Raw genomic sequence first — 144,179 nt, 5'->3', positions numbered from 1 at the left:
TCTGCAAACTATAATATAATCATAAAGAGCAAATGCTACAGTGCTCATGGCATGGCTTTAATGCATTTCTACTGTAGAAATTTTGAATAATGCCAACAATTGTTTTCCTGAGCTTTCCTGATGTTTCCATTTCTCATTAACCAAAATTTATGACAATATACCAAATTATACCAAATAATAACTCATTGATTCTTGTATGACTACAAGCTCCTTAACAGTGCTGTCAATTTGCTCCTGAAATTATGAAATGTGTGTTCTATAGTACTCAGGGACCTCTGATTGGTAGCAGGCTGTTTTGGGACATTGAGGGGGCCCTAAGGTTTTCCCCACACCAATCATATTATTTTACCTGTAGGAATAAACAGAATTAATACTTCATTATGTTGAATAAGGACAAAAAAGTTTAATAAACAATAAAATAAACACAACTGAACAAGATACTACATAACAAGATACTAGATATCTTTGCTTTTGTGACCAGGACACTGGTATTTTGAATGTACCTATTTTCACTGAGAAAACGGGTGAATTTGCATCTTTTCATTTACATAAATTCAGAAAAAGCAACGTATGAATCAAAATGAACATATACTTATACTAAGGTTATTCAACCTCTCTCTCTCTCTATATACATATATATAATGTATATATAGGTTGTATAACCTTAGTATATATTACATATACATATTACATATATAACCTATATATATTTATGACCATAAAAGAAATACAAGTTAGTAATTATACAAAAATTCACCATAAAAGATTTAGAAATGAGTAAATATTTTGAGATTTACGATTATACACTCTGTATACACCTGTATACCTGCACATTCATACAGTTATCTAATCAGCCAATCATATGGCAGCAGTACAATGCAAAAAAAAATAAAATAAAATCATTCAGGTCAAATGCCTTGTTGATAAGAGAGTTCAGAGAAGAATGGCCAGACTGGTTTGAGCTGACAGGAAGGGTAAGGTAACTTAAATAACACGCTTTTCAACCATGGTGGGCAGAAAAGCATCTCAGCAAGCACAAAACATCAAACTTTGCAGTAGATGGGCTACAATATCAGAAGACCACATCAGGTTCCATTCCTGTCAGTCAAGAACAGGAATCTGAGGTTATCTTGGGTCCAGGCTCACCCAAACTGGACAGTTGAAGTTAAGAAAAAAAATCAACTGGTCTTTTTCCAGCCTTCAACCGTCCAATTCCGGTGACTCTGTGCCCATGATAGCCTCAGATTCTTGGTATTAGCTGGCAGGAGTGGAACCTGATGTGGTCTTCTGCTGTTGTAGCTCATCCACCTCAAGGTGTGATGTGTCGTGTGTTCTGAGATGCTTTTCTGCTCATCACGGTTGTAAAGGTGCTTATTTGAGTTACTATAGACTTTCTGTGAGCTCAAACCAGCCTGGTCATTCTCCTCTGATCTCTCTCATCAACAAGCTGTTTCAGCCTGCAGACCCTCCATACACAGGATGTTTGGATCTGGCACCAACAACCATGCCACAGTTAAAAACACAGAGATCACACTTTTTATGTTTGATATGGACAGTAACTGAAACTCTTGACCTGTATCTGCATCATTTTATGCATTGTGCTACTGCCACATGATTCGTTGATCAGATAACTGCACGAATGTGCAGGTGTATAGCTGTTCCTAATAAAGTGGTGTATGTATATATAGATGTAAACCACTTTCTTGACGCAGCTCCAAATATAGTCTCCTATAATATTCCCGTTTCATGGTCCTTGGCAGTGGCATTCAAAGTCCAGTATATCCTGGTGGAAGAGCTCGCCTTGCTCCTCTGAGTACACTCCCATGTTCTCCTTGAATTTAGATGAGCATTAAGGATATGGACTTTGAGAGACATCCTGCAGCCCATTGTGCCATAGTTTTCAAACAGTTCCACATTGTTTTCAGCTTTGTGATTGCCCAGGAAGCCCCGAGACACTGCGACAAAGCTGTTCCAAGCCACTTTTTCCCTTCTTAGTGAGCTTCTTGCAGAATTACTTGCACTCCTGGCTCTTCTTTATCTGTGGTCTGACGAAGACACTGGCTTTGAATTTTGTCTCAGAAAGCTTAGGAAAGAAGTCTTGAGGTATTGTAAGGCTGCTGACTCCTTATCTAGACCTGTGACAAATTGTTTCATTAGGCCAAATGTGCAGTGGTGGCATCAGCACCTTCTGGGGGTCTAAATGTTGTTCCTCCCCACAGAAAACTCAGTCCACTGTGGTATGGCAAGTCTTGCCTTTGGTAGTGCTCCTTGGTGTCCCAAAGACAAAGAGAGCAGGGAAACTTGGTAAAACCTCCTTGGAGATCAGGAATGCCATCATTTTGAAGTCTCCAATAACCTCCCAGCCATACTCATCATATTTCAAGACATCCAGCAATGTCTTGATGCTGTTGTAATCCTCTTTGAGGTATACTGAGTGAGCCAGGGGAAGAGACGGGTACTTGTTCCAGCTTTGAATCTACTGGATGAGCTGTCAGTGAAGAGGCGCCACTCATTCGGGCTACAGGCGATTCTGATTGCCTCAAACAGAACCCATCTTGATAGATGAAGAAGGTGGAAAAAGCTTGGTAATGCTTCCTAGGACCTGAATCTTGCATACTTTAATCCAACAAGTTCCACTGCTTGAGCCTAGACGTCAAAAGTTCAGCATTGGACTTGGTGAGACCGAGATCTCAGATCAAGTCATTGAGGTCTTTTTGGTTGGGTTAGTATGGGTTTCTCTCCTCAGCTCCACCTGAAATTGTAATCTGGATCTACAACATCTTCCTCGCTCTCTGACTTGCTGCTCATTTCTAAAGATGGCTGCTCTCTGTCCAGAGTAGTGGGTACGGGAGGCTCAGGGCAGTGTGGCACTAGGACGATGGATGAAGGAAGCTCCGGATAGCATTTGCATTCTTGCCACTCTGGAAGGAAGGGTCCACCATGAAGAAATAGCAGTTGCTTGAGTGGTCAATGGGTTCCAGCCAAATTCTCAGGATAGCGAACTTCATGGCACCCTTTTCCCTACTGTACCATCCTGCAAAAGAATAATTTTTTTTTATTTCATTTTTATTTGTTTTAGAGATTCTTGTAACATTGATTCTTGTAACGTGATGTATTTTTTTCAATAAATTGAAACCAATTGTCCATCTTACCTTCCAGAGTATTTTTTTGCAGTGCTCGCATGTGAAATGAGGTGACCACGGTTTGTCTTGATCCCTTACAGGCATGCTGAAATATGCCTTGTAGGCCTCACACATCTTAGCAGATTCATTCATGGAGTACTTTTTCCCTCTTGTCTTGATAAATTCACCACAGGCAGAGCAAAATGTGTCTGCCGGATGCCTACAACCTCTTGATGCCATATAAGAAAGATGTTGAAATGCTAGTAAAGTGTGCTTTTTTTGCATATCTATTTTAAAAATCATGGGGCCTCCTGGTAGTCTGGGGGCCCTAATCAACTGCTTATAGCAAGAAATGGCCCTGTTAATGGCCATTCATGTTATTCATTTTTTTGAGCTCAGAGCATGGACATGCAAGCTCTCTCCCTCTTTCTCTTGCCCTTGCGCACACACATGCACACACGCACACATTCCTCTCCCTCTCTCTCTGTCTCTCTCTCTCTCAAACACCCACACACTTTGCACTACAGCAGACATTGTAGTGTAAGGAATGTCACTTTGTCCTTGCTAACAAAATAATTAAGCACATAGGTTTACGAACATTTAGTGACTTGTAGAGAAAAAAGGGAATTAGAGCGTATTTGAGTACTTGCTTCCTACACATTTTTTTACTTTGTCACTTTACTATCAAATTCTGCATTTTAATGTAAAAAATGCTGTTTGAAATCATTTTTCATCATAATGTGAAAAACATAATTTTACAGCAAGACCTGTGATGTCTCTTTTTGCTTGACTCTCCTCTATAGTCCTGAAATGCTCTAAACAGGGTTTTCAGCATTTAAGCACCTATGTTAGCATATATTCATTTGAGATGTTATAGCATATATTGATTTGAGCATATATTGTTTGATGAAAACCATGATTGTACACTTTATTTTTTATGTTTTATCACTTGAAAAATCATGCATTTTAGTATACAATGCTGCTTGAAATCATTTTTTATCATAACTTGAATGTCCTTTTACAGCAAGACCTACACCTGCCATTTGCATTAAGTGCTGAAAGCACTATTAAGAGTTTCAAGGTGCTAGGGATTCAGGAAAGTCATTTTTCAAGCAATCACATGTATGCATCATGTTTACATTTTTACACAATTGCAATCATTTTTAAGTCAACATGGTTTGCAGGAAGTGTTTCAGTCTGGTTTTAAATCACTCCATAGCACAGAAACGGCCCTGTTGAAAGTTTTTAATGACCTATTACTTGCCACTGACTCAGGTGATTATGCTGTCCTCATGCTCCTGGATCTTACGGCTGCATTTGACACTGTAGACCAAAATTCAATTCAATTCACTTCAATTCATTTTTATTTGTATAGCGCTTTTTTACAAAGGTCATTGTCTCAAAGCAGCTTTACACAAACAAAAGTAAAGTGAAGTGTGTGTGTGTGACGTCTCTGATAAGCAAGCAGGGCGACGGTGGCAAGGAAAAACTCCCTGAGATGGTGATAGGAAGAAACCTTGAGAGGAACCAGGCTCAACAGAGAACCCATCCTCATATGGGTTTACACTGTAGTGTGCGTGTGTGAGTATAATGTGTGTTGGTGTAGTCCACGGAAAACAGCTGAAGCGTTTTCGTGGCAGTATGAAGCATTGCTGGTGGACAGGTCCAGAGTGAAGGGGGGGAGGTCTGGATTACCAGCAGCTCAGGAGTGATGCTCATCTGGTCCAGAGCGTAGGGGGGTCTGGATCACCGGCAGCTCAGGAGTGTAGCTCGGCAGAAAGAGAAGGAAAGTGGTTAGGTACACTCACAGTCACCGTGTGGAGATAAAACTCAACATCCACGAGTCCCCCAGATCTACTCCTTTGATAAAAACACTAGTCGCTAAATGCTAGGTTAAATAAATAAGTCTTCAACCTCGACTTAAACACTGAGACCGTGTCTGCTTCACGTACATTAACTGGGAGGCTATTCCATAATTTTGGGGCTTGGTAAGAGAAAGCTCTGCCCCCTGCCGTGGTTTTGGCAATGCGTGGTACTGATAGACAGCCTGCATCCTTAGAGCGAAGTAGGCGCGGCGGAACGTAAGGTACTAACATATCGCTTAAATACTGCGGAGCGAGACCGTTTAATGCTTTATAGGTTAGGAGTAATATTTTAAAATCGATGCGGAATCTTACTGGGAGCCAGTGTAATGCAGATAAGACTGGCGTGATATGCTCATACTTCCTAGTCCTAGTAAGGACCCTCGCTGCTGCGTTCTGAACTATCTGAAGCTTATTTATGCAACTAGACGAACATCCAGATAGTAAAGCATTACAGTAATCTAATCTGGATGTGATAAATGCATGGACTAGTTTTTCAGCATCACTTAGCGAAAGTATATTTCTAATCTTAGCGATATTTCTGAGGTGGAAAAATGCTAACCTGCTTACATTATCTACATGCGCCTCAAATGAGAGATTAGAGTCTATAATCACACCGAGATCTTTTACTGTTAGACTACTTGAAACAGAGAGACCATCTAAAGTAACAGTGTGATCTCTAAACTTACTTCTAGCGGCTTGTGGTCCCAGTACCAGAACCTCTGTTTTTTCTGGGTTTAGCAGGAGAAAGTTGCTTAGCATCCAGTCGCTTATGTCTATCGCACATGCCTCAACTTTCTTTAACTGGCTATTCTCATCTGGCCTAGCTGAGACGTATAACTGTGTGTCATCAGCATAACAATGGAAGCTAATATTATGTTTACGGATTATGTTACCTAAAGGGAGCATGTATAACGTGAAAAGCAGTGGGCCTAAGACTGAACCCTGCGGAACGCCATATTCTACTCGATAACGTGCTGAGTGGTCACCGTTTACATCTACAAACTGATAACGATCAGTTAAATAAGATCTAAACCAGTTGAGGGCTGAGCCCTTAATTCTTACGACCTTTTCCAGTCTGTGAAGAAGGATATTATGGTCGATAGTGTCGAACGCTGCGCTAAGGTCGAGTAAAATTAATAGACTAATGCAACCCCGATCAGAGGCTAATAGCAAGTCATTGACTACTTTAACTAATGCTGTCTCTGTGCTGTGGTGGGGCCTGAAACCTGACTGATAAAGTTCATAGATATTATTACTTTGTAGATATGAAATTAGCTGCTGCGCTACTACTTTCTCTAGTATTTTAGATAGAAAGGGAAGGTTTGAAATCGGCCTATAGTTAGTTAAGTCGTTAGGGTCAAGGTCTGGTTTCTTCACTAGTGGTTTAATAACAGCTAATTTAAGTGATTTTGGAACGTACCCATTGCTCAGTGAGGAGTTAACTATTTTAAGCAGGGGTTCAGTTACGGTTCCAACTATTTGCTTAAGAAGACGTGTTGGTACCGGATCTAATAGACAGGTTGATGATTTAGCAGAAGAGATGAGTGAGATTAAATCATTCTCTTCAAGAGGAGTAAAACTTTCTAAGCTCTGATCTATGGTTACTCTATCCTCCCAGTCTATTGTATAATTTGGACTTTGGGCCTGTATCTTCTGCCTAATGTTTTTAATTTTGCTATCAAAGAATTTCATGAAATCGTTACTTTTGTATGCTGTTATTGTGGAAATTTCTGTCGATGTCTTATTCCTAGTTAATTCTGCTATGGTGTTAAATAAGAATTTAGGATTACTTTTGTTATTTTCTATAAGCGTTGATAAGTAAGTGGACCTAGCTTGCCTTAGAGCTTTTTTATAGGCTAAAATACTGTCGTTCCATGCTATTTTAAATGCTAGGAGTTTGGTCTGGTGCCATTTACGCTCTAGCTTTCGGACATTCTGTTTTAGAGAGCGGGTGTGATCACTATACCACGGAGCGAGTTTCTTATCTTTAATTGTTTTTCTTCTAAGTGGGTCTACATTATCTAAGGTACAGCGGAATGTCGACTCTAAAAATTCTGTCGCCTGTTTGAGTTCTAAAGGGTATGATGGTGACCCTATACTAGCGGATAATTCTGGTAGGTGATTAATAAAGCTCTGCGCGGTCGCAGGTGTTATTGTACGGCTAATTCGGTAGCGCGGTTCTGTGTGTACAATGCTACTGTGACACACACAAAACGAAATCAGACTGTGATCTGATATTGCCTCAGACTGCGGGATTATCACTATATCGGTTATATTAACTCCAAAAGATAATATTAAGTCTAACGTATGACCTGCTTTATATGTGGATCCTACAACACACTGATTGACTCCCAATGAGTCAAGTATGGATGTAAACGCTATCTTCAGCGGGTTGCCTATATTCTCAAAATGAATGTTAAAGTCTCCGGCAATTAACGCTCGGTCCACAGAAACAACTAGGTTTGATAGGAAATCTGTAAATTCACTAAGAAATTCAGAGTACGGTCCTGGGGGTCTGTAGATAATAACTAACGGAAGGGACTGTGATGACTTATCATTAGCGACTGCTTTATGTTACTATAAAGTGCTTCAAATGAATTAAAGTTTTGTCCTAGTTTCTGTACGATGGTCAGATTATCCTTATGAATAACTGTGACGCCTCCTCCTCTACCGGTTAAACGAGGCTGATGTATGTAGCTATAAGCGGGCGGACTAGCTTCATTTAATGCAACATAATTGTTCTGCCTAATCCATGTTTCTGTTAAACATAACGCGTCATACTCCTGGTCCATGATCAGTTCATTAACTAAGAGCGTTTTAGACTCAAGAGATCTGATATTTAGCAAACCTAGCTTTAGAGTAGAGGTGCAGGCTGCGCTCTCAGTATTATTATCTAATGTAGGTATGTTTATTAAATTGCTAAAACAGACTTTAGTCTTTCTTAATTTTAATACAGCACGGGGAACAGACACAGTCTCAATGCTATGTACCCTAGGTGACGACTCTAGGCAGCTAGCAGACGGTTGGGTTAAGCCAATTGTATCAGTCTGGTGAGTTGAACAGTAGCCATTATAATTGCAATCTAAGGTATGGCTTACCAGTTAGATGGTGCGTAGTGTCCTAGAGATGTTGTCCGAGAGGACCGCTGCTCCAGCTCTGCTTGGGTGCAGGCCGTCAGTATGGTAGAGCCTAGGACGCTCCCAGAAAATATTCCAGTTATCAATAAAGGGTAATTTCTGGTCTTGACACCATGACTGTAACCATTCATTAAAAGCAAATAGCCTACTGAACCTCTCAATTCCTCGCTGGAACATCCTGATTTCTCGGTTGGAGCATTGCGTTGGAGTTAGGGGGACTGCGTTTTAGATCTTATTTGTCTGTGAGAAGTTTTTCAGTCCGCCTTAGGGATTTTGTGTCATTTTCTGCATCTTTCTCGTGTGGTGTCCCTCAGGGTTCCATTCTTGGACCTTTTTTATTTTCATTATATCTACTTCGGTTAGGGTTAATTTTTAGGAAATACGACATCTTGTTTCATTGCTATGCAGATGATACACAACTCTATCTCCCTTTGAAACAACTTGATGCAAACTCTTTAACACCATTGTTGGACTGTCTTGAGGAGGTTAGGGCCTGGATGACCTCAAATTTTTTAAAGTTCAATGAAGAAAAAGTCATGATATTTAGACCTGGTAACTCCGGTGACCCCCCAGATCTAGATTTGAGTGTTATAAAACCATATGTAAAGCCAAATGTTAAAATCCTGGGTGTTATAATGGATAGTGATTCTAAATTGGATAAACAAATTAATTCAGTAATTAAATCTATTTTTTCCAGTTGAGGCAGTTATCCAAAGTCAAGTCTTTTTTGTCTTTTAATGATTTTGAAAGGGTCATACATGCTTTTATCTCGACCCGTCTTGACTATTGTAATGGCCTGTATGTAGGTATCAATCAGGCCTCCCTCAAACGTTTACAGAGGGTACAAAATGCCGCTGCTTTATTTTTATTTTTTTGAAGAACTCTTTTGTTTTTTTGTCTAAATACAGTGAGCGGAGGCTATCCACACCGGATCCATGTAATATAATAGCAAGTAATCTTCAACTAAGGTACATTAAACAACATGTCAAACATTCAGCTTGTTCAGTATGTCGAGTGCAGGATGTTTAGTCATTCTGCCTCCATCGCTAGTACTAGCTTTATTTGTGCTAAGTGTATATTAGTTAGCTCTCTGACAGAGAAGATAGTTTCTTTAGGAGAAAGTCTGGCTGCCTTAGGTGGAGTTAGCGATCCCCCAACTCCGGCATTAGAGCCCTCACAGCGGAGCGAATGGGTGACGACTTGGCGGCATAATCACAAAACCAAAGCTAACACTAAGGCTCGCCACTCCTCTCTGCTTCACGTGTCAAAAAGGTTTGCTGTCCTCAGTGAAGCACCTGCTGAGAAACCTGAAAGAGCTCAGGTTATAGAAGACTCTATCTTAAACAAGTTAGTTAGGTGTATACCGGGAGCCAGGGCGCTGGACATAGCAGGTAATCTTAGGGTCTTAGGCAAGCACAGGTTTTTAAAGATAGTTTTTCATGTAGAAGCTAATGATATACGCCTTCGTCAGTAATAGGTTATTAAGCGTAACATTGTTAAGGTGTGTAAATTAGTGAAGGCGATGTCCGATTCAGTAAAATGCTCTGGCCCCATCCCAATGTGACGTAGCAATGTCTTTTACAGGTTAATGGTCGCTGGACTGCTGGATGTCCAGGTGGTGCTCTGAAAACATTGTGGGCTTTATAGATATTTGGAGTAGTTTTATGGGCAAGGCTGGCCTGTTAGGGTGGTGACGGTGACGGTGTCCATCCCACTCAGGAAGGTGCTGCTCTCATTTCTTGCAACATAGCTCATAGTCTCACAAAAGGCCGAGTTAATCAGTGACAATCCAGAGCCAAGGCCAGGGAACAGACAAGCAGGCTAAACTGACCGTCTGCTAGCTGCACTGAGTCATCACTTAGGTTCCAAAATATTAAGACTGTGTCTGTTCCCTGAGCTAAACAAAAATGTAGAAATACTCAGAAAGTTTGTTTTAGTAACTTACTTAACATAAAATTAGATCATACTCAATGCACAGCCCGCACCTTTGATCTGAAGCTAAGACTGTTAAAGATTAGATCTCTTATGTCTAAAGCGCTTATTGTTTATGAAACTATTACTGATCAGGAATTTAATATACTGTGTTTAACATGGATTAAACTAAATGAGTATGTGGCAGTAAATGAAGCTAGTCCTCCTGGATACAGTTATATACTTCGGCCCCATCTAACTGACAGAGGAGGAGGAGGTGTTGCAGTTATTTATAATAAGTGTTGTTGTGGCCCTTCGTGTAGCTCAAAGATCACTCTGGAGGGCCTGGGTGTTGATGCCATTAGACTTTATTCTTTCAAAAAATAAAGCCAAGCAGCTGGAGACAAAAGCTGCCCAACTCTTCAGAAGGGCATTCTTATATACCTTTACCTGAAACCTCTTCCACATCCTGTTTTTTTAACAAGACACATACTCTCATGCATGTGTATCCTGTATTTTAACAAGACACCAGGTTACCCCATATGCTTATCTGATTGTTTAAGGAAGCCTTACTCACTTAAATTTGCAGCATGTTCCTGTTTCCCACTTTACCCAGTTTTAGGATTAGCATATGTAAGGTCATATAGGTCGTTTTTAGCAGGGAGTAGAGCCTTCGCTTACAAAGCTCCACAGTTATGGTACAACCTTCCAATTAGTGTTCAGGACTCAGACACAGTCTCAATGTTTAAGTCTCGGCTGAAAATATATTTGTTTAGTCAAGCCTTTTGTGAATAGTTTTTTTCTTAGGTAAAGGAGCAGATCTGGAGGGTTCACAGGCATAGAGTGTTGTGGTGAACTGGGATGTTTTCACGCATTCACTCAGGGTTGTTAAGGCATTCACTTAGGTTTGTTAAGGGTGGAGTGGCTGGCCGCTTTATGTCCCAGGGATTAGATTTATTTCTAATTGTAATTCCAATTATAATTATAACTATAACTATCCATTGTCACCCAGATGAGGATGGATTCCCTTTTGAGTCTGGTTCCTCTCAAGGTTTCTTCCCCATATCATCTCAGGGAGTTTTTCCTTGCTACCATCTCCTCTGGCTTGCTCATTAGGGATAAATTCATACTTTTACAATTTATACCCTGAATGTATTTATTTCTGTAAAGCTGCTTTGTGAGAATGTCCATTGTATACAAATAAAATTGAATTGAATTGAATTGAATTGAATAGTTAAAAAAAAATGCAAAACAGGAACATACAATGTCTGCCAAATTTCAAATGGAAAAGCAATTGCATTGCATGCATGCAGGCAATTGCAACCATTCCCTGTTTGCTATTTTACTTCTCGGTGTCACATATGGAGCCTGCCTAAATTCAAATGAATTTGCAATTCCCTTTGCATTTGCATTTCCAATGCCTTGCACAGAAACCTGGCAATCAGTGTTGTGGGTGGAAATATGGGGCATGTTTGAATTTGGAAGTGATGTCAGTCAAAATCGACAGCCAAGAAGGAAAATATGTAGACGGTTGTGCCGATTTTGATGTTTGATTTGGAATAATAATGATATCAAATACAAAAATAAAACACTTTTTCAAATATTGGCTTAGAAATTATATTTTATTGGTGACAGAGTTGTTTCACTATAACTGTTATCTTTGGTGGCCCTAAAGTGCAAAACACTTTACCAAACCAAACATGCAACAGCAAATAAAAAAAAAAAAACACAACAGCAACACCAAACCCACTATTAATTCTGCTGTGGAACTTTAAAGTAATTGCTTTTCAAAATCACAAGATCTTTCAAGTTTATAATGGATTAAAATAGCCTACTGGTACAATTATTTTGATAGAACACAATAATAAAGGTTCTTAAATGATATTTTTTATTTATTTTTATTTGGCTTAATGCTTTATAGTGTCTCTTTAAACTTGATCGATTTTGCCCATTTTTAAATGTAAAAGTGTAAATATAAAAACCTTTAGCCTGTATACTCATAAATACTGTGAATTGTTGTGTGTTTGTTTTGTTACAGATTTATTTAAAATGCTTGTTTTTTAGAAAGTTAAGTTGTTTTGGTTGTGTAGGAGCTTGAGGATGCATGCTTTTCTTGGCGCTATTACCACTAAGTGTCTAAAAGCCGTGTCCTTCAAATTTTACATGCGGCTGCATTAACCATGGTTTCCAGAAGAGCAGCTGGCTTAATCACAGTGAAGCTTGGAACGGTGTCAAAGCTTTTGCCACAGTAAGGGCAAAACATTTCAATTTGTGAAACAGAAGAAAATAACTTAAATCATTCAACCATTTTCATTAGGCTAAGATAAGAGCAGACTGAAAAGCATAGTTCTTTTTCACTTTGATAGTCATACCCCGTGTCCAATCAGAAACAAACATGTGATGTTTGATAAGGACCTACCTTTTCCGTTTTGCGTTAATGTTGTTGTGTTTTTGGTTTTGCTGTTGTATTTTTGATTTTGCTCTTGTGTTTTTGGTTTTGCTGTTGTATTTATGATTTTGCTTTTGTGCTTTTGGGTTTGGTTTTGTTATTTTATTTGCTGTTGCGTTTTTGATGTGTTAAAATATTTTGCACTTTAGGGCCACTTTAGTTATCTACTTTCATATACAAAGTTTTTAGATAGATACAAACTCCTAACATCTGCTAAGGAATATGCAATTATCTTTGATGCTCTACCTTCTGGAGTCCTTCAGTTGTTCTGTGTCGCTGATATTGTTGATTTAAATATACATCTTGACTTCAATTTAAAGTTACATGGTACAAATATTATTGATTAAAAAAAAGCGACAGTAGTTTCCCTAGACAAATATGTCAGTCATTTAGGGTACCCCCAGCTAAAAGGTTTTGGATTTCACATTTTCAAGCGGGAGGAAGCTTTCATGGTTTCTATGAGATATTGTATCACCAATAAGATTCGAGAGGTTTCAATGTTAAAAACATTTAAGAAAGATATTGATTTGATGTGTGTTTTGTAATTTGAATGATGAGAGTATTCCTCATTTCTTCTTTGTATTTGTATTAAATTGTTCTGGTATGACTTTAAGGTTTTCTTTATGGAGAGTACTGGAGCTGACATTATTTTGGAAAATAATTTTTTTTTATGACAAACCTTTAGAAAAGAAAATTTGTATTGTTCTTAGTTTATTATTAAGATTATTAAGATTTTAGGTAAATACCATATTAACCTATGATCTATTAACCTATTAACCCTTTTTTGTCAATGGTCAAAAAAGATACCAAACTTTGTACGCTTTAAGTTTGAGCTTTATCGGTCGGTATCTTGACGCTTTGGAGGGTGTAAGGAACAACGAGGCAAAAAAGATTATGGACTGCTGTAAAGCATTGAAATTTTATCCAAGTATTGGCACAATTGTCTGCACATTCTCCTTCCTGGCCATCACTTCCAAATACAAACATGCCCCATATTATACTCCCACCCCCAAAACTGATTACCAGGTTTCTGCGCAAGCCATCAGAAATGCAAATGCAAAGGGAAATGTGATTCCATTTAAATTTTGGCAGGCTCTGTATACGACTCCAAGGAAGTGAAATAGCAAAGGGGGTAATTGCTATTTTGATATGACAGGGTCATAACTCATAAGACATGGAGAATGTGACATAATTGTGAAATAATTCAAATGAAAATGCAAATCATGCATACCTTTTGCATTTTTGTTTACACAAATGTACAATATCTGCCAAATTTCATGGATTTTGCTTTTCCATTTGAAATTTGGCAAACATTGTACATTTCGGTAAACAAAAATGCAAAAGGCATGCGTGATCTGCATATCTGAATTGTGACGTGAATTATGTCACAGTTTATGTGCCTACAAATAGAAAATGCAAATACAGTTTGCAATTACTTTTGAAATTTTTCCAGAAAATATTTCCATAATTTAGAGAGTTTCAAGGCACTAGGGCATTTATCAAGCAAATGCATGCATGCAGGGGTGTGTATTACTGTTAAAATTAATAAATTTATAAATTTAAAATTTATATGCAGAATTTACATATTTCTGTAAAGCTGCTTTGTGACAATGTCCATTGTTAAGTGCTATACAAATAAAATTGAATTGAATTTTTCACATGACAAAAAATGATATTAAACATGATTGTATGTATTTAAATGCATTATTTGGTTTTTTATATTTGTGTTAAAAAGTCAAAAACATGAAAAAAGATGTGTACAAAGGTAAAATTTATCAAATATGTTCTAACATACTGTTTTCTCAAGAAATCCCTGTTTGTATTAGGTGCTGAAAACATTATTCAGAGAGTTTCAAGGCACTAGGGCTTCAGGAAAGTTGTTTTTCAAGGAAACGTATACATGACGTTACATATACATATACGTTAAATGATGGACAAATTTGTTGTTGCTGTTGTTCTTTCAGCTGCTCCCGTTAGGGGTCAGCACAGTGGACCACTGGTCCACATGTTTGATTTGGCACAGGTTTTACGCCAGATGCCCATCATGATGCAACCCTCGTATTTTTTCCGGACTTGGGACCAGCACTGAGAGTACACTCCCAGTGTGTTGGTTCCCTGCCCGGGAATCTAACCCAGCCTTTACTGTTAAATGTCTTACTGTTAAATGATGTTTTTAACATGATTATGAAGAAAAAAATCACGATGTTTATACTAAAATATATATTTTGATAATGAGTTAAAAAGTAAAAATAAAAAAGCTGTGAATTATCAAATATGCTCTAACACACTATTTCCTTAACAAATCCCTATGCCAAAGAACTATGGGCATTGGGCAGTTAAAGTGCCTATTTAGAGAGTTCAAGGCTCCAGGGCATCAGGAAAGTCATTTTTCAAGCAAAGGCATATCCAAGTCTTAGATATCATATGTACCAACATAATGCTTTCTCAATAAATCGCTCCATGTTCACCCAACTTCATGCATTAGGCTTTAAAAACACCTTTACAACTTCAAGAAAGTGGTTTTTCAAAGAAATGCACACATGCAGCAGTGTGTATTACTGTTAAGTGATGTCCAAACAGCTGAGTCACTGGCAGTCTTCAAACGACGTCTAAAGACTTACCTCTTCATAAAGTACTTAAGTTAGCACTTTCACAAAAACAAAAAACAAAACAAAACAAAAAACTCTCCCCAACAGAGTTTTGGACTGATGGTATTCCTAGTTTGTGACCTATTGAGCCAATATCAGAATGTATTTTTGATAGACTTCAAAGCACTATTGTAAGTCGCTCTGGATAAAGGCGTCTGCCAAATGCCATAAATGTAAATGTTTTTCACATAACTATGATAAAAATGTTTGTATTAAAATGCATGATTTGATAATAGAGTTAAAAAGTTAAAAACCTGAAAATAATGTTTAGAAAGCTAGTATTCATCAGATATGTTCCAACATACTAATTTCTCATGAAATCCCTATTTGTTCACACAGTTACATGCAGTAGGTGCTAAAATTGCTGTAGAGAGTGTGTTTTCATGGCGCTATGGCTTCAGGATAGTGTTTTTTCAAGTAAACACACTTGCAGTAGGGTGTGTTAAGTCAGTTTTTCACAGGGTTATGATGAAACATGATATCAAATATGACTAAATGCACTGTTTATAGGCATTGTAGGCACTTAATGCACTACGGATCCAGGAAAGTGGTTTTTCAAGCAAACACCTACATGCAGGAGTGTGTTGTGTCATTTTTCACATCATTATAATGAAAAATAACATATAAAATGCATAATTCCAAAATAAAAAGTCAAAAACAAGAAAAAATAAATTAATAATTATTAATAAATTATTATTTTATTATTTTATTAACTATTTTCTAAATAAATGTTTAGAAATCTAGTATTCATCAAATATGCTCCAGCATACTGCTTTTTCATTAAATCCATGTATGCTCAACCAACTGCATGCATTAGGCATTAAAAATGCTAAACAACTTGAGGAGTATCAAGGCATTATGGCTTCAGGAAAGTTGTTTTTCAAGAAAGAACACACACATGCACTTGTGATAATCACTGTTAACTGTTTTTTCACATCATTATGATGAAAAAATGATATCAGATGTGATTGTTAAAAATAAAGTGTTCAAAAGTGTAATCCATGAAAATAAATGTTTAGAAATCTAGTATTCATGAAGTATGCTCCAACATGCTTCTTTCTCATCAAATCCCCATGTGCACACAAAGCTGAATGCAATAGGCACTACAAACGCTATGCGGAGAGTTTTCCATGGCGCTATGGCTTCAGGAAAGTGTTTTTTAAAGCAAACATACATACAGTACTGTGTATCACTATGAAGTGATGTTTTTCACATCATTATGATGAAAAATGATATCAAATATTATTAAAATGCATAATTTGATTATAAAGTGTCAAAAAGTCAAAGGCAAAGAAACCCTGAATGTTCAGAAAGCTATTATATATCATATATGTGCTCATATACTGTTTTCCCAATACATCCTCACACAGCTGCATGCATTAGGCACTCAAAACTCTATACAGAGAGTTTCCAACCACTATGGCTTCAGGAAAGTGATTTTTCAAGCAATCGCATACATGCAATAATGTGTAACACTCACAGTGAACCACAAGGCTCTCTTGTCCACCCTCATGAGCCTAGGAATTCGTGGTGCAGCATGGCAATGGTTTGCTTCCTACCTGGAAGGTCGGTCATATCAGGTAACATGGAGGAGATCCACATCTGCTCCTCGCGGACTCTCCACTGGTGTTCCACAAGGCTCAGTACTTGTTCCTCTCCTGTTCTCCCTCTATACTCAATCTCTTGGTGCGGTCATATCCTCACATGGATTTTCATACCACTGCTATGCAGATGACACTCAACTCATCCTCTCCTTTCCTCCCTCAGACACTCATGTTTCTGCTCGGATATCAGCATGTCTGGCAGACATCTCATCATGGATGACAGCTCATCAGCTGAAACTTAATCCCACTAAAACTGAACTGCTTAGGAAAGTGGTTTGTCTAAGAAACGCAAATATACACTTTTAAATATGACTGTTTAAATTAAACTGCATAGTTTGATAAAGTGTTAAAAACACAAAATCGTGAAAAATAATTTTTAGAAAGTTATTATTTATTAAATATGCAATGACACACTCTTTCCTCTATAAACCACTATGAGCTAACACGTGTGTGCGCGTCATGTGCTGAAAACGCTTTTTAGACATTTTCAACGCGATAGGAACTTATGAAAGTGTTTTTTCTTCAACATACGCATTAATGCACCTGCATAAAGTATTTTTCAGTGACATTTTTGTGAAGAAAACTGATATAAAATATAACTGTTTTCATTAAAATGCATGATTTGATAATAAAGACAAATTGTGAAAAAATAATGGCAAAATTCATGAAGACAAAATCGTGAAATAATCGTGAATAAATACAAAACCGTGAATGTTTAATTTATTTCTAATGTTCAGAAAGACATTCTTCATCAAATATGCACTAACACCCTGTTTTCTTAACAAATTTCTATGCGCTAATAAAATTGTCTGTTTCATGCGCTGAATATTTAGACAGTTTCAAGGACATACCAACTTGGGAAAGTAGTTTTTCTAAGAAACGCATATATGCACCTGCAGGAAGTGCTTCTCAATGACACTTTTGACATGTTCTTGATGAAAATCGATACGAAATATGATTGTTTACATTAAAATGCATATTTGGATAATGAAGTGTTAAAACCACAAAATCGTGAAAAATAATTTTTTGAAAGCAATTATTCATGAAATGTGGACTAACACTGAAAAAATGTGTGGTCGATTAGATTTAAGAAAAAAAATATTACGTATGGTTTACTTAAACATATTACATTTCTTATTAAAACGTGATTGCATTGCTTCTAACCTTATGCTTCAAACGTGTGTTAGAATAGAGCTTCGGTGACGTGGTTTATAGTACGCCAGTAACCTGGGTTTGCTTCTCAGTTGAGATGAGGGTGAGTGGTTTGCTTTTATCCAGGGCAGAAATGTATGATCAAATCACATTGGATGTACAAAAACGGATTAATGTAGCTCCATTCAAATCACGCGGAACCGCTGTACGAATTTGAATTAAGTACATTCAAGCTTTTTTGGACTTCTGTGTTCACTTTAAACCATTTTTTTCAATAGTGAAACTTTAAATCTAAGAAAAGAACAAAAGCCATGGCATGAAATGAGAAAATGGAATTCATTCAAGGCTACTTTGAGGAAGGACATTTACATTTACGCACACTCGAATCGACTCTCTACATTAAAATAGAAAAATTACAGAGCCCACACTTTCACCGGAGCTGAGGGCGGAACCCGGGTTCCTGCCTTTCTACAGCAACCACCTTACCGATGGGCTATTTGACCATACCCAGAGCAGATCTGTTAATTTAAATACACTATATTACCAAAAGTATTCGGTCACCCATCCAAATGATCAGAATCAGGTGTCCTAATCACTTGGCCTGGCCACAGGTGTATAAAATCAAGCACTTAGGCATGCAGACTGTTTTTACAAACATTTGTGAAAGAATGGGCCACTCTCAGGAGCTCAGTGAATTCCAGCGTGGAACTGTCATAGGATGCCACCTGTGCAACAAATCCAGTCGTGAAATTTCCTCGCTCCTAAATATTCCACAGTCAACTGTCAGCTTTATCATAACAAAATGGAAGAGTTTGGGAAAAACAGCAACTCAGCCACGAAGTGGTAGGCCACGTAAACTGACGGAGAGGGGTCAGCGGATGCTGATGCGCATAGTGCAAAGAGGTCGTCGACTTTCTTCACAGTCAATTGCTACAGAGCTCCAAACTTCATGTGACCTTCAGATTAGCCCAAGTACAGTACGCAGAGAGCTTCATGGAATGGGTTTCCATGGCCGAGCAGCTGCATCCAAGCCACACATCACCAAGTGCAATGCAAAGCGTCGGATGCAGTGGTGTAAAGCACGCCGCCACTGGACTCTAGAGCAGTGGAGACGCGTTCTCTGGAGTGATGAATCACGCTTTTCCAAACTGGCAATCTGATGGACGAGTCTGGGTTTGGAGGTTGCCAGGAGAACGGTACATTTCGGACTGCATTGTGCCGAGTGTGAAATTTGGTGGAGGAGGAATTATGGTGTGGGGTTGTTTTTCAGGAGTTGGGCTTGGCCCCTTAGTTCCAGTGAAAGGAAATTTGAATGCTTCTGGATACCAAAACATTTTGGACAATTCCATGCTCCCAACCTTGTGGGAACAGTTTGGAGCGGGCCCCTTCCTCTTCCAACATGACTGTGCACCAGTGCACAAAGCAAGGTCCATAAAGACATGGATGACAGAGTCTGGTGTGGATGAACTTGACTGGCCTGCACAGAGTCCTGACCTGAACCCGATAGAACACCTTTGGGATGAATTAGAGCGGAGACTGAGAGCCAGGCCTTCTCGACCAACATCAGTGTGTGACCTCACCAATGCGCTTTTGGAAGAATGGTCAAAAATTCCTATAAACACACTCCTCAACCTTGTGGACAGCCTTCCCAGAAGAGTTGAAGCTGTAATAGCTGCAAAAGGTGGACCGACATCATATTGAACCCTATGGGTTAGGAATGGGATGGCACTTAAGTTCATATGTGAGTCAAGGCAGGTGACTGAATACTTTTGCTAATATAGTGTACCAAAGTTATAGGACCTGTACTACGTGACGTGCTCATGCTCACGTTATATAATTCAATCTTGCAATTCGAAACTTGTTTAAATTAGGTTTAGCATAAGCAATGCAATCACGTTTAAATAAGAAAGGTAATATATTTAGGTAAATCATAACTAATATTTTTTCTTAAATCTAACCGACGACACATTCCATTGTTTTCAGTGTACACTTGTGTTGGCACATAGAGGTTTATAGAGAAATGAGTGTTAGTGCACATTTGATGAAGAATGACTTTCTAAACATTATTTGTCGCGGTTTTGTCTTTATTGCAAACTATGCATTGTGTTTTAACACTTGATTATCAGATTATTCATTTTAAGGTAAAAAATCATATTTCGTATTGTTTTGTTAAAATAAAGAACATGTTAAAATTGTCATTGTGTGAAAAATTTCATTTAAATGTAGGCCTTTCTTGGAAAACCGCCATGAAACTGCACTGCAAAAAATGATTCCTGCCTTCAGCAAATATTGCTCATTAAAATAAACATATTTTACTTAAAAAGTTGTGTATTTAAATTTACTTAATTTGAAGCTATATTTGCGACAAAAGATATTGAGTTTTTACTGTTCTCATAATAATAAAGAAAGTCAACAAATAATTTTGAGTGAATTTGACGTTAATTTGGAATTTAGTAAACTCTACCTAATTTTTTAAGAGCCTCTGGGACACCACGTGATATAATACGTAATTGAATTTGAAGCAAGTAAATTAGGGTCTGCCATTTTGGATGAGTGAAACTCGTGGACAAAGTCAAGATTTTTGTAAAAAGCTATTTCAATGGTAAGTAACATTTAACATTTGTGTTAAATCAGTAGAGGTATTCGCTTTTAAACATTTTGTATATTCAAGTTTTTGTTCACTTAAAGAAGCTACACTTGCAATATACTATAGCTAGTAAACTACAGTATATTGGACCCGTGCCTCCGTGAGGCTATCGTGAGGCTAATTAGCTCAGGAGCCTGAGCGGGCTGAAGGAGCTGTAGCACCAGATCTATTAGATGCATAAGAATAAACAAAGTAAAGTACCTTTGCCTTTATTGTTTATTGATCATTAATAAACTAGCTATAATACAACAATCCTTATCAGTAGTCATAACATTTCTCGTAAAATCGGCGGGAACAAGTGGTGGATCGAGGCATAGGCGATGCAGAGCAGCAGTGTTGTCTGGGGCCGCGCACTTGACCGACCGGTAGTTTTTCCCGAGCAGCTCCCTGTGCTTCACTTCAGCACTACCTCCCCCTTCTGCTGCGAGCTGTCTGTCTGCACAGGCACAGCAAGAACTGTTGGTTTGTGCGTGAGAAGGCTTTTTTTTTTATTTAGTTATTTTTTTTTTTTTTTAACATTGCTTTCAGGTAAACGTAGCATAACTGTTTTAGCTCATTTAAAGGCAATGATTTTATGCTAATGTTAATGATTTTATGCAAATGATATTTTAAAAATAAATTACAGTAAATTAAGATTATTTATACAATATGCTTCATGGGATACTCACTCACGGTGGGCATCGTGTTGCAGACCACTGGGTACAGATAATCGACTTTTTAAGACTTTTAATCTCTCTATTTCTATCTGTTCAAGGTTTGTTAAGGAAGAATTAACAAGAATACATTTTGTTTGTGACATCTGACTTGGATAGAGGTAAGAACATTTGCAGTGATTTTTTTTTTAAGATGATGTAGCAAAACTTGTGTGTGTCCATGTATTGCATAAATTCAGTGATCATTATGCCAGTTCTTAGCAACCAAATCCAAAACCACTGTCAAGTCTTTTGAAGAGGACATTGTGCCAAAATATAAATATAATCTTAATTAAATGGTTCACCAGATCACAAGTTATTAAGCTTGTAGTAGTTTTTTTTTGTTCTCTTTTTTTCCTAGTGTCAAATGAAGTGGCTATGCAAATTTTGTGGCATAGTAGTTCCAAAGAAAGGAGCCCTCCTGAAACATTACAGATTAAATCACGACTGTTTAGGACGGAACCAGTCACAGCCGTGTCTGCATTCTGATTGCCCCTGTTCATTTAAGACTTTGAGTGTGCCTTCAGTCACATTTGGCAAGGCACCATTGCACTGACACCCTGAGAAGCTGTGAGCTCTTGTCCTTCTCGTGTCAAAATTGTGGTTCCAACAAATTTACATTAGAGAAGGTATTTTTCGCACACCTTAGACGTCATCTGAGCTGTCAAGAAACTGTTGAGTGTGTTTTCAGTGGTTGCGATTTTCGGACAAATGTGTATGGAACATTTGCTTCTCATAAAAGTAGAAAGCATTCAACTCATTCAGTAACTGATTTTAAACCTGCAGTGCTGCAGAGAACATCAGATCCTGGTAATGCTGTTGATGGTGTAACTAACACAGAGGAAAGTGAGGATGACAGTTTTTATTTGGCATTGGATGAGCAGGGTGAATCTTTACAAAATGCTGGTGTAAAAAAAGTTGGTTCTTTGCTGCTTAAATTGGAATGCCTCTTCCATGTGCCAAGCAACTGCATTGATCAATTAGTAGAAGAGCTCCATTTTATTTCAGGAGAGGCATCAGCTCAAGCATTTAGAACTATTGTTGAACAAACTGTAAAGAAGCACAGTTGTGTTGTTGATCCATCACTAATCACAGACTTGGTAAAAGAACTTTGCGAATCAGGCCCATTAAGCACAGCACTTGGGGTAGATGGTCCCTTCTGCACTAGGTATAAAAGGAAAAGGTATTTTAAAGAAAACTTCAGTGTTGTTGAGCCTGTGGAGTACATCATTGATGCAAAGGGAAAAAGGAGTTTTCAGTATGTTCCACTTCTTAAGTCTTTGTCTGAACTCCTAAACAATGAGAATATCTTGAAAAAAGCTATTGAAAGCTTTGAAAACTCAAAAAATGAGGTGTCCAGATCAGACATGCAGTACAAATCTTTCTATGATGGCACATACCTTAAAGACAACACATTTCTGGCTGGAGACGAATTTAGGGTTTCCCTGATTTTATATGTAGATGACTTTGAGGTCTGTAATCCACTTGGAACATCGAGAAAAAAACACAAGATAACTGCTGTTTATTGGGTGTTAGGAAACATACCGTCACATCTACGGTCTGATTTGACTTCCATTTATTTGGCAGTGCTTAGCAAGGCAGATGATGTCAAACGCATGGTTATTCATTGGTTCTAGAACCACTTTTGAAAGATCTTGTAACCTTGGAGAGGGAAGGAATTTTCGTTTCAAGTCTTGCCAGATATATCAAAGGTACAGTGCAGTGTGTGGTCGCAGACAATTTAGGTGCCCATTCAATTGGTGGATTTGTGGAAAGCTTTTCAGGACAGTACCCATGCAGATTTTGTCTCGGACAGCGATCAGATTATCAGTCTAAGGAGGTACGCACTGGTGCATTTGAAGTAAGGACAGAACAGGAGCACTTGGTGCATGTTCAAACAGTGCAAGGTCAAAGTTGTACCCATTCCTTTGGTGTCAAAAGACAATGTGCCCTGACAGAAAAATTGAGTCATTTTCATGTCTTAAAGGGCTATCCACCAGACATCTTGCATGACATTTTTGAAGGAATTGTTCCTATCGAAATAGCCTTATGCTTGAATGTCCTCATACAGAAGAAATTTTTGACTTTGTCAGAAATCAATGACGCAATCCAACATTATCCATTTAAATGGTCAGACAGAACTAACTGTCCCAAAGCTGTACCTCTGACTTTTTCTACTCGGAAAACTATTGGGGGAAATGCTCATGAGAACTGGGCTCTATTAAGATTTCTTCCATTTCTCATTGGGCTGAAAGTTCCAACTGATGAACCAGCATGGTTGATTCTAATGGACCTGAAAGAAATTGTTGAGCTAATAGTTGCTCCAGTCCATACACAAGAAACAATATGCTACTTAGGCATCAAAATTTCTGAGCACAAACATAGATTTTTGGATGTTTTTCCAATGGAGAAATTGACACCAAAGCATCATTTTCTTGAGCATTATCCAGATTTGATAAAGGCCTTTGGTCCCCTTGTAGGTATGTGGACGATGTGTTTCGAGGGAAAACACAGTTTTTTTAAACGTGTGGTACGGCATACAAATTCATTTAGAAACATTTTGCTGTCTCTTGCAGTGAAACATCAGCTGTTAATGGCTTATCAGTCACAGAACTGTAGTTCTATGAAACCAGCCCTCTCTGTGTCACATGTTTCTGTTGTACCTTTGGATTTGTTAAAGGTTGATATACAGGAAGCAATACACAGCAGATTCCCCAACCAGACATCAGTGCACTTGGCTAAAACAGTATTCTGTCATGGAACAAAATATTGCACCGGTATGATTCTGGCCCATGGCTCTACTGCAGGGCTCACTGATTTTGTGCAAATACACCAAATTGTTATTGTTGAGAACACTGTTGGTTTTGTAGTGAAGACCCATAGGGCATGGTATGATGAGCATATGAGATCGTTTCAGCTGGAAGCACTGGGACATTCTGAATTCCTTGTTCAGAATGACCTAAATGATGTTGTGCCATTAGCTGCATACACTGTGGGGGGGGAGTGTATGGTTACCCTGAAGCGCCACATCAATGTTCTATTTTAGGTAAGCAATGTTCAGATGTGGGTTAGCCTAATACTTAGCCACACTTATACCTTATTGTTTAATCAGATAACATTAAGTAATTGCCATGTCTGTAATTCATCTTAACATTTTCTTCTAGGCTGAGTTAATTTTTATGAATTGTGCGTCCTTACAAAAAATCAGTGGCATATTTGACATTTCCTAATGGTTATGTAAGAACATGTTATGTATGCTAAATCATGTTTTGCACTTTTTTTTTTACCTTTTTTTTAGAGACTCCGACAATGTCTGGACCTGCAAAGTTACGTGTGATTATCGATGAGCATGATATTCGCAAACTCAACCTTCCTTCTGGAATTCCGCATACAATTAAAGAACTGGAGATGGTGATCAGAGAGACATTTCAGTTAACTGGAAATTTTGCTCTGCATTATAAAGATGCAGAGTTTGGGGATTTTTTCTCTTTGACTACACCAACAGATCTTAATGACAAAGACACCATTAAAGTGGTTTATGTCGAACCTGCATTTGTGACTCTAACTACAGTTGAGAGCATTTCACCACCATCAGATGCCTCATCAGCTGTCTCGTCAGTTTCGTTTAGATCATCAGATGACACTGTGTTGCTTTCCCCTCCAAAAAGTCCTGGTCTGCGATCACAACACTGGCCATTCTGTTTTGAAATTCCTCAATTTCCTTATGATACAGAGCTGACTCTGAAGTCTGGGAATGAAAATCTCCACAAAAATGGAGTTCTTCTCAATGATCACAATGTGAAATCTCAGGTTGCTGACACACTAGTTAAGAAAATGTTCCAGCATTGTGCATATCCCACCAGCAAACAGATATGCTCTGTTGCACAGGCATTAATTGAAAAGCATCCTTGCCTCAAGGAGCCAGGATCTGTTTCAGGGTACGATGGATGGCTGTCAAGACTTAAAAACAAAATGGCCAGCTACTGGAAAAAATTTAAATATCTTGGATGCCCAGAGTTGGCTGTCAACTCATCACAACACAAGAGGCCCGCTGCTGTCAAAAAATCACGCAGAGCTGAACTAAACTACCTCCCCCCACACCCGCCTGGAGAAACGACGCAGAATCTTGAGAAAATCCGTGTAGAACTTCTTAGGGAGGTCAACATTAGGAATAATTGGAAGATCGTTAATGAGATGATGGCTAGTACTTTTTCAAGTCGGAGAAAGGAAATAGTTGAGGACAGCCCAGCCATAGAGCAGCTGGTGAAATGATGGCCTGCATTATTTCATAGCACTCAGGTATGTTGTTGAAGGTTTTATATTGTGGGGATTTTGTATTTCATTCATGCAATTGAATGTCCTTTTGCTGTTGGCGGATTTAGTTAGTAATGGAAATTGACTATGGTATGTGGTATTGGTGTATTTGTCAACATCATTGTAAAATTCATAATGCATCAGAAATTGGAGTTGACATTGTTAATTCTCTCTTTCTTTGAAGATCGAAGAAGAATTCAAAAGACTGACTGCTGTTGATCTGGAGTCAACATTTATAGGAAACTTGGACAATTACACAGAGAAGCTCCTCTGCTTGTTTTGCACAAAGGGAGGAAGTGCTGGGTGCAAAATCCGTAATTTTATGAAATTGCTGGACCAGGTATCATTTGCTGGAAATCCAACATACCTCTTTTCAGCTATTAAGCTGTGGGTGTTCAGTGTGATGTGTAGTGCATACTGTCATTTTGTCACTGACAAGCTTTTGTTTGTCTGCTGGCCCTCAGGATGATGGCGTGGACAAGCGTAGAGAGGTAGTGATATGCTGCTTGATTGTGTACCTCTCTGAAAATGCTGAGCATCTCATTGCACATTACACGGTTAGTGAACATGGTTACTTTTCTGTTTTTGCAGTGCTACAGTCCTGTGAAAATATTTAACCAAAACTTATGCATGCATAAAAGTGACGCTTCATGTTATATAACACCCAGTGTGTAAAAAAAATTATTGCCCCCTTACTGTCAATAACTGGTTACACCCAAATGCAACCTAATGCTTCCTGTATGTATTTATGTGATTCACACCAATATGGAGGAATTTTTGCATACTCCTCCTTGTCCCCAAGCAACAAATACGATAAAGGAATACATTTTCTCTTAATTTTATCTGTGAAGTTACAAGACGTTGCTCAATGATCAGTGGCATTTTAACTTTAGCCTAACAGTCTGTCAGCATAGCTCCATTGATCAGTAAGTTCAGTTGTGTATGTATTTAGTATTAGTACATACAGGTGTACAAATAGGACTGCATACATTTATTATTCAATTGTTTTGTTTCAGGACATCCAAGATGACCTCGCACAGCACACACTGAAGATTGTCACAAAAGGGGGCTCGGCGGATGGCAGTCCTTTAGAGGCAGGAATAGTCTTGGAAGGTGTTCAGGTCCTGTCAGGATTGTCAGGTGTTGCGAAGGCCTGTGTTGCCCTATTTGGCCTGATGTATGCTGTGAACCTGAGTTACCCTAAAACACTTAGGTATACATTCGAATTTTTCCAGAAAATTCTGCTTGAGCTAGACAGTGAAAAACTTTCACCAAAGATTCTGTCTTTGAAGAACAAGTTGTTCAGTTAAAATAATTCTCATTGAATAGTCAAGTTGATGCTTGTGGTAGCTGGTTATTGTTATTTGTTATTGCTTTGATGCATATTTCCTGATATTGATATTGCAAAAGCATACTAAATGCCATAGCACTGACCAATACAAGGCCCACAAAACACACATATGCTAGCATACACGTGTACTGCAGCACATAGATTGCATAAAAAACATACTCAACACTATACCCACAGGTATCAAACATAGTGATGCACACACACAGAAACGTACAAGCCCCAGTCACACACACACACACACACGCACACACACACATTTCACCCATGATGAGTTAATTGAACATCAATGGTTAATTGAACATCTCTCTCTCACATACATTTGCCTGTTCAGACGTTGGCTGGGCTGCTGTGATGTTTATTTCCTGCCACAGTTTTTGTCAAATGCCTGTTAAACATTAGAATATAGTGCACAACGTTGTACAGTCCACAACCACCTAACACATATAAAGACAACATGCACACAAACACACATGTTCCAGCATACAAACACATACCAAAATACACACACAACCCATACAGCATACATATAACAAACTCAGTGCACTTTATCCATGGATACCAAACTGTTATTAAACTTATGCTGTGATGTATTTCTCATCACCAATAACATTGTTTGTGTAACAGCTTATGATGAAAGGATAACAATAAAAACTTTTGATTTCACCAGTTTTCTTAATTTTCAAGTCATTTTAATTTAAAGTTAATTAGAAGTAAAGGAACATTACCTAGATTTTGAAGATGATTGTACTTAAAATAATTTATCTAAATGAGCTTAAAATGCATAACGAGGTAAACCTAAATTCTTAGGTTTAAAAAGCTTAAATTTATTTGTTGACATGATACAGTATTTTAAGTAAAATCTTTGGTGGGGAAACTCATAAATTTGGGCATTGCCAGCTAAGGTTTTTTAGATAATATTGCTTAAACTTCCATGTGGAATATGCTTAAAAAGTGGCTTGCAAAAATAATGCACTATATTTTTAAGTAAATTCAGCGCATTATTTTTTGTATAAGTAGCTTTTTCAGCGCTACCACACAGAGATTTAAGAAAGCAGTCGGTTAGTCCACAATGTAATGGCTTAGTCCACAATTAATATCTAAAGATTATTTTTCACGATGTCTTTTTAGCACTTTATTATTAATTATTTCGCGATTGTCTGTTTCTAACACTTTATTAACAAATTTTGCATTTTAATGTATCGGTTTTCATATATGCACTTGGTAGAAAAATTACTTTCCTAATCTTTCAGCATTTTGACACTGTCTAAATAGCATTTTCAGTATCCAAGGCGCACACTGTCTAAATATTCAGCACGTCAAGAGCACAATCTTATTAGCTTGTGCAGGTTTGTTAAGAAAAGTGTCCACAAAACATTTTCTGAATTTCTAAAACTATCACATTGTATATTTTAATCTAAACAGTCATATTTCGTATAGAGAAGTAATTCATGCAGGTTCATTTATGCATTAGGTAGAAAAAAGACTAATCTTTTAGCTTGTCGACACTGTCTAAATAGCGTTTTAAAAACGTCTTTTTCATGATGTTGTATTTGAAACACTTTATTATCAGATTATGCATTTTAATGTAATGGGTCATGTTTATGCAGGGTTATGCAGCGTTTTCCGGGCATGACGCGCACCAGTGTTAGCTCGTCAGTGGTTTATAAATAAAAGAGTGCGGCATTGCATATTTGAAAAATAAAGACTTTCTAATAAGGTATTTTTCTTTTTTGGGTTTATAACACTTTATCAATCTATGCAGTTTATTGATAACAGTCATGTTTCATATCCACTTTTATCAAGAGCATGTGAAAAATATCCCCGAGAAGTATTTCATCCCGGGTCATTTTGGAAATTTCTTCCAAAAACCTCTTTCCTAAGCTTTTTGCGTCTTGAAATGACATGTTTCGTATGTTTATTATGAAAACTGGTACGAAATTATGACAAAATTCGTGAAAGCAAAGCCACTTTCATCAAATATTCACAAATACTCTGTTTTCTTAACTAACCTTTATATGCTACTAAAGTTGTTTGCTTCAAGCGCTGAATATTTAGGCAGTTTCAAGGCAATATCAACTTGGGAAAGCAGTTTTTCTAAGAAAACTATATGCACCTGCATGAAGTACCTCTCAATGAGATGTTTATGATGAAAAATGATACTGAATATGATTGTTTACATGGTTTCATTTTTCAAGATTTTGTCTCTTTAAAGTTTTATCACACAAACAAAATCGTAAAAAAATAATCTTTGTGACGTCATTATTCATTAAATGTGAACTAAAGCACTGTTTCTTAGCAAACCTCTATGTGCTAACCCGACTTGCGCATCAGGTACTGAAAAAGCTGTTTATAAAGTTTCAAAAATCTAAAACATAAGGAAAGTGATCTTTCTACCAAAGGCATATGCACCTGCATGAAGTACCTCTCAGTGACATTTTTCCCATTGTTATCATGAAAAATGATACCGAATACATTCAAAAAAATTATTCTTGCCAGTAATTGAAATGAAGCAAACAATTTAAATAAAGTATATTTTAAAAAGTATAAAATAACTATTATTATTCCGAATTACGGTTTCTCAACATGAACGTAATAGATCCGACACCAACCTGATCAGTTTACATAAACAATACCTAATTTGTTGCAGTAAAGCGCGAATGCAGATGTTGCGCATGCGCATATTAGATTAAAAAAAAAACACTGAAGGCGGCAAGTTGACGAGGGCGCGACGGCGACTCAGCGGTAGCAAGGAAGATTAATGAACAGTTGAGGAGATTATACAAGGTAAGATATTTTCTTCATTTATAATTGATGTAGACTAAACACAAACTATTTTATGATTTGATCGATCTTGATTTAATAAATATCTTAGTTTTGCCGTAACTGCTCTTTTTGGCGAATGAACTAACTTAGATATTTTCGGCCTTCCCTTCTTGATCATTTTAAAATTTACTATCGTTTGAGTATGTACATCATTTTTGCATTTAGGCAGATTACGCGTGTATGATTTTTTTTTAATAACAGCTTGTCATCTCGACGTACATTTCACTTTGCAAATATGCTAGAACATGTAACGTTAAACGTCAGGATTTCGCGTAAAAACAAATCTGTTATCAAATATATGCAACTTGGATCATTGTAATTTTTTTTACTTTTTTAGGCAGAATACGCGTGTCTGACTTTTTAAAAATAATAGTTTAGACATCTCGATGTACATTTTGCTTTTCTATAAATATGCTTTGCAACTATGCTGAAGCGTTGTACGAACACGCTCGACAGTATATGAAAGTTGCATGTAAAAGTTTGTAGGATGTCCTGTTAAAACAAATCGTGTCCATGAAGTGGAACATGCATTCTTTTCATGCTGAGCTGTAATTTCATTACAAAAATCAAATTATATGTCGTCTTTAATATTCCAGAGACATAGTTGTGACATCATTCCACACTGAATCTGATTAAGGTCAATCACTCAGTTACGTTATGTATAGTTTTTTTTTTTTTTTTTTTAATAATATAACTAAACTTTACTCGTTTCATTTCTTTGTAAAAGTGTTTCTTTTAGTTATGTGAGTATATGTAAAAGTTTATAGGATTTCCATTTAAAACAAAACTATTTCAGAGACCTCATCATTGTGACATCATTCCACAATTGATGTCTCCAGTTTGGGGCAATCACTCAATTACATTTATTTATTATTTTTTTTAAATATAACTAAACTTGTTTAATTTCTTTGTAAAAGTGTTAATGTTCTCACACTCATTTTTGACTTTTAGATATGTGAGTCTTGGGAATGTGGCAATGTAAAGTGTGTGGCACAGAAGTATCCAGTAGGTATGAGTTATTGAAACATTCTAAGCTCAAACATGGACATTTTGGGGCAAGGTTCAGGCATCCTTGTGTATACAGTAATTGTCCTTGCACTTTTAAATCATGGAATAACCTCCTAAGTCATATATACCGTGCCCACTGTGATCAGTCATCTTCAAAACAAGATCAGTTAGCCACATTTTTATGTCAGCTGTGTGCATGCATTGAGTCAAATGAAAAAGATTACTTCGGTCATCTAAATGAACATTTGCGCAAACATGAAACTGTGACTTGTGTATTTAAAGAGTGTACATTTAAAAGTAACATTTATAATACATTTCATACGCATAAAAATAGGAAGCACAATCCACATTGTCTAACTGACTTTAAATTAGATGTTGTCACAGTGACTGCAGACTGTCAGGAGTCGGCCAGTTCTCCCGTTGATTTTCCCGCATGTTCAACAGAATCAGTGTTAGAGTCATGCAGCTAATAATGATGAAGATATTTCTAAGGCAAGTGTTCTTAATCTTGCCCTTGTTTTATTAAAGTTGGAAAACATTTTGCATGTCCACCGCGGTTGAGGAATTACTTCAGGAACTACATTATTCATTCACCTTCAGCATCAAATCAAGTGACTTGTAGCATCATTTCTGACATTATTAGAAATCACAACTTAGAAATTGATGAGTCTGTCATTCAAGAGCTTTCTGAAGCATTGGGAAGGTCAAATCCCTTGGTTAAAAAACGTGGGCACCGGGCCCTGAGACAAGCACCAAGGTTCCCTCCACATATGTAAGGCACGTAGGCATCGCCGCGTAACCTTGATCATGCGAAGCGGGTTTCCCCTCGGGGAGAACCCCTTGGTCTTGAGCCACCACTGTAGGGGTCTCATGTACAGCAGGCCAAAAAGTATCACGTTGGACGCAGCTGCCATCAAACCCAGCAGTTTCTGGAACTGCTTTACAGTGAGTGACCGGCCTTCTCTGCTGTGAGGATCGACCAATGCGAGCAGGAGACAGACGTGCCTGGATCGTTGTTGAATCCCACACCACGCCCAGATAAGTGGTTCTCTGTACTGGAGAAAGCACACTTTTCTTGGCGTTTAGTCTTAACCCCAGCTTTTCATGTGGGCAAGAATGACAGCTCGACGCCGAACCGCCGCCTGATCCGATTGAGCTAATATCAACCAATCGTTGATATAATTCAGTATGCGAATGTCCTGGAGTCGCAGAGGAGCCAGAGCAGCATCCACACCTTTTGTGAAAGTGCGGGGTGAGAGTGCCAGGCCGAAAGGAATAACCCGATATTGGTAAGCTTCGCCCCCAAAAGCAAACCTCAGAAACTTCCTGTGTTGGGGAAGGACAGAGTTTGGAAGTATGCGTCTTTTGATCAATCGTGACAAACCAGTCCTCGGAGCTGATCTGAGACCTGGACTCTCTTTTGTGAGGAGGGACCACCTCGATGGCCTCCTTCCTCAAGAGAGTGTGTACTACTTGTTCCATTACCAGAGCCTGCTTGGGGCCCACAGAGTGGGAAGAACCCCGGAAAAACGAGGCACTGGAGAACCCAATTGGATTCGGTAGCCTCTCTCTACAGTATGCAGGACCCATTGAGACACATTTGGCAGAAGTTTCACGCTGCCAAATAGTCTACTAAGGGAATCAGTCTCTCAAGACAGACCTCTGGTGTAATGAGAGCGGCCAGCTTGGTGCCCTGAAGCGGCGAACCGGCAGGGGATGGCCAAACTAGCTGCTCTGGAGACCTCCAAAGAGGTAGCGAGCCTCCAAGTACCGCTATGTTCCCGGGCGGAAACTGAGAGAAGCACTTGCCGGAGACCGCTGTGCCCTGAAGCACCATGGATGGCAGGGTTGGCAGAACGATCTCCTGAGTCTAGAAAAGCCTCCCCCACGACCTCGACACCTCGGTGTGGAGGTCGGGGAAGAAAAGTAGGCTCCGGTGTGGAGGTGGCGGCTCCTCAAAGAAAGCCTTCTGGGAACGAAGCACACACAGCGGCAAACGCATGCAATGCGGGCTCTGCTCCTAAGCAGACAACGCACAGACTGTGTGTATCCCCACCCGTAATATAGCGTGAGCAGGGAGAAACACACCCCCAAAATGCTGCCTGTTCTCGCCTCATGTTTCGTCTTTTCGCAAGCTTTAGGCATGCCGCAGCGAAAGCGAAACCACATAAAAGGACCAGTGGATCTGGCGGATGAGGAAGAAGAAAGGGACTCGCCCGTCTCCATTCCCTCCACCAAATCCATTTGCGAACCCCACGAGTGCAACTGCCGCTCTGCCTCGGCAGAAGCGGGGCCAGCACCGCGAGAAACGCTGGTGAAGGCTCCCTCCTCAAAGAGAGCCTTCCGGGAGCAAAGCGCACGCAGCGGCAAACGCTCGCAATGCGGGCAGCCGGCTCCCTCGAGAGGCAACGCACAGCCTAAAACGCTGCCCGCTCTCACCCTTATGTTTTGTCTTTTTGGCATAATGCTTTGAGAGACAAACAATACAAAATCAGACTGACACACACAGAGCAATAACAATAAGTAGATATAAGACAATATCTGCTGAAGTTTTGAAGTATTGGAGGATTCAACTGATAAATTGAGTTGGCCAAGCAAATCTCTACCCAATACATTTCCTGGACATGAGAAATAAAAAAAACTATGCAGAATAGTTTTATTGACCAATTTAATTGGTCCTGGTGAGGAAAAATATTAGGTAATTGGAAGGCCAGTAACTGTAATGACTGAATCTGAAGTTGATGCCAATCCCAAACCACGGTGGGTATTAATTAATGAGTGTATGGCAACCATGTCAACTAAATTGTCAATTTTCTTCCACATACATGCACAGCAGGTCCAAAGCATGCACTTCTCCTGCCTGCATTCATACCACCTCTGTAACGCCTTCCTCTCGCACCGTGTCCTCTCCTCTGTTTTCCCCAGCCACCTCGTCACTGACATCTTTCATAATATGTGGAGTGAGTGCACTGAAATGCGGAGTCCTTTTTTCCTTCCACTGCTGTAAAATGCATTCAACATACTTGCCGTGGGCCACCAACTCTGTGTTATGGTCTGTATTCCTAGTTAGTGCAAGATGTAATTGCCATTTTTGTGATCTCATTCCAAGTTCTTTAGCAATATATCATCTAAACAAATTGTCCCAGCCTTCACCAGGTTGCATACCACTGTGATTCTTCATCGCAACACAAAAACATTCAAAAAAATCCTCAACTGTTTCCCCTGTTACACTGTGTGGCTCATTGCTGATCTGCTCTGTCCAGATTTTGATTCCAGTCCACTCTGATTGTCAACCAATTGAAATTAGAATTTGCATAAGATGGTATTCCACTCTGGACGGGTTGGGCGATACATATTATCCAGCTGTGCAATATCCTGCACGCACAACACAGTGTTTATCCTTGGGCCTGTAATCTCCTTTGCCATGCTATTCAATTTGGACAGTTCAACAGGATGGTACACTTCAACATTTCCATTCAGCACAGGAAATGTGGGCATTAGCATAGGCTCGGATCCATCCACATTTCTATTTGCCATCCTGGATCTAGTCATAATCACATTTGATGAAGACTGTCCAAAATGTTCATAAGAATCCTGTAATTTCAGACATTTGAGTTCATTTAGCACTTCTTCAAAATTTTAGCTATTTGTTGTTGAAATTCATCCATGCTTGCAGCTGTAGATATCTCTGATCCTCCAATCGCACACATGTCTGTAGGATCAGGATATAGTGGTGGTGGAGCTTGCATTGCAGCTGGTGGGCCTTGGTGTAGCGGGCCTGGAACAGGAAGATGAATCTGAGGTTGGGCCTGGAGAAGAGCAGGGATTGGAGCAGCTGTAATATCAGGAGCCACTGCTTCCGCCCTAGGAGCCGCTGGAGAAGGATGGTTCCACCATGGTTCAGTGCAGCAGCAGCCTTGGCATCCTGTAACCTCAAATTCCCCCACTTTTTTTTCCTGTACCACTGGTTTGCACTTTTTAGTTAATTGTTTAAGTTCCCATTAGTTTTTCCTCAGAACGTCTATTACTTCAAAGAATCCTGATGTCATGAATTGTGAGCGGAGATGGATGCCAATGCAGTTAAAGCGTTTTATTGGAGGGGCAGGCAGACAAATCTTAAATGCGAATCAAACTTGTAAACAGAAAACAGGCAGAGGTCAGGAGATCTACAAACAACAAAGAGCATAAACAAGGAAACAAAACTATATTGAGAACCAGGGAATCAGAACACAGAACAAAAAGGCTCAGTAAAGGCAGATGTACAATCGCTGAACAATATTTTGCACCAACCAAAGACACACAGGGGTTTATACACTCAAACTAATTAAGAGCAAACTGAAACAGGTGTGGGCAATAAAGGAGACAGGACATGAATCAAAACAAAAACACATGACAATGTACATGAAAATGCGGAAGTGCTCACCTACGCACTGCTGGCTGCTATGCATGCTGAGCGCCTCTGCATGTTGAGTTTGGTGTGGGAGGGAAAACCCTGACACCTGATCATCCCTATACCCTAGCACTTTATTTACAACTGAGAGCGTCCACTCAACGGTAAAAACTTTTAAAGGACATTTTTTTTCGAATGCACAAGACTCAGGTTTCTTTTTAGTACCCTTTGCTTTCTGTTCATGAAGTTTGGGGAGGTTTTTAAATCACATGCTTTTACTTTTGGAGCTGGCTAGAACCGAAAAGAAAGATTTAAATGGCAGCTGCTTAATTTTATATATCGTCCATGTGGGTCTGACACTATATGTGAGGCAACGAATGGAATAGATTTTCTAATTATTATGGCTACGCCTCTACTTTTAGCAGAGAAGTTAGAGTGATACATTTGTCCTATCCATTTTGCACGCAATCTTCTATGGTCTTGATCTTTAAGGTGAGTTTCCTGCAAGAACCCTATGTCTGCTCCCAGTTTTCTAAGGTGAGCTAAAATATTTCCTCGTTTTACAGCCCCATTGAGTCCTTTGCAATTCCATGAAACAAATTTTACAAGATTTTGTGGCCCCGTTAATCCCCCATTCTCATCACTTGACATGATCATATTCAAAAACAAAACAATTGACTGGTTTCAAAGTTTTTGTAAGGCAACTTGTAACAAAAAAATGAATTGGAAAAAAGTGCAGGTGGACAAACAAGCAAACAACAAACCTGAACAATAACTTCTGTTCCCTCTTTAAACTCTCTGAACAGACAGTTCCAACAGAACTTACTTTAAGAGAGCAATCATACAAATAAAAAACTCCTGGATCTTCCAATTCCAAGAGGAATGTGAACATTTGACTTACCACTAAGCTCCATAAAATATTGTGCATATAAAAGAAAACTTACTTCCCAGCTCTTACGCTCAAATATACTTATTGAACATTAACATTTGTAGTTGTATTTAGAACCAGTAGTCATTGTTTACCGCTCCTCCTGTGAAAACAGCGCGTTGGTCCTGATGAATTTCACAGCTGACGGTGGATCATTGAATGCATGTCGGGTGCCATTTACAGTTATCACAAGCCTGGCTGGAAAATGCATAGTGTACGGGACTCCTGCGCTCCGTAGTTTGGCTTTAACTTGATTGAAAGCTGCTCGTTGGCGTCCTACCTCTGGGCTCATGTCCGGAAAGATGTGGACAGGGGATCCTTCGAAGAACAGTTTACCTTTTGCCCGGGACAGAGACATGACTTTTTCTTTGTCAGCGTAGTAATGAAGACGGGCGATTAGAGCACGGGGACGCTCACCCGGGCGAGGCTTAGGCGCCAAGCTCCGGTGGGCTCTATCAACAACAATGTCACCCTCGAAGTTCCCCTCTCCAAGTACCACAGCCAGGAATCTAGCCACAAAGGTAGTAGTGCTGTTATTCTCTGCGCCTTCCGAGACTCTAACTATTCAAATGTTTTGCCTACGGCTTCTGTTTTCCAGGTCAGCGCACTTGTCGCGTAGCTTCTTGTAGTCACTCGCTAGTGTTTGGTATTCCTTTTCAATATTGACTAACCTGTCGGATGTATCACTGAGGGATCTTTCCATTTCTTTTTGTGTATTCGCCATGTCTATTTGACTTGTTGAAAGTTTGTCTACTCGTTCAGTTAGTTCGTTCCGTATAGTTTCAATGTCTGTTTTGGTCTGGTCCCGTAAAGCGGCGATATCATCCCTTATTTCTTTGCAGTGGCTTTCAATCTCACCTCTAATGTCGCCTCTTGTGATTTCTCGGTACATTTCAAACTGTTTTCGCAGTTCTGTGCGCAGCATCCCCAGGGAAATGGGTCCCTCGTCACTCGTAGAGTCGGTGTTAGCTTTAGCATTAGCTCTAGCATTAACGCTAGCTGCCTCATTCTTGTCATTCTTGAGTGCCTATCAACTTCTATGGTCGTCTGTGTGTATTTTTTTCCTTTCCTGGTGTCCATATTTTATTTTCAAACGTGTGTGACCTCAAACATGAATGAAGAAGAGCCTGAGAAATAAGATATATATGAGTTTTGCTCGGAGCTGGTCACTCTCGCTGCCTACTCCATTTGACCCGAAGCGGAAGTCCGGCAGCTGCTTAATTTTATTGTTGGTCAAGCTAAGCTTGCTATTTATGACTCCAGAAGAAACAAAAAGGAGGGTATATCTGGCCAGGAGGTTTTATCATTGTTCTTGGCTCTTGTGGAATATAGATATATAATTCAGGTTCTACAAAGCCAGAAACAACATGGGAATGTTTGAGTTGGAATGGTGTCACAGGGGTATTCTCTGCAGCGTGGTGGAGGGGAAATTAGTCTTCACCAGTCCATGGAGTTAATCTTGTTTATAATGGTTTACACTATGTGTGGGATTATGGTTTGATTTAAAGTTCATTATGCTTTCCTGAGTAACTGAATAAAGATCTTTGTTAAATCTCTCTCTCTCTCTCTCTCTCTCTCTTACACATTAGTCCTGAGATAGCAGTGATCCTGACACCTTCTGCCCTCCGGACCTGCCTCATTCTGAGGTACACCTAGTACACCTGCTTCATTCTGAGAACCACTTCTGGATAGCGGCATGGCATCAGCTGGAGAAAGGTGTTATCACTGGGTGTACCATTTCAGTGACTGTTACGTGAGTGCTAGTGTGTACAAGTCTGTGTTTGTCTGCTTGCTGCCTTCTGAAGGACACTGCAGAACTCTGGGCAACCAACACTAAGCTACAGGCATGGCTGATAGCTATAGACAAATCATGTCTGCCAGGGAAGTTTTAAAGTCTGGATTTATCAGCATGGCATCCTACCACAACTCCTCTGGCCCCTGCTAGACTATGAGGTCCTGCTTACCACTGTCAAGGCCTTTGACAGAAAGATCAGCTATTTCTTCCAAAGGTGGCTGGGCCTACCACAAAGCCTTGGCATTATTGACTTGTATGGGAAAAGGAACAGGCTCCAGCTCACTTTCACCAGTCAGAGGAGTTCATGGTTAGCCAAGCAAGAGAGCTGCTTCTGTACAGAGTGTACCACTGACAGAAAGTGGAAGGTACAGGAGGCCATTGACCGAAGTGAGCCCATCAAAGTTGGCTGCAGAGGCTTCACAGTACAGTCTCTGTACAGGGCCCTAAAGCTCCTTGGCATCACAGGGCTGCACATTAGGAAAGCTATCAAAAACTGAGATGGCTGTGGCTAGAGATAGCTGTGCCTAAAATACGATGGGGTCCAGCTCACTTAACAGGGTTTGTCCAAGTAGCTTATACACTATATTACCAAAAGTATTCGGTCACCTGCCTTGACTCACATATGAACTTAAGTGCCATCCCATTCCTAACCCATAGGGTTCAATATGATGTCGGTCCACCTTTTGCAGCTATTACAGCTTCAACTCTTCTGGGAAGGCTGTCCACAAGGTTGAGGAGTGTGTTTATAGGAATTTTTGACCATTCTTCCAAAAGCGCATTGGTGAGGTCACACACTGATGTTGGTCGAGAAGGCCTGGCTCTCAGTCTCCGCTCTAATTCATCCCAAAGGTGTTCTATCGGGTTCAGGTCAGGACTCTGTGCAGGCCAGTCAAGTTCATCCACACCAGACTCTGTCATCCATGTCTTTATGGACCTTGCTTTGTGCACTGGTGCACAGTCATGTTGGAAGAGGAAGGGGCCCGCTCCAAACTGTTCCCACAAGGTTGGGAGCATGGAATTGTCCAAAATGTTTTGGTATCCTGAAGCATTCAAAGTTCCTTTCACTGGAACTAAGGGGCCAAGCCCAACTCCTGAAAAACAACCCCACACCATAATTCCTCCTCCACCAAATTTCACACTCAGCACAATGCAGTCCGAAATGTACCGTTCTCCTGGCAACCTCCAAACCCAGACTCGTCCATCAGATTGCCAGATGGAAAAGCGTGATTCATCACTCCAGAGAACGCGTCTCCACTGCTCTAGAGTCCAGTGGTGGCGTGCTTTACACCACTGCATCCGACGCTTTGCATTGCACTTGGTGATGTGTGGCTTGGATGCAGCTGCTCGGCCATGGAAACCCATTCCATGAAGCTCTCTGTGTACTGTACTTGGGCTAATCTGAAGGTCACATGAAGTTTGGAGCTCTGTAGCAATTGACTGTGAAGAAAGTCGACGACCTCTTTGCACTATGCGCTTCAGCATCCGCTGACCCCTCTCCGTCAGTTTACGTGGCCTACCACTTCGTGGCTGAGTTGCTGTTGTTCCCAAACTCTTCCATTTTGTTATGATAAAGCTGACAGTTGACTGTGGAATATTTAGGAGCGAGGAAATTTCACGACTGGATTTGTTGCACAGGTGGCATCCTATGACAGTTCCACGCTGGAATTCACTGAGCTCCTGAGAGCGGCCCATTCTTTCACAAATGTTTGTAAAAACAGTCTGCATGCCTAAGTGCTTGATTTTATACACCTGTGGCCAGGCCAAGTGATTAGGACACCTGATTCTGATCATTTGGATGGGTGACCGAATACTTTTGGTAATATAGTGTATATTCCATAAGCTAGGGGTTAGATGTGTGCTGGTGTCATGCCCTAATGCACGTATGGTTCTGGTTATGTTAGGTTGTTTTTGTGTGGCATGAGAAATCCATACAGAACCAGTGGCATTGAGCATGTACTAATGGTGCCAGTGGGGCTTGCTACAACCTGGTAGGAGATGTCCTGACCTGGCTGAATCACTTTACAAAAAAATATTTACGAACACTCTCAACTTGTGGTTCTCTTTGTTTTGTTGATTCTAGGGAATTCATCTAATTTCTTTAGCAGGGCATGTTCAATCATCTATGGACATTTTTTTTTTATTTGTCTAATCTTTGCTAGTATTGACACCAGCTGTGAGTTGTGTACATGATTCTTTGGGCCTGTTGGGAATACTCTGGGCAGAACATTTTATAAGCAGACCCAATTTTTCCCTTGGTGTTTATTTTATTTTGCGTTTATAACACCATTTACAGAATATTTCCATGCCCAGTAATTTCTGGATAACCACAAAACCTAAACAGTCTTGAGCCGACCATTTTTCTGTGTACCAAATACTTTGCTAGAGCTGTTTTTTTGGGGGTCTCAAATTGATAGTCCCGAACTGGATAATTCACAGGGTGTACAACATTAGTTCCGTGGTGACTGTTCACTGTGTTTACAGGAAAGAAAACAGGATGCATATTTTGAGGTAAATGTTAAGCGTGTGGACTAAACACCATTGGATCTTTAAAGATAGATTGACTGCTCTGCACCCAAGGCTGGCTCATACAATTTCATACAATTTTAATTCTGATGGGTCTCCTGTATACAAATATTCAAAATACTCTATATGGCGTATACAGCTACACTTGAATGAACTTCCCCCCAAAATTGGATTTAAAAATATAATCCTTGCTGCTCTATGGTTTGGAACTCAAGAGCCAGCTATGCAAGTCTACCTGAAACCATTTACAGAATGAGTAAGGTCACTCATTTCTAACAGTGTGTTGTGGAGAAAAAATGGTATTCCACTAAATAGCAAAAATGTTGGCATCTGCTGCTTTGTTGACTCCAGATCAAGACCTGCAATGCAGAACACCACTCAGTTTAATGGGTATTATGGGTGTGCCTTCTGTCTTTATCCTGGTGTTTTAGTTGAAAGACAGGTTAAGTACATTGAATGGAGAGCTTGGTTGCTTTTTAATTGTTTACCATGTCTTGACGGTGTGCTCGAGTCTCGGTACTTGAAACATCTCAGTCAACTTTTCTCAGCTGTCTTTCTCCTTTTACAGGAGTCTATAACTTGTGAGGAAGTCAACAAAGCAGATGTCATGCTTCTTGAATTTGTCATAAAATTTCAGTACGGAGAGACAGCCATAACTTTCAATTTACATCTTCTCACTCACCTTGCAAAGTCAGTGAAACTGTGGGGTCCACTGTGGGCACACTCTGCTTTTGTTTTTGAAAGTGCAAACGGCAGCCTGTTGAAGTTGGTTCATGGAACCAAATGCGTTGCTGTTCAGATCGTTAATAAGTTTCTGTTGCATAAAGCCGTGGCATGCTTCGCAACAAAACATTTGATCAGTGATCATGTTTTAAACTTCTGCAGAGAATGCAGTGACTATCCTAGAGTGCAGAAATGTCTGAGTTGGCAGGAAACCACAGTCTTAGATAGTGGGACAACCAAATGATTAACAGACGAGGAGATAAATGCTTTCATCTCAGCAGAGAGACAAGTACCAGAAACAGTATTGATACACAGTAGGATGTTACATAAACGTCTAATTTATACCAGCAGGGGCTACTGCAGTGCTATGAGAAGAAGGGATTGTTGCATTAGATTAACAAATGGATGTCAGGGTGAAATACAGAACATCATATCATTTTCAGCAGAAGAGAGAACAGAGATTGCTCTGTTCTTGAAGAGATTTGTTAACCAGCCCACCTTTCCACTTACTCAAAACTCTGGTTTTGTGCCACATATAAGATATGATAGAGGCAGTCAGCCCAGTCTTCATTTGGTTTCGGTAAACAGCATCCAGCATAAATGTTTCAATATAACTTCTTCAGACAAGATGTTTATTTGTGAATTTCCAAACTCATATGAGCAAGATTAAAGCAGTATAGATTAAAACATTTACCATTTCTGTCATAGGCAACGTGTATGGGTGGGTGTGAGGGGTGTTAGTGAATGTCTGGTGTATGGGTGGGTGTGGGGGGTGATGGTGAGTGGGCGTGGGGGGTGTTAGTGAGTGTCTTGTGTACGGGTGGTTGTTGGGGTATTAATGAGTGTCTAGGGTGTGGGGGGTGTTAGTGAGTGTCTGGGGTATGGGTGCGTGTGGAGGGTGTTAGTGAATGTCTCAGGTAGGAAAGTTGGGTGCTGGGTGAGGAAAAGTGTGGTGGCATCAGTGGGTTTGTGGGGTAGGAGTAGGGTGTATGTGTAGGGTTGTAGGTGTATGGGGGTGTAGGTGATGGTGCGTCACACAATGCAGATCTTGGGGTATAGTGTAACCTGCTCTTCATTTCTTTGTCTGACTGCCAGTTTGTTCTCTATTCTCTCCCACCAGCTAAAACCAGCTGAACACCAGCTTGGCCAGGCTGGGAGACCAGCTTAAACCAGCAAAGACCAACCACCCAGCCTAGGCTGGTTTTAGCTGTTTTTTTCAGCAGGGTATGCTTGCATAGACTTCAGTGAAATGCGTGCTTGTGGTTCGTCTCCGTATTCTGAGCTGGTGTGCAAGTCTCATCAACAATAAGCTCTATCAATAAGCTATCAATAAGCTCAATCAGCCACATCTAGCACATTTATATTAAACGTGATTGATACTGGGTCATTTGACGTGCACATGCTTCTGTGTCACAGTGTCTGTTATCAGATCTGTTGGAGATGCGGTTTCTGTTCATGTGTGCCAAGACATTTTAGAAATCCCAACTGGACGTTTTTTAAGGCCATGTCCAGAATAAAGAGTATGTATGGCCACCCTATATACATACAATAACGGTGATATTACATTACTTAAACTATGATTTTGGCCATATCGCCCACCTCTAAGTCAATCAGTTCCCCATAATCAGTTTGCCCATCCCTTATTTGCCTTAGCACTACTCAATGTCACGTCCCCACCCATCTCTTGCATTTCATTTTGCCAAACCACAAGATGTCACTGTGGCTTCAGAGCTTTGCCCGTGCCTACACCAGCACTCGATTGGTATGTCTGAAGTAAAACACGCCCCCTTCATTACCATACGCACAAAGAAGTGTAGAAATAAATAAATGTGAAAATAAATAAATGTTGACTTAAATACATGTATAAATAAATAAATATATATGGGATAATAAATGTGGAAAAAAATTAAATAATACATACATAAGGAAATAACAGTATAAATATTCATTTATTTTTGATTTATTTATTTGGCAGGTTTGGGATTCCATATGTTTGGGTGACAGGCTGCTATTTTTTAAGGTGAACGTAGTTCTACTCCTCAGTAATATATTTGAGTTATATTATATATTAAAGTACAAGTGCTAAATGAATCTCTAAAATTACAGGATTCTGATTAACATTTGGGATAGTCTTCACCGAATGTGACTATGTTGGTGGCACAGAGTTGGTGGCTAATGCCAATCATGCTGAATGCATCTTACAGCAGAGGAAGGACTCAGCAATTCAAAGCATTCAGCTTGCATATAATGCAAGAGAGCATGTATCTTGGCAGAGGGCCATTCTCTCACTGGCTACTGATAGCACTTATGCTTTCTCTGTTGCTCATGGTATAGGTATTCTTAGGAAACACACTCAATCACTCAGTCCACATTGATTGCCAATTTATTGTTTAAAATAAATTGGCAATTAATGGATCTGAGTGCAGTTACCCTCCTATCTTCTATTGCTGTTTGTAAATGTAAGGCTTACACTAAATCAGATCCTGTTTCTGTAGGTGACACCCATGCTGATTCAGTGTTCACAGGTAGAACAATTAGCACATCCCACACCAGACTTTCCATTTGAACATATTATGTTGGATGTAATTGAAGCTGTTTAATTTAATTGTTAGTTATTGATACTGTCTAACTTTGATTGATATGTTCAGTAAATACTCAGAATTTTTCCCATGTAGGAAAAAGGAAGCACAAGCCATAGCAAAGTGTTTGCTCAGGAAATTGATCCCTCGATTTGGCGTCCTGGCAAAAATTTCATCAGACAGTGCTGGACATTTTGTGAACAAATTAATTCAGCATCTTTCAAGTGCATTAGGCATTAATCTAAAAATGCATTGTGCCTATAATCCTCAATCTGATGGGGCAGTGGAATGTTTAAATCAGACCATTAAGCAAAAGTTGTCAAAGGTAATGGCAGACACAGGGCTAAATTGGGTGCAAGCACTGCCAATTGTACTTATGTACATCAGGGATAGACAAAATCAACAAACAGGATTAAGCCCAATGGACGTTGTGCGGTTTTCCACTTAGGATCCCTAACCTTTCTTTTTATAGGCATGGATGAAGGATCTCTCCAGCAAATTGATGATTATATGATAAAATACATGAGTGGATTGTGAAAAGCTCTGCAGTCTATCAGTTCACAGGTCAAGTCAGCATTGCCAACTGGTGCTGATGGTCCTCTACACTTGCTAAGGTTTGGTGACTGGATTGTGATCAAGAGTTATTGCAGGAAGGCATGGCATAAACCGAGGTGGGACTGATCCTGGCAGGTGATGCTGACAGCCCAGTCTGCTGTACGAGTCACTGAGAGAAATGTGGATTCATGCTTCATACTGCAGGAAGGTTGCCCCATCTATGTAACTGACAGCAACAGGTGAAAGCTCAAGAGTATTCCCACACTGATGGGAACCAATAAAGGAGTAAAGCACAAAAGCAAAAGGACCGATGGTGTAGCCAAAAAAGAGAGAAGAATTTAACTGCCAAACTTTCACTGAATATCCATATCTATTATCTTCCTTGTTCATTTGTTTGACATTCCTAATTGTAAGAGTGAACATTTTAAACCCAGACCAATTTTAATTTCTGTTGATTGGTTAATGATTTTTTTTTTTAGATTCCCTTTCCAAACCACAGAAATCACGGAAAAAAAGAGGCAAAAGCATAGATTGAATGGACAGGATAAGTTGATATCATTGTTTATCATCTTTTGCATACAAGGTGGGCCTAGCCCAGAATACCCACCTACCTAACCTCATATAGGGAGTTCACACTTCCATGCAGTGCCACGGTGAGAGCTGAAGTGCATGTCATAGCAGGAAATTGGTTTACAAGTTACTTCAATTCATTTGAAGTTACAAGTAACTTCAAATGAATTGAATTTCATTTGGAGGGCACATCACATGGACAAATAAGGCAATAAGTCCAGTAGATCATTTTGAGATAATGTCTAACAAATATTTTGATGTTTATCAGTCCCTTCTATTAAATAACTGTTAGTTTGTAAACTTTATGTGAGGCACACTATATGAGAAATATTTCGCTATGTCAATACTTGGTGTTACAATTACTACTGTGCGTTTTGCTTGCATCATCAGATGTACTGTTTTGACTCCAGTCTTAGCGGCACTGACCGACTGTAAAGATAACACTGTCTGTGCTGTCTCAGTATGAGTGGTTATGAATATGACTGAACGAAGACATGATTGCTGGGTTTGTCAAAGAGTGAATCATAATTGGGGTAACCAACCAGTAACTGATGAACTCACACAAGAGTAGAATTAGTATAGTGTGCTATAACCATAGTTATTACTATCGTTTGGATTGGAGACTGTATGAGGCATTATTGCCCCAGTTATGATTCTGCTGAGGAACTTGCTGACCAACCCCAGTATAATTGTAGGCAGCTGATGGATGGTCTGATTAACATTATTCCAAGAAAAGGGGACACTTGTATTTGTTCAAATGATGGCCTAAATTTGGGAAACTTGCTATGTGATTCACACATAGACATCACAGCCACTAAGCATAGTTTCACTCAGACAGGTGAACACTGGCCAAACTGTACTTATCGGGATACTTCTTGGCCCTCTGTCCGATGTTCATTCAGTGACATTTTTGGGCCAGTAATGACTTTATGGGTATGTGGTACAAATGCATTTTATGACTTCCCTCCAAACTTTAAATGGTCTGGTTGTTGTTACCCAGCAGTATTATTATTATTATCTGTACTTACCAACAAACCATGGACGACTCCTGACCTAGATCAACATAGTTTGAAGCTTGAAGCTAATACTGACAAGGAAAGTGTGACTAGTTTTAATGGTTATGTCTTAACATTTCCATGGACCATGACGGCTACCTCAGTGGGTTGGGCATTTCTCCCTCACAGCGGAATAGTGGTGGCTGAGAGAATGAGAGAAAGAACACCGATTATTAGATATGCTCTTGTAATGGTTTAAGAATAGAAACATTGTGTGCAGAGTGCAAGCACAGACTCCAGCAACACTAGCTATGACAGCATTACTAACACAGACATGAGGGCACCCTGACACATAAGGCAGCCAGCCACTCCACCATCAAAAACCTGAGTGAATATGTGAGAGTTTGGGGTGGGGGGACAGCATCCAAAACATCCCAGTTTACCAAAGCACTCTTTGCCTATGAACCCTCCAGATGTAGCGAGGTGTGGGGTGTGTACAGCTCTGACCAGGTAGGGCTCTGCCCCTACCCGCATCTGTGGATTTCCCCTTGGGTCAGACACGTGACGTGTCTGTTCGCCATGCCTGTGACCATGTGAGAGTAATCGAAGGTCAAATAATTCATCCAGAACCTGCACTCACCTACCCCTATTTTTGGTTATTAAAGATATGTTATATTGAGTGATACAGGACACTCAAACTAAGGAAAAAACTATTCAATTGTTGGTCCTCCTGAGGCTCAAGAGGCTCAGGAGGAGCGTCTTCTCTCAGGCCTATATACAAATATGACCACTACAGATCCCTTAAGACTCCTTAAAGACTCTCCCGTCACTTTGCACTCCACTGAAACGTCGCACATTGCACTTTACACTTTGTATTGTTACTACATGTAACATACTTGCATATTTTGTACACATAACATACTTGCATATTTTGTACATCCATTTTTTGCACATTCTTTGCTTTTTATACATCCTTTCTTGCACATTGCTGTACACATATTTCTTAATTCTATTATCTTATTTTTTTATTATTATTTTTAAATTATTTCTTATTTCATATTCATTTCTGATTTTTAATTTAGTATTTAAATGCACAGTCTATAGAGGACTAGGCCAGGCTTTCATTTCACTGTGAGTTATATACTGTAACTGTGTATGTGACAAATAAAATCTTGAATCTTGAATATAACGAAGACCCGTCAGGAAGTGTTATTCCAGGCAACTCTGTACTAGATGCCATGGGATCATGGAGAGTTCTCTTCTCAAACTTTATGAATTAGTAGGGATTAAATCTATTCCCACCAGTGATTACAATCTGCAAACAGATGGGCTTGTCAAACAGTTTAATCAAACGCTTAAAAATATGATTTGTAGGTTCATTCATGAGGATGCTTGGAATTGGGATAAGTGGCTTGGACCTGTGTTGTTTGCAGTATGAGAAGTCCCACAAGCCTCATTTGAGCTATTGATTGGGCACAAGCCTTGTGGTGTCTTAGGTGTCATTAATAGAAATTGGTGGATCATAACCAGGTTGTAAGAACTGCTTCAAAATGTCAAAAGAAGAAAAAGGAGCAAGAGACAAAAAAACAGAGATTGGCAATTTATTGAAAACTGCATTTAAACTCAAACAGGCTGTTCATCAGCTGATCAAAAGTTTAAGACCATAGCCCAAAAATACCCACAACAGAACTAAAAGTGTCAAAAAAGGACTCAGTAGTGAGTAGCCCCACCGTTCTTGGTGATAACTTCAAACAGTCGTTTCGGCATGCTTGATGCAACTGTTTCCAGGAGGCTGGTGGGAACGTTGCTCCATGTGGTGAAGATGGCTTCACGAAGGGCATCCGCAGTCTGGAACTGACGTCCATTTTTGTAAACTTCCCTTGCCATCAATCCCCAAACATTCTCAAGGGGATTTAGATCAGGGGAACACGCAGGATGGTCCAGAAGTGCAACGTTATTGTTCTGGAAGAAGTCCTTTGTCAGGCGGGCGTTGTGAACTGCAGCGTTGTCCTGTTGAAAGACCCAGTCATTACCACACAGACGAGGGCCCTCAGTCAAGAGGGATGCCTGCTGCAACATGTCCACATAGCCAGCCGCCGTTTGACGCCCCTGCACAACCTGAAGCTCCATTTTCCCATTGAAGGAAAAAGCACCTCAGATCATGATGGAGCCTCCTCCACTTCTCCACGCGTAGAAAACAGTGGGATCTCCAGTGGGATCTCCTTGTCATGCCAGTATCGTTGGAAGCCATCAGGACCATCCAGGTTAAATTTTTTCTCGTCCGAGAATAAAACTTTCCTCCATCTTTCAGTGTCCCATGTTTGGTGCTCCCTTGCAAATTCCAAATGGGCAAGTTTGTGGTGTGGGAGGAGACGTGGCTTTCGAAGACATTTTTTGTTCTTTAAGCTCTTCTCTCGCAGATGCCATCTTATGGTTATTGGGCTGCAGTCAGCATCAGTAAGGGCCAAGGATCGGCCTGTGTCTTCACGGACAGCCCGTCGGATCCTCCGGCTCAGTGCAGGTGAAATTTTTTTGGGTCTACCACTTGATTTTTTTGTCCCATAACTCTCAGGATCTTTTAAGAAATTTAAAATGACTGTCTTACTGCGTCCAACCTTGGCAGCAATGGCGCGTTTCGAGAGCCCTTGCTTGTGCAGCTCAACAATCCTGCCACATTCAAAAACAGAAAGCCTTTTTGCTTTTGCCATCAGGAGATCATGACAGTGTGACTGTCTGAAGGACAATGACATTAAAGCCATATTTCTGCACAGATTTTAACTTTTAAAGGCTATGGTCTTAAACTTTTGATCAGCTGATGACCAGCCTGTTTGAGTTTAAATGCAGTTTTCAATAAATTGCCTACTCTCTATTTCTTGTCTCTTGCTCTTGTTTCTTCTTTTGGCATTTTGAAGAAGTACTTACAACCTGGTTACGATCCACCAGTGCAAAGTGTGAATAATATTTTCCCTGGTCTTAAGATTTTGTTCAGGAATGTATATATATATATATATATATATATATATATATATATATATATATATATATATATATATATATATATATATACATATACATATTGGATATAATGTCCTCTTGCAGTTATGGCCTGTATAAAGGTCTCTTCACATACATGCAAATACTTACTTTGAGTATAATGTGAGCTTTACTTTGAGCATATCACTGAGCACTTTATGAGGAACACTATACTAATATTGGGTAGGGCCAAATTCAGCCTCAATTCTTTGTGGCACAGATTTCTCAAGATGTTGGAAACATTACCTTGAGATTCTGGTCCATGCTGACATGACTGCGTCACGCAATTGCTGCAGATTTTTCAGGTGCACCTTCATGCTGCAACTGTGGCTTTCTACCAACATGCAAAAGGTGTTCTAATGGATTCAGATCCGGTGACTGGAAAGGCCACTGAAGAGCCCTGAACTCATTGTCATGTTCATGGAAACAATTTGAGGTGACCTTTGCTTTGTGACATGGTGCATTATCGTACTGGAAGTAGCTATTAGAAGATGAATAAATTGTGGCCATGAAGAGATGCACATGGTCAGCAACAATACTCAAATTTCAAGTGAAATCATTCCCCACACCATTATGCCACCACCAGCCTGAACTATTGACGCAAGGCAGGTTAGATCCATGGATTCATGCTGTTGGCCCCCAATTCTGACCCTACCATCTGTGTGCCTCAGTAGAAATCGAGATTCATCAGATTAGGCTACTTTTTTCCAGTCTTTAACTGTCCACTTTTGGTAAGCATGTGCCCATTGCAGCCTCAGCTTTCTGTTCTTGGCTGACAGGAGTGGAACCCTATGTGGTCTTCTGCTGTTGAAGCCCTTCCACCTCAAAGTTCAATGTGTTGGGTATTCTGACATGCTTTTCTGCACACCACAATTGTACAGAGTGGTCATCTGAGTTACTGTAGCCTGTCAGCTCTAACCAGTCTGGCCATTCTCTGTTGACCTCTCTTATCAATAAGGCATTTATTTTGCATGGCATTTGCATGAGTTTTCTTTATTGCACCATTCTGAGTAAACTCTAGAGATTGTTGTGTGTGAAAATCCCAGGAGATCAGCAGTTATAGAAATACTCAAACTAGCCCATCTGGCACCAACAATCTTGCCACAGTCAAAATCAATGAGATTACATTTTTCCCCATTCTGATGGTTGATGTGAACATTACCCGAGGTTGCTGGTGCATATCTGCATGATTTTATATATTGCACTGCTGCCACATGTTTGGCCGATTAGATAATTGCATGATTGTGTAGGTGTAAAAGTGTTCCTAATAAAATGCTCAGTGAGTGTATATATATATATATATATATATATATATATATATATATATATATATATATATATATATATATGCTATATATCGCTATAGGAAAAATAAATTCTGCCCCCTGATGTAGTTTTCATTATTCTAGGGACTGATGAAGAGCCTTTAGATTGAACATGATTAAAGTTAAGCTAACGGTTTCTTGTATACTAAGTAAATATTTTTATAATGTAAGTTCTGTAACCTTTATTTAATTAAGTACTGTTTATTATTTTGATTTAGATAAAGTTAAATCATATATGAAACAGCTTCATCTTTCTTTTAGCTATTTTTTTTCTGGTAACAATGAAAAACTACAAAATTGAGAAATGAGAAAAGATCATATCTGAGTTCAGTTTTAATTTATTAATAAAAATGATAATTGTGAAAAGATGATGTCTGAGTTAAATTTTAGCTTATTGTCCTGGAGACAGAAGGGATGTTTCAGTATTGCCTTGACACTTAGCCTTTTGTGCTAAACTTGAATATCTAGAATAACAGCATTCACATGCTTTGTGACTGATTGCTACTTTCCAAAGGTGTAGCCATGGTAATCTGGGCATCTACTGATGCAAAGATGCTCTTTGAATGGTTTGGAAAGAGGGTATGTGGGTGGTGTGATGGAGGGGGAATCAAGGTTGAACAAAATAAACCACCCATAGAGAATGAGTGCTTTCAGTGCTTTCATTGATAGAGAGGGGTCACTTTAATTTGCACAGTCCTCTCCCTCTCAAATCCTGGCTAACAGAGGTTTTTATTGCACTGGGCGAAAAAGAATGCATTCATTAAAAATGTGGAGTCCAAATTAAGGACAATATCCCAGCAGGACAGAACATAGCCATCTTTTTTGGCAAATTAGAGTAAACATCGTCCTAATTTATTTACTTGCTTTATTAAACAATGTTGCCTTTGTGATCTAAATATAATGCTTGATGAGCACCAGCATGTGTTTGGTAATAATTGATAAGACTGAAATGTTTAGCATGAGGACACAAGAGAGGATTGTTTAATGGGTGACAGGGATGGAGCTAAATGTAACAAAAGTTTTAGGGTCAGTTGTAATAAAATCCATGGGTGAATCTACCATGCAAAGCAATGGAAACCCCAGGACTATATTGCTGGCAGATGAAAAAATATTGGCATTAACAGGAAAAATTCCAGCCCCCCATAAATTTCTTTAATTTTATTTTTCAAATCATCCTACTGCAAGAACAAATCAAATTAAAGGAGTTATAGAATCAGTATTAAGGATGACTTGGTGATGTTTACAGAAAAAGCTTGGTATTTAACAGTCCTCACTTCTGTCTTGCACAGTAGCACTCCGATCTGATGAGCAGTATTCTGGCCTTCTTAGATGGAGTATGATTAAGGACACTTCAATTTTTTGTATGTATAAGCATGCATATTTTGCACTGGGGATGTATACACATTACAGAGCTAGCTGTATGGACAGGTGAGTGGTTAACCATCTTCTGTGGATTTCTTGAGTCTGTTTTTATATACTTGAATAAATAACCTGTTAACATGATCAGTAGCATCTATTACAAAGGCTTATGCAAATTTTATTTATTTCTTCACACAGCAGTACAAGGAGCAGAAAAGTTACACTGGTACTTTAGTCAGTCAGCAGAAGCAGAGTGGAGAGTGATTGATATGTTCAAAATGTGCATGTTCATGAGTATTTTTAAATATTACCTTATATAACTTGTGTTCTGTTCTATACTATAGTGAGGGTTGTCTAATCATACCTCTTTTTTTACCAGTCTATCTTGCTTTAACAAATACTTTATAAAGTAATTTGCTGTGATTCAAAAATGTATCAGTGTGTGGGATGAATGTGTGGATTGCAAGGAGCCAGTTTGCATGAATTGTAGTGATAGTGATTTATAACAGCACTGTGAAGATGCTTGCTTGACAAGAATATTATTTTTATGCCTTTATCGGTTTGGAGTTGCAAAAAAATACTCCGATTTGCTTTTGATTGTGTAGGCTGTGCGTGCATGAATGAGTGCAATTTGTGGCTGTTTCCCAGTTAGTGACAGCATTTTTAGGGTTGTTTTGACTTTGTAGCTTGTCACAACCCCTGTTAACTGCCCTGTGAGGTCCCAGTGTGTGATATATGCCAGGCCCACAAATACCTCTTCTGTGCCAAAGCACTTGGACTCTCCTGCCCTCCTGCTTGAAGATTGATCACTTATCCCGCCTTTTTCTTTTTCTTGGCTCTGCCTGACCCAGTGGCTTTAAAAGCCACTTGAATAGGGAGTTGAAGAGGGGCTCCAACAGATGGTCAGGACTGGCCTGATTAAATCACACTGCCTTTGCATTAAATTGGCAAAGAGAGAATGGGTAAAACAGTGAAGGGAAAAGACAGAGGGAGAGTGATGGAGTCCTATTCTTTTTGTGAGTAATAGAGAGAGGTAGTCAGGCTGTAAGTAAATGTTAATGTTCATGTTAATATGCATAAGAAAAACTGGTCCAGGCAAGAGACTCAGGGTGAGACAACTGAAAAGTGTAGTGGGAAAAACTGAATTGTTGATTGAGGGACTTCTCCCTTCCCTCCCACTCTGCCTCTACTATTTATCTGCTATGCAACCACGATTCCCTCCTTTCTCCTCTTGGTGTGTCTATATTTGTGGGCTGTGTGAGAGTCCCAGTCATACAGGCAAGGGTCAAGATGAATTGGACTAAACTGAATAGTTGACTATCCATGAAGTCACCATAGTTCAATACATTGGCTGTTATTCTTCCAGAAGAGCAGCTAGCTCCAGGAAATGACTGATATGAGGTAAGTGAATTTGCTGTGGTAAACACCAGATGGTTCGTTATAAGAGCCTTTTTGCAAATAACTTATTATGGAAACTAACATTAGTTTTTATGCTGGATGGAATAAAGAAGCTGTGTAGATCATATCTCATATGATGGTTGTACAACAGATGTAGTCTTGGGCAATTAACTTTTGCATGATGACTTGTCTCAGGCTTTATGAAAGATTTTTTTCAACCCGCTGTTTATAATACTAAGAATGTTTATAATACTAAGACTAACAATTATTCAACAATATTAGTAGCTGTTTGCTCTGTTTCATGCACTTTTCTAAGCTACCTTTCTCTTTCTGCATGGCTAAATTATGGCTATAGCCATAGTCGTGCATTATGTAGCTGCATCAACAAAACTTTCCATGCTGCATTTGCATAAAGACAAATGCACAGTGATGTTTTTATGGATGTTGATTGAATAATCTTTTTCTCCTGATATGTATCCATGGTTATTTTCAGAGAGCTGCAAGGTTTGTGATTTTGGATAGTTGTATAGATTTAAGTAGACAGTACAAAAATGACATTTGTTCATTCTGTTATCATAATCCCAGAGTATAGCAGTCTGTGTCTGCTTAATACCAATCAAGCATGGTCATGCACCACCATGATAATGCATGTAAATACCTCATGCAACAAAGTACATATTGTCTCAAACAAATTCTGTTAATATGGCAATGAGTTCAGTGTACTTCAATTTATATGACAATGAGTTGGCTCATCCCTGGGACTGAATCTAATAAAGCACTTCTGGAATGTAGTAGAACAGGAGATTTTCAGCATGAATGTGATATATAAGTGTGTGTCAACACATTGGCTGTTCTTCTTCCAGACGAGCCTCTGGAGCTGTCACTGTGCTCTTCCAGAAGAGCCTCTGAAGCCTCTTCTTCCACTCACACACTTATAAATAAAAGGATATTTCTTCTGTAAATTTTGGACCAGTACAGAAATATAATAGAAATATGTTTTTTGTTTTGGATCTTAGTAAGTCATTGCTTAGGTCAAGGTACTGAAGCAAATCACTCATAGGAATACACTATTAATATCAAACAACATCAGCATAAATAGGTTACCTCACCCAACCAATAACTAAAAAAAAAAACTAAGTGAATTATTTTAACCTTAACATGTAAGAACAAATTACTAAACCTACTAAATGTGATTGGGCTATTAATATGAAATTTCACATGGGTTATCATAAAATAATTAGAATCAATAAAATGTCTAGTAAAACTAATTAAATGTTAGACACAAGATTTATCAAATTTATTGCCGGTAAAGGAAGAGCGGTTAGCCAATATACTGTAATTGCTGTCCTAGAGGTTCCAAATGAGAACTTGGTTTGATCTACTGATCTCAACCACTAATGAGATCAGTAGATCTCAACCACTAATGAGATCTACTGATCTCATTAGTGGTTGAGACACTAGAGGAATCCTTTCTCAGGCAAACTCATTGACGCAGACAAGTGGAAAGGTGTGGCACTCCTAGCCTGTCTATCTGCACCTATGGGTTTGGCCCCTTGATACAGTGGGCAGACTGATGACTGTTATAGGAGTTCAGGAATGCTAGAATGCAAGCACAAAGGCATTGTATTCTGGGAGTTTTTAAGCAGTGATCCTAAAAAGCAGCTAGGTGCCCTCAATCAGCTCCCTAGCAGTCAGAAGTGAGAGCTCCCCCTTTTCCCTCTCCATCCATAGGCTTACAACCTCAGCGAAGAGCTGGGAGAATGGCATATCTTAGCAATAAGCTTGCCCTTCATGCACTGAAGACCAGATGGTATTGGAGTGACCCTGAGGCGAAACCCAGGACTCCTAAAGTCTAAAGTCATGTATCTCAAATCTGTGAACTTTACAGATTTTAATCAACTTTACTTTACAGTGTGCTACAAGGCTTCAGAACATTCCCTACTATGTCCAGTACACACTTCACAGTGCTACTTGAGTCTCACAGTGGCTACTTGGTCATAGAAACAGCCAGTCATCTGGCACCGTGCCAAGGCAATGCATGTTTCCCTGTCTAAGCAGAACTTTGAGCCACCAGGTGAGGGGTCATCACCACAGCGTATGAACAGGCTAAAAGCCCAGTCCTACCCATGACACACCACTCCACAAGGAGTATGGTCTTCCTCAGGATCACTACTGGAGGTCCCAGCAGGACAGTGCCGGAGCTACAGTTTTGATAGAACCACAGGTAGATATGTAACCTACTGTTAGCTAATGAACACAGTCAAAAAAGTGTGGGAAACCTAATCTAGGTGGTAATTTAGGTCTCCCTGGATTCATATAGCATCAAGTCAATTAAACTCCTGGGAAATTAATCTGGTCAGTTAAGTAGCAGAGGGGGTTGTTAATCAGTTTCAGCTGCTTTGGTATTAATGAAATTAACAACAGGTGCACTAGATGGGCAACAGTGAGACGACCCCCAAAACAGGAATGGTTTTCCAGGTGGAGGTCACTGACATTTTTTTCCCTAGTTTTGCATTTGGCTAGGGTCAGTGTCACTACTGGTACCATGAAGCGATACCTGGACCCTACAGGCACAGGCAGTCCAACCCCTCCAGGATGGCACATCAATACATGCCATTGCCAGAAGGTTTGCTGTGTCTCCCAGCACAGTCTCAATAGCATGGAGGAGATTCCAGGAGACAGGCAGTTACTCTAGGAGAGCTGGACAGGGCCGTAGAAGGTCCTTAACCCATATCTGTTCCTTTGTGCAAGGAGGAACAGGATGAGCACTGCCAGAGCCCTACAAAATGACCTCCAGCAGGCCACTGGTGTGAATGTCTCTGACCAAACAATCAGAAACAGACTTCTTGAGGGTAGCCTGAGGGTCCGACGTCCTCTAGTGGGCCCTGTGCTCACTGCCCGGCACCGTGGAGCTCGATTGGCATTTGCCATTGAACACCAGAATTGGCAGGTCCGCCACTGGCGCCCTGTTCTTTTCACAGGTGAGAACATGTGAAAGACTTGAAAGGGTCTGGAGAAGCTGTGGAGAATATTATGCTGCCTGTAACATCATTCAGCATGACCGGTTTGGTGGTGGGTCAGTGATGGTCTGGGGAGGCATATCCATGGAGGGATGCACAGACCGCTACAGGCTAGACAATGGCACCCTGACTGCCATTAGGAATCGAGATGAAATCCTTGGACCCATTGTCAGACCCTACGCTGGTGCAGTGGGTCCAGGGTTCCTCTTGGTGCACGACAATGCTCGGCCTCATGTGGCGAGAGTATGCAGGCAGTTCCTGGAGGATGAAGGAATTGATACCATTGAATGGCCCCCATGCTCGCCTGATCTAAATCCAACAGAACACCTCTGGGACATTATGTTTCGGTCCATTCAACGCTGCCAGGTTGCACCTCAGACTGTCCAGGAGCTCAGTGATGCCCTGGTCCAGATCTGGGAGGAACCCCAGGACACCATCCGTCGTCTCATTAGGAGCATGCCCCAACATTGTCAGGCATGCATACAAGCATGTGGGGGCCATACAAACTACTGAGTACCATTTTGAGTTGCTGCAATGAAATTTCAGCAAAATGGACTAGCCTGCTGCATCATTTTTTCACTTTTATTTTCAAGGTGTCTTTGAATTCAGCCCTCTGTAGGTTGATAATTTTCATTTCCATCAACGATGTGGCATACTCTTGTTCCTAACACATTACACAGTTTTGGGTTGGTCTGGGTGGTGCCAAAATGGGTTTCATGAGAAACGTGGCTTTTTCCATGACTTTTCCCAGCATTTGGTCAGTTCTTGGGATTGGGGCTGGCATGGAAGTACCATTCTTTGCTGGTTGCGGGTTCTCTCCGTTCTTTATGGAGGAATCTGGCATTGTCGTGACAATCTGTGTCTTCCAGTGCCAGGCTTGGATCTTGAGTAATGAGGTTGGAGACTGTAGATGTTTTGTCACATTTTCTTGAGACCATCTTCTGTTTGTTATAGGCCTTCTGGGTTAGGTCCCATAGCTGTTGGGTCATCATCGTGGGAGGCCAGGCCATGACACCTAGTTGATGGCTTACTCCAGGATGCAGATTTCTAAGAAAGAGAGGGTGGCTAACAGTCCATGTTCAGACTCTGGGTCTGCAAACTCTTTAATCGGGGCCTGACAGAGTACTTGATAGTCTAACTTGATGTGGACAGGCTGTCTGTCAAGGAAATTTTGCACCTCAGGACTGCAAGTTGTTCTGAACGTATAGAGTCTGTCTGTCAGTCGTGTGAGGCCTTGTTTCTAGGTGAAAGTCATTGTCTTGCAGGTGGGCCTGTACATCGTAGCCTCTGGCGGCAATCGGGGTGAACTTGTTAATGTTGCTGGCCAGATGGTCGAAGTCATTTAGGGCCAGGCAGTGTATAGCTTTGAGGTCTGTGTAGATGGGTCCCTTTCTTCTGTTGGCAGAGCCAAGTTCTTCTGTGAGGGCCGGTGAGGTTTTGGGTTGTGCCCCCTCACTTCTTATGTCTTGGGTCAGCCCATAAATGGGGGACCCTGCTCTGCTGGACAGTGGCAATGCTAACAGGTGTCTCACCTTTCTTGGCTCTGGTTGCAGCTTGTAGGCATGCTTGACCTCCTCTTTGACTGTGTCGACGTCTTCTCTGGTGCGGTCAAGCTGCTTGGTAAGGCTTTCAAATTCAACTCTGGATTTCTTCAGGTGGCCTTCTAAGGCCTTGATTTTGGTGTTCTTGTCTTTGACTTCAGACTTGGCCTTCTCCAGTAGCTGCTGGGCATATTGGAGTTTGTCTGCTAGGTCCTTCTGGGCAGCCCTCACTTCCTCCTTTTCAGTCATGCTAGCTAGTGCCTTTTTTAACTAGGTGAGTGCTGGAAACCTACACAGCTATGAAAAAGGACAGGGCTTTACAGCAGTGCTTCAGAGCCTCCACAAATCTCCCAGCAGAGACACCATCCAAGACATACAACCACACGAGGGGGCTGTATGTTCATTGCAAGAGGTCATACCAAAAATGTGAAACTGTGCAATACAGTGAGAAACTTCTCCAGGAGCTTCTACCTCCAGGAGGTGTTACGAATTGTAAGGCAAATTCTGCCATAGCAAACATTCCAGACAAGATTAACAAAGTGGTCATATGCCTACATAACCTTTCCCCATTTAACCAGATGGTGGCAGACCCATCTAAACCATTGCCAGGATTTTCTTGCTTCAAACACCTAGTTAATCAGTAACAACACAGTGTAGCCGACAAACAGGCTAACCCTACTATCTGTAGCTGGCCTGAGTTGCAAGTACTACCATATTGAGACTGCTTCTGTTCCCTGAGTTGCCTGAGTTGCCTGAGTTGCAAGTACTACCATATTGAGACTGCTTCTGTTCCCTGAGCTAAACAAAAATGCAGAAAATCTTTGAAAGGTTTTTAGTAAACAAAATCATAAAATTCTCATACCAAATGCAGAGTCAGCACCTTTGACCTGAATTTAGGACTGCTAAATATTTGATCTCTTACATCCAAGTGCTTCTTGTAACTAAAATTATAACAATTAGTTTTTTAATACATTAATGATTTAATGTACTTTGTTTAACAGAAACTTAGATTAGACCAAATTACTATGTAACTTTGAACAAAAGTAGCCCTCCAGATACAGTTATATATTCAATTCAATTCAATTCACTTTTATTTGTATAGCGCTTTTAACAATGGACATTGTCACAAAGCAGCTTTACAGAAATAAATGGATTCACAAAAATATATTGTAAATATTTGAATTTATCACTGTGAATTTATCCCTAATGTGCAAGCCAGTGGCGACGGTGGCAAGGAAAAACTCCCCGAGATGATATGAGGAAGAAACCTTGAGAGGAACCAGAATCAAAAGGGAACCCATCCTCATCTGGGTGCAACGGATAGTGCGATTATAAATAAATCCCTTCTATTATTGTGTACTATATGGACAAATAGTGCAATTGTGCAACCAATAAATTCATCACAGTTTTTGCAAGAAGTCTGGCTGGTTAAAATCTATCCACTGTCCACTGATGGAGTCCTGAGTACGAAGCTGCTCGTGGCAACTGCAGCCCCAAAGCCACTACAGCAATCGCAGTCCCAAGCCATTACAGTACAGCTCCCCATATGTGATCCCCATGCCATCTCCACAGCCCCCAGGTGGCGCCATCCCCAGCAATCCAAACAGTTCTTCAGGCAGTCCATATGGGGCCACCCCCAGCAGCAGCAAGCGAACTCAACCGATGAGAACTCCAACCAGAAGTAGGGCATCCGAATGGGTCAGGCAGCAAGGAGGAGCAGAAGGGGTCAGGATCACTGGCATCTCTGGCATCTCAGAAGTAGCATGTGTAGATATACACTAACCTTGTCTTATTGGCTGAGGAGGAGACATTGCAGTTATGTATAATGATAATACCTAGGTGTCACACAGAAATCTGTATATGAATTTAACGCAAACAAGTACTTTTTACTAACATGAACATATCCAGAAAAAATAAGCCTATTCAGTCGATTCCACTAATTTACAGGCCACCTGTGATGTATTCTAAATTTCTACAGGAATTTGCAGGCTTTCTCTTGAACCTCGTTGTTTCAGTGGAAAAAGAAGTAATTGTTGGAGGCATCAGGGGGGCACGGTGGCTTAGTGGTTAACGCGTGTGCTTCACACTTCCAGGGTTGGGAGGTGCAATTCCTGCCTCCGCCCTGTGTGCTTTGGGGTTTTCTCCAGGTCCTCAGGTTTTCTCCCCCAGTCCAAAGACTGGAGTTGTAAGCTGATTGGTATCTCTAAAATATCCATAGTGAGTGAATGGGTGTGCAAGTGTGAGTGCACAATTGTGCCCTGTGATGGGTTGGCACCCTGTCCAGGGTGTCCCCTGCCCTGTGCCTCAAGTCCCATGACAACTACAACCCTCTACAACCCTTCGTAGGATAAGCGGTACAGAAAATGGATGCATGGATGTTGGGGACATGAATATTCACTTTGATAATCTATTTGAGGATCAGTAAGGGTCTATCAGAATATAAAAGGACCCACTTATTAGCACACTCTTGATTTAATGCCTGACATTTGGATTAAATGTAGATGCACTATAATCATAGTCACAGTGGACATAGACCAAGATAGGGGGAAAAACAGAAAAATCTTTACTTCGAAAAGTTTCACCAAAAGTCCAAACAGATCCAAAAACATTCCAACCATTAAATAGATGAATCCTAAGTCCAAAAACCTAACAGAAGCATTCTTCTGGGCATAACTCTCCCATTCCACCAAGTACTGGATGTGTCCATGGACTGTGTAGATGATTAATGATTTATTGTGCAGCCAATAGCGACATACTGTGGGCATATCAGTTGAGGTCAAGCTTGGTTGCTGATTTTCAAACTTCCTGTTAGACAAATGGTTACATGTGTTTGTTCAGTTGCTCTGCGGCAATTAATAAAGTTTCTGGTCTCCTGCGTACAAATGTCTCCATACATATCAATCTATATGGTGTAAAACAGACAACAAAGAAAAGGGTCAGTAAAGCATAATGGCTGAAGGATTTTGTCAACCAGATCCTCTGATCTTTGATGGTAATACAGCAGAGAATTGGCAGAAATTTGAACAAGAATATTATATATTCATTCCCACGGCTCACAGTGACAAGCCAGATAAAACTAAAGCCTACATACTCAATCTTGTGGGATCAGAAGCAATTGAAAGAGTGTGTTCATTCATATATGCTCTGGCAATACTGGCTGCTATTGGACAAGATGTGGTCACACCAGCAGAATCGTGAAAGGAACTAGAATGTTTGAAACAAAAATTCAGAGAAGTATGTAACACAGGGACAAATGTGACAATGGAGAGACATTTAATACCAGAAATCAAAAACCTGGGAAAACCATTGAGGCATATGTGAGTACCTTGAGAATCAAAGCAACAGTGCCACTATTGCAAAAAGTTTACCCATTTCCCAGTGCAGATATGCATCAAAAGGTAATTTCAAATCAGTCAATCAGATTACAGACATGAACACAGACAGCAGTGACGAATCATTCCATACTAATGGACTGTGTCTTGGTACTTTGGATATTGACACTGTTAATCAGCACAACATAAGTAACAAACAAGAATTTCAATGCAGAGTGACAGTAAGTGGCAAGCCACTGGAGCTCAAAGTTGACACAGGAGCAAAGTGTAACGTTATCTCGGTTGACACATATGAAGCAATGAGAAACAAAGAGAAAATTCAGGACAAGTAAATAGGGGCGCCGTAACGGGGGTGGGGGGGGTTGGGGGAGATTAGGACGATTCTAATGGCCACAGGGGGCCCAGCAGAACCCCATACTTTGGTGTATCATTTTGGTATTTAAATTGCCTCTTTGCACAATAATCTATTAGGACGCACTCAATAATGAAAGCACCCCTCTGTGCTAAGAGCGTGTGTGTCCCCTTAAGACGTTCGCGGGTTATTCAGAAACGTGGCACTTCACAGACCGGTTCTGAACTTCGTGCATCATTCAGGTAGATGGCAAGACTCAAGAGATGGTGCAGCCAAAATCAGGATACCAAAAGAGGAAAGAAAAGCACGAAAAAGAGGAGAGACCGAGATGGGGAAGACAGCTAGTGACCCAGTTTTTTGTTTTTTTAAAAAAAGGTGATTTATTGTTCCCCGTTTTATGTTATGATTCTGAAGCTAGTCTTTATGAAGCTGTTTTAAGTAACATAAAATAAAAATTCTCTCAGTTACTCACCCTGATGTTTATCTACTGGAAGTTGTAACAATATTTCCATGCAATTGAACAATAGTAAGGGAGCAGCATTCATAAAAAGATGAAAAATCACCAGGCAACAATAAAACTGCTCTAGTGATGTATATTCAAGGTTTCCGCAGCATTGGAACAGTTTTCTGTGAGGAATTGATCGAAATTTACACTGTAGTCATGTAAATCTGCTTTAATTATCACGGGTGAGTTTATGAAATAAGTGTTGTAATAACGTCAGATTTGTGAGTGAATCGTTTGAGTTGGTTTGTTTCAATGAATTGGAGAAACCCATTGATAAAACTAGTCTGAATGATTCATTCACCAATAGAACTGATTTTTCTCGAGTTCAGTGATCCTGTTGCTGTTTGTGTGTGCTGGTGTGTGAAACTTATAATTCACTCGGTGAATAATAGTAATAATAGTAATAATAATAATAATAATAATAATAATAATACATTTCCTTGCTCTTGTGTAAGCTATTCCTTTACCTATTAACTCTCCCTTCTGTGTCAGAAACAAACACTGTAGCCATGCTCTCTACTGAACATGATTTAGCAAGACGGCTTGATTTCAAAGATCTAATCAAAGATTTTGCTGTGAGAAAAGCACGCCATTTGGCACTTGGGGAATAATTATAGACATTAAGAAAGTGTTACAATGGTGTTAATTACTTGTACTGTTTACAGTACATAGTTATTTGTATATAGTTATAAATGTATAATTTCAGTTAATTGTATTTAATGCAATTGAAATTTCCTGAAAACCGTTAAAATTTTTTACAATTTAAGCATGATTTTTTTTTACATCAAGGAACCATATAAGCTTCCAAGGAATCTGTCATGATTCTAAAACAAACACTTCAAAAATCATGGGAAAAACACATTTTCCTTATTATAGCATAACCTAGGAAATGTGACAAAACTTAATATCTATCAAGGCCTCATTCTTGAGGTATGTGTCAAGTTTGTTGGGAAAATGTCAAAGCATTGCTGAGACATAGGGAAACCTCTGGGTTGTGTAATGACAGAAATTCAGAAATGGTGGAAAATTTTTTGCATTGAGGTGACTCTGTATCATGTCAGAAATCAGATGACACCAGACTTATGAATTTATTCCAAATAATTCCAATGTAAAGAGCAAAAACATAGTTTTCAAGTTTTAGCACCCCCTGCAGCTCAAATGACATTTTGGTTCACCCTGGGGGTATAGTCCCAATTCGTATTCTCAGGTTTCGTGCTGATCCATCAGGCCATTGTCAAGATATGGCCTCACTTCCTGTTTAGTGGCCTTTCTTTCAAAAAACTCAAAAAGGAAAAGTGGAAAAGGAATTTCATTCCTATATTAAATGCTTCAAAAGTAATAAGCAGAAATGTACCTTGAACTTTGACCCAATGGTGGAGCTAGAGACGTTGAGGGTCAGGGCCCAAAATGGCTGAAATCACCACTGGCAGTATGCCCAATTTCACATCTTTTTTATATAAAGATGTAGGGGCTGCCAAACACTTTCCCAACGGAGTAATAAGAAGAACACTAACAAACACAGTAGGTGCCCCTAAATAGGTTACATTTCTCGTCTGTGAAGTACAACTGTTAAGACCACCTCAGTTGTGAAATATGCATCAGTTGAGACGTCATTAAGATGCCTTTTGTCTGTTTTCTCGCTTTTGCCTTTGAATTTCTGATATTGGTATCAGCCCATGATCAGCAAGTATATGTTTTTTTTTTTTAATGTGGGAGTTGGCGACTTAAGTTGGTAACTTAAGTCCAAAATTTATATCAGTATTTATGAGGGCAAATTTAAGCATATTCAGAGATGGGATAAGTTCTTAAGTCGATTAAGAACATGCAAATCACCTGTGTCCAATAGCTATTAGACAACCCTGTCCAGGCCTAGAAAATGTGGACAGAAAGACAGAAATAATTTTTTTTTCTTTGCTGTCTAACATAATATGATGTGACATGAAAGCAAGAGACAACTTGAAAATAAAAAGACTAATACAATTATATATGAATGAGAAGACAGCAAACATTGAAATATACATTCAGGTCCATAAATATTGGGACATCGACACAATTCTAACATTTTTGGCTCTATACACCACCACAATGGAAACAGTTTGCATATGTGCCTCCCACTTGTTAAGGGACCAAAAGTAATGGGACAATTGGCTTCTCAGCTGTTCCATGGCCAGGTGTGTGTTATTCCCTCATTATCCCAATTACAATGAGCAGTTCATTTCAAGTGTGCTATTTGCATTTGGAATCTGTTGCTGTCAACTCTCAAGATGAGATCCAAAGAGCTGTCACTATCAGTGAAGCAAGCCACCATTAGGCTGAAAAAACAAAACAAACCCATCAGAGAGATAGCAAAAACATAAGGCGTGGCCAAAACAACTGTTTGGAACATTCTTAAAAAGAAGGAACGCACCGGTGAGCTCAGCAACACCAAAAGACCCGGAAGACCACGGAAAACAACTGTGGTGGATGACCGAAGAATTCTTTCCCTGGTGAAGAAAACACCCTTCACAACAGTTGGCCAGATCAAGAACACTCTCCAGGAGGTAGGTGTATGTGTGTCAAAGTCAACAATCAAGAGAAGACTTCACCAGAGTGAATACAGAGGGTTCACCACAAGATGTAAACCATTGGTGAGCCTCAAAAACAGGAAGGCCAGATTAGAGTTTGCCAAACGACATCTAAAAAAGCCTTCACAGTTCTGGAACAACATCCTATGGACAGATGAGACCAAGATCAACTTGTACCAGAGTGATGGGAAGAGAAGAGTATGGAGAAGGAACGGAACTGCTCATGATCCTAAGCATACCACCTCATCAGTGAAGCATGGTGGTAGTAGTGTCATGGCGTGGGCATGTATGGCTGCCAATGGAACTGGTTCTCTTGTATTTATTGATGATGTGACTGCTGACAAAAGCAGCAGGATGAATTCTGAAGTGTTTCGGGCAATATTATCTGCTCATATTCAGCCAAATGCTTCAGAACTCATTGGACGGCGCTTCACAGTGCAGATGGACAATGACCCAAAGCATACTGCAAAAGCAACCAAAGAGGTTTTGAAGGGAAAGAAGTGGACTGTTATGCAATGGCCAAGTCAATCACCTGACCTGAATCCGATTGAGCATGCATTTCACTTGCTGAAGACAAAACTGAAGGGAAAATGCCCCAAGAACAAGCAGGAACTGAAGACAGTTGCAGTAGAGGCCTGGCAGAGCATCACCAGGGATGAAACCCAGCATCTGGTGATGTCTATGCGTTCCAGACTTCGGGCTGTAATTGACTGCAAAGGATTTGCAACCAAGTATTAAAAAGTGGAAGTTTGATTTATGATTATTATTCTGTCCCATTACTTTTGGTCCCTTAACAAGTGGGAGGCACATATGCAAACTGTTGTAATTTCTACACCGTTCACCTGATTTGGATGTAAATACCCTCAAATTAAAGCTGACAGTCTGCAGTTAAGCACATCTTGTTCGTTTCATTTGAAATCCATTGTGGTGGTGTATAGAGCCAAAAATGTTAGAATTGTGTCGATGTCCCAATATTTATGGACCTGACTGTATAAAGCTAAATAAAGTAAATGGAAGACTAGGCTACCTATTGCTGCATGAATAGTATTAGTTATAATCACATTAATCACTGCAAATTTGGTTTAATTTAACTATTTTGGCTTCCACCCTCATTATTTAGCAGCTTGTACAATACCACTTGATTCAGCACATTTTAGTATTTTGCATTTTATTTATTTATTTATTTTTACATTATACTCCAATAGTTATTTGTACACACAACTTACAGTTGAAGCAAACGATTTACATATACATGGGGGTAGCAGCATCATGTTATGGGGATGTTTTGCTGGAACAGGGACACTTCAGAAAATGGCATTATAAGGAAGGAGGTTTATCTAAAAATACCGAAGCAACATCCCAAGACATCAACCAGAATGTTAAAACTTGGTCACAATTGGGTCTTCCAACAGGACAACGATCCTTAAAGACAACAAAGGTAAGGTGTTGGCCATCACAAAGCCCTGATCTGAATCCCATAGAAACGTTGTGGACTGAACTGAAAAATCACGTCTGACCAAGGAGCCCCACAAAGCTCTCTGAGTTACACCAGTTTTGCCAGGAGGAATGAGCAAAAATTGAGAAAATAATTATTGTGAGAAGCTTGTGGATAGCAACCCCAACTGTTTGATTTAAGCAATTACAAGGCAATACCACCAAATACTAACAAAGATTATATAAATATTTGCCTACTGAAAATGTGATAAAGTAAATAAAAGCTGTAATAAATCTGTCTCTTAGCTATTATTTTGAAATTCTAAAAAAAAGTAGATGTCCTAATTGATTTAACACAGGAAATGTATGGTAACTTGAAAAAACTGAGTTTGAATGTCTTTAGCCTAGGTATATGTAAACTTTTGGCCTTAACTGTAATGAAGCCACAAGAGACTAACTGACGTCATGAAATAATTTGCATTTAACATGTAAATGAAACGATAATGTATGTAGGGATAAGTTAATCATAATGAGATGTAGGCTATTTTATTAAACTTTTGCACCACTATTTTTAGTTGTTTAATTAATAAAAAATAATGCCAGTGTTTTTGTTAATTCAGTGCGCTTTCCTGCAAAGAAAACTTGTCCACAGTTTCAAGGAGCACTACTTTGCTACGCTTACAGCTTACTTTAATTTATTTCATAACTTTATCTATAAAAAACAACTGGGATATCCCAATTGTGATAAACATTATCTCTGACTAAGATGATGTTCTCTTCTGTGTGGAAAAAAAAACAAACTTTTTGTGAACTTTAAAGGGCCGACACCTCTAAAACCAGCCTGATAAATTAGAAAAACAAATAAGAACAGTCAAACGATTAAGACAAAAAAAATGCCACTGTATGAAAGGGTGATGGGCTGGCCTGTGTATCCAGTGACTCACCTGACAGAGAACTTATCACACATCATGCTTATGAGTGATGAGCAGGGCCGTTTCTTGCTATTTTGGTGAGACTCCTACTGGCAACCCCCACCCAAGACAAATACTTTCCCCACTACACAAACCATCCACACCTTCCAATTTGGAACACCATAAAATGTGGAAAACACTTTTCATTTTTAGCACTATTAGTATTAATTGGCACAGAATGAATAATTTCATGCCTAAATGGACGTAAACTTATACTGCATATTAAACTTCAGTAGAAAAACATATAATAACTTAAACGTGACAAATAAAATTACATTAACACACACATATATTCAAGAGATAATAAATCAGCTCAAATAAAAAATACCAACATTTATCAACATTTCCTTACCACTATTCAATCAAATAATTATACACTTCCATGTACAAAAGAAGTAACAGGTAAGTAACTAAAAGGGTTCAAAACAAATTAACATTTGCACATTTGTGCTCTTTTGGATAGCTTTAAAACTGGAAACGCCTTGACTTACTTGCTGTAAAATTGTCAGTAATGTCATCACAGGACAGCTGCCTGGAAATATTCCTGTTTATGCTCATCATGGCCAGGCCATTGAGATGGTGCTGTGTCATTGTAGACCTCAGGTATGTTGTAATTGGCTTCAATTTTGAGAAACTCCTCTCTGCACTACCCACAGTTACAGGAGAATTTGCAGCAATTCAGAGAGCCACCCACATATTGGGGAAAATTTCCTTCAATTTCTTCTCTTCTATGAAGGACAAAAGTTCCAGGGTAGTCATGGTGTTCTTGGGGAAATCTGGAAAATTTTGCATTTCCAGTGCAAGTTCCTTGCCATTCAGATCTGTCTGACTATTACTAGTCAAGGCTTTACTCAGTGTTGCATACTGTTGATATATATATCAGCATTGGGAGGCTGATAAGCACTCCAAACTTGCTTTCAACTTCACTGAGGGTCTCAAATTGCTCATGCAGTGATTCAATGCAAACATCTACACTATTTTTGAAGAAACAAACCTCCATGTGTTTCATTGCATCATTGAAGGGCTCATCAGGAGACTCATAAGAGAAGTGATGTTTTGTTTTTCTGAATCTCTTATGCTTGAGCACAGCCTCCACATTCATCTCCTCACAAATATCTCTGGCATGGCTTGTGCAGAAGCAAATCCAGTGTTTCTGTAACTGTTCGGGGATGCCTGAGTTTTGGTAAGCAACATCCAGCTGCATGGACTGCATTAATTTGCTGATATGGTGAATTTGGATGAGAATGTCATTCCACACAACAGTGCAGATGGCAAAACAATATGACCCTACTTCCTCAGCTAAAGTGTGTGCCTCACTTTTAGCAACTGGGTCAGTGGCTTTCTCCTTCACTTCTAGAAGGGCATCCCTAACTTCTGCAACTGGTACCTCACAGTTTCCACGCTGCTCACTCGACTCTCCCATTTATACCATAAATATATTATTTTTGAGTAAAAATATGCTAATTTTTTTCCCCAATGCTGAATGCACTTCTTGTCTGGGTCATTACAATAAATAACATGTAACTTCAATAACAGACATTCCTATTTCAACCCAGTGGCATGACAACACCGGCCCTCGCGGTCAAAAAACAGACCGGCCCACCGGGAATCCTCCTGCTGCTCCTGATTAGCCAATCCGGGCCTGCTACCACCCGTGACTTACCGTGCTCATCACTGGAGGAAGGAGAACTTCCTTCCTCCCAAGAATTGTTACTGTTGCCGGTGAAAGTAAAACTTTTTGTTGAGCTGTTCACCCAGTTTCTGCCTCTTCTTTGCCCTGAAATCTCCGTCGTACCCTTTTCCAACATTGCGGGCATCTCGAGGCACAGCACCGAACTTTAGCAACGTCTCTCTCTCTCTCCCCCTCACACGACTAGCTAGCTAGCTAACAGGCTAAGCTAACTGGAGACTGAGATGATGGCTAATTCGGGGGATTGGCTATCAAAAACAAGAAGTGTGAATAGCAACTTTAAAAAATGCACAAATTCCCTCAGACAAGAGCACAAACAGTTAAAAATCAATTACCAAGTCTATAAACTGCAACGCTGCCTTTATAAATAGCTAGCTCTATGAAGTTAGCAATACCAAGCCAACTAAGTTCCCCGAACAATATTAAGTCTATCGGATTAGCTAGTAGGCTAACTGTTAGCACTCTGTAAACTTCAGCCACAGCACATTAGTCATAGCGAGCTAAGCAAAATAGCATCGGCTAATGCTAATTTAATTGCTCATTTCGCCCAAAATTCATCTGAAACATTTCAAAAACACATTCGATAAAAGGTTACTTTCCTGTAGAACACATTTTCTTGTGTACGTATGGTGTGCTGTTGGTATAAAATTAGTCATGGATTGATGTTTATACATTGGACCTCTCTGTGACATTGTATACATTTATTAAAATACTTAAATCACAATTACAAGAGTAACCTTTTGTGCAGTGCATACACTTTATTTAAAAATGTTTTAAATGGGCTTTGAATGCATTTATCATATGTTTTATTACTTTCTGAAAGCAGTAATGAAGTGAATTGCAAGCATGAAGAAGTCCACTTAAAAATTACTCGAATATTTAACTTAAAGTATACTACAACTTCACGTTATTTAATAATGTACTTTGAAAATATACTTTCAATGCATTGTTACAATGGTCATTTTCAGCACACAGTTAAAAATAATACTAAAATATATTTACATAAAGTGCAAATAAATACACTTTTAAAAAAATAAACAAAACTTTCAATTCAAGTATGTTTTTGTAAAATATATTTTTAGAAAATATACTAAATTACAATTATTTTAAAGTGTGTTGAAAGTTGTATTGTAAAAATAGGTAAAAGCATGGGGGTAATACACTTTTTATATATTTAAAGTTAGTACAATTTTTTGTTAGTATATTTGCAGTGTACTTGTTACGATCACCACCTGGAGTGCCCATGGACTCCACTAGAGGGCACTCCACCCCGGACTCTTGCCATTGTTCTCAGGACTCCATTTCCCATGTGTTCCTTGCCCCACCTGTGTCATGTGCTACCCTTGTTTGTGTGTCATGTTCTGATTGGTTCCTTTGTTTCGTGTGTCATGTTCTCATTGGTTGGTTTTGTCATGTGTTCTCCCTGTACTGTATAAGTAGTTTCCGTGTTTCTGTGTCTCCTAGTTTACCTATGTTTTTTTGTCCCTTGGACTGTTCTCCTTGTTTTTGATTGTTTGCTGCCTGCCCTGACCATTGCCTGTGTTTCGGATTACTCTTTTTTCTCTGCTTTTGTCTGTACTGTTTGCTGGTGCTCGACCCTGCCTGTTTTGACTATGTTTGCAATAAAAGCCCTGCATTTGGATCCCCAACTCCTTTGTCGACCCCCACGTTACAGTACTATTGAAACAGGAAATATATTACAAATACAATAAAGTATAATTTTTTTCACTAGGGTAGCCTCTGCAGGTAACCAAAATAGGCAGTAGCTTCTGGGGAGCTTTTCCTGCATCAGCTACCACCAGGTTTAAGAAAGTGTTGCACATGGCACAGAAAAGGCCTCTGGGTTGATTTCTAGCAGTCTGGCCTGGACACCTTTTTTCCCTTCTAATATTTGCCCCATTGTCATAATCCTGCCCCGCAATCTTTGAAAGGGATGTTGAGCTCCTGCAGTCTGTTTAGAATGAGGGATGATAGGCTTTCTCCAGTGGATCCTTCAGCTTCAAGGTACCCCATAAAATGTTCTTTAATTTCCACATTGTGTAATGCCACAGTTCAAATATGAGACCTGTTCTGTATGGATGACATCAGGGTTGCAGTACACAATTATTGAAAAATATTTTGCCTCTTTGATCTCAGTAGCCATTCTCTCCATGATTCTCTTAGTGATGCACTCAATCAATTTGTTTTGAATGATATTACCTAGATATGCGGTGTGGCTGGCTCCACAAATTTTGCCATGAGTTCAACTTCTTTGAAAAAGTTTCCATTATTTATGTGATACAGGGCATCTGATGTTCCTCTTAGAGCCATATTTCTCTCTGCCAAAGATTGTATGATTGCTACCAACCTTTCGAGAACTTCACGCCACCAATTTCTCTCAGCCTCCATGCACATAATTTCCATCTGATCTATCGTTTGCCTTTTTTCCTTCCATAAAGTCATTTGCCTGTTATGTTCTGGAGTACTCTCATGATTTTTCAGGATGTCATCACAATTTTTCCAGTCATTTACTACTTTGGTAATGAGTTTAAAATTCTGTCCTAACTTTGTCTGACAAGACTGGCCAGTCAGCAGGGTCTAGAGGTGTTTCCACAGTGGACTCACTTTTTGATGGTTGTAAATGAGTGTCAGCAGCCTGCAGATGTGTAGCAGTAGCAGCAGCCACTTGACATGACGATGAACTTAGTCCCTCGTCTTTAAGCAAAGCAATTAGTCATATTATTAGTCATATATTTTTGTGAGTGAAAGCTATTAGGTCTGTGTGCTATATGTTTACAAAAAATATTTATGAATGAAGAACCGATGCATGAAAAAAAAATAATCATATATTTCAAAGCGAAATGAAATTCTTATTAAATCTAGTTTATATCTTCAGGTTTACTTCCACTCCCAAAAGCAAAAATAATATTTGTGGGATAGAAAACTAAAACTTGATGGAACTGCCATTCTAATTTTACTCTAAATATATATAATCTAATTAAGATGCTATATTGTCATACATGCCAAAATGGATTGTGATACTAATTAAAGCTGTACAAAATGAATGCCAAAGCTGTAAACAAGAAGAGAAGTAAGCATTCACAATCAGGGCTGGGGTTTGCCTCTGTTGCTTCTGTCTGTAACTGCAATTAGTTATACTATTACAGCATAAGAAATGTATTGATATGTTTTCAAATTATATTTGTAAGCTGTTTCTTGATACGCATTCAAATTATTCATGTATAATAACTTTTGTACATGAATGATTTTTTTTTTCTATTCAGATTACAGTCGTTTGGTAGGTCCACACTGGTTGTTGTAGTAATGACACTATACTATCTTCAGTATAAACTAAACATTAATTTCTGATCACCGTCTTTCTGACAACATTTTAAAAAAATCCATGCTAATATTCAGCTGCTTAAATGTGTATAACACGTGGTGAATTCCGCCTGCTCCGCCCTGAAAATGCAGTGTCATTATGTGAATGTGTTTTGCTTGTGATGATGGAGCGCTATCAGCTGGCAAAACAGGTTCATTAATTAGACTACTAGTCGCATACCTCTATATTTGTCTTTTTTTTCTCATCTTCTTTTGTCTTTTTTTGATACTGAGCCCCTGATGGCCTTGACCTTTTCATGATGAAACACTTAATCCAGGTAAGCGCAGACCTTTCTGGTCCTCTACACCTCTACCTCTCCTCCTAACAGCAGCACCCACAATCACCAGGGATACCAGATAATCACACACAATCATAAAGCATTACCTGATTAAAGATAAAACTAAATAACTAACTAACTAATTAATAATAATAATAATAATGAAGTTTCCATGTCTAAACATACAGCTAATATTTGGTGATATAATGCATGAAGAAGATAAGAGATACATGTTGTTATCCTTATTAGCCATTAATTAATTGCAGTGAAGTAATTTGTAGTGGGCAACACTATTTAAGATATCAAGAATTCAATTCAATTTTATTTGTATAGTGCTTTTAACAATGGACATTGTCACAAAGCAGCTTTACAAAAATAAATAGATTCAAATTACGTTAAACCAAAATAAATTGTAAATATGTGAATTTATCCCTAATGAGCAAGCCAGCAGCGACGGTGGCAAGGAAAACCTCCCTAAGTCGATATGAGGAAGAAACCTTGAGAGGAACCAGAATCAAAAGGGAACCCATCCTTGTCTGGGTGCTAACGGATAGTTCAGTTATAAATAAATCCCTTCTATAACTGTGTACTATATGGACAAATAGTGCAATTATGCAACCAGTAAATTCATCACAGTTTTCACAAGAAGTCCGGTTTGTTAAACCTATCCACTGTCCACTGATGGAGTCCTGAGTACAAAGCTGCTGGTGGCAACCGCAGCATCCAAAAATCCCAGTTGGCCACAACACTCTATGCCTGTGAACCCTCCAGACCTGCTCCTTTACCTAAGAAAAAACTAATCACGAAAGGCTTGACTAAACAAATATGTTTTCAGCCTAGATTTAAACACTTAAAGACATTATTCTGACTAAAAAATCCACATTAAATCCAAAATTACCTACTTCATGTTGGGCAGAGCTAATAACCATCATTTTGAAAGTCGTCTGTCTTGATGACTGTAGGTAAAACTGACCCCACCAATTTAGTCAAAAGGGGGTGCTGCAGAGCCACCCCCTCCAACCCCCCCTGTCTTAGATTTTGCCATGCCTAATGGCAGACAGCTCTGACGTGTGTGCTATCTTTCATGAAATTTTAAAAGTTCACCGCATGCACTTTTCAAAAAATCCAAAATGGGCGACTTCCTGTTGGGCGGAGTTAATGATTGCCAGTGCAAAATTTGTTCGGGTCAATGAGAACAATATGTGTACTGAGTTTCGTACATATACGTACAAGTAAGTCTGATATATGCACCAAGTTTATGTACTGTGTAAAAGGGGTGCTGCAGAGCCCCCCCACCGCGCCGATATGCTACCCTTTGCCTGGGCGTAATGGCTGATGACCCCAAAGTGTGCCAAATTTCATGAGTTTTTGAGCATGCTAAGGGCCCCCAAATCCCCTGAAACCTTGAAAGAAAAAAAAATCCTCAGGAAAACAATACGGCCGTGTGCACTTTCAGTGCTTGGGCCCTAATAATAATAAATATATCTGTAAGCAGCACAGCAATTACAGGGCCAAGCACAACAGAGGCAAAATTTGCTGCAGATTTCTAAGGTACCTTCAAGGCACCTTCAAGGCATATGTGCCAATGACAATTTGAAATAGAACAGTAATGATTATTGTAGTAACATGATTGTAGTGACAGTAGTGATGATTTTATGCAAAATAATTTACAAACCATAAGGAGAAATATTTCAGGTGTATTTTAATTTCATATAACTTTTGACCAATAAATGCGCTGTCACCAAATTGATACGGCTTTGTATGGGGATGGTTACAATGGCACATATAAACTTTCATCACAATACATCAAAGAGTTGCACAGATACAGCCTCAGATCCTTGTGTTTATCTGAAAAACTACATTAGATAAAACAATTAACACACATGTAAACATGACTGTGCCACCTGGTGATTTTTTTTTTTTTTAATTTTGCACAGACCTCTCAGCCCAAAAGGCAAGTATGTCCACAGTGTTTTGTTTTGAACAGTCTTTGGTAAACTTGTCTAAAAACTGCTGAAATGTGATTGGCAGATGGACAATGATGCGCCCTCTTCCAAAACATTTGTGAAATACAGCATTTTAGGTCTAAATTCAAAATGGTCGACACCCAAAATGATTGACATAGGAAAATCTCATACCATTTGACTTGCCATGCAGAATCTAATGAGACTAGTTTCATGATTTTAGGATAAACCGTTCAGAAGTTATAAGCAAAAATATGTTTTTTTTAATATCTCAGGAGCACAAGGTGGCACTGTGCAGGTACCCTCAAGTCATTATGGCTATGACATATACTAAGTTTGGTCTATATAAGCTAAAGCGTTATGGAGATATAGCCTCACCTCCATTCTGGCATGCTTATCGTCGAATTTGTTTGCGCGTTATTCGAGAACGGTTTGACTAATCAACTTCAATTCCATACATTTTTGTCAACATGGTCTGAAGACGATCTGATTCTATTTTTGTGAAAATCAAACAAATGGTCTAGGAGGACTTTGAAAAAGTAGGTTTTCAAAGCATTTCAAAATGGTGGACAATAAGTTCAGCCGACCATCGCATAATTGACATCACTGTTCTTGGCATGACCCAAGGAATCTATCAAGACCAGTCTCACGAAAATAGGCAAAAGTAATCAAAAGCTATTTTAGCATTTTTTTAAATTTCATCAGTCCTGAAAATTTTTAAGTATCTTCAAGGCATAGTGCCAATGACACATACCGATTTTCTTAACAACATGCCAAGACGTTTCATGAAATACAACATTTTATGACTAAATTCACAATGGCTATAGCAATCTCACAGGTTCGGGTGGAAATGAGGAAGCAGGAGGCAGGCTTAGAACAACTCAGAGGTGATTTATTCTCAATTTTTTCTTCCTCTTTCAGCGGTATCTTTAAGTTCCACACACACACATACGCTCACACACACACGGCTCTGTGCTGGATCGTGCTCTCTCTCGAGGCGCTCCTGTCTCTCTCCCTTATCCTTGCCCCAGCTCACTGCAACACAGAATACTAGTTAGTCAAATTCCCCGCAGGTGTGCATTCCTTACCACTCACTCGCTTGACCACGCCCCCTCTTCCACAATGACAAAACACCCAACATGGAAAATTTCATATCATTTAACTCAATATACCTCACAGAATCTAAAGAGACCAGTTTCAGGATTTTAAGACAAACCATTCAGAAGTTATAAGCAAAAATATAATTTTTTCATATCTCGTGAGCTTTAGGTGGCCCTGTTCCAAAACTGTGCAGGTACCCTCAAGGTATGATCACTATGACATATAATAAGTTTGGTCTGAATATGGTAAAGCATTAAGGAGATATAACCTCATGTCCTTTCAGTATGCTCATTGTCAAATTTGTTCGCACGTTATGCGAGAACGGTTGATCTGATTCGATTTTCAGGAGTTTGAAAAAGTAGGTTTTTAAGAAAATTCAAAATTTCCAGACAGAAAATGACATCATATGGTGCATTTGACTCGACATGAGCCAAGGCATCAGAGGAAACAAGAATTTTGTTTCTAGCCCTTAAGGTTCAAAAGTTATTAGCATAAAAATGAGTGCAAATTTGAGCTGTTGGTAGTGCTAGAGGGTTTGAGATAGCAACTCTGTTACGTGGTAACATATGGTAACATTTCAGAATGTCCCCTATCGATTTGCCAAATTTCGTAACTTTCCTATGTATGGTTCTATGGGCTCAAGAGCAGAAGTAGAAGAAGAAGAAAGTTGACGAAAACAATAGGTGCCTACTCACCCACAGGGCTTGGACCCTAATAATAAGAAAGCTGATGAAAACAATAGATGCTTATGCACCTGCGATGCCTGGCCCCTAATAATAAGAAAACTGATGAAAAAAACAGGTACTCTCTTTCTTGTAGGTGGGTGAGTGGGCAGGGTAGGGGTGTTGGGGCGCTCATTGGCGCCCCCAAGCTGGTGGCGCCCTAGGCGACTGCCTAGTTTGCCTATACCTAGAAACGGCCCTGTTGATGAGCTTTCAAAGAGGTTGAAAGCAGGCTTTTCAACTTGTTACTTCTGCCACAGCATCTTCATTTAATGTTGTGCAAAATTTTTGAGCTAGCACTAATTAGACCAATCTGTGCATTTTCAAGTTTTGTCAGTGCATGAGAAGCTGTAGAGCGTATAGGCATGAGAGACTTAAAACAATTTTCAAATATCAGTTTCCCTGTGTGCTTGGTGTCCATGGTCACCTGGGTACAGTGTTCTCTTTTTGTCATCTGTTTTCATGTCAAACCATTTGTCTTTTACTTCACAGTTCATTTGTAATTTGTCATTAGATTTTGGTTGCTGTTATGTTGATAAATAATATTTTTAACTCCCACTTATAGCAAGCCATTTTAGCTTTTATTGTTAGAAGTGTAACAAATCATAATTTAATTTTTACTAGTAAAAATTCAATATTTTATTTTAATTAGTCTGAATTATATATTGTACTAGTAAGAATTATATTTACTAGTCAAAACTTATTTACAGATGAATTGAATTAAAGATAAATTGTTTTTAAATAAGTAGGAAATAATGTTATATCTATAAAGCAGTTTGTGGTAGTAAAAACATATTTTTGACTAGTCACATTAATATTGTTACTAGTAAAAATTTAAATTTGTACATATCCGCAATGTAATTTTTATTAGTAAAACTCAGACATGGACAAATTTGTTGGTACCCTGCCATGAAAAAAAAAGACCCCACAATTTTCTCTGAAATAACTTGAAACTGACAAAAGTAATTGGCATCCATCATTATTATTCCATATTTAATAAAAATCAGACTTTGCTTTTGATTTCTGATTCAAAAGAATATTTTAAATGATAAAACAAATGAAAATGGCATGGGCATAAATATTTTATTGCACAGCCTTTAGAGTATCTGTAGCTCTCCGTGAGACTTCTGCACCTGGCAACAGGTAGTCTGTCCCACTCTTCCTGAGCAAACTGCTCCAGCTGTATCAGGTTTGAAGTGTGCCTTCTCCAGACTGCATGTTTCAGCTCCACGGATTCCATAGATGTTTGATATGATTCAGATCAAGGCTCATAGAAGGCCACTTCAGAATAGTTCATTGTTTTAATCTTAGACATTCTTGGATGCTTTTACTGTGGGTTTTGGGTCTTTATCATATTGGAGGACTCATGGCCTGCAACTGTGACAGAGCTTTCTGACACAGTACGTTTCATTCCAGAATGCCTTGATAGTCTTCAGATTTCATTGTGCCCTGCACAGATTCAAGGCACCTCATGCCAGATGCAGCAAAGTAGACGCAAAACATAACCGAGCCTACTCCATGTTTCATAGTAGGTATGGTGTTCTTTTCTTTGAAAACTTTCAAATTTTTTTTGTCTGTGAATGTAGAGCTGTTGTGACTTGCCAAAAAGCTCCAGTTTTGTCTTATCTAAACAAAGGACATTCTCCCAGAAGCATTGTGGCTTGTCAATATAAAATTCCAGTCTGGATTTTTTATGTTTTTCTTTCAACAGTAGAGTCCTCCTGGGTCTTCTTCCAATGCGCCCCCTGCCACTCAAAAAGTGATGCATGGTGTGATCGGACACTGATGTTCTTTGACCTTGGAGTTCAGCTTGTATCTCTTTGGAAGTTTTCCTTGGCTCTTTGTCTACCTTTTCGCACTATTCTTCTGTTCAATCTGGGGATGATTTTCCTCCTGCGACCACATCCAGGGAGACTGGCTACAGTCCCATGGACCTTAAACTTCTTAATAATATTTGTAACTGTATCACAGGAACATCAAGCTGCTTGGAGATGGTCTTATAGCCTATGCCTTTAACATGCTTGTCTATAATTTTCTTTCTGAGCTTTAAATAGGCTGAATGACTGATTACAAGATTGAAGGCATGTGTGATACTAATTAAAGAAAACAGTTAGCTTGAAATATGGCTATAATCTGAATATTTATATTCTTTTCTAGGGGTACCAACAAATCTGTCCAGGACGTTTTAGAATATCTTTGTAAAATAAGCAATAATTTATCTCTTTTCACACTTTCTTTGCTTTACTCTATGACATACTGTAGGCATGCAAGTATACATGAGACAATTGCTTTTAATTTCATCACTTTTCAGGAGGAATGAATGATTGTTTCACTGCATTGTAAGGGTACCAACAATTCTGTCCACATCTGTATCCCTTTCCACGCAAATCTAGGCTCTTCAGCTGCAGCAGAAAATGGAGGTGTTAGCATAAGAAGGAGACGCTTAACACATAAACGTAATTATCTTCAAGGTTGTACAGCACTGAATTTGAACCTGATCTTCCCTTTAATCAGCACTGGTCACAATAATAATAACTTTCACAATGAAATAGACAGTGTAACGGGTGTGAGACACACCTAGCTTTCTGCTCCAAGCCCTCCTTCTCCTCTGAGCAGGGTCACCAGGTCACTGCAAAGTTCCCAGCCGAGCTACAGCTCAAAATACCTGAAATTAGCCCAAAAAGTTTGGGCATTGGAAAAGGGAGAGGTGTTTGGTCTTGTTTTTCTTGTGGGAAACCATTTTGTGGTGGTGCACAAGATTTTTAGATTTGCATTATATAATTTCCCTCTGTCAATTTTTGCAGTTGTCTATATCTTGCAGCAGAAATGGTTCTGTGCATAGTAATTACACTGTCTGCATTTACACGTTTCCTTTCTATCACTGAAAAATGTTCATTAAATTTATCTGATACAAATATGTACATTGGTTTCACACAAATGAAATATGTTACTTCATATTTGTGTGAGGAAGGAATTGCTGGGGATGAAGCAGGTGACATTTTAACAGCAGAACACAGCAATATTCCAAATGAGCAGTCTTCTTTCTTCCTAAATAAAAATGACAGATGAGCCAATCCAGAATGAACGAGAGTTGTACAGGTCTAATAAGCTCTATCCTTGCCTGATTCTTAATAACATGTGTTGTTATCTGGATGATCAATGACTGTTTTTATGTTTTGTGATAGTTGTTCATGAATCCTTTGTTTTTCCTGAGCAGTTAAAGTGCCCACTGTTCTTCAGAAAAATCCTCCAGGTCCTGCACATTCTTTGCTTTTCTGGTGTCTTGTGCATATTTGACCCCTTTCCAACAGCGGCTATATGATTTTGAGATCCATCTTTTCACACTTAGGACAACTGAGGGAATCATACAAGTATTACAAAAGGTGCAAACATTCATTGATTCTCAAGAAGGCAACGTGATACATAAAGAGCCAGGGGGTGTAAAATTTTGAACAGGATGATCGGTGTAAATTGTTATTGTAAAAAAAATAAACAAAATTGTTATTTTGTTTTCTGGGAAACATGTAAATATTTTATGTAGCTTGTGAAGAGCAGTACTAAATGAAAAAATATTTCTTTAAACAAAATAATAACAATTTAAAAATATGAAGATAATGTGGAGTGGACAGGAAGTCGTTTAGGGCGAGAATGAAGGTGAAGAGGCATTGCAGGGAAAGGTGACCTGTTTAAGTTTAGCTATAAAGAGGGAAATTTCAGACTCTCTGCAGGTAGCCTGTAAAAAATAAATGTTCGTTGTGATTTGCTGAGCATACAGGTAACTCAAATTAATAAAAAAAAAAAATGGAAAATAAAGTCCGTAATGCAGGACTGTAGTGGCCAAATGGACTGCTTTTCCTTCTTCCTCTTAATTATATTTTGATATTCATAAAGTCTTTGACAAAAATGCAGAAGATGAGAAAATAAGGTTCATTCTCTGCAAGTACTAGACTTTTTTTTTTCCTAAGTGAAAGACCCTACAAAAACAAACTGAAAAATGTGAAATCAACTGAAACTGTAAAAGAAATGAAGTTCAAAATGACACAAAACAAAATCTATTCTTGGTGGAGTTTGGTACAAGATCAAATCTTTTCCTTACTAATGTTCTTACTGGTGGATTGATTGGGGTTGGAATGTCAAAATGATCGGATTGACTGGGGTTTAGTCAAAACAAAAATGCCAGGAACAAAATCAGCTATTATACATGGCTTTCATAGACCTCACTATAGCTTTTGATTCTGTCAATCGCCAGGCTCTCTGGGCTGGTTCTCTCAAAAACAGGCTGCCCTGACACATACATCCATATATTGAGACTGCATAAGACTACCACGATATTGGTTAGCAGTATGCCAATGACAACGCCTTAGTGTCAACACTTTAGTGTAATGCATCTTGGATGCCTTTGGAAAGCCATACAAGCAACTTGGCCTGTCCTTTAATATTAAAAAGACCCAGATCCTCTACCAACCACCATCCAACAAAAGCACTACTTTTCTACCCCCAGTAATCCATGTTGACAATACCAAACTTGAAAATGTAGAACAGTTTCCATACCTCAGCAGCATTCTCTTCTCCAAAGCCAGCACAGATACTGAAGTAAACAACTGCCTCAGCTGTGCTATCCTCCTTTGCAAGAATGAGAAAAAGGGATTTTGAAAAAAGGGACCTGCAGGCCAAAACTAAAATTTTGGCCTACAAAGCCGTATTGCTCCCTGCCCCAATGTACGGCTCAGAAGCATGGACCGTGTACAGCAGACTCCTAAAGGCACTAGAAGTTTACCACCAAAGATGCCTCAGAAAAATCCTTAACACCAGATGGAAGGATCGACAAACTAACTTCTGTGTCCTTGCTGAAGCCAACATGCCAACCATCACAGCTATGACTGCAGAAACACAGCTCAGATTGGTTGGGCATGTTATCCGTACGCCTGACTCACGCCTTCCAAAACATGTACTGTACTCGCAACTTTTGACCGGATGTTGTGCCCCTGGAGGTCAAAAGAAAAGATATAAAGATAACATCAAAGTCAACATCGAAAAGTGCCATATGGATCGATAGGGGGGCCTGGCAAAGCCTTGTCCAAATGGGTACTACGCTCCTCAATAACAACCTCCACCGTGCTGCAAAAGACAAGCACAGACTCAGAAAGGAGAAAGCTACCAAAAAAGCCTTAATTGCACCATTAACTACCACTTCTCATCCCTGCCCACATTGCCCTAAAATATGTAGATCCAGGATTGGCCTCTTTGCCCACCTGAAGTTCCACAAGGATCCAAAAGTAGGACAGTCATACTTGATTGACTGCCGATGACGATGAGGGGTCTGGTATTAGTTAGGGATATTCATTCAGTTATTTGTTGAAAGAATGATTTTTGATGTTTTAATCCTATATAAAAATTAAAAAAAAAAATTAACAATAAAATATAATGTGGGCTTGTTTAGAAAACCTATGGGCTTAAATGTATTTTTACATTTTAAAAATATTTAAACAGTATTTTTATATTTTACATTTTAAATATTGTGAGAACTAATTAATAAAACTTTATGGACAAAATCAATATATACTAAAGGTATCTGAAAATAGATACTGGTGGGCTTAATGGGTAAACTTACCAAATAAACAAAACAAATAATTATTTATAAAATAGCTGATAGTCTATCTAGTCAAGTATTTCCCCCAAACACCAATCGCAAAAGCGCTCAGCGTGCTTAAGCAACCAGCAGCGCGACAGCATGCGCTTCTGGGTTATGTCTTTGTTTATGTTGCCACGTGTGTTTTTGTTTTGATTCATGTCCTGTCTCCACCCATGTCTTGTCATTGGTTGTCTCCCTAATGTATCTTGATCATTTACACCAGTTTCCATTTAGATTTAGATTACATTTAGATTACATTAGTTTGTAATCAAATATGTCTTTGTTCTTCACGCAGTATTGTTCAGTGTTTATCGCTTGACTTTACCAAGTCATTTTTGTTCAGTGTGTATCGCTCCGAGGTTTTGACTTCTTGCCTGTTTCTTGTTTCGCTGGTTTGTTTTGCCTAGATGTTGCTCTGTTTGTACAATGCCCGACCCATGCCTGTTTTTGAGCCTCTGCCTCTTGGATTTGTCTGCCTGTCCTTTAATAAAAGCTTTAACTGCAATTGCATCCATCTCACCCTGCATTACGTGACATCTTTAAATTAAGCAATATTTTGTTTTGAACCAGAGTATTATATACTACACAGATAAATTATTATTTACATAAATAGAGCATAAGTATAGTAAATTATTATTGTCACAGATATTTGAGGAAGAAATTCTTAATGTATGTTGTTTTGGATCAACTCCTCTGTAGAGAGAGGGGCTATCTCCATCCACCTGTATGGTCTTTTGTGTTGCAGAGGTATAGCTTTTTTTTTTTTTTTTTTTTTTTATTAATGCTTGAACAACATAACAAAATACATAACAAAAGTGCCAAGGGTATACACAGATAATATAAAAAGTACATATTAGCTATACATTGTATATATAAAACCAGCAAATAAATAAAAATAAAATAATGAAATAATGAAAGGCCTTGCTAAATCACAATAACTTAAATGTATCAAATAAATACACAGTTTTTATAGCTTTTTTGTTTGTACTCTCTTTAATGGTGCTTACATAAATATCTAATTCCTTAAGTAAAAAAAGGTTTCTGATTGCTGAATTTACAACGATGAATATGAAACTTAACAAGTATAATCAAGAGATTGATAATGTAAGCCTCATTTTCCAACTTCTTGTCATAGTTCAAAAAGCCAAATATTACATGTTCATATAGTAAAAGAAAGTTGCACAACACTTTGTCATTTATAAATCTAGAAACCTCCCACCATAACCTCTTTGTATATTGACAATGCCAGAAAATATGAGGTACCGTTTCTGGGTGTAATGAACAGAATGAAAATTTTACATCTATATCTTCAATAAATCTGGTTAAGAAATGCTTAGCAGGGTAATATTTGTGCAGTATCTTAAATGAAATTTCTTTAATTTTATTTGTAATGAGATATTTATTAGGTAATACCCAAACTTTCCACCAATTAATATTTCCGATAAACTTAGACCAATAGAAAATAACACTTGGTTTACTAACAATTTCTTTTTGAAATAATAAACGTATAGCCTTATTATTATTTTTTTTGCTAGATGAAAAACAAATTCTGCCACAGAAAGTGTCAGCAGGGTGAAGTAAAGAAGCATGTTTAGAGTATGAAATACCTCTACATAAAGACACAATACTAGAAGAGATAGCTCCAATTACAGAGGCATATTCTTTTGGGGTTACATGGAAATTAAAGTATGAAAGAAATTCATCATAAGTCATTAAATACCCCTGAGAATTCAACAACCGTCCTACCAAAAGAATCCCTTTATCAAACCAGGTTTTCATATATATACTCTTGTGTTTATACAGAATACTACAATTATTCCAGATATAATACTGGTGTGGAGAAAAATTGTGCTTGTAAATTAACTTCCACCCCAAAAGTGCTTGCCTGTGAAAAATTTAACAGGCAGTTTTTCAATTTTGTAATCACACATTAACAAAAATGAGAGACCTCCAAGTTGGTCAAAAACAGTACTAGATACAATATTCCACACAGAAGAAGGGTTTTTCAAAAAATACTTCAACCAGTTAATTTTGAAAGTGTTATTTAAGATAGAAAAATCTAAATAATCAAGACCACCATTTTTATATGAATTAACTATCACAGATTTTCTAATATAATGCACACGGTTCCCCTTCAGGAACTCGAGCTGCGTCGAAACGCTATGGGAACGCCTTCAGCGTGACCGCGCTCTGAATTACATGTCTAATCAGTCTAATTATTGGCGAGACGTCACGGGCGGGGTGACGGAACGACCCGGAAGCATAAAAGCCCGAGCGGCATGTGCCGCGCTAGCTTTCTGTCATTCAGCAAGCGCTCTATGTCATATTGTCTGTCATATTGTTTGTCTATTTTGTGTTGTCGGCGGCATGTCTAAGGCCAAAGACAAAACGAAACACCGGAAGGGCGAGATTAGTGGACAGCGTTTTAGGCTGTGTGTCCCTCCCTGCCCGCGTTATATCACGGGCGGTGGCAGACACAGCCTTTGCGTTGTCTGTTGTCTTGCTCTCGGAAGGCTCTCTTTGAGGAGGGAGCCTTCACTCGCGAGCCTCACGGTGCCGGCCCCGCTTCTGCCGAGGCAGAGCGGCGTCTGCATTCGTGGGGCTCGCAGCTAGATCTGGTGGAGGGAATGGAGACGGGCGAGCCCTTTTCTCCTTCCTCACCCTCCAGATCTACCGTCCGCTCCCTGGGTTCGGAAGCACGCTCTGGGGTTTCTTTTTGCGCAGCAGACCGCCACCTCCACCCCGGAGCCTGCCGTTCTTTCCTGACCTCCACACCGTGGTGTCGAGGTCGTGGAACAGGCCCTTTTCCACCCGTCTATTTACTCCCGCCTCCTCTCATTATGCTAACGTGGGGGGGCTTGACGTGGCTGGTTATAGGACGATGCCCAGGGTTGAACAGACGCTAGCATGCTATCTGTCCCCTGACACGGCATCGTCCCTGAAGGCTCCGGTGCTGCCCACTAAGCCGTTGCGTACCACCTCGGCGCTCGTGGGCAAAGCGTACGCGGCAGCGGGTCAGGCCGGTGCGTGTCTGCACACTATGGGCGTCTTACAGGCGTACCAGGCCGACCTGCTCAAAGAGCTGGATGAGGGGGAGATGCCGTCTGAGCACCTGGAGGAGCTCAGGCGGGCCGCTGACCTTTCCCTCCGCGCAACCAAGGAGACCGTCCGTGCTATCGGCCGGTCTATGGCAGTCCTGGTGGCGGCGGAGAGGCACCTTTGGCTGACCCTGTCCGACATGAAGGAGAAGGACAGGGTCGTTCTTATGGACGCCCCAGTGGCTCCTTCTGGCCTGTTCGGCGACGCGGTAGACTCTGTCGTCGACAGGTACCAGCAGGCTCGCGCTCAGGCTGCGGCCTATCAGCGGTTTCTCCCTCGTCGCTCTCGTGGGGCTGCCGGGCGGGGGCAGCCCCCTCCGTGTACGGGCGCCTCCCATAGGGAGTCGCGGAAACAGAGCGTTGCCTCCCGTGCCCCTCTGAGGCGGGACCGGGAATCTCGACGGCACTCCAGGCCCGGTCCCTCCGACACTAAAACGGATCTGAGGACCGTTCTTCTGTCGAGGAGGGCCGCGGCGAAGAAGCCCTGACGGTTTGGGCCCAGGGCTGCTGAGGGCATCATACGGTGCCCGTCACGCCTTGGTGCCCTCGGGAGGCCGGTCTGCCAACCCTGCCACCTACGGTGCTTCAGGGCACAGTGGTCTCCGGCGAGCGCTTCTCCCACCTCCCGCCCGGCAACGTAGCGGGTCTGGGAGGCTCGCGGCCTCCTTGGAGGCCTGCCGAGCAGCTAGCCTGATAGAGGCTGATCCCCTTAGTGAGCTTTTTGGCAGCGTGGAAACTTCTGCCGAATGTGTCTCAGTGGGTCCTGCGTACCATAGAGAGAGGCTACCGAATCCAGTTCGGCTTTCCTTCGCCTCGTTTCTCCGGGGTTCTTCCCACCTTGGTGGGCCCCGTGCAGGCTCTGGTGATGGAACAGGAAGTGTGCACTCTCCTGAGGAAGGAGGCCATCGAGGTGGTCCCTCCTCATGACAGAGAGTCTGGCTTTTACAGCCGCTACTTCATTGTTCCCAAGAAGGATGGGGGGCTGCGTCCTATCTTGGACTTGTGGCGGTTGAACCTCTCAGTCGCTCGACTGAAGTTCAGGATGCTCACGGTCACTCAGGTCGTGCCTCAGATCAGGTCCGAGGACTGGTTTGTCACAATCGACCTAAAAGATGCATATTTCCATATCTCCATCCTTCCCCAACACAGGAAGTTCCTGAGGTTCGCTTTTGGGGGCAAAGCTTACCAGTATTGGGTTCTTCCTTTCAGCCTAGCACTCTCACCCCGCACCTTCACGAAGTGTGTGGATGCTGCTCTGGCTCCTATGCGACTCCAGGGCATCCGCATACTGAACTATATCGATGATTGGTTGATATTAGCTCGATCAGAGCAGTTGGCGGTTCGGCATCAAGATGTCGTTCTCACCCACATGAAGAAACTGGGGTTAAGGCTAAACGCCGGGAAAAGTGTGCTTTCTCCAGTTCAGAAAACCACTTACCTGGGCGTGGTGTGGGATTCGACCACGATGCAGGCGCGTTTGTCTCCCGCTCGGATAGAGTCGATCCGCATGGCAGTCGCGAGAGTGAGGGAAGGCCGGTCACTCACTGTCAAGCAGTTCCAGAAACTGCTGGGGTTGATGGCAGCAGCTTCCATCGTAATACCCTTTGGCCTGTTATATATGAGGCCCTTACAGTGGTGGCTCAAGACCAGGGGGTTCTCCCTGAGGGGAAATCCGCTCCGGATGATCAGAGTCACGAGGCGGTGCCTGCGGGCTCTAGACATGTGGAGGAAGCCTGGCTTCTTGTCTCAGGGCCCGGTGCTGGGAGCTCCTGGTTGCCGCGTAATGCTAGCGACGGACATGTCCCTCACCGGTTGGGGAGCGGTCATGAGTGGCCGCTCAGCCCGTGGTCTGTGGAGTGGCCGCCGTCTCACTTGGCACATCAACTGCCTGGAGATGCTGGCCGTGCTTCTAGCACTAAAACATTTTCTCCCGGACCTAAGAGGTCGTCACGTGTTGGTGCGCACCAACAACACGGCAGTGGCCTATTACATCAACCACCAGGGAGGTCTGCGTTCACGACCCCTTTACAGGCTGGCGCTCCAGATCCTTGTGTGGTCCCAGGGAAAGCTCCTCTCGCTGAGAGCAGCTTATATCCCTGGCCGTCTCAATATGGGAGCAGACGCCCTGTCGAGGCAGGGGCCGATCCCCGGGGAATGGAGACTCCACCCCGAGGTGGTGGAGCAGATATGGCGGGTGTTCGGTCGAGCTCAGGTCAACCTGTTTGCGATGCAGGAGACGTCGCACTGCCCCCTTTGGTTCTCTCTGACTATAGCACGGGCGTGGCCGAGGCTGCGTCTGTACGCCTTTCTGGAGTTCTGGAGAGAGTGCGCCGGGACGGGGTCCACCTGTTGCTAGTAGCCCCCGTTCTGGCCAGGCCGAGCGTGGTTCTCGGACCTGATTTCCCTTCTCGACGGCTCTCCATGGGAGATTCCCGTCAGGAGGGACCTCCTCTCACAGGCAGGGGGCGACATTCTTCACCCCCGCCCGGAGTTGTGGAAGCTTTGGGTGTGGCCTCTGAGGGGGCACAACTCAGAGCTTCTGGTCTCTCAGCCGAGGTTGTTGAGACCATCCTCCAGTCCAGAGCTCCCTCAACGAGGAAACTGTATGCCTTGAAGTGGAAACTTTTCACTTCCTGGTGCGGAGACCGCCGGCTCAATCCTGTTCACTGCCCGGTTGGTACAGTGCTGGAGTTCTTGCAGGCCCGCCTCTCCGCGGGGCTGACCAACTCCACCTTGAAGGTGTACGTGGCGGCCATTGCGGCCTACCACGCCCCTCTTGGTGGCCAGTCAGTGGGCAGGCACCCCCTGGTTACACGTTTCCTCCGCGGTGCGCTAAGGCTGAGGCCTCCAGTGCGATCTCGGGTCCCTTCATGGGACCTGGCCGTGGTTTTAGAGGCTCTTTGCAAACCCCCCTTCGAGCCTATAGAGAAGATTTCGGACCGTCTCTTGACGTTAAAAACTGCCTTTCTTTTGGCTATTTCCTCTCTGAGGAGAGTGGGGGATCTTCAGGCCCTCTCGGTGGCCCCTTCCTATTTAGACTTTGTGCCCGGTTTGGCCAAAGCGTTCTTGTACCCCCGAGCGGGGTACGTACCGAAAGTCCCCTCCTCGGCGCCACGGCCAGTCGTGCTGCAGGCCTTCTGCCCTCCTCCCTTTCGGGAGCCCGACCAACGGAAGCTCAACTGTACGTGTCCAGTGCGAGCACTGGACGCGTACGTCCACAGAACTGCCCTGTGGAGGAAGGCGGACCAATTGTTTGTATGCTTTGGTCCCCCTAAGAGGGGTCGTCCTGCTACTAAGCAGACCCTCAGCCGGTGGATCGTGGAAGCCATTTCCCTGGCCTACGAGTCCTCTGGTCTCCCCTCGCCCCTGGGGGTCAAGGCTCATTCGACCCGAGGTGTCGCGGCCTCGAAGGCCTTCTTGGCAGGTGTGTCCATGCAGGACATCTGCGACGCGGCGGGTTGGTCCACGCCCCTCACTTTTACCAGGTTCTATGGCCTGGATATGCGAGCCACTCCTGGCTCTTCTGTCCTTTTGCCTTAGCTGTGCCTTTCCCACACTAGGCAGGGATTTGTAAGTCTGGCGGCGTGGGCATACTTGTTCCCATAGCGTTTCGACGCAGCTCAAGTTCCTGAAGGGGAACGTCTCCAGGTTACGTATGTAACCATGGTTCCCCGAAGGGAACGAGACGCTGCGTCTCAGTGCCACACTTCCGGCATCCCTGCCGCGCTTGCCTCATTTCTTGAAAGCTAGCGCGGCGCATGCCGCTCGGGCTTTTATGCTTCCGGGTCGCTACGTCACGCCGCCCGTGACGTCTCGCCATTAATTAGACTGATTAGACATGTAATTCAGAGCGCGGTCACGCTGAAGGCGTTCCCATAGCGTTTCGTTACATACGTAACCTGGAGACGTTTTTTCACAGAAAATTTAACATCGTTTGATCAATTATCTTATTTATTTTACTATCTGAATGAATTGAGGAAGCAACATAGGTAAGCCTAGAAATACCTTCCACTTTAGCCAGCACAGCACGGCCTTTAAGAGATAAATCCCTCTGTAACCAAATATTAAATCTGCTCTTTACTTTTTTGATCACGGGAATAAAATTTAGTGAGATTCTGTCCTGTTCTTTTTTGGAAATAGCCATACCTAAATAGATTGGAAAGTCCTTTATAGGAATATTACAAATGGATTTGTCATGGCAACTCTTCAAGGCAAACAATTCACATTTTTGTAAATTCAGGCAAAGACCCGAAGCACTAGAAAAAATTTCAATAATTTTGATAGCTGAGTGAATTTGACGAGCATTTTTTTTAAAAAAGAGCTGTGTCATCGGCCAACTGACTTATCAAGACACTTCTCCCTTCAACTTGAATTCCTTCTAATTCACTTGAATTAATAAAATGACTAAACGCCTGAGCAACAATAAGAAAAAGATAAACTGAAACTGGACAACCTTGCCTCACACCTCTTTTCAGATAAAATCTTTGTGTGGTGCCTTGCCTTAATTTTACTGAACTATTGCCACCTGCATAAAGGGTTTTCATGGCATTGCTGAAATAGCTCCCAAACCCAAAGCGTTCTAAACAATAAAAAATAAAAGGATGCTCAACGGTATCAAAGGCTTTAAAAAATCTAAAAACAATATAAAACTATCATCTTTAATGAGATCAGAATAATCAATAAGATCAAAAATAAGTCTGATATTATTAAATATATGTCTTTTCCTCATAAACCCAGATTGGTTTTCATCAATTATTGAATCTAATACTAAACCTTTGGGCAAAAACAAGAACAAATACTTTGTAATCATTATTCAACAAACTAATGGGTCTCCAATTGTCAATAAGCAGTAAATCTTTCTTGGGTTTAGGAATTAGACATATTACACCTTGAGTCATAGTTGTAGGAAGTTCAGAGCACTTTAAACTTTCAGAATACACTTCAAAAAGGAACGGGACGAGAATCTCAGAGAACTACTTATAGAATTCAGCAGTAATTCCATCACTACCTGGTGATTTATTACATTTCAGACATTCAATGGCATCCTTAATTTCAGCAATAGTAATTGGGGAATCACATAATATTTGGTCCTCTTGACTAATTATATTTACATTCTCTAAATGCTTACAAAAAGTTGACATATTAAGCTCACTAAATTTAGATGTGTATAAATTAGAGTAATAATTATAACAAAAACTAGAAATTGTATCAAAGTTATCTGTAATAGATCCATTAATATTCATTTTGGAAATAGAATTGAATTTAGCCCTAGACTTTTCAAGTTTGAAAAAATAAGCAGACATCTGCTCTCCGTGCTCTAACCATTTTTGTCTCGATCAAATATGTTCTGTACATATCATCAAGCTTATTTTGTAGTTCCGTTAGGCGCACTCTCTGCTCATCCAATAAATTGTCAGTAGGAATACTGGACAAAGATGAAATCTCTTCAACAATTTTCTCTTCCATGAGACGCTGTGATTTAGCTAATGCACTACTAAATTTTCTCAGATATTTTCCAATTTCAAATTTTAATAATTCCCACTTACATTTAAACAATCCTTCATTTTTCGCTTTTACCCAATAATAATTAATGAGTCTTTCCATTTCCTGTTTAACTTCATTTAATTTGAGAAGAGAACTATTCATTTTCCAGTATGAGTGCAGCCTGTTACAATTTGCGTTTGGAGAAATGTTAATTTTAATCGAAATAGCTTTATGATCAGTTAATGGAGTTGCCATAACATTAACTTGAATATTATTCTTATCAAAGTTATTAGAAACAAGCCAAAAATCTGTCCTGGAACATCTAGAGCCATCCTTATTACTCCAAGTATACACAGTATCATCTAAACTTTTTCTCTCCATACATCAATAAGATCAAACCTGCTCATAAACAGTTTTAAATTAGAGTTTAAATCTGAGGGTCATCCTGGTGGCCATCTATCAATAGATTCATTCAAAACAACATTGAAATCTCCTCCTAAAATTAAATAAGCATCAGGAAATTTGGATAGCCAATAAAGAAGTCTCTCCTCTAACAAAAATAATAACTGGTCATTATCAGGTTCACTATTATAACCATAAATATTAACTACTATAAAAGTTACACTGAAACTTTTTAAAACTAAACTGGCTAATCGGGTGTTCAACTTGATCCACGCGTCGCTCTAGGCACATCACCTTTGCTGCCACGGACTTCAGCTCAGACATCACAGCATCCACTTTTTCGTTCAAGTCGGAGATCTTTTGCTCTATCGTATCCGAGTGGCAGTTGATCAGCTGCGTAATGTTGTCTAGCTGAGACGAGACATCAACATTTGCATTGTCACTGGCCTTTTTCTTAGCAGCTGGTGACTTGCTTGGTGTAACAGGCAGAGCTAGAAACTCCTCTTCGGCCAGGCTAAATGAGTCCTCCTCGCTTATAAAGGCAACATAATCATGCCCACAGCTAACGAGTGAGCATGCGCTAGTGCTAGAATTTTTAGCTTCTTCTGAGTGAGCCGAAAGTCTTCGCTTACGAACCATGGTGAAGCAAAAAGCAGTCGTCAATAATTCAACAAATCGTAATAACCAAATATAGAACCGAAATAACTACATACAGCTTATTAGCAACATCTATAAAGAAAGTTGGTGCAAGCATTCAAAACTGCGTCCGCTCAGGCTGCCATCTTGGTCCGCCCCCCTTAATTTTTGCAGAGGTATAGCTGATCTTCTAATTACCTCTAAAAATTACAGCATACTGTGAGAATGCAGTCAACCAATAAATATCTAATGTTAATAATTTAAATACAGTAAGTACAGAATAATCTGAATTACAGGTTAGTGATTGTTCCTTACATTTTACAGTCTAGCGCACTCTGGGCACCTTATGTTAACATCAAATAGTTTCATCTTATACTTTCGTGTACTTCATCAGCATCACTCAGTTGCTATCTAGGATGGACTGGTGCAAATATAAATCTCAAATAGGTAGGAACATGCTATTTTAAGCAGTTTCTTTTATTATTAAATGCTTGTTTACTTTGTCATTTAATGACTGTCGGCATGTGAGACTATAGAAACTGTACACGATTGTGCCTAGGTGCGCGATTTTTTAAAAAAAACATTTATTTCAAGAGGAGCGTGTTCAAATTAAAGAGCAGGTGCACGTGCCACAGCTGTTCCTGGCAAATCGGTAAAGTAGATTAGCACAATGCTAACTGTCCCTCAGGCTAAGCTAACAATAACTGTACTAAAGTAGTCTTTAATAATTGTTCGGATCTGCCAGCAAGCTAACTGTTACGTTACTTGAGGTGTGATAACGGTCTATGTTTCCTTACATTAGTAACAATTGTGTATATTAATGCTAAATTAAATAATTAAATCATAATATCCCACAGTAACTGACACTTGTCTTCATAGTCACATTTCCTGTTATCCACATTCTACTTCCAGTGTGCTGTTGGTCTTCGGTGTTGTTAAAAAGCCATTTTTAGCTTAATAGTGATGTCGCTGTGAAAGAAAAAAATAGTAGGGGCAGGGCCAGACCTAATCCAGTGATTCATATGCAATGATTTAATTGATGTGAAACTCCCCTCAGTCACATGTATTTTCTCCAACTTGCCTGGAAATGGCAGTGTGGGCATTTTTGCTGGGTACTTTGTTTCATCCTGACCTTTTATCTTAACTTAAACTTAAAACAAGAAGTGCTGTATAAATAAAGAATATTATTTAGATACAGAGCCAACTTTATTACCGTGCAAATAAAATCCTTCATACTCCAAGGTTTGAGCATGTGTGACAAGTCAATTTTCCCAGGTGTACTATTCAGATTATGTAAATTACCTTGTTTGACAGAATTTTCTTTAGTAGAAGTGTGCAATAGCCCACCATGTTGAACACAAGCACTTGTTTAAGCCTGAAAAAAAAAAAAAAATCAGGAATAGAAAATGCATAATAAAGAAAGAAATAGCTTTTTTTCTTTGCTGTCAAATGTAATAAGATATAACAAATATGACAAATATGATGATATATAATTTAGAAAATGGCTAAGCAGTTGGCAAGCAAATTGGCAAGCAAATAAAAGACAAGTAAACAGGAGTCAATTGTCCAAGCCAATATAGTCCAAGTAGTAATTATTATATTAGTCACTGTAAATTTGGTTTAATTTAACAATATGGCTTCCGCCCTCATTATTCTGTATAAAATATATCTCATATATCTTATAAAATAGAACTTAAATCAAGATCAAATAGATCAAATCAAGTGGATTTTTATTGTCATTCCTCTATAAATCCTGTATACATAGGAATGAAATGTTTCTTCAGGACCATTGTGCAACACAAAATGCAGTAGCATAATACACAGGACTGCAAAAATTGTAAATACACAGCAGCGTAAGATGAGAGCAAAATGGAGAATAAATCCACAGAACAATACATACACAGAACATGCAAGCTAGCCAGAACAGTGCAAACAAATGTACAACTATAGGATCTTGGGTAGATAAAAAGGTGGAGAAAAGCATAAAAGCAAGATCAGTAGCAAAAGTGTCTAATAGCAGCATTATAATGTGCAGGTGTGCAGTGATGGTTTTACAATCTGTTTGGAAGTGTTTGGATTAGTCCAAATGGGTGTTGGGAGCAGCAGTAGTCTGACTGCCTCAGGAAAGAAACTGTGGCAGTGTCTGGTGGTGGTGACTCGGAAGCTCTGATGCAGATGGCAGGAGGGTGAAGTGTCAATGAGAGGTGTAGGTGGGTCATCCACACTGCTGGTGGCTTTGCAGACACAGTGTTTGTCATAGGAGGTTTCAATGGTGAGTAGAGACACCCAGATGATCTTCAAGCAGTTCTGGCAATTCACTGTAGGGTCTTGCTGTCTGAGACAGTGTAGTTGCCATACCTGAGAGTGAGAAATTTGGTCAGGACACCTTCTACTGCCCCCCTGTCAAAGGAGTTGGGGATCAGTGGGGGAGGTTTGCTCTCCTCATATTCCGCAGGAAGTGAAGAAGCTACTGGGTTTTCTTGGCTAGGCAGGTGGTGTGGGGGGGGTCCAGGTGAGGTTTCCCATGATGTTGACAACAAGGAAAAAGGAGCTTTTGACTCTCTCAGGTTGAGTGCCAAGACCTATCCAGGACTGTTGTTCCTTTACCAGTCTGCAGGTTGCTTCACCTCTTCCCTGCATGCTGACTCATCATTGTTGCTGATGAGGCCCACTGCTGTAGTGTCATCAGCAAACTTTCAACATAAACAACATAAACATTTCAACATAAAAACCACAACTAATTGAGCAGTTCATCACTGTGTGGCATTAGATAAGTGCCAAAATTTGACACCTTACTGACCTTTCTAAAGTCCACACAGAATCAGATAAACCATTTGCCTTAGGAAACAGGATAATGAGGTTGAACCAGTCGGTGTGGGACCCTGATATTTAGCATAGCCCAGAGCTCATCCCCAACCAATTTTTTGTGATCAGGCAAACAGTAGGGGCGGCTGAGCACAACCACCTCTAGTAGAGTTGGAGCATGCTAGAACTTATAAATTGTATTTTTTACCATTAAAATAGCATGGCCAGTCCATCTCTACAAACTGACTTAATCCCTAATGATTCATACAGCTTGTGAAGCGTGTGACTTAAGTCTTAAGAAAGTGCCCTTTTGAGATTCAGATGTGGAAGATTACTCTGAACAGTGCCTCTGTAACAGTGGAAGTGGGCACAATGGTGCTTTTGAGGGTTCTCCCCCTCTTGCTGGCTGTTTTTGTCTGGCACTTACAGCAACAGCTCTGCCTCCCCAACAAGAGCCACACATATGCGACACCATGGTACACTAATGAAGGACCCATCCACAAGAATTAACAATGCTTGGAATTTTGGACAATTTGTCCCCCAAAATCAGGTGTCTGTGACGAACAGTCCTAGAGAGTAGTTATAGTGTAGTTACAGCCTGGCGCTCCTGAAAATTTAAGCACAGAAGTCAATGATACAGTGGTTAGATTTGAGCAAATGCAAGGTAATCAGCCTATGGAAGCACTTTAAACACTTTATAATTGAAATTTATGTTTATTAAATTAACTTAATAAGTTTATTAAAATTTCCCTTCACTAGAACTAAGAGGCATAGTACTAAGAGGCATGTTCCAGAATGTAGACAAAGCGAGGTCCATGAAGACATGAAGATCACACTGAAGTAAAAGTACTGTTACTTCTCAAATGTAGTGTGAGTATTAAAAGTAGTAGTAGTAGCAAGTAGTGTGAGAGTAAAAGAACTTCTCCTAAATACTACTTAAAGTATGAGTAAAAAGTAGCTCTTTTAGTACTCAAGAGTAGTGAGTATTGCGCTGTGAATGTTGTTCCACCTTATAAGACTGCACCCTGTGATTTAAAAATGTAGCTTACATCAGTGTCATATTCTCTTTTATGGATGTTTCTCAGAAAGAACAAAAACACATAGGGATCATAGATTTTATTTTTGACTGCTAACATTGAAAATAGAGGCATGTAATATTTGAAAAAGCAACCGATATTCAGTTAACATTTATTTATTTGTGCCTGTAGCACAAATTAGAGAAACACACTGAAGAGAATATACCAACATATACATTAACTGACAATGTTCTCAACATGAACATGAACACAGACTCACAGCTATTTTAATGTAGGGGTCAACAACAATTAGCATACATTTTGAATTTGTGGTTCAGTTTCACAATAAGCTGATTCTCAAAATTTGCACTGTGCAGCCTGGCTTGATTAGGTGTAAACAGCACAACTAAAAAGGCGCTCGCATACTGAAAAGGTAGGCAAGGGTGTGATCAGTCAGAGGCTTAGGTTTTTCACAGAAGAGAATGAGCGAAACAGTTCCATCTCTTCTGAGGAACAAGCCAGATGATGCACGATGTAATCCAGACCTATCATATACAAAAAAATACAAATATTAATTGCGGATAATGCTGAGAGACAAACTATTGTATGCTTAATAGGGTGGTATGGACAAACTATGAGTGTGGTCATGGTTATTTTAGAAGTTAATTAAAGCTGTTCACTTGCTGCATAAGTGTTTATGCATTTACTTAACAGCCCCTAAATAACTGTTGTCTTTTCTAACATTGTTTAGCAGTCTGACTGTGGTACAGTAGGCAAGTAATAAACACTGAACAGGTAGCTTAACTCCACACAAACCCACGCACTGTAGTAGTGGAACAGTTACAAGTGTGATTATGAGTGAAATGTCCCATGATTGCTGACCTGACAAAATGTATGATGTGTGTTCTCACTTTTTAACAGAACTTGGCATAATATCTATTTCAACAGAAACTTATGACAGCACAGTATCTGATGAAATAGATATGTATTTCACCGGTTGTATATACAAAACATTAGGAAAATATTACGTGCTTTAATGATGAGGACCTTGCCTGTCTATGACGTTTTGAATTTGGGAAAAAGAATTGCAGCAATCATGAATTCTGGATCGTCCATAAGCTCCCCAAAGTGCTTTTGTAGACCCTACTGCAGAGCATGAATAAGAGGAAGACACACCTTGACCTTTGAATCAAGAAGGTAGATGGTGGGAAGCAGCCACCCCCATCTGAGTGTTTGTTTAAGACTGAAGGATGTTCAAGGCCATGGCTATAGGCTTCATCACATAGCAGTATTCAAAGAGAAAAGCAACTTCAGCAGGATTCAGCCTATAAAAAAAGAATGTTTTCCTTTAATAAGTCAAACAACTAAAACACACAACCACCTTAAGTATTCTAATTAGAACAATGTGGAATAAAATCAGACTTACATACGTTGCACATACATTCTGAAGGGATTCTTCTCCCTGCGCCTTTAGGATCTGCGTCATCCTCTCTGCAGCATTGTACACTGAATTCTATCTTGTGTGGCTGGGCTGAATGAACTGTAGCTTAGATTCTTCTTGCATAATTTCAGTGTTGATGGCAGACTGGCTGGTTTTATTGTATAATACCTGGCATTTTGCAAATGTAGCATGAGAAAGTTTCTTAAATACCTCACTGCTGACCTCTGCTTTGGATGTGTCCACAGTAGCCACCAAATTAAGGAGGTGACACGCACAGAGCAGATGCTTGGGTAGGTGATACTCCAACCCACTGTTGGTGTTTAAAATAGGACAGGTGTCCTGAACCTCAACTTCTGTATCTTCATCACTCTCCAGTCACTTCCTCAGCACCCATTACCCCTTGCTGACTCTATTCACTATACACTTTAAATGTGTTGATAAAATTTGATCCACAATCAGTTGTCATTCTCATTATCTTTTCTGTGATGCCATATTCAGAATGGATGTCATCCAGGGTCCCTGCAAGCAAATCAAAGGCATGTGAACCTTTCAAGCATCTGAAGGCAATAGAGGTAGACCTTCTTTCCAGTGTAGATTTGTCAATCCAGTGTGCTGTTACACCAGTGTAACTCTGTTGTCATGCTGTCAAACAATTAGTAGTGGTACCTGTTTTGTTCAGTCATTTTTATAAAATACCTCTCAGTGCAGTCTCAGGATGTCTTTATTCTTTTTCTATTTTTTCTTCGCCTCCTATCCAACACATAACATTAAACACAGTGTCATCTAGTGGCTTCCTAGAGTAACAGGCACAATCAGTTGATATCATCACATCCCCCTTTCTTCAAATTTCTTTAAATTGGATGAATGTTTTCTCTGTAAAAAGAATACACTTCATAATTGAGTAACTGTCACATTGCTCATCAATGATAAAACTAAGTGTATTTGCTTGCAATGATTAAAAAAATAAACATGATTACAAAGATATAAAACTGATGTTTTGCATAAAAAGTTATTTGCAATAGGCGGACTACCATTTTAAATCTCTGTGTGAGAACAGATTACATTACCATCACTTAATGCAATGATATAGACAGAGACAGCGAGCTAAAGCTTGTGGTTCCATAACATTGTAAACACTGTGGCTACATTTCTCACAGCAGAGAAACACACAAAGTAATTCCTGAGAAAAACTACTCAATTACAATAACGAGAGTATTTGTAATTTGTTACTTTACACCCGTGGTAACTTGGTGTTTTAATATGTACCAGGGACTAGATGGAGAAAGACTAGATGTAAAAAAATTACTCTTACTTTGGAATCCTTACACTGGCTTCCCGTCAGGATTCGAGTTGATTTTAAAATTGTCATGTTTACATATAAAGCTCTGCATGGACTGGCTCCCCAGTATTTGACTGAGCTTTTAACACTATACACCCCAAAACGTAACCTTCGCTCTTCTCAGTCTGCTCTTTTAGTTATCCCTCAGACTCCTTTACGCTCCATGGGTGAGAGGGCTTTCTCTTCATATGCTCTTAAACTATGGAATTCACTTCCGGCTGATATCAGACACACATAGACATAGGTATTTGTAAATCTTAAGTTAAAACATACTTTTTTTAGGTAAGCCCTAAATTGACTGCTGAATTAATTTTGTATCTGATTAATTTTAATTGTGTTGTTGATATGTATGCTTCTTTTTTTGTGATTTGTATTTATACATGATGGTGTTTTTTATGTAAAGAGCCTTGAGAAGCTATTTTAAAGGAGCTATATAAAATAAAGTTTATTATTATATTATTATAAAAATAAAGAAATGAATATAAAGAACACTGTCCAATCATGGGAGCTTTGCCCTGACCAATGCTATCTGATACTTTTAATAGGCTGATAGGCTGCTGCACTGTAAAAAAAACTTCAAATAAACAAAGCAATGTAATTGGACCAACCATTAGCAACTTCTAAATCACCTGACGAAATTAGACATACTTAAAATTAGACATACTGGCAGTACTTAAAACATGAGGTACCAAATGAGGAGTCATAATTTAAGTGAGAGTCAGTTCAAAAGAAAAATAAAGGAGCTGTTTGGAATGCAAGACTGGACATTGTGCTGTCTGCTTTAATTTCAACCATCTCGGTCCTATCTAATATAATATAATGTCAGAATACTCACATAGGCCGTCGAGGAGCACTTGTGGATTTTTCTCATTGTGTACAAGCCAGCAAACCTATGACATTGAAGTGAATGTACAAAACTTTTTAACATGCTCTAGCATCACAAAGCTAGTTGCTACTTAGCCAGACAGGGTAGGACAAACTGCGTGGGAAATAGTGAGATGGATCAGATAAAAGTACCTGCGCCAGAGAAATTTAACTTTACAAAGCTAGAAGAGTGGCCAAAATGGATTAAAAGGTTCGAAAGATACAGGATTGCTTCAGCACCCAAACTGCAAACTGAGGACAACCAAGTGAATACACTCATTTACCATGGGGGATGAGGCAGGAGACATACTCACATCACTACAGCTCACAAAAAGCTGGTGTGATGCCCAGTGTGAATTCTCCAAGAGAAGCAGAAAGTTTCTGGGCCAGATGGGTCAGGTGTTCATGCAGATCCAGACAAGGTGAAAGCGCACACATGAGGCAGTCAACAAACACTAGCGAGGATAGGAGATTCCTCGGAATGACTAACCATCTTGGAAAGTTTTCTCCGCATCTTGCAGAAAAAATACAGCCACAGACAGACCTTCTGAATAAAGGCAATATGTGGTCGTGGCGACAGCCACAACAAAGAGCCTTCGAACAGCATCAAGAGGCAACTCAGTATGCCACCAGATCTTGCCTTATATAATACAAAAGCTAACACAATCATTTCTGCTGATTCATCTACATATGGGCTGGGAGCAGTGTTACATCAAAAACAAGAGAACAAAGAGTTAAAGCCAATAGCTATGCATCTTGAGCACTTACAAGTGCAGAACAGTGATATTCTCAAATTGAATGTGAATATTTCTCTGACTTCCTGGTGAGTCTTACTTTTTATGTGGAGACGGATCACATACCTCTATTGCCTCTCTTGGGATCAGAGAATGTGGACGAGACATGAGATTGATGTTCACTTACACCATCTCCCATGTTCCAGGCAAAAGTAGCACTACAACTGACTTACTCTCTAGAGCTCCAGAAGAGGGGAATGGTGACAGGCTGATACTGTTCTGATAGAGGGTACTTAGAGGAACTGAATGATAACCTAAGGGGCAGAATAAACCCCCACACTCAGTGGAATGCATGGGTAGTCTACTCCATCTTTCCTAGAGAGAGGGGAAAAAGTGTTAAGAGGGTTTTGTGCCATAATTTTGCAAATGTTATTGTCAAAAGGGAAGTTGATTAATTTGAGTGAAATGTTTTGAAACTAGGGTCGCATACAAAAGGGATTTAGAACACAGTATTCATGTATGTTTACTTTGTGGAAGTGAACCCAAGTACTGTATGCTGTTGCCGGAATGATGAATATGAAATGAGCTTACACAGCTCCCAAGGGGGATGCAGTGTAAAGGGCTAATTAGCTACTCGTAGGCTGAGGAGTCAATTCATAATGATTAAGTGAGAGTCGGTTCAAAAGAAAAATAAAAGAGCTATTTGGAACTCAAGACTGGTCATCATGCTGTCTGCTTTAATAACAACCATCTTGGTCATACCTAACACAGCAATGGATAAGACAAATATAACACCACAAATCCATATCAAGGAGAAAAAGACATTATTAGCTTGTCCATTTATCCACAACACAATTGTATTACAATCTCCTCCTAATGTTAAGATTTGGTCCGTTTGTATGTGGTAGTTTGGTGTCGTTTAGAAATGCACATACAGCACAAAGTTAAATTTTGTAAACAGTGGGCCAACAATCAGAAAGAGAAATGACACCTCCTCTGCTCCTTTGCTCTTCTACTTTTTTGAGTACTTCTTTAAGAAAAGACAAGCTGCATTTTCAAAATTCACAAATGAGCACAAATGAGTACATGTGACTTATAACAGTGGTATGCTGTTGGCCATCAGGGAAGTGAGCAAACTGTATTTTTCGAAGAAAGATGACATAAAAAATGATTTCATTAAATGGTTTCATTATGAATACTTTTTTTTTTTTTTTACAAAGTTTCAGAGGTGCTGGATCCACACAAATAATTCTGTAATGCATATTAAATCTGACAGCTACCAGATCCTGCTCCTGCAGTACTGCCTATTGAACATAATGCACATTTCCCAGACCTCCTTCAAAGTAAGGAAAACCATGAATTGCCATTCAAATTCCACAACACCAAGTAATGCAGTATTTCTTGAGGAAAAATTCTCAGTCAAATGTAAAGTTGTAGTATATTAGGTATAATTGAAATGTGAATTATAACCATAGAGTAGATTTATTTGGCCTTCCAAAAGGTGGAATTCATGAGCTAAAGTCTTTAGATCAAATAATTTATCTATTGGGTTATGGCATTATCCATGCATTCAGAGTTTAGAGTAAGCAATTAGTTACATAGTGGCATAAGCAATCAGGACCCTGATACAAGTGTGTAGTAGTTTCACCCCTGGTGTGTGTGAGAATGGTTGGGTTCCATTCTCACTGGAATGGTTACGGTATAAATAATAACTTTTCAGAATAATACAATTTTGCGAACCTCCTACCCATATATGTTTAATATTAAGAGGGTAGATTTTTTCCCGTTAGACAAAGGAGTTATTACACAGAATGGGTGTTGAAATGGTTTGTACAAAAAGTGGTTTTTAATTTGCCTTTTTCTGCTGAGGAGATTTGTCATGCCAAGCTCAGTAGCTTTTACAGGTGGCGGTGAGAGCTGCGGGTGGTGAGAGCTGCCCAAACCATATCTGGAACGGCCTTACCATCACTGGATGGTACCATGCCAGAGCCATCAGGATAGCCACAAACATCATCAAGGACAACAGTCACCCCCAGCACAGCCCTTTCACACTCTTACCATCAGGCAGATGCTACAGGAGGGTTAAAGCCAGAATATCAAGGCTGAATAACATTTTTTACCCACAGGCCATCAGGCTTGTGAATGACACCCATCCGCTGCCTCTCCCCCCTTCACTACAGACAAAGATTACCCTTTGACTATATGAGGTGTCAACTACCCCATCCTTCCTAGACACACACACCCCTCAATGCAAACATCATCAGAGACTACAGACTAACTTTGCATACTTTGTGCACACACATACATCCAATAAGCAATATGGACTCATCTACCTCTACAGGACTTTGTACATGCATGTCTTCTTTGTTACATTGCACACAGTACACTTTATACATTCAATAATTTTTGTCTCTTGCATTTTTGCACTATTAGTAATTTTGTAGTTGTAAATTTGTAATTTATGCCTTGTGTATTATTTTCTTATGTCCTTAATTTATGTCATAGGCTGCTGGAGGATTCACAGAGTAGGAATTCATTGTATGGTGTAACAGACTGTTTCCTGTACATATGACAATAAACTCTTGAATCTTGAAAATTGCTGATGTGACCTGGGCAGAATTTGAGTGTGACACCCCTGCTTTAAAACATAGTCATTTTCTGACAGCTTGAACTAGTTTATAAAATCTTCTTGTTCCCGATCCAATATATGGCACCAGTACATTCACCAATACTTGTATCATTCACCCCTCAGTAGCTTCATTTGGCCTACTGCCAATAATCTCCAGACAGATTGCCATTTGTTCAGCTGTGTTGATCATTGATGTGGGCAAAGACAGCCACTGTTATATCATGCATCAATGGTTAAGGCCAAAAGCAGAAATAGGATCTTTTATTTTGAAGACGTTATAGGCCATTATTTTCTGTGATGTGAGTTGGAGCGAGAGAATGAGAGATACTTGGAGAGACCATAGAGCAGAGAGAATCCCTGCAGCTGCTCATGTTTTTGAGGGCAATAAATGTTGTATGTGGCTAAGGCATAGTGAAACAACTGCAGCACTGTAGGAGTAAATTGTGGAGCTCACACATTGTAAATTGTATAATAGTTTGACAATCGATCTTGAAATCAAATTATTTTCCTTTGTGCAGTGTTTGAAATAGATTTGCTATACATGGTTGTACATGGTTAATGTTAATATTTTATATGTTCTTGACAGATACACTAAGAAGAGATATACATTACAGTACTGAACAATGTGGTACTGGCTGGACATTGCTATGGCAGTGTGGAAATCAGCCACCATCCTTCTCTTCCTTGTGGGGTACTTCTTCCTCACTGATGCCTCCATGCACCTATCTGGTCAGACCCTAAAGTCTCGTTTGCACAGGGAGCGACGCCACATTCGGCCAAACATCATCCTCTTTCTCACTGATGACCAAGACATAGAGCTTGGTGAGCTATGTCTAAGGGGAAGAGGGATTAAAAATAAAGGACACTACCTCAGCCTGCAAAATGGAATTTAACCTGTAGCAATTTTGTCACTACCATGATGAAATAATGGCCTTGTTACTGGCCTTTGACCTGTTCCTATCACTACATTTTTGGTATATGTCTCTCTCTCTCTCTCTCTCTCTCTTCCTTTCATTCTCTCAGGGTCAATGATGGCCATGAACAAAACAATGCATATAATGATGCAGGGAGGTACTCATTTCTCCAATGCATTTTCTACCACTCCCATGTGTTGCCCATCTCGATCCTCTATTCTGAGTGGAAAATATGTGCACAACCACCACACCTACACCAACAATGAGAACTGTTCATCACCTTCATGGCAAGCCCACCATGAACCTCATACCTTTGCTGTTCACCTTAACAGTTCAGGCTACAGGACTGGTTAGTGCTCAGTAATTTGAATTGAAAATATCATATGTACAGTCATGGGAAAAAGAAAGTACAACTTCCTTCAATTAAATATTTTTTATTTACCAGGGCCAAAATAACAATTGTGTGGTCCTTGCCAACTTCTATAAACAAACAAATAACCTCAGGTGACAAAAAAAAAAAAAAACACAACAGATTTGAATATGTAGTCATTTTTTCCCCAAAAAATTAAACCAACATTCAGAAACCAGGTGGACAAAAATAAGTACACCCTTCTTACTCTCTTACACTCTTTACACTCTTTCTTACAATCATTAAAAGAGTAATTAGCAGCCAGGTGTTACTAATAAAATGTAAAGATTAGTTAATTTTCAAGAAATGTGACTACCTCTATTAAAGCAGAACCTTTGGCAGTTCGGTGTACTGGAACACTCATGTGTACGTCTATGTCAGGCCAAGAAGAGAGGACATCAGCCATGACCTCCGAGAAGCAATTGTAGCTGCTTATCAATCTGGGAATGGTTATAAGGCCATCTCCATACAATTTGAAAGTCACAGTTCTACAGTGAGAAGGATTGTTTACAAACTGGGAGCATTCAAGATAGGTGCCTGTCTTCCCAGGAGTGGGCATCCTAGCAAATTCTGTCCAAGGTCAGACCGTTAAATGCTCAGAGATATTAACACACCAGGAAAGTGACATCTGCATGGCTAAAGAACTAAATAAAATCAAGGTGTTGGAATGGCCAAGTCACAGTCCAGACCTCAACCCCAATGAGATGCTATGGTGGGATCTTAAGAGAGCTGTCCATAAACAAATGGTCTCAAACATCAATGAACTGAAGCAATTCAAACTAAAGTAGAGTGAGTCAAAATTTCTCCAAAACGATGTGAGAGACTGATAAACTCCTACAGAAAAGTTTATTTCCAGTTATTGTTGCTAAAGTTGGTTCTACATGTTACTGAATTATAGGGTGTACTTATTTTTTTCCCAGCTGGTTTCTGAATGTTTGCTTTTTGTGAAAAAAAATGGCTACATACAATGGATTAAAAAAGTCTACACACCCCTGTTAAAATGGCAGATAAAAAAAAAAATGAAAGCAAGATAAATCATGTCAGAACTTTTTCCAGCCTCAATGTGAAATTACCACATATACAAATTAATTGAAAAACAAACAGAAACAGTAGAAAAAATAGGAAAAATAAAAACATTACTATACAACTTGTTGCATAAGTGTGCACACCCTTTTATAATTGGGGATGTGGCTGTGTTCAAAATGACAACATTAACATTAAGATAACATTCAATATCATGTTCAAAAGTAATTATCATACAGCTGTCATCAATTAAATTATTAAGTCCCAAAAAAGATCAGCTGTTTCTGTAGGATTTTCTTGACATCTCCTTGGTTTCATCCGACTCCTGAAGCCATGGTCCACAAACAGCTTACAAAGCATGTATGATATCTCACTTGTCAAAAGATATCGATCAGGAAAGGGGTATAAAAGAATTTCCAAAACATTAGATGTACCATGGAACACCGTGAAGGCCACCATCAACAAGTGGAAAAAATGGGGCACCACAGTGACATTAGCAAGAACAGCATATCCTTCCAAAATTTAAAAAAGGACAAGACAAAAACTTACCAGAAAGGCTACCAATAGACCTACGGCAACATTAATGGAGCTGCAGCAATATCTGACAAGTACTAATTTCTCTCTGCATGAGACAACAATCTCTTGTATTCTTCACATGTCTGAGCTATGGGTCAGAGTGGCTAGACAGAAGCCCTTTCTCACAAAAAAAACATCCAAGCTCAACTAAATCACCCCAGACCATGTGGCAAAATGTATTATGGTCTGAAGAGACCAATTCCAAAAGGTATAATAATTTCATAATTCCAAAAGGTATGTTTCATGCAAAAAAAGCACGTCACTGAAAGAACACCACCCCCAGCATGGTGGTGGCAGCATCATGCATTAGGGCTGCTTTTCTGAAGCCAGAACTGTGGGTTTTATCAAGGTGGAGGGAAGCACGAATAGCTACAAATACCAGCCAATTTTAGTACAAAACCTTCAGGTGTCTGCTAGTAAGCTGAAGATGAGAAGGAATTTCACATTTCAGCATGACAGTAACCCAAAGCATACATCCAAATCAACAATGGAATGGCTTAACCAAAAGAAGATCAATGTTTTTGAATGATCTAGCCAGAGCCCAGACCTGAATCCAACAAAAAAATCTGAAGGAGGCTGTGCACAGGAGATGCCTTTACAATTTGATGGATCTAGAATGTTTTTGCAAGAAAGAGTGGGAAAATATTGCCAAGTCAAGATGTGTCACGCTGATAGAAAAGACTGAGTGGTATAATAAAATCAAAAGGTGCTTCAAGAAAGTATCAGTTTAGTGGTGTGCACACTTATGCAACTGGGTTATTGTAAGCTTTTTTATTATTCCTTTTTTCCCTAAAAAAGTTTCTGATTGTTTTTCACACTCACAATTTGTGCAATTTCACATTAAAGGTGGGAAAAGATCTGACATGATTTATCTTAGTTTAATTCTTTTACTTCACCAAAACCTGCCATTTTAAAAGGGGTGTGTGGACTTTTTATATCCACTGTATACAAATCTGTTGTGGTTTTTGTTGTCACCTGAGGTTATTTTTTTTTTATAGAAGTTGGTGAGGACCACACAGTTGTTATTTAAGCCCTGATAAAGAAAAACATAGAATTGAAGGAGGGTATACTTTTTTCCCATGACTGCAATTTTATTTTATTTGATATCACACAGTTTGTGTTTTGCTTCTTGATACTGCTCTATTAACTATTAGATAAATATTGTCTCTTACAGCCTTCTTTGGGAAGTATTTGAATGAGTACAATGGCTCCTATGTGCCACCTGGATGGAAGGAGTGGGTAGCACTAGTGAAGAACTCTCGCTTCTATAACTACACCTTGTGCAGAAATGGAGTCCGGGAGAAGCATAACATGGAGTATCACATGGTTCTGTCCAATGCTTTTGTTTATTTTTCTTTTTCTTTTAAATGCCTACATAAATTAATTGAAGTACTATTCATGGATAAAACCAAGTACTCGATTTCATGTTTATAGTTTTTATGATATCTGCTACAGGTATTTAAAATAGTTACTTAGCCTTTACCCAAGATATACAGAGATATCCCCCCAACAAAGTTCAGGTTTACATAGCTTCAGTGAAATTATAGTTATAATATAGTTATAAACCCTATATTATTTTAAAAGACTCTTATTTTATTGATTAATTGACAAAATTCTTAATTTATAGGACTACTTCACTGACCTTATTACAAATGATAGTATCAGCTTCTTCCGGATGTCTAAGAGACTGTACCCCAACCGGCCTGTGATGATGGTGCTTAGCCATGTTGCTCCTCACAGCCCAGAAGATGCGGCGCCACAGTACAGTACAGCCTTTCTGAATGCCTCTCAACACATGTAAGCATACAATCCACAAGAGTGGTTCCAGTCTTGGAACTATTAGAAACTATGGAAAACCTATAGCAAAATTATCAATTAATTAAACCTATCCCAAATTTCTCCTAGGGGATCAATAAAGTACATCAATCTGTCTATCTACCTACCTACCTACCCATCTCTATCTTTCTCTCTTTTTATTTCTAATACTTGGATGCAAATCCTTTGCAGTCAATGACTGCTTGAAGTCATTGCCTGAAATGCTGAGTTTCCTCCATTGAGATGCTTTGCCAGGCCTTTACTGCAGCTGCCTTCAATTGCTGCTTGTTTGTGGGTCATTCTGCCTTCAGCTTTGTCTTCAGTAAATGGAAAGCATGTTCATTTGGGTTGAGGTCAGGTGACTGACTCAACCATTTAAGAACATTCCATTTCTTGGTCTTAAGAAGCTCTTGGGTTGCTTTCTCAGTATGTTTTGGGTCATTATCCATCTGTACTGTGACATGTCCAATCAGTTTTGCAACATTTGACTGAATCTGAGCAGAAAATATAGCTATATTTTATCTACTTCTATCAGGAGTCACATCATCAATACACACCAGTGACCCAGTTCCATTGGCAGCCATACATGCCCATGCCATAACATTCCTTCTCCACACTCTTCTCTTCGCATAATTCTGGTACAAAGTTCATGATTGTTTCATCTGCCCAAAGAATCTTGTTCCAGAACTGGGCAGGCTTTTTGTTGTCTAGCAAAGTCTAATCTGGCCATTCTGTTCTTGACTGTTATCAGTGGTTTGCATCTTAGGGTAAACCCACTGTATTTACATTCATGAAGGTGCCTCTTGAATGTAGACTTTGAGAGTCTTCTTGACTTGGCTAGATGTTGTGAAGGAATTTTTCTTCACGAAGGAAAGAATTCTGTGATTATCCACTTTTGTCTTCTGTGGTCTTCCTTCTTTTTAAGAATGTACCGAATTGTTGATTTGGCCACTCCTAAAGTTTCTGCTATCTCTCTGTTAGGTCTGTTTTTTTTTTCATTCTAATGATGGTCTCCTTTACTTGCATTGACACCTCTTTGGACTATCTATTGAGAGTTCCCATTAACAGCAACCAAATGCAAATTCAACACTTGGAATCAATTTCAAGACCTTTTATCTCCTTAATTTATCATGAAATAATGGAAACAGGCCACACTTGGCCATGAAACTGCTTATCAGTGATTTGTCCAATTACTTTTGAGCCTGTGAAAATGGAGATACTATGAAAAAATAATTCCTAAACAGTTAATGCAATATTTTTGTTAAATCCCTTGAATTAAAGCTGAAAGTTTACATTTCAATCACTTGATTGCTTCATTTCAAACTCATTGTGCAAATCTCTCTCTCCCTCTGTACATTATATATATATATATATATATATATATATATATATATACACACTATATATACACACACTATATTGCCAAAAGATTTGGGACGTCTGCCTTTACATGCACATAAACTTTAATGACATCCCATTCTTAATCTGTAGTGTTTAATATGGAGTTGGCCCACCCATTGCAGCTATAACAGCTTCAGCTCTTCTGGGAAGGCTTTCCACAAGGTTTAGGAGTGTGTTTATGGGAATTTCTGACCATTCTTCTAGAAGTGCATTTGTGAGCTCAGGCACTGATGTTGGACGAGAAGGCCTGGCTTGCAGTCTCCGCACTAATTCATCCCAAAGGTGTTCTATCGAGTTGAGCTCAGGACTCTGTGCAGGCCAGTCAAGTTCCTCCACAGCAAACTCGCTCATCCATGTCTTTATGGACCTTGCTTTGTGCACTAGTGCGCAGTCATAATGGAACAGGAAGGGGCCATCCCAAAACTGCTCCCACAAAGTTGGGAGCAAGATATTGTCCAAACTGTCTTGGTATGCTGAAGCATTAAGAGTTCCTTTCACTGGAACCAAGGCGCCAAGCCCAATCCCTGAAAAACAACCCCACACCATAATCCCCCCTACACCAAACTTTACACTTGGCACAGTGCAGTCAGGCAAGTACCATTCTCCTGGCAACCAGACAGAGAAGCGTGATTCGTCACTCCAGAGAACACGTCTCCACTGCTCTAGAGTCCAGTGGCGGCGTGCTTTACACCACTGTATCCGGCGCTTTGCATTGCACTTGGCGATGTAAGGCTTGGATGCAGCTGCTCGGCCATGGAAACCCAAATTTAATCTGAAGGCCACACAAAGTTTGGAGGTCTGTAGCTGTTGACTGTAGAAAGTTGGCGACTTCTGCGCACTGTGCGCATCAGCATGCGCTGACCCCGCTCTGTGATTTTACGTGGCCTACCACTTCGTGGCAGAGCTGCTGTTGTTCCCAATTGCTTCCACTTTGGTATAATACCACTAACAGTTGACCGTGGAATATTTAGGAGTGAGGAAATTTCACGAATGGACTTATTGCCCAGGTGGCAACCTAACATGGTACCACGCTTGAATTCACTGAGCTCCTGAGAGCGACCCATTCTTTCACAAATGTTTGTAGACGCAGTCTGCATGCCTAGGTGCTTGATTTTATACACATGTGGCCATGGAAGTGATTGGAACACCTGAATTCAATGATTTGGAGGGGTGTCCCAAAACTTTTGGCAATATAGTGTATATGTATATAGTGAGGTCCAGAAATATTTGGACAACGACAGAGTTTTTGTGATTTTGCATTTATACTCCACCAAAATGGATTTGAAATGAAGCAATCAAGATGTGATTGAAATGTAGGCTTTCAGCTTTATTTTAAGAGGTTCCACAAAAATATGGCATTTACCATTTAGGAATTACAGCCATTTTAAGCAAAGTACTTCCATTTTCAGGGGCTCAAAGGTATTTGGACAATTGACTGACAAGAAGTTAATTGACCAGGTGTGGTCCATTCCCTCGTTACTTCAAGACAAATGAAGCAGAGGTCTGGAGTTGATATCAGGTATTGAGTTGGCATTTGGCAGCTGTTTGACTGGTTCTACCAATATGAAGTCCAAGGAGATCTCAATGCAAGTGAATGAGGCCATCATTAGGCTGAAAAAACAACATAAATCTATAAGAGAGATAGCAAAAACCTTAGGTGTGGCCAAATCAACAGTTGGGTACATTCTTACAAAGAAAGAAAGCATTGGTGAGCTCAACAACATCAAAAGGCCTGGAATACATGGAAGACAACTAAAGTGGATGATTGCCTAATCCTTTCTTTGGTGAAGAAAAACCCCTTGACAACATCAACAGAAGTCAAGAATACTCTGAAGAAGGTAGTCGTATAATTGTCAAAATCTACAATCAAGAGACGCCTTCATGAATGTAAATACAGAGGGTTTACAACAAGGTGCAAACCACTGGTAACATTCAAGAACAGGAAAGCCAGATTAGACTTTGCCAGAAAACATCTAAAAAAAAAAAAAGCCTTGATCTGGAGTAAGATTCGTTGGACTGATGAAACCAAGATTAACTTGTACCAGAATGATGGGAAGAGAAAAGTATGGCAAAAGAAAGGAACAGCTCATGATCCAAAGTATACCACATCATGTGTCAAACATGGTGGAGGAAGTGTTATGGAATGGGCATGCATGGCTGCCAGTGGAACGGGCTCACTGGTGTTTATTGATGATGTGACTGCTGACAGAAGTAGCAAGATGAATTCTGAGGTGTATAGGGCTATACTCTCTGCTCACATTCTGCCAAATGCTAGAAAACTGATAGGACGCCACTTCACAGTGCAGTGGATAATGACCCTAAACATACTGCGAAAGCAACTCAAGACTTTTTAAAGGCAAAGAAACAGAATATTCTTCAATGGCCAAGTCAGTCGCCTGATCTCAACTCAATAGAGCATGCTTTTCACTTACTGAAGACAAGACTGAAGGCAGAAAGACCCATTAACAAGCAGCTACTGAAGGTCGCTGCAGTTAAGGCCTGGCAAAGCATCTCCAGGGAGGAAACTCATTTGCATTTTGAGAACATGGGCTCCAGACTTCAGGCAGTCATTGACTGCAAAGGATTTTCATCCAAGTATTAAAATTTGGTTATATTTACAATTATGTCACTTTGTCCAAATACCTTTGAGCCCCTGAAAATGGAGGTACTTTGTTAAAAATGGCTGTAATTCCTAAATGGTAAATGCCATATTTTTGTGGAACCTCTTAAAATAAAGCTGAAAGTCTACACTTCGATCACATCTTGATTGTTTTATTTCAAATCCATTGTGGTGGTGTATAAAGGCAAAATCACAAAAACTCTGTTATTGGCCAAATACATCTGGACCTCCGGACCTGACTGTGTATATATATATATATATATATATATATATATATATATATATATATATATATATATATATATATATAGAGAGAGAGAGAGAGAGAGAGAGTATAGAGTCACAAAGTATGACAGCATAATGTTTGAGTCTTTTGCCACTTTTGGCTATGGTTGATTTTGAGGGATTATATATCTATTTTTAGCAAATTATTTTCTTGATTTTGGGATATTTTATAAAGCTGTCACCTTCTTTACAAAATGCGTACTGTAAATTCATTAAATGTAATCAAATGTGATAGAGGTGCAAACTAATCCTGTGTTTCTGCCACAAAGAAGCAAAAGTCGTGAATATTCAGGTCTGTTACAACCCAAAGTAGAAATTGGCCACAGTACATAGTACTCTGTTACAATGAATTTTCCCTTTAATGGAATGGCTATTATTTTCACTCATTATGTAATACAAGATTGCATTCTATGCCAAGCTGCTCTAATCACACAAAAACAGCCAAAATATCTGCAGTTCTGAAGCACAATAAAGTTATGCTATGAAAGGTAATTGAAAATGTTATCAGCTTTTTACAAAAGATTTTTTTGTAAACAATTTCTGCTTGTAATTGTCCCCTCAGCACTCCAAGCTACAATTATGCCCCCAACCCGGACAAGCACTGGATATTGCAATACACTGGCCCTATGAAACCTGTTCACATGCAGTTCACCAACATGCTGCACAGAAGACGACTACAGACCCTGCTCTCTGTTGATGACAGTGTAGAAAAGGTGCAAAATCTCATTCACTTCATCTAACTATTAATGAATGTGAATGTGCCCACCCCTGCTGCAGTGTTTGAGGACAAAACATCCAATGCTTTTTGACCCTGAGAAAAAAAATGTGCTTGTCTGTTTCTCTTTTCATTGAAAGGTGTACAATATGCTGGTGGAGATGGGGGAAGTGGAAAACACCTACCTTATCTACATGTCTGACCATGGTTACCACATTGGCCAGTTTGGCCTCGTTAAGGGCAAGTCCATGCCCTATGAGTTTGATATTCGTGTTCCCTTTTATATACGAGGTCCAAATGTGGAGGCAGGCTCCATGTGAGTTGCAAATTAGACAAAATGCTAGTTATGCATGTAACTGTGGTTATATGAAACCCATTTAATATGGAGCTTGGAAGTTGTATTTGAGCTGGAAAATGTTTGAATATGAATTTCATACAGTATATTTGACTTATATACGTCACATTAAATAAAAGTCTTTTTCTCTGGTTTATTTAATTTACATTTTTACATGTTAAAACATTCAAAACATTCAAAATTACATGCTAGGTGTTGAGATTTTAAAAAATCAGAACCCTATGTACAAATCTCAGAAATAGAGACTTTATGTAAACTATGCCAAATTAGACACTTTCAGAGTGGTCAAAGACAGCAAATCAGCATCACAGTCAAGTAGAACATAAATCCTTTTTAATGTGTTCGACCACTCTGAAGTGTCTACATTTCAATGGGAATCGCGCTGTATTTTGAGATTAAAATTTAGGGTTCTCAGGATAAAAAGAAGTGTGTTTAATGTGATGTGTATATAATTAATATATACAAAATACAAAAAACCCACAAAAAAATCCTTGCAAGAATAGTCTCACAATATGCATAGGCTCATGAGAAGGAACTATAAGGGACTTGAGCACAAGGGGAAGGTCAAACACAGGGCTCCTATGGGGACTGTGATGGATGACAGTACTTTTAGGTAATAATTAGCCTATGGGACCTTCAAGAGATGCCATACATGCTTAAAAATGACTGCTTCACTCACACCACTGGGAGGGGCAATATTAACATTGTACTGCAGGACATGTATCAGGCATTCTATATGCTCACTCTCATTGAAGACAGTAAGTTTAATAGTCTGATTAACAAAGTTTGGTGATATGAACCCTGGATTCAGCCACATTTCAAACACATCTGGCCACCAACCCATACAAGGCAAGCTCATTGGGTTTTTAACTCCCCACGTCTCTAAGCTGAACTGATTTCTAGCAGGAGGGTAGTTTTCAAAGAGAATCACTTCGAATAAGCTCCAGGAAAAGGCTCACGAGGTGGATTTTCAAGAGGGACAAGGGTGAAGTCCAACGCAGTGGTGCTAGGGGACTGTGATGAATGGCAACACCTTTTTCCTTTAGAAAGGTATTAATTAGTCTATGGGGCCTTAAAGAGATGCCATCCATGGTGCTGTGGTGTGTTGGCTGCCACGTGCACCTTTAGGGTATGTGGACGCCTCACTATCACACTCATATGTGCCCATTCCAAAATAATGGGCATTAACACAGATATGGTTCCCTCTTTTCTTCCCTTTTCTCGAGAGGCTTTCCACTAGATTTTGGAATATGGCTTTGGGGATTTGTTCTCATTCAGCCACAAGAGCAGATTGGGCACTGATGTCAAGTGAGAAAGTCTGGTGTGCAGTCAGTGTTCCAATTCACCTCAAAGGTGTTCAGTGGGACTGAGGTCAGGGTTAGGGCCACTCGAGTTCTTCTGCATCAAACTTGGCAAACCATGTCAGACTCCTTCCAAAACTGACAGAGTTGAATGTGTTGGCTCAACTGGTATGTCATTATAAGCCTGGAAGCACCTTCCTGACAGACTTGTAGACATAGCATCATTGTGCTCATCTGATAGAGTGTGACAGATGATTAGCCACTGAGCTATAAGATCTCAAGGAGTTGAGATCAGCAATGAATATTGGCAGTCCTTGCCTTACGGAAGATTCAGACACTGCATGAACTTGGGGCTAATGGGTGCTATGGATAGAAAAACAAACTCACTAAAGTTGAATGGAATAAGAAAAAGACCCTCCCCAGATTCAGAGGACAGGAAACCTATATCTCTGAGCACCACAAGCCAATTATAGCTGCATACACTGTTCTTGTAGTCTCACCTATTTACAAATGAAAAGTAGACAGAGAATGATTCATGTATGATGGCAGAATTTGTGACAAATACTGATTCACATATCACAACATTTCCTTGTTGGAGAATCACATCATATGTGCGCAGGTGTTATACACCATCTCTGGTGGTTATCATATCAGAGGCTGATTCAATTTGTGACAACAGCAAAATGCAAAGATTTCAGTAGTCCCACTCTTTCAGAAACTTGGCCAATGTTAAGTTCTCTTATCTTTTTTCAGTAACTCCCATATAGTTCTCAATATTGACTTAGCACCCACCCTTCTTGATATGGCTGGAGTTGACATTCCTGTGGACATAGATGGAAAATCAATTCTCAAGCTACTAGAAACTGACAAACCAATCAACAGGTACAGCTTCCAAAGACATAACATTATGCTTCTACTTCAGCTATCAGCAAAGCACTTGTGCTCTCATTAATTGAATATAAGTTCAAACACTGCATGTACAATATATCTGTAATTTGCTTTTATGGTAGCTTACATAATATCTGTCTCTTTTCAGGTTTCTGTTTAACAAAAAGGGGAAAGTGTGGAGAGACTCTTTCCTGGTAGAGAGAGGGTAAGTATTTACTGGGGATAGGTAGGGAAGTAACTGTTTATTAAAGTACTTAAAATGTATCTTACAAAAAGAATCCAACTTTATCCATCAACATGGATGATAAATCTCATTTCCAGACACATCAGATGAAATATATTAATGAATTAGAATCAACTTTATAAAATAACTGTAGGTTTGAATCTATTATCCCTCTAACTGCACAGTAAGCCTTTCCATAAGTTACCCAATGGAAAAGAGGATACCTGGGAGAATTCACTGCCTAAATACCAGCGTGTTAGAGAGCTCTGCCAGAAAACAGATTATCAGACCGCTTGTGAGCAGCCTGGACAGGTGTGTAAAGTAAAACACACACACACACACACACACAGACAGCTGAGTGACCTCACACTCACTCACACTTTGTTTCCTTCTATCTGCAGAAATGGCAGTGTGTTGTGAACTCCTTGGGTATGCTGACACTTCATAAGTGTAAGAGAACCTTGGATCGCTATGTCCCACATGATCAGGGCATGATGGCTAGTAATGCTCATCTGTACAGGCCTGGATCCCCTCCACAGTACTGTAACTGTGAGCCTGATGTGCCTTTCAAGAGGAGGAAAGCGCTCTTTAAGAGAAGTGTGTCTGAAACATGCTATGTGAATATTTATTTAAATAAATGTTTGTCTCAGAGCCATTTGCAAATGTAGCATCTAGATATTTATATCTATGATTGCAATCTTGTGGTTATAATAGCAGAAAAAGTAAAGGACTTTTTCTGTAGTTTAGTGTAATTTTTTTAGTAGTTTTGTGATAATTGATGCACTACTACAATAGAATGCACTCCCTATATATACACCACATAATATGAGACATTTTAAATAAGAAATTCATATATCATTTTGTTCCTTTACTCCAGAAATGAAGTCAAAGAAGACTTTGTCTCAGAATCGTTGGGCCCGTTCGCTCCCACCTCATCTGGACAGTACAATGTACACTCTGGATCCGGAGCAGGGTTACCAGCACATTGTACCAAATAACATCCGTCCCAGACTGGGCAGGAAAAAGGCAGTTTATGAGGGTTATGAAGAGTACAGTGGAATGGAACCTATAACCAAAAACCTCACACCACACACAGCCCTGAAAGTCACTCACAGGTTAGACTCAGACAGGATTTTGAATAGGAGATGTGAATAAATATACTCATTGTTTATATGTAAAAGTTTATGTAACTTAATGTTACCGTTAGCACTGTAGTGTTTGAGTGTGCTGAAAATCTCAGTATAGTGCTTGTTTTAGGTGTTCAATATTGATAAATGACACAGTGATATGTGATGGTGGAATGTACAAATCACTCCAGGCATGGAAAGACCATAAACTACACATTGAACATGAGGTTGGATTGTATATCATTACTGAAGTCATTTTTTAATACTGTCACAAAGAGAATATAGTCATGTGCACAATATATCTTTCTTCCTTTATCGATAGATTGAGACGCTACACTCCAAAATAAAAAACCTTAGAGAGGTCAAAAGTCATCTGAAAAAAGCTCGACCAAAGGAGTGTGAATGCCACCACAATGTGTGAGTATAAAGTTTTATTTTAGGGGCAAGGGCAAGCCAAGGCAATGGAAATTTAGTAGACACTCTGGGAAACTAAAAAAACTGTATGAAATCACTCCATCACAGATAAGTAACCCCATATTTACCAGACACTGTTAGTTTACTTTTGTTGTGACAATGTACATTCCTTTGTGTTTAAGTTATCAGTACAAGAACAGAGCACTCTTCAGAGTCAGATCAGGTCAGATGCATTCTCTAAGGTGAGTCAGAGTTACAGGTAAGCTTGAATGGCAGCTGTTGACAGAGATAAATGATTGAACATTGCTAGTACTTGCCACATTTCAGTATGTCACCACTCCGATTATATTCACCCATTGACTTATATTCACTTTGCCTTAGACTGGCATCTAAAGGTAAGAGTCAGTGGCTGCTGAAGGAGCAGAAGAGCAGGAAGAAGTTGCGGAAGCTGCTGAAGAGCCTTCATTCCAATAACACATGCAGTATGCCTGGCCTCACCTGTTTCACCCACAATAACCAGCATTGGCAGACTGCCCCCTACTGGACAAGTAAGACACTCTAACATGGATATTACATCCTGTGGGATTAGAGTCTCTGGGTGACATCACCTTTGTGATACAGAGGCAATAGGTATCAGTATATTATTCCCTTTAAGCAGAATGCAGGATCGCACTCTTTGATGCATAAGTCCAACTAAATATGTTGAGAATAGGTCATCAAAAAAAGGTGTTTTTTTTTGCATTTTTTTCAGTGTAAGAGGCAGCATCTACCATTAAAATCACAGATGTGTCTACTTGGATGGAAATAAAACTGTTGGTCAAAAAGCAGTAGTTAATTTGGTTGTTAAATTTTCAGAGGAGGAGGGAGAAGACATTGACATGGCCATTGGCTTAGCCAGGAATTAATTTCAGTGGTGATGAGCATGGGTTAAAGTGAACTGGAATGATGTGGAATGACATTCCAGCACCCTCAGAAATTTGGAGAGTAAAAGATTTTTCTGCTCTGTGATGGACATCACAGAAACAATAAGGTGCAATTATGTTTCTCAGAAAAAAAGAGCCAGTTATATTTTATCTTTAACAGATCACCCAGTTTGTTGTCCATAGTGTAATCTGACAGATGTGCAACTGTTTACTTATACTATTATTACTGTTTAATCATAACATGATTGAGTGGTTTTGTGGTTTTGGTTTGGAACAGTGCTCCTAGTGGTTGATCAAGGAATTGTGATATGTATCACGTATACGTACAGCTCAGCTCCAAATTTATCACATTTCTCTGGATCAAAATGTTCTATGTCCTTAGCCAGGTCATCGAGTTATTTTAAATGTGAGCCATCATTAAGGAACCAGTGCTCATGCTGGATTATAAGTGGACAAATAACTAGGCCCTTTATGACCATGCTCTGATTGAGAAGACGGAACATAGTGATGTGGTATATGGGACCTAATCTAGGAGGCAGTTGAAAGTACTCTTCATGCTGTTCATGGACTGATTCTACTCTCCTTGGGGAAATGTCATGAGCATCACATTCTCGTGATGGTGACAGCACAGCATGTGATCTTCATGGATGTCATGGTAATGTGCTCCAAGATCACTGATGTGAATCTCTGATTCATGGAGAAAAGGATGAATGGAGGTAGAATGACATGTCATGGGGAGGTGAGAAATAAAGGTAAGAGTGGGACGATCTAAGTGGGGCACATTTGATCCCTCACATAGTGAAAAGGTGGTTGAATGCACAGCTCTGTCAGTCCGTGAAGAGTGAGGCTCATCTATGGGATCACTTGTCCTTTGGAGAACAAGTGGTCTACTGACCGAAAGCCAGAACCTACAGCTTCATGGGATGGTGGAAACTTTTGGCTGGTGGACTCAGCTGTCTGGTCAATGCCACTGAGCTTCAAGGAGGCCTGATGTTCTGCTGAACTTGTGGTTTCACCCGTGGCTTAAGCAATGTTCAACCTATACACAGTCTCTGTTAAACCTTAATTCCTGGTCAGAATCTTCCTCTTCATTGCTTCCCTGCCTGTGGTGTTTATGGGTCAGATGCTCAAGCCCTTGCTGCAGATCCTCAAGTTCTATGTTACTCTTTCTGTAGAAACGTAAGAGTATTCTTTCCAGAGCACTTGGAATGTTTAAATTTACCCCATGCTGAATGGCAGACACAATATATCTGATTATATCTTCACAGTCCACCAGAAAGTACTGCTAAATACTCCTTCCCTCGACGTCAGAAAGACCTGACCAAAAAAGTTATTGAGGTATATCTGTTCCAGTCGCAGGGACTGTTCCCCTGCAGTATGACTAGAACTGGAACTCATATCTGGGCCTATCTAGTTTAGCTAATTATAACAGATTAATAAAGCACTGGACACCTTAGCAACACAATGCTTCTGCACTGATGTAACACTACAGAAAAGGATCTCCTAGATCTGAAAATATACTAATAAGCCTTTAATTATCAAGAGAGTATTAATGCCTCTGCACTGACTTCAACAATGCAGGAAGGGATCTCTTAGATGTGGAAACAAATTACTAATGCATTACATCTCAGAATGCTAATACCACTGGTTACAGCTGACAACAATATCATCTAATACAACTAATACAATTGTTAATCGGATTTTTAATCAGAAAAATTTTAGTTGGGGTTGTTACATTCCAGAATGATCAGAAACATTCACTGGACATGCTATTAATATTTATTATAAAAATGGGACACACTGGAATGCTGCTTTGAGTCAAAATGGGGTCATTTATTATAATGCCCATACATGTTTTTTTTTTCTTTTTTGTGTGGTTTTGTGGAGTTGTTGTTTTCTGAAAACTGGAAGCCCCTCAGGCTTCTGCAGTTTGTTCTTTAAAACTCAATAGCAAAGTAAAAACCCTGCATTTGCATAACTTATTTTGTTTCATCCTGTGAGATCAACAACCACTATGAAGTGTTGTATCTGCATTTATATTCATTTAGGATGCATTATTCTGTTCAATCCAAAAAATATATTTGTAATCAAAGCAACACTTTGTATACTAGATACATCATACAAAACAGCATCAGATCAGGTCAAATTCAGATTACAAATAATAAACCACTCTACTAGAAATGAAAACAAACTATATTTTCTATAACTACTTAAGCCCAGATGCATAGTATCATTTAAGGTGTGGGGAGTCCCATTCATCGACTCACTTGGTCCGAGGAGACTGAGGCACTTAAGATGGCGCACTGAACAACCCTTACTCAAAGTGGTAAGGACAGCATTATCAACTAATATGTAAAACATGCCGCTGAATTGTAGTCATACAATTTGCGCAAGTATAGTTAACTAATCCAACAAGTTATTCAAAGCAAAAAGGTATATAAGTAGCTAATGTAACATCTTAAAATATAATGGTAAACAACAATCAACATTTACACTCAGCACAACATACTTTTTGAGGAAAGATTTTCTTCTCTGCATGATCTCCATCTAGCTGTGGCACCTGCAGTATGTTACTGGTGGTGAAGTGTGGTACAGTGCAGTGCAGGAGATGTGAGCAAAAACAACAAAAGGATTATAGGAGTCTATCGGAGGACAGGTTACCTGTAGCTCCAGCCATAGTCATAAGCTGGCAGACCTGGATCATAATTAGGGCTAGATGGGGCTGAAGCCCTAGAACCTGAGCTTGAAGGGGCCCACTTATCTGCTGCACCTGATGCACATCAGACCTGCATCTAAAAAAGATTTAAAAACGCATTGACATTGACAGGGCCCAGGAATTATTTTAAGGGGGGATGAGGAAATATATTAAGTAAAAATCACCATGTGTACAATTCAACTTAGAAGTGTGACAAGCTCAATTTACCATAAAAAAATTAACATGTTAGTAATAGCAGAACATGACTTATTTATTTGATGTTTGGGAGATTAAATATGGACTCGTAATTATGACTTTGTAGGTGTTCTATGAACATCACAGCACAGCTACTGCGCAAAACAATGTTATACATACCGTTGAATAGTCTGTTAGACCTTCTCCTATAAACTGTCATGTCAATGCCGGAGTCTGCATCACACTACGATTCCCAAAATGCATCGCCTACAAAAATAGTCACCGCAAACCACAGCTCCCAAACTGCTTTGCAGCCTACAGAAATGGCCACCACAGACTACACCACCAACATATATAAATTGTCATGTTCACAGTCACCATCATACTGATTACATTCTAGTTTTGATTCTCATGCCTTGCCTGATTTAGTTTGTGTATACATTACCTAACCCTTGCCTGTTTGTTGACTACGACTTTGCTTCTCATTTTGAATTTGTTTGCTAGTTTTATAATGAAGCATTCTAACCTGCAATAGCCACCATCTCTGCAGCCTTACATAAGTGTCCTATTATACTGTAGTTTCAGAGCCCAAGTTATTGGTGTTAATTGATGTAATAATAATAATGTTATAAATGAATTTTTTTTTTTTTTTTTTTTACATAGTTTAGACCCTTCAAGGGCTCACAAAAAGTCAGAATTTGAGTTGACACACCTGTTATTGCACTCTGAATTCATATTTGTCTTTAATAGACCTTTTCACACTTTTTGTTACAATTAAGTAATAAGTAGTAGAGTTTCAAAAATAGATAGTGAAGAATGGCATCAAATACAGCTCGTACTCACTGCAGTGTCCCTAAATGCAGAAATAATTCAAGCAAAAAACAAAATTTGAGCTTTCAGTCATTTCACACTGAAGTCCTTGTGAGAAATACAGTAATTGCATTTGTACTATTCACTGCGATAAGGGTGAGCATTTTAAGATGCAGGAGGTACAGTATGTCTGTAGCCAGCATTTAAAGAATCTGACTACTCAAAACCACTGGCCATAACACCTACAACATGGGGCTATACACTCTGGATTGGTATGTACAGATCAAACATCTGTTGGCCAAACAGAGAAAAGCCAGCTGTGTGTAAGACCTGCTTCTGCTGCAGACCATGACTACACAGCAGTTCCTTCTCCAGGTAAGTGAGCTAGCTATAAACAGTCCCCTCCAAAGGTATTGGAATGGCAAGGCCAATTCCTTTGATTTTGCTATAAAATAAAGACATTTGTTTTTGAGATCAAAATATAAATGGCAAAATAGATCAGAATTTCATCTTTCATTCCCTGATATTTACCTCTAGAAGTGTGAAAAGTATAGAAACAGATAGTCTTAAAGTAAATAGCACTTAATATTTGGTTGCATGCAAGCTGACGACCCACTGACATCACCAATCTGTTGCATTCCTCTTTTATGATGCTTTTGCAGGCTTGTACTGCAGCTTCTTTCAGTTATTGTTTGTTTCTGGGGGGTTTTGCCCTTCAGTCTCCTCTTCAGGATGTGAAATGCATGCTCAATTGGGATAAGGTGTTTGACCTGGCCAGTCTAAAACCTTCCACTTTTTCCCCCTGATGAAGTCTTTTGTTGTTTTGGCAGTGTGTTTTTTGGTCATTATCTTGCTGCATGATGAAGTTCCCTTCAATTAGATTAGATGCATTTCACTGTAAATTGGCAGACAAAATGTTTCTGTAGAAATCTGAATTCATTCTGCTGTTACCATCATGAATTACATTATCAATAAAGATTAACGAGCTCATTCCAGTAGCAGTCATGCAAGCCCAAGCCATGACATTACCTTCACTATGCTTGACCAATGAAAATGTATGTTTTTGACTGTAGGGCCCGGACCACCCACTGGCCCAATGACGATGTCCAACGGAATGGCAAAAGGCTTGCATATGACTGTCTTTCATTTATGCGATATATCAACATTTGAAATAACAATTTGTTGACTTTTATTATGATCCTATTTTTACTTCATCCGACTCCACTTATGAAGGATTCTCAGAGATATTAAAATTCCAATCTTAATCATTAAATTTATCTTGACATTTGATTGTCCTATTTAACCCTTTACTTAGATTGTGCTGGTTCATTTGGATTTCAATGTCGCTTAGAGTCTCGCACTGGCCGGTCTTTTGCCATCTCTCCTTAAATACCCAGATAATCTCACGGTCACAAACTCACCAGTCTTGGTCATTAGATATAGGTGATTGAATAATACTGTTTAGATGGCTGCACATGCTTGCTCTTTTCAAAAAAGTACTTTGTTTAGTCCCCATAGATCTCTACACACTTAATTAGAGCAACATTATCTCTAGTCAGAGGTCATCAGAACTATCAGAACAGCTTACTACTATCAGAACAAGTGGACCAATTTTACTTTTCTATAATAGTAGCTTTGTATAGTCATGCTAAGGTTTCCCATGTACACTTAGCCAGAATAATATTATAATAATCAGAGGTTAAGGCTCACCCTGTTTAGATTGGTCGATCAATACTATGTTATTCTAAAGGGAAATTCCTTTTAGCCTTTATAGTCCAAGTACACTTAACCAAAGCAAAGTTGTTAGCCCGAACTCTAAAATCTCAGTTGGCATGCCCCTGGATTTTAGCCTGGACTAACCTGGTCGCAGATTTGCTGTAACACGGACTTAACGTAATCTACTAGAGCCAATAATTTCAGGGTAGGTCAGAATAAATTCAAACATAATTTATTGACCAGGTAATTCCAATAATTCTTAATCCAAAACAGAAGATAATAAGCAGTGATCAATAATATAAAAACGTCACATAAAACACAAATAAGAGGATTCGAAATGTTTACCTGGCAATGAAACAACACACAATAATTGAGTCTTTTGCCATCTCTTCCTAAATACCCAGATATTCAATGTCTGTTGTAGAATGTACCTTATTTGCATACAGTATATGATTTGTATGAGGGACCCAGGGAGGGTACACCCTCAATGGCATGCAATATTTTTCTACATTTTCTAGATCTTAGTGGTGGTTTGAACTGCTGCTGAGGGAATGAAAATTTTTCCAGATGCACTGAGACCTTTTGAGTGATACGAAACATGTATAGTCAATGTCTTACTCACATTAAACATACTGTCTAATGCACATAGATCTTGGGTGACTAAGATGATCTCAACACAGACAGAGAAGTGGAGGGAGAGTGAAGAGAGCAAGTTGGAGGAACAATAGTGAAGTGTGATCTTCCAGTCTTCACTCAGTGTGATGTGTTATCTCGGATGAAGCTGCTAATTTTGTGGGAGAGAGTTCAAATGTTATTTCTCATAAGAGTCTGTTGTTTTCTCAGACAACAGTTCTCTCCGGGTTCAGACATCTTGGCACCAGAATTACTTGATCATGAGCAAATCCTTTCTCTTCCCACACTTTGGCCTTTCCATAACTTTGATAGAGTTTAGTCTTCTGACTGCTGATGAGTGGTTTGTATCTTGTGGTATGACCTCTATATTTCTGCTCTTGAAGTCATCTTTGAACGTTGGATTGTGATACCTTCACTCCTACCCTGTGGAGGTTGTTGAAGTCACCGACTGTTTTTGTTTTTTCTTCAAAGCTCTCACAATGGCTATGTTTACATGCACATCAAATTCCATTTAAGGTCTATATTCAGGTTGCAGCCATATTCTGAATACAATGTTTATATGCGTACAGCCATCAGGATATTCCTGTATACATGGTTGTTGTAAGTATGACTGAGTTGCCATTCCTAAATACCTAGCCTATGGCTAAGAATCTGTTAGCACCCACAATTCCTTGCAGACTGAGAATGCACATATATCTCCTTTCAGTGGATTTTCTGAATAAGATGTGCATGTAAATGCTAATGTTTCTGTCATCAACTGCTGTTAGTTTCATGGGCTGATCTGTTCATGGTCTGGTTATTAGTACACCAATGGTTTCTTTCAAGACACTCCAAATTTGTTATTGATTTTCCCTCTTTTCTCAGCTTCAGAATGTGTTATGGGGCTAGGCGATAAGCTGTTCAATAAATGTCGCGGAGGCCCTGCTTGCCCGAGAGGACAATATATATGGTTTGAGAGGAGCCAAGTGCGGAGACGGATCAAAAGACTCCGCCTAAAATGCAGCTGCCTAATGCGGGATACGAACCGGAGAGGTTGTGAACCGCAAGCAGTGATGTTACCCACTGAGCTGATTTTATTGAATGGAATTTACGAGTGTTGCAGTGCTTGTGATACTCGATCGGGAAGCTCAAATCTAACGGCTGAACTCAAAGCGCCGCAGCGCGGCGGAAAAACAACTTAAAACTGGCCCTCCTTCTGGCCGAACTTAAAGGCACCAAATGAGACAAAATCTCTAACTTAAGATGGCAGAATCTCTATCTGGGAGTGAGGACTCAGTCTGTCCTCCTCTTTAGTTTTGTGCCACTTCCTCTTTAATCCTGAGCTCCCTTTTCTTTCTTTCCCTCAATAAATTTCTCTCTCTTTCCTTTTCTTTCTAAACATAAATATTTTTAATTTTATTTCTTTTCTTCACTTTTTTTTTTTTTTACATGTCAAACTCACCAATCAGAGTAGCGTAGCGCTGCTCTGTTACCTGGCACAGATCAATGTCCGCACGCAGAGTGAGACAATCAGAGGGCTTATATAGAGGCGCGGCCAGGTGCTGCACGTTTACGCTGATTACCTTGTTGAGATCGCCGCGCTATAAAAGCCCGTGAAGGTGGCCGCGGATCTGCCTGAGAAGGCACCTGCCGCGTTACAGAATGGCTTGTTTTTCCCCCATAGACAACTATCTGGTCTTAATGTTGGCCTTCATTCTTTTTAACAACAAATGCAGTCTTCACAGGCAAAACCCAGGGCTCAAACTGAGAGTAGAGCTATTAATTGTTTAAACAATCAATCTAACAGGGCACAGCTGGGCAACACGAAACACCTGTTAGTCACATGTTCCAATAACAATCACTTGAGGCAAAATGGGTTGCCATGTTCTAAGTTGTTTAACATGGCTAGATGTAAAATCAGGAAATAAAAGCTGAAATACTGATCTATCGTCTCATATTCATCTTTTGTTCCCAAACCCAAACGTTTTAGTGTATAGAAAAACAAAAGAATTGGCCTTGAGGTTCCAATACTTTTGGAGGGTACTGTATACACGTGTGTCCCACACACACTGCTTGTTTTTCTGCAGTATTTCTGCTTTACTTCATTTTACAGGAAGTGTCTGTGCATATGTCCTGTATGCAGCTAGGCAGATAGGTGAGAAGACGTGCCGGTCCCAAGCTCAGATAAATGGGGATGGTTGCATCAGGAAGGGCATCTGGCATAAAACCTGTGCTAAATCAATATGCGGACAATGGAAGGTGATCCGCTGTGGTGACACTTAACGGGAGCAGCCGAAAGAACAACAAAAACAACTATGTAGTCTGATCACCACATGACTTTTTTGTAAGGTCTCACTTAGAACACTACCCCTGGGGTTGGAAGGGGTAAAATAGAATGTCCTACCCTCCACCTTTTTTAAGAATAGAGGGTGTAGACAAACATCCCTGCTACCTCTGAGGGACAGAGAAATAGGAGTATGGCCACGATGGGCCTCTACCAAGGAGCAGGCTATCTGGCTACACTGTAGTGTTATTTCTCTTCTGAGTCTCATTTCCATGAGGGTTTTCCTCAGAACATTGCTCTTAATGGTGGGGGAATTGCAATCCCACTATTCACAGAACGTAAGCTAAGGAAAAGGAAAGTAAGCTAAGCTGTACAGGCACATTCCCTCCTAGATAGATGAAAACACAATATTAAAACTTATAAGGGAGGCTGCCAAGAGACCCACAGCAACATTAAAAGAGGTGCAAGAATATCTTGCAAGCATGAGTCATTCATTGCATGTGACAACAATCTCTCATATTCAAGTCTACTAGAAGCTGTAAATGTAAATGTGAAGCATCATGCTATGGCACTGCTATTCTTCAGCTGGGCCTAGGGCTCTAGAAGAAATCATGGATAGCTCCAAGTACCACTTTATTTCAGCCAAAACCTGCAGGCCTCTGTTAGACAGCTGAAGATGAGGAAAAATCTCACCTTCCAGTGCAATAATGACCGAAAAGCACAAATCCAAGTCAACAAAGGAATGGCATCAGAAGAAGAAGATCATAGTTTTGGAATGGCCCAGTCAGAGCCCAGATTTAAATCCTATCTAAAACCTGTGGAATGACTTGAAGAGGGCTATGCACAGGAGATCATCTCTCAGTTTGATAGATCTGGAGCATTTTTGCAAGGAAGAGTGGAATAAAATAGCCAACTCAAGATGTGCCAAGTTGTTTGACTCTTACTCCAAAAAGACTGAGTGCTGTATTACAAGCAAAATGTGCTCTAACAAAGTGTTAATTAAGGTGTGGTACATTCTACAGAAAGTGAGCATGTTTGAGTATGCTGTAAACAAATCAATAAAACAAATTTTTTTTTTTAAAAAAAAAAGAAGATTGTTCAGTATGATAGAAACTAAAACCCCACTGTAAGGCGAACGTTAATTCTGTCTTCACTGGAGGAGTAACTCTCACCAAGTTTACATTGTGAGAGCCACTTTTATTGTATTTCAGAAGTGATTCCATCATAGAAAAACACATACGCTAGGGATTGTTTGACCTTGATCTCAACAGCTGCAAGTGAGTAATTTGCATTAATAATGCTCAAAACTATTTAAAAATATTCTGTCCAGTAAAGATCGCTTCAAATAATATATGCATCATTCAAGAACAGAAATATGTAATCTGCACGTTTTTTGTGGTGAAATAAATGTTGTAATGAGGAGAAAAAATGGCACAGCCATGAACTGCGAGTGTGTATGTGAATTGAAGTACTGTTGTGTACAATACACACAAGGAATCCTGAAATTTTCTTTGTGATCATGATCAATAGCCCGAATTTTTCTATGTGAGCGTTTTGAAAGGACAGAATTTAAACCCCTTTATTGACCATGATTGGGCCAGGTCTTAAAAAACCTGCAATTTTAGCAGGGGTGTGTAGACTTTTTTAATCCACTGTAAGTTATCCAGGTGTTGAAACATCACCCCTAGTGGTTAGAAAGGGTGAAAGATCTTGTTGCTTACATAACCTACCATTTTTCTCCAAAGCAGCTGATAGCCAATAAAATGAGATTAAAAACAAAGTAAGGGACAAGATCATTTGATGCCTGTAATCTTAATGATTTCTACATTGACCTTCTATAAAACATCATTATGTATGGGGGTCATGGCCTAATGGATAGAGAGTCGGGCTTTCAACCCGAAGGTGAACCCGAAGGTTGTGGGTTCGAGTCTCAGGTCTGGCAGGGATTGTAGGTGGGGGGAGTAAATGACCAGCTCTCTTCCACTCTCAATACCACGACTGAGGTGAAACCCCTGAGCAAGGCACCGAACCCCCAACTGCTCCCAAAAAAGGCTGCCCACTGCTCTGCGTGTGCGCGCACTTGTATGGGTTAAATGCAGAGCACAAATTCCGAGTATAGGTCACCATACTTGGCCACAAGTCACTTCCCTTCACTTATAGTGTAATTACTGCACAAAACATGTTATGTGGCATGTATATACTGTAGGTTATGTTAACCACCCACAAATAAGCATTTGGAATTGCCATAAAATATTTCAGGGGGGTTCAAACCCCAAATCCCCCTAGGCCGCTGTTCAGCTATACCTCTGCACATGGCCCATCGATCCAGAAATGAAATCATGAAGTCGTACCAGAAAATGCCTGAATTACCCCAGATCTCCATGTAATCCTAATCTTGTCAAAATAATGATTTAGACTAAGACAAGGATTTTTCCAAAAAATCCAATCCTCAACTCTAACTGAAGCACCTGATAAGTCATAAGCTAGGCATTAATCCCTTTATAAACTGAACCATCTTGTATAAATTAATAAGATACTTGACTTTAATGGGTATTTTGTCATTGTTATGCTTTTTTGGCATGTTCCAAGTGGGACCATTCTGTGCGTGTACCAGTGCCAACAATAACACTTACTGGTGTTTGAGGACCATCAATGAGACTCACAACTTTCTGTTTTGTGAGTTTGCCACAGGATTCCTTGAATATTTTGACCTCAACACGGATCCTTATCAGGTAAACACAACATGAGAAGTGGCATTTGAACCATATACTCATTAAGACCATAGACAAAGAACAGAATGATCATTTATGCTTCTGTGTTTGTGCTCTCTCTATAAAGCTGATTAATGCAGTTAGTACACTGGATCGCGATTCTCTCAACCACATGCACCTACAGCTAATGAAACTGCATAGCTGCAAAGGTCACAAGCAGTGCAACCCTGAAACAGGTTAGATACACAGACACTAGGGTCCTACACAAGTCCTGCACATGATGAGTTTGAGGAAACTCTTTTTCCATATATCTTAAATGTCTTATTTTCTGTAGGGGCCAAAAAACGAAACTTCCCTATTAATTACAGGTATGTTTTCATCCACAATTCTTCATTACATTATGCAAGTAATAATTGCTTGTGTTTTTATAAGTGTTGTTATCAGTGTATGGTTACTTGCCTGTGTGTGTGTGTGTGTGTGTGTGTGTGCGTGTGCCTGCGTGTCTGCCTGCATGTGTGTTCTGCATGGTATAGGCCCCATTATCGTCAAAAGAGGCCAAAAATGAAGAAACCCTCTTCCAAATCAATGTGAGTTTTTCATACGCCAGTTGTTCCCAATAAGTGAGCCGGCTACCTATTTCTCTTCTGAAGAGTTGCTGTTCTCCATCATATGGCCTCCCTGCATGGTGTTTCTCTCTGTGTGACCACCTGAGATTTGGCATTTAATGACATCCTTTATGTACGCTTATGACATACTTTGTTAATGATGCTTAATGAATCTTTCATTTCTTTCATTAATTCTGTGCAAATGCATAAGGTAGTTCAGAGTGTCCCATTACCAAAATGAATCTCTGTCCTTTTTTTCATTAGATATGCAGTTTAACTGAGTGTCTTACAGTGGCCTTATTTTAGAGTATAGTGTAAAAAAGTAATTTAGATTTTTTTCTGTACATCCAGGGAACAGATCTGGAAAGGATGGTTGGGGTAAATACATCATGCCTACAGACCATGAAGTGAAGTATGATGAATGTGAAACGTGAGAATCCAGTACAGATAGTATTTTATTTATTTTTTGTTTTTGAAACCTCAAAAGTATTTGTCTCAGTCCATATAGTAAGTCAATGTGCCTATGTCCCTAATGGAATTTTAATTAACTAAAATCAACAATGAGGTAAATCAACAAATGTTTGCTGTAAATTGTAACATTTATGGACTTTGATTGAAATATGCCCTGAATTAGGTCACATGTAGTCATGTGCCATATTTAGCATGGCCCAGTTGTTTAATATGATGAATACTATTTTTGTCAAATATGTCATGTCATAGCACTATTACTCTGCATCTCCTCAAGAATGAATACTGTACTTACAATCCATGGAACTCTTAAGCTCACATCACAGTGATGTTATCCCATATTACCTGCCATATGATTTATGATTCTGTTTATTGTTTTGTGAAACACAGTGCTGTTGTATAATAAGTCAGACTGAATGATTGCTTATTAACACATCCTTGGATGAGTTTGTTTAAAATTGTTTAAAAATATATAGAAACATATAGTCTCTAACAAAGGTTTAAGTCCATTTGAATAGCACAAAATTTTAACTAAACTGTTCAATGGTATTAGTATGAAAAAGACTAATGGTATGGTTCTATTCAGTGAGCATAAATTGTTTGCTGCCATTTTATATTAACCTTTTACATTTGAGTATGAGTATTTGGTAGTTTGTGAATAAAATGTGCAAGCTACTCCTTTTTTTTTACTTTGTAAAATGCAGGAAACAAGTGATTAAATTGACCAGCAGATGATGCCATGGGCATGTTACTTTAATTAATGGTTTCTCATGTCACAAGGCTTTTCAGACCTTCAGATTTATTCCTGTTATTACTGTGTTGCTACTTGCATATTACTTTATGTGTGTATTTTATGTACAGCATATGCAGTATAACCAGTGTTGCATAAGTTAATTTAAAAAAGTAATTAATTACAACGTTGATTAAATAATTAGTATTTAAATTACTGACTAATTACTCTGTCTGAAAAGCAACTGCATTACTCATTCCTAATTACTTCTTAAAAACCTTCACCACATGGACAAAAGGAGTCAAACATGGGATAGTTTAGCCTATTAAGCATAGCTTTATTAAGCCATTTTAATACAAAAATGTAAACAAATAACATAAACTGGCTTAATAATAAGAGCTACTATAAACAAAAGCAACTCCTGACTCAGTTAGCCATAATAAAATTGTAGTTACAGTATTTCAACACAACTGCTTGAGAGCATGTGTAATCACTTGACAAAAGTAAGCCTCTTTATTTAAAAAAGAGAATTACTCCCCATCTCTTCCACTATGTACCTTGCAATTTTTTTAAGCTCACCTTCAGACACTGGTGCCTCAGGTGCTTCAGCAAGTTACTTGTGCTTCGGAGAGAGGCCAATGAGAGGACAAAACTTACATTTTACTGTAACGTTCTTGTCTACATGTATCAAAAAATGGCAAAACAGCAACTCGTTTCTGCTGATATCTTTGGGAGCGACTTCACAGCCACCTGGCGCGAACTTGTATGCACATGCGCTAGCGTACAGCTAATGAATGTAAAGAGCCAAGTTAAATTAGAAAACAAATTTTATCTTTAGATGATAAATTTAGATTTTAAATTCAATATTGTTTTATACAGAATTGTTGAAAGTCTATACAGTATGTAATGCAAGTACATCATACGTAACTGTAATTAAATTTCTTTAATCACATTAATCTTTAACAAAAGTTAGTTGATTTGTTTTATTTGGAAAAAACTAGCAAATCAAAGGGAACTTCACCATAAATTACCAAGTCAGGGAGATACTCAGTACAATGATATTTCACTGAGAGCACATTAGCCTTGAAAAAACACACAATTGAGAAAATACATTAACAACTTGAAGCAAGAGTAGCAGCATCTGCCAGTATTTAGCAACTTAAGGCACTTATTACCAAATATTAATGGCTCATTGCAAAGCAGACACCAGTGCTGAATTGCATTTATACCCAAATCATTGCCCTCAAAATCAAGTTTTATAGTCTGAAGGCAGTTTCTCCTTTCTGTGTCATGTCCTGCATATTTCCCTGTTTCTCCCTGTTTTTCCCCCTTCCTTGTGTTTCCAGTGTTTTCTCTCATGCCATCGACCCGAGTACAAGCCCCAGCCTCGCCAACACTCAAGCCCGCTCACACTCTGCCTTGCTTTCCCTCCCCCCATGGTGCATTGATGGAGCAACCAGCCCCCACGCTGCAGGCCAGAGTTTGAACCACGACCTCGACTGCAGACCTACCACACACACCCTCACTTCCTCAAGCCCTTAAATAAAACCCGCTTAACCCTGAACTCCTGTGTCTGTGTTCTGCTTCTAGGTCCCCTCTTTCCTGTGTAGCCATAATTAAATGACTATAATCTTCCAATTCTTTTGCTGTCATAAAACTGGCCTGTATATAAAGCAGCAAATGTTTTAATTCAAATTGTGCCACTCCATCTAAAATGTCAGGAATTACATCAACAAAAAGATTTCTGATATATTGAAGTACTGCAAGGTGTTCAGTATGTATGCACGTTTCATGCCATATACATGAGGTAGTGTTAAGTTTTACTTTGTTTTAAGTATACGCCACTTGTTCTCAATGTTACATTTGGATCATCTTCAGTCTGAAAATCTCCCTTTTCAGTATAGCAAAACCTACAGCAATTCCAAGCACTAAAGGATTTAACAAGTCCAAACCATGTAACTCAAGATTATGACCTTCTATACCCACTAGGCACTTGGTCTCAATTACTTTTAAGTCAGGCACAAGAGGTTCTGTTATTGCATAAAATCTGTATGTTTTAATGTCCTGTGTGTGGAAACGTGCACATAAATGTATGCTTACTAAAGATGAAAGACTTCTTAAAGTAAAATATATTGCACCCATTTTATGAATACCTATCCTTGTTCTCTGTGGTAAAGTGAACTGAAGTGACTTGTGGCCAAGTATGGTGACCCATATTCGGAATTTGTGCTCTGCATTTAACCCACCCGAGTGCACACACACAGTAGTGAACACACACACAGAGCAGTGGGCAGCCTTTTTAGCTGCGGTGCCCGGGGAGCAGTTGGGGGTTCGGTGCCTTGCTCAAGGGTCTCACCTCAGGCGTGGTATTGAGGGTGGGAGAGAGCGCTGGTCATTCACTCCCCCCCCCAATCCCTGCTGGACCCGAGACTCGAACCCACAACCTTCAGGTTCACCTTCGGGTTGCAAGTCCGACTCTCTATCCATTAGGCCATTATCCATTACGACTGCCCCTGGAGATGCTGCCTTGTATATAATCTAATTTCAATATGAGATTAAATACCATGTTTGTAAATTATATCTGACTTTAACCTTTTTAATTTTTTTTTTTTTCAAGCAGTGAATCAAGTGGCATCTGCAGACAGAGAGGAAGTGCAGGAACTGGCAGGTAGCGTGTGATGATTCTCACCTATGCCTTACTACCAGTAGGCACGTAAGCGGCACACACACACACGTGCAGGGAGTGAACTTGAACTTGAATGGGGTGAAAGCCACAAGCTAGTGATGATTCCTTGTCAATTGTTGTTGTTTTGTTTTTTTTGTTTTGTTTTTTTAAAAAGTTTTTAAAAGTGTGCTGAAAAGTGCAGTGAAAAATAAATGTGTGTCCGGAGCTCTGCTGAAATACCGCCTGCCTCCCGAGTCTTCCTCCGCACACATACACACTGGGTTCTACATTATTCTTTCAACAAATACTTGAACCAAAATATGTGAACCCTAAACAAATACTTGAACCCTAAATCCCAGTCAATCAATCAACCCAACAGTCCAAAACAAATCAATCCAGTAGTGAAAACATCAGTAATGAAAAGACTTCATCTTGAAACAAATTCAATCAGGAATAGATTTTGTCTTTAACTTCAATTGGGTAACCAATTTTGTGGTCTTCTGTTGTTTTTGTACAGCTTTTTTCAACCTATTTTTGTACAGCTTTTCCATTTATTGGTGATTGCTAAGATAAAAAAGGTCGAGCACCCTCCAGGTTTGCCTTGCAGAGTATGAACCCTCTTTCCACATTTTCTACATTTACTCTCAAAGGTAGTGTTACATCTTGGGATGTAAGATGATTCACGGTTCGGTGTGTGTGTGTATGTTACCGGTTCGGTTACTTTTATTTCTTTCAAGTGCAATGTGCCCGCGTGGTGTGTGGTTTCCCGTATGCATAGTGACACATGCTAAGGCTCTTAAAGGTGATGATCAGGTGGGTCAGGTGCTTTGGAATGGTTTCAACAAGACATTAAAATTCATGCTGCACACATACTGTCTTGACACTGGTCTGGTCAAGTTGAAGGAAGGTATTCCTTGCCTTTTGTTTGCTATCCATGAAACTGTTCAGGAATCAGTTGGGTTTAGTCCTGCTGAATTGTGCACACGTTAGAGAACCACTCAAGATGTTCCGGGAGCAGTCGAGTTCTGTAGAACCTCCAGTAAAATCTAACGTATTAGATTATGTCTTTTCATCATTATTTACACAATGCATGTAAATAGCTACTGCTTCATTGAAATCCACTCAGACTCAGATGAAATCTCGTTTTGATAAAACAACATGTCAGTGAAACTTTCAACCAGGTGAGAAGGTTTTAGTATTACTCCCTATACTGGGTTCTGTGGTACAATATAGATTTTCTGACCCTTATGAAATTGAATCTCAGCTTGTGTGAAACAGGCTATGTGGTTAAAACCTCTGATCATAAATGAAAAACTCATTTGTGCCATGTTAACAGGTTGAAGCCATATGTTGCTTATCTCTCGCTGTTCCCAGGATCAGTCCATGGAGCTCACTCTGTATTTTGGTGCCAAAGCCCGATAATTCAGTTTGTTTTTGCACTGACTACAGGAGAGTGAACATTATTACAAGGCCTGACTCATTTCAACTCCCAAGGATGGAGGATTGTATTTGATAGGGTTGGTTCTGCTAGATTTCTAACTAAGCTCAAATTGCTGAAGGGATACTGGCAAGTTCCCATAACGATGTGTGCTTCATAAATTTCTGCATTTGTAACACCAGACAACTTTCTACAGTACAAAGTTCTTCCATTTGGCATGCATAACGCTCCAGCCACATTTCAACGATTAATGAATTGTGTGTTAGTTGGGGTTAAAAATTGCGCTTATTTGGATGATGTGGTTGTTTATTCTGCTATGTGGGCAGAACATTTGTAGTCCCTTTCAGAAATTTTTAACTGTTTATAGGCTGCTTCTCTCACCTTGAAGCTAGCCAAGTGTGAATTCGGTAAAGAATTCACTGAATGTATGTATGAATTAGTCTTTTTGGACTTTTTTTGTGTTATGTTTTAAAGTTTGTCAAATAAAACAAACAAACAAACAAACAAAGCTGTGGTCACTTACTTGGCTAAGGAGGTAAGACATAGGCAGGTACATTGTGTTGAGGCTAAAGTCTCTGCCCTTGTTAACTTCCATATACCTGAAACCAGGTGCAAACTGAGGAGGTTTTTGGGCACAGCTGGGTATTATCAAGCTGTGAAGTGGTCTCTGTCTTGGGGAAATGAGGAGGCAGGAGACAGGCTCAGACACACACAATCCCTCAGGGTCTCGTTGAGCGACTGCTCCAAGGGAAAATCCCAGAGGAGAATCTCCGCCAAGAGGGGAGGGGCAGAGCCCACCCTGCTCTCAGTGTCCCCCTGACATGGATCTGCCATCGCCGGGCCAAGCACCACCTCCCCAGGGAATGCTAAGCACATCCCACCCTGTTTCCCCCAACTGCAGGATCCAACCACAAACATTTCTTTCGCTAATGTTTTAAACCCCGGTCAATTGGTTCCCAGGATCAGTGTATGGGTGAGGCGAAGACTAACTGCCGCTTTTTTTCTCCCCCTGAAATTTAAGTATGACAGGCACTAGCGGATATTTGTGAACATCCCTGTGTACATACCTCACTTTCACCAATGGTGCATTTTCCCAATGTGTCCCCTTGAACAAAGCACTGGTGAATTGAGGTCTGTTTACAGCCAGAGTCCACCAGTGCATGGTGTGCACACCCTTGGACACTCACTGGTATGAGGTATGTCTCTGTTTCAGGGATCAGGGATTAGTGCCCCCACCTCCATCACATGGCACCAGGTCTGGAAGTGCCTGGGCTTCCCACATTGCCAGCAGACAGGCCCAGACTTGACTACCTGTGGGAAAGAGGACAACACAGCGGGAGAAGGAGGGGGAACATGGATGCGGGGAGCAGGTATTGGGGCAGTGGGCCCCCAAAACCAGTGCTGGACCTCGCCCCACCTCCATGTAAGCTTTTTGTAAAAATTTCTCTAGTGTTGTGTCCCCTCTTACAGATCACTTTTACAGTTGTAATTTTGTAGTTTGAAGAATGGCAGGCTGCTTTTGATTCTGCCAGAACCCTTCTTTGCAGTGTATCTGTTCTTGAGGCCCCTTACTTTGATCAGCATTTACATTGGAGGTGGACACCAGCATCCCATTTGTTATTTCTCAAAAAATCTAATAAACATCAGTTAAACTGTAGTACAATTGAAAAAGAGACGCTGGCACTCTTGCTAGCTTTACAACAATTTTGAAGTGTACCTCAGCTCACGTTCTTTCCTGATTGGTGTTTATAAGGATCATAATCGTATGTGTAATTCAAACCAACGGTTGATGAGGTGGTCATTGTTGGTGCAGTTGTGATGTAATAACATATACAAGGAGACTACTATATCTAAACAAAAACAACACATTTACAATTTAAAACAATATTTTTATTTTTAAAAAAAAGATACACAGTTTTGTTATAGTTTTATTCTAAATATTTCAGTGAGACAGCCAATTTAAAACTATTAACAGTTGTTGAATTGCTGCTAAATAATAATAATAATAACAATAATAATAATAATAACAGTAGTAGTAGTAGTAGTAGTAGTAGTAAATAAAATAAATTACCAAGATAAACAAAAACTAAAAAAATATTATTGAATAACACATCTCCAAAAACAGTACTTGGACACTTGTCCAAGTGTCCAAGTACTTTTTTAGCACAGTGACTGAACAGTGTGGGCATTTAATCACTCTTTGGCTTTTTGAAGATGTAAATGAGGACTGTGAACCTGTTGTTGTAGAGGGCAGAGGAGCCAGTGCAGGTGTGGCTGTAGAGGACTGTGAAACTAGTGCAGTTGAAGGTTGGGGGGGATACATTTTTGGTAAGCATATCTGAAAGTAAGTTTCCATTATATATCTCCTAAGAACAGTTTTGCTGCAATTAGGACAATGGTAATGGGCCTCAGTTCTGCAGGGCAAATGGCAACGACATAATCTTTTATCTGTAGAAAAAGCACAGTACACAAATCAGGAAAAACAATACTAGTCCATTAATGTAAAAGCCTGATAGTTATTTTAAGTTTGAATAGCAGAATTCAATATACATTAATTCTTAATACCTTTTAATGCTTTTAAAAAGAAAAATGTAAATTAATTTGCTTGTGCTGGTATTAGTCATCAACAATAATAACAGGATAGGGGAATAACAAACTTACCTTTGAAAACAATTGCCATTTTAAAATGGCTATCTCAGTGTTCCTTAATTCTTTTGAGTATGGTTGGCTTCAGAGCAGGGCATAAGGCACAATGGTACATCCCGCAACATGATGTGCACTGTAGAACCTCTGAGTTATCACTAAGTAATATTATTGATTGGTGCATCTGTAAGAATGGAAAAAGGTTACATTCAAATCCCTCTGCAAAATAAAAGGATGTGTACACTATATTGTAGCTTTTCATGTTTGTTGTTTGATTGATTCTTAATGTCTGTCCTGCAAACAAGCAGCACAATGTTAAGTTTATTTCATTGTGATTTAGATTCGACATTAGAGTGAGCATGAAATTTGGTATAGGTCATCTCTGTACTAATCTGTAAGTGGATTTTTTTTTATAATGACCTAATTATTTAACCCTTAAACAGTCACACAATGAAATACTTGTGCAAAAAATATTATGTTAATTCCTACTAAGTGGATCACATTCAACAGAATTTCATTGATTTTTTTCACCCTTTTGATTAGGAGGTATGGACTTCTACCGGCCAGCTGAGTTGCCTGTTTAACAGTAGAAGTGCCTACTGAGCACAATGGACCAGTAGTAGGGTTTTACTTTTACAGCTATAAATTTAATGAATTTTTCATTGTAAACTTTACCAAGTGCTTAGATAAGGAATTAAAATAAAATATTTTTAGGTATTTAGTCTCTAGACAGGACAAGACAATGACTATCACCTTCTATAACACCAGTTACTTCTATAAAAACCAATCACACAAATATAACAAAATAAAATATAATACATATTCTACACACATGGTTAGAAACTTTATTCTACACATTTTAGTAAAAAAAAAAAAAACAATGCTCACAGAAGTTTAACCCATAGCTGCTCAGTTTGTTAACTTTTTTTTGTTTGTTAAATATGGGAAATAAACCCTGACAACTGTGGTTCATGAGTGCGGGTTTCTCATTTTTTGATATAATCATTGTAACAATCATTGTAATCCCTTGAGATAAAGGGAAAAGTTGAAGACAAGTATATGAACACTATATATTGGAATTACATCGATAAATGTGTGTAACCGTGTGGTTCAGCCAGCTGTTAAAGATGAGCATTTTAAGGTTGTACAGAAGAAAGAATGTCATTTGAATGCTGTAAGCTGAACTTAAAGCCTGTGTCTGAACATTTTAGGCTAATTTACCATTTCAGTCTGCTCTGCTAAGAGCAGAAATCTTAGTCCAGGGAGAGCCTGTTAAACAACATCCAGAAGTCTATTATTATTATGAAAAGGCTTTTTTGGGGAATTAATTTAAGCAACATTGGGAACCAATATGCAATCGAACACAAACTGGGAGTGCTCATCAAGAGTGTGATTAGGATGAGTGCCATAGATCATCACATCACAGATAGGAGAAAAGTCCTTTGTGAGAAAATTGGAGAGAGTTAAATAATACTGTAATGACACATATGTTCATTATAGGGTTTTTTCAAGGGTTTACACAGAATACATATGCATTTTCAACTACCTTTATTATGATTGTGTTACTAATTCATTTATGAAGGTTTTTTCCCACCATTTTTCCACTCTCCAAATGACCCCATCCTTGTATATTTTCATGAGTTTACAGTGTTTCCCAAAGTCAGTCCTGCAGACACCATGGTCTGCAATTTTTCCCCTTACTCTAACACACCTGACTCAGAACATGAGTAGCTTGATGAGCTGGATCAGGTGTATTAGGGCAGTGGAACCCCAGACCTGAAGAAACACTTCCATATGACAGTTTATGTTACTAGCTAATTAATATAGATGTAATTTAGTGGTTATGAACCCTATTCTCAGAGTACCTTCTTTCCTGCATATTTAAATGTTTCCTGCCATAAGAGACCCACTAAAACTGAAGAAGGGTGTGTTAATTAGCTGATTAATTGAGCCAGGTGTGTTAGAGCAGGGATAACACAATAACGTGCAGGGCAGGGGTACTCCAAGCCCAGGATGGGACCCACTGGTCTAACTTGGCTGTTTAACTTGCAGTGCAGGAGCTTGAGCACTACTGAGAATTATTAATATTATTTTAAGTAGCCCATAGTCTGTATTTTAACTTATTATACCTATGTTTTAACTAGTGGGGAATAGCACATTGAAATTTATTATTTTATATTCAGTATGTTTTAAACCAAGAATTGTTCATTCTGACATCAGCAGCCACAATATTTTGGCTCTTCAAATGAAAATAAATGGAGCTCTTTCTCAAGAGGCATTTTTATTATTTATTATTATTTACAAGGAGGGAGGCAATGGATGAGGCCAACCGAAGTTTTTGTTTTGGAAGAAGTGCTGACCCAACTTGTCAGCATGCCTTTACTGGTGACTTGTATTCCTAACCTGTTAGGAGTCAGCCAGGTGATAGCCATCTGTCTGACCCTGACCTGGATAATGTTGTGATGTCTATCAAGAGAAGAATACCAACTGCAGGATACAGGATGGTGAAAGGTTGCATAAAACTTACTTCGTTCAGCATCCATTGTCCTTAGTCCATGTGGACACAAATCACAAGCTCATATGCCGTTTGGAAGAACCATTTGGATTGCTGGGGATGGTGCCACCTGGGGGCTGTGGAGATGGCTTGGGGATCTCATATGGGAAGCTGTAGTGTACTGTGATGGCTTGGGACTGTGATTGCTGGGGTGGCATTGGGGCTGCAGCTGCCACTAGCATCTTCGTACTCAGGACCCCATCAGTGGACAGTGGATAGATGAATTTACTAGTTGCACATTTGCACTATTTGTCCATATAGTACACAATAATAGAAGGGATTTATTTATAATTGCACTATCCGTTGCACACAGATGAGGATGGTTTTCCTTTTGAGTCTCAAGGTTTTTTCGTCATATTGTCTCAGGGAGTTTTTCCTTGCCACTGTCGCCTCTGGCTTGTCCATTATGGATAAATTCACATATTTCCAATATATATTTTTAATCCATTTATTTCTGTAAAGCTGCTTTGTGTCAATGTCCATTGTTAAAAGTGCTATACAAATAAAACTGAATTGAATTGAATTTAATAAGGTAATTGTCAGTTTATTATATGATTGCAGTATATTGTATTTCTACAAGCACAAACTGTACATATGATTTGCCTTGTTTTCAAGGTGCAAAATTGTCATATTTGGAGGGATAGATGGATTCTCAACAAAGGTGTGTTAATTTTTTGTTTTGTACAAAAAATTTAAGAGGTGTCTGGCTATTTCATTTATTGCGGTCTTGTGTTGTAAATATTTGAAATGAGTTCTTTCCTCTTTAGAATACATGAAATACAGAGTAAATGCATACTAAGATATCTTGTGTTTATATATACAGTAGATCATGTACACTCAAAAAAAATGAAATATGGCTGCTGTTGGTAAAGAAAGTAAACTAAGTTTAAATTATACAATGCCCTTATGTTTGTCCATTAAAATTAAAACAACCGTGTTGAAAAATTTAGAAAAAGTAATATTTCAAATTTACACAGCTCGCTTAAGTTAAATGAATGAAATAGTTGTGTTGCTTCTGCAGTACCACACATTGGTCAACAGATGGCGCTAAATTTGCACATGCGCAAATGTAAAGCAGGTTCAACGATCACGCTTCTGCCCTCTCGAGACTGCGCCATTCAAAAATCGCTGTGCGAACGGGGACACGCGATAAGTTTTATTATTATCTGGACACGCAGGTGAGGTATTTTCAATCTTTATGCATTAATATTGTGGCTGTCAGTAGATTAGAATAGTTAATCGCGTATAATCTCATGTTTTGGGTTTTTTTTTTTGGTATTTTATGGATGTTGCAGTATTCCTCAGGTGGTTTTCACATTATTGTTAGTTACATTGTTTTTTTTTTTTGCTCTTATGTGATATTTAATATTTGTTGAACTTTTATTAATAATTAATTCCCCCATACAAAGACGATAAATGACTTTAGATTTATTAAATTGCTAGTTAAAAAGAGATTATCCATTTACTAATAAACGGGATTGTTGTGCGCATATAAAGCAGTTTTATTAAGTTTTAGTAACTATCAGTTTTAATAACGGCATTAAATAATGGCGTTGAGCATTTTTTAAATTTAATATCAAATGTTAACTCTCTAACTTTGGCAGCCCCAAGTAACATATGGCAATAAACATATTTGAAACTTGAATAAAATGGCGTCGTGCTCAGTAATTGGTTACCAGTTAGCTTGTTGGTTAGGGCAGTCATAATAATTTTACTGAATTTTAGTAGTTGGCAGTCTGAGTTTTTTTTTTATTATTATTCTTTGGTGTAGCTGAATCGTATCTTCTTTTTTTTTCTAACAGAGTTTTGGAGTCCTGCCATACATGTGGCTGTGCAGAGATTGTGGATCTTCACACACATCTAGGTCAAAGCTTTTAAAACACCTCAGGTTGGTACATGGACACTATCGCCAAAGTCACGCATTTCCATATGCATATTCTTACTGTCCATGCATTTTTAAAACTTGGAATGTGCTGCGGTCCCACTGATGCCAATCACATGTTAGTGAGCGGCAACTTCAACAGCAAAATTCTAGTGAAGGGACAATGATAAATTGTCATGTTTGTGCTGTTACTGACATTCCTTCAGTAAATGATTACTTTCTCCATATTCAATTCAATTCAATTTTGTTTGTATAGCGCTTTTAACAATGGACATTGTCACAAAGCAGCTTTACAGAAATAAATGGATTAAAAAATATATATTGTAAATATGTGAATTTATCCCTAATGAGCAAGCCAGAGGCAACAGTGGCAAGGAAAAACTCCCTGAGACAATATGAGGAAGAAACCTCCAGAGGAGCCAGGCTCAAAAGGGAACCCATCCTCATCTGAGTGCAATGGATAGTGCAATTATAAATAAATCCCTTCTACTACTGTGTACTATATGGACAAATAGTGCAATTGTGCAACCAGTAAATTCATCACAAGAAGTTTTCGCAAGAAGTCCGGTTGGTTAAAATCTATCCATCATCCAATGATGGAGTCCTGAGTATGAAGATGCTCCTACCAACTGCAGCCCCAAAGCCACTACAGCAATCGCAGTCCCAAGCCATTACAGTACAGCTCCCCATATATGATCCCCTAGCCATCTCCACACCCCCCAGGTGGCACCATCCCCAGCAAGCCAAATGGTTCTTCAGGCCGTCTATATGGGCCACCCCCAGCAGCAGCGAGCGAACTCAACCGATGAGAACTCCAACCAGAAGTAGGGCATCAGGATAGGTCAGGCAGGTCCGGGGAGCAGAAGGGGTCAGGATCACTGGCATCTCAGAAGCATGTGTAACTTGACAGAGAGTGAGGGAGAGAGAGAGATGGAGAGAGAGGGAGAGATTGTTAGGTAAGCTTTTGTTCTCTAATGGTTAAGGACAATGTACTTTGTGTGCAGAGTGCAAGCAGGGACTCCGGCAAGACTAGCTATGACAGCATAACTAAAAGGGAGAGCCAGAAGCTAACACAGACATGAGGGAACCCTGGGACATAAGGCAGCCAGCCACTCCACCGTTGACAAACCCGAGTGAACGCTCATATAAACTCCATGGAGCAAGTCATGGAACTTGCGCAGCCATGAGACAGTAAGTTGTATGTTTAAGGACTGCTCATTTAAAACAAATGTGTATGGCACATTTAAATTGCACAAGAGTGGAAAACATAGTCAGTGTTCGTTGACAGATTTTAAGGAGGGAATAGTGAAAACAGACAGCTCACAAGAGTTAAGAGGAATATCTGATGACACTCTTTCAAGTGAAGATACAGAAACACCTATGTTAGAGGAGGATTCCAATAGTATTGATACAGGAGAGGTTCCACAGAACTTGCCAAAGCTGTATTTGCTTCCTTGCTATTAAAGCTGGAGAATCACTACCATGTCCCATGCCCAGCTGTCGATGAGTTGTTGGAGGACTTGCATTATTTACTGAGTGATGCTTCTTTCCTTTTGTCTTACCGAAATATTGTAGACATCTTACAAAAGCACAAGAATGACAATGATGAGCTGCTAGTTAAAGATCTTGCTACATCTTCAAGTACAACAAACCCTTGACTCACTGCAATAAAGCATGTTGGTCCACTAGCCTCTGCATTTAAACGTTACAGTGAAATTTTTAAAGTTGTGATCCTGTAGTGTATGTTCTTGAGGCCAAGGGAAACAGAACTTTTCAATATGTTCCAATACTTGAGTCTTTACAGAATCTGCTTTGTCAAAATGACCTCAACAGTTAAGAAGAAATGGCCTTCAGTACAGGTCAATTCAGGATGGTCAGTATTTTAAAGCAAATGGTTTCTTCTCAGAAGAGTTGAGGATTTCTGTGTGCTTATGTTGATGACTTGGAAATTTGCAACCTTCTCGGGACAGCAAGAAAAAAACACAAGTTATGTGCAAGCTACTGGATTTTGAGTAATGTACCATCAATGTTTCAGTCAACATTGACTTCAGTTTGTCTTGCAGTTTTATGCAAGACAGAAGACATGAAAACATATGGATTTGAGAAAGTCTTGCGACCTCTTTTGCACATCTCAAAACTTTGGAGCAGCAAGGTGTGTATGTCCATCAGCTGTTAACATTCCTTAAAGGAACAGTACAGTGTGTTGTGGCCGATAATCTTGACGCACATTGTATGGCTGGCTTCACTGAAAATTTTTCAGGCAAGTACTGTTGATTTTGTACAGCTTCTTTTCAGGCAAGTACTGTCAATTTTGTACAGCTTCTCATGCAGATTCTCAGACCAATGAAGTGAAAGCAGGTGAATTTACACTTCAGACTGCAGAAGAACACCAAGGAAATGTTAAACATGCTACAGAAAAAGGGGTAAATGTCATGGGTGTGAAAAAAGCTTGTGTTTTCAGTGACAGCCTTAGCTACTTTAGTGTTACGACAAGCTATTCTCCCGATTTGGCACACAATCATTTTGAAGGCATAGTACCGGTTGAGCTGGCAGAGTGCTTTGGTGTACTTCTTTCAAAGAAGATCCTGTCTCTCGATAGGATCAGTGAACTCATCCATACTTTTCCATACAAGTGGTGTGATAAGACAAATTGATCTCAATTGGTGCCACGGACATTTGCAAGTAAAAATTCAATTGGTGGCAATGCACATGAAAATTGGTATCTGTTAAGATTACTGCCATTGATTATTGGACAATTGGTGCCTGCAGATGAACCTGTGTGGCTTATGATTTTAGATTCAAAGGATATTGTGGAACTGATTGTGTCTCCAGTTCATACAGATGAGACCATTGCATATTTGGAATGCAAGATCTCAGAACACCATCAGAAATATCAGGAGCTGTTCCCACATAAACAACTGCTTCCAAAGCACTATCCAGAAATGATTTGCTGTTTTGGCCCTCTAGTTTTCCTTTGGACATTGCGATTTGAAGCTGTGCATAGCTACTTTAAACAATTAGTTAGGCACACAGATTGCTTCAAGAACATAATACTGACATTAGCAAGTAAACACCAATTGATGGTTGGATATTACAGGCAATTACCCAGCTCTGAAAAGGCCAACTTACAGGTCACATGTGTCTCTGCAATCACTGTAGAGCTCATGAAAGAGGATGTTGTATGTTGCCTTAATGTATCCTGGTATCACCACTGTCAACATTGCCCAGAATGTCTCTTGTGATGGCATTACCTCCCAAAATGGCATGATAATTGTCCATGGGTCTCTTTGTGGGCTTCCAGAATTTGCAGAAATTACTCAATAAAATGTGTTCCTTGTATCAAGGCTTCTTCAAGGCTTTCGAATTGATACC

General features: G+C 39.6%; 2 protein-coding genes and 1 long non-coding RNA gene across 5 annotated transcripts; all 3 read left to right on the top strand.

Annotated features, from left to right (window-relative positions):
* Positions 1-52,376: 52,376 nt before the first annotated feature.
* sulf2a (sulfatase 2a) lies at positions 52,377-131,182 on the top strand. 3 transcript variants are annotated; one of them, XM_026935494.3, is made up of 22 exons: positions 52,377-52,899; positions 102,397-102,632; positions 102,834-103,073; positions 105,907-106,058; positions 106,360-106,529; positions 111,416-111,566; positions 111,709-111,884; positions 113,978-114,106; positions 114,261-114,317; positions 114,521-114,647; positions 114,737-114,932; positions 115,213-115,450; positions 115,593-115,689; positions 115,785-115,879; positions 116,059-116,118; positions 116,258-116,424; positions 127,701-127,843; positions 127,950-128,058; positions 128,157-128,190; positions 128,356-128,409; positions 128,779-128,857; positions 130,972-131,182. In XM_026935494.3, exons 2-21 carry the CDS (start codon positions 102,434-102,436, stop codon positions 128,807-128,809), a joined length of 2,625 nt encoding a protein of 874 aa, XP_026791295.1. In that variant the 5' UTR covers positions 52,377-52,899; positions 102,397-102,433; the 3' UTR covers positions 128,810-128,857; positions 130,972-131,182. The 3 variants fall into 3 exon arrangements, with proteins under 3 accessions (XP_026791295.1, XP_026791294.1, XP_053083085.1); XM_026935493.3 differs by lacking the exon at positions 130,972-131,182 and having other exon boundaries at positions 128,779-129,630; XM_053227110.1 differs by lacking the exons at positions 114,521-114,647; positions 114,737-114,932; positions 115,213-115,450; ... (8 more) ...; positions 128,779-128,857; positions 130,972-131,182 and having other exon boundaries at positions 114,261-114,321.
* Positions 86,878-88,270, top strand: LOC128317098 (uncharacterized). The gene has a single exon (XM_053227111.1). The coding sequence runs from the start codon at positions 86,882-86,884 to the stop codon at positions 87,998-88,000; it is 1,119 nt and encodes a 372-aa protein (XP_053083086.1). The 5' UTR covers positions 86,878-86,881; the 3' UTR covers positions 88,001-88,270.
* Positions 131,183-139,538: 8,356 nt separating the features above from the next.
* Positions 139,539-142,227, top strand: LOC128317084 (uncharacterized). Its single transcript, XR_008300566.1, has 4 exons — positions 139,539-139,586; positions 139,947-140,103; positions 140,728-140,813; positions 141,812-142,227. It is a non-coding gene; the product is annotated as an uncharacterized LOC128317084 (long non-coding RNA).
* The last annotated feature ends 1,952 nt before the right edge of the window (positions 142,228-144,179 follow it).

This window comes from Pangasianodon hypophthalmus, chromosome 20 (genome assembly GCF_027358585.1).
Source record: "Pangasianodon hypophthalmus isolate fPanHyp1 chromosome 20, fPanHyp1.pri, whole genome shotgun sequence".
Taxonomy (NCBI): domain Eukaryota; kingdom Metazoa; phylum Chordata; class Actinopteri; order Siluriformes; family Pangasiidae; genus Pangasianodon; species Pangasianodon hypophthalmus.
This window is presented reverse-complemented; position numbering and strand designations above follow the sequence as displayed.

Coding starts and splice junctions, on each gene's coding strand:
- LOC128317098 (XM_053227111.1), top strand. CDS start 86,882: ATGGGAGATTCCCGTCAGGAGGGACCTCCTCTCACAGGCAGGGGGCGA.
- sulf2a (XM_026935494.3), top strand. CDS start 102,434: ATGTGGTACTGGCTGGACATTGCTATGGCAGTGTGGAAATCAGCCACC. Junction 111,567..111,708: donor TTGATGACAGTGTAGAAAAG/GTGCAAAATCTC, acceptor TTTCATTGAAAG/GTGTACAATATGCTGGTGGA. Junction 127,844..127,949: donor TCAACACGGATCCTTATCAG/GTAAACACAACA, acceptor CTCTCTATAAAG/CTGATTAATGCAGTTAGTAC.